Consider the following 118,233-nt stretch of genomic DNA (forward strand, 5'->3'; position numbering starts at 1 on the left):
TAGTACTTTTTTTAAATGAATTATTTTAGTCCAATATCTTTAAACTGTTCTTTGCCCTTCACGATTATTTAATTTGTTGAGTTTAATCACATTCTTTTATCTTGTTGCCACACTATTGTAAGAAACAATTCCTCCCTTGTAGTGCCTGGAAAAAGGCAACAATGTCCCCAGCACTAGTGTAGAATTTCTGAGTATAACAATATTTTGATACAAGTATCCCAGCCTGATAGCAAATTATACCAAATCAGAAATATTTATTCATCAAGTCATTTCAACTTTATTCAAATGAGAGATACTCTTTCATTGGACCCTCTCAGTTTCCCTATGCATATCATCCCTCACAGCCACTCCTTCATCTCTCAGTTATTTTATTGTCTGAGTCAGTCGCTGATATAAATTAGATGAAAGATATCAGTCTGATCAGTTTGGGGAATACAGATCAGACTTTCTAACACCAACTGCATAATAAAGAGAGCGTTTTATGCCAAATTTCCTGGAGGTTATTATGACATCACCCCCTCACTAGACACAGCTTTGCAGTGTACAAGGTAACCTCATAAATGATCACACAAGCTTTAAACAAGTCGAGGTTAAAGCAACTACTCTTTGGTTCAAACGAATCAGAAGGGAACATGCAGCATCTCAACCCCAGCTGCTCTGAATTTCCCTGATTTCTCTCCAACGGCATCTCATGGCTCCTCAGTACTTAAAGCTGCATCTCCTGCCATCCACTGAGCACATGTCATTGGTTTTAACCCTTCCCTTGTTTCCCCTTACTTACTTACTTACTACATCCCCTTCATCTCAAACAGTTGTCAGTTAGGCTCTCTACACATGATCAGCTTTATGAGCTGTGCTCATGGCATGGTGGGATGCAGAGGTTGTGTAGCAGGGGTCAATGTGAAACTGTCAGTTTTTTAACATGCATATTACACACAGCAGATACACTCTATTGTAATCTATGCAGCTGTCTGCAGCAGCTACATGCAGCTGTGTCTTACAGGCATACCGGTGACCTGAATTGTTAATTTACGCTTCAAGTCTATTTTCCTCCATTTTACAAGCATCACTACAGTCATGTGTATTGGGCTCTAAGCACTTTCAACACGCAGGCAACCAACGCTCAACACTGTACCTGACGGAGCACTCGCTGCTGCTCTGCTGACATGCTGCTCGTTCTATGTGTGCTGTCTAGACACAGGGTTAAAGATGTTAAAGAAGCAGGTCAGCAGGCTGGACTATCTGCAAAAAGACATGATATTTATTACCAAAAGTACAAATGAAACAGGCAAAAATGAAACCCAGAAAACTCAACCATCAAACAAATAAAAATCTGCAGCCCTGCAGCAAACTGCCACCTACTCTCTTCCTTACTCCACTCCAGTTGACCAGTGATTGGCCTTTTACCCTCTCAGCCTCACCTAAGTGGAACGTCCCATCTACTCAGGTTACCACAGGGTGAGCTACACTAATAAAAAAGCTTTCAAAGCATATCGAGCAACATTGATGTAGAATTTCTCAGTTACTGTTGATAATCACAATATCCTATGGTCACACACATACACAGCCATTAGTGCACCAAATTATGCAGAATGTAATTTACTAAAGAGTAGTTTTATCCTTCCTACCTCAACTAGACAGAGCTGTGACTCACTGCTTAGTGCAGCTAATGATGCACACCTGCTGTCACTATCATTGATTAACCAGACATCTGCCCTACCTACAGGGCAAAAAAAAAACATCAGGCCTGAAGCCCTTCAAAAAAATATAACATTGTGAAAAAAATAAACTACTCAACTGGAATTCCATTATTTGTCTTGACCTAAATCAACAGAAATGTTGGACTGAAATTAGTGATCTAATAACCAAAACACTAGTAATGTTGGGGACCAGGGCCCAACAAAAAGGGAGAGGAGCAACCTTTTGACAGTGGGTTATAATACCATTTGACTTGACAGTGTGGGCCAGATAACAGGGGGGCACCAGTAAATTTGAAAGACAAAACAACAAGCCTAGCAAAGACCATTTGTATGATTACATATTTCAGTGAACTCAAAAGAAGGCATTTCTCATTCATCAGTGTGCTTCCAGGTTAACTCACTGACATCTGTCATTTCATTGGCTGCTCACTGAAAGATCACCACAAACAAGGTCAAAGTTGAAACAGGTTGAACTTTGAACACAGAAATCCAAGTGGTGCACAGCACCCATGGTAGTGTTTCTGGGAGGTTGGACATCTTTGCTCCCTTCATGGCTCACATCGACACATTGTGATTCTGCTGTTTATCATGTGACATTTGTATATTACTACATAAAATTAATTTCTGCCTGGATTATGTTCAGACAAGACATTTTTCTTTAATGAATAAGGAGGTTAGCATAGATGATGGGTGTACAAAGCACAGGACTCATTAGTGTGTGTCTGTGTGTGTGTGTGTGTGTGTGTGTGTGTGTGTGTGTGTGTGTGTGTGTGTGTGTGTGTGTGTGTGTGTGCGTGTGTTGGAGGAGAGTCATAGTGAATTGCTATGCATTTGAAAACACTTGTTAAAATATACTATGAAGTAGCCAAAATATTCAAAAGAATTTCTGTTTTTCAGTCATGACACTCTTGAAAACAAAACCAACATGTTATTTTGAAAGGTTTGAGTTATGGTTTGTGTAGAAGTTCTAAAGTTAATATTTGTGAGCAAAAACAGAATATAGCTCTGTGATTATTTTGTTACAGCACCAAATATCAGATAAACTGAGATCTTTCAATTATAGATCATAATTATCCCTCTCTCATCCCTCCCTTCTCTTCATCCATCTCTCTACCTTCATTCTTTCCCTCTCCTCCATTTCTCTCTCAAACTGTTCATTTAGCTTTCAGCAGTGAAATGGGGATCATTCTGTCCTGTTTGGATGGAACATAACAGCATTTTACTTCAATTAGACTGCATAAAAACACAATCAACCCTCCAGATAGAACGCAGCAGGCCTCTGATCACTACTGTAGGTGTGTGTCACATGGCAGTGTTGGGTTTGATTAGGTTAGTTTTGTGATTATTATTTAGTGATCTTTACTGTGATCTTTGCATTTTTGTGTTTGTCCATTTGATTCCCCTTTTCTATCCATCTGACTTTTCCCTAATTTAGCTTTGCCTGGGCTCTGTTCTTTGAGTTAGCCTGTGGACTGTTTCAAAAAAGCGAGCACCTCTAACACAGAAATTGCAAATGGTGGCAATATCGCATTTCACAGATTGTGTCTCACAAATACAGATAAATTTGCCTACAGGGCTCTTGCATGCTCATGCATGGGTCGCCAAGTATGCGGTTTGTTTAGATTAATGAAACACACCAGAATGAGTAACAGAAATTGTTGTCATGTTGCAATTTGCAGCGTGAATGTTGAGGTGAATAATCTCTGTGGTTTTACATGAGTTTGCAGGTTTTAAATGAAGCCTCAGTCATGTAAGATATGTGCTTTCAACAGAGCTGGGTGGCCATCTGCTTTGACCAGTTGGGTTGAGAGAGAGAGAAGAGGGTGGGGGTGGGAGGGGGGCGGTGACAACAGAGAAGCAGAACAGCAACAACAATAACAACAATAGATACATGACTAGAGGCAACAAACAGCAACAATAGCAAGAACAGCTGGTGAAGGACAGAAGGACATCAACACGTCAGCATGGTTTATGGGGTTTCCTGCGGATGAAAAAGCACAAAGAACTCCGGGGAAGAAGTCAAGTTAGTAACATGCATTAATGGTAAAAGAATACATACAGATGGAGAAGAGGAGAGAGGAGCTCAGTGCATCATGGGAAGTCCCCCGGCCGCCTAGGCCTATAGCAGCATAACTAAGGGCTGATCCAAGACGAGCTTGTTCGGCCCTAACTATAAGCTTTAACAAAAAGGAAAGTTTTAAGCCTACTCTTAAACATAGAGAGGGTGTCTGCACCCCGGACCGAATCTGGAAGATGGTTCCACAAGAGAGGAGCCTGATAGTTGAAGGCTCTGCCTCCCATTCTACTTTTGGCAACTGTAAGAACCACCAGTAAGCCTGCATTCTGGGAGCTCAGTGTTCTAGTGGGGTAATAGGGTGAGCTCTTTAAGATATAATGGTGCCTGACCATTAAGGGCTTTTTATGTGAGGAGAGGGATTTTAAATTCTATTCTTGATTTTACTGTAAGCCAATGCAGCAAAGCTAAGATGGGGGAAATATGATCTCTTTTTCTAGTTTTAGTCAGCACACATGCAGCTGCATTCTGGACCAGCTGAAGAGTCTTAGAGACTTGTTAGGGCAGCCTGATAATACTGAGTTGCAATAATCCAGCCTAGAAGTAACAAATGCATGGACTATTTTTTCTGCATCTTGTTGAGACAGGATGTGCCTGATTTTTGCGATACTATGTAAGTTAAAAAAAAGGCAGTCCTTGAAATTTGTTTTATGTGAATGGTAAATGGACTGTTCTTGTATAGCGCCTTTCTAGTCTTCCGACCACTCAAAGCGCTTTTTACACTACGAGTCACATTCACCCATTCACACGCTGAATGGGTACAGGGGCTACCATGCAAGGTCCCAACCTGCCCATCAGAGAAAGCTAACCATTCACACACATTCATACACTGATGGCACAGCCATCAGGAGCAATTTTGGGGTTAAGTGTCTTGCCCAAAGACACATCGGCATGTGGACTGGAGGAGTCGGGAATCGAACCTCCGATCTTCCGATTAGTGGACGACCCGCTCTACCTCCTGAGCCACAGCCGCCCATAATATGGGAGTTGAAGGACATATCCTGATCAAAAAGAAGTCCCAGATTCCTTACGGTGGTGCTGGAGGCTAGGGTAATGCCATCTAGATTAGCTAAATCATTAGATAATGTGTTTCTAAGTTGTTTAGGGCCAAACACAATAACTTCAGTTTTGTCTAAGTTTAGTAGCAGAAAATTGCAGGTCATCCAGGTCTTTCTGTCCTTAAGGCATGCTTGGTGTCTAGTTAACTGATTGGGTTCATCTGGCTTCATTGATAAACATATTTGGGTATCATCTGCATAGCAATGAAAATTTATCAAGTGTTTCCGAATAATCTTACCTAAAGGAAGCATATGCAAGGTGAATAGTATTGGTCCAAGAACAGAACCTTGTGGAACTCCGTGTCTAACTTTTGCTTTCATGGAGGATTCATCATTAACATGTACAAACTGAAAGCAATCTGATAAATAGGACTTAAACCAGCTTAATGCAGTTCCTTTAGTGCCAATTAAATGTTCCAGTCTCTGTAATAGGAGTTGATGATCAATAGTGTCAAAGTCCTTTGTCTGATGCAGTCAGGAGGTCATTTGTGACCTTCACTAGTGCTGTCTCTGTGCTATGATGCACTCTAAATCTTGACTGAAAATCTTCAAATAAACTATTGTAATCTAGAAAGGCACACAACTGATTGGCGACTGCTTTCTCAAGGATCTTAGAGAGAAAGGGAAGGTTAGATATGGGTCTATAGTTGGCTAAGACGCCTGAATCGAGAGTAGGCTTCTTAAGAAGAGGTTTAATTACAGCTGTTTTAAAGGACTGTGGTACATAGCCTATTACTAAAGACAGATTGATCATATTTAGTAAGGAAGTGCTAATTAAGGGTAAGACTTCCTTAAGCAGCCAAGTTGGGATGGGGTCTAAGAAACAGATTGAAGGTTTGGATGAAGAAATCATTGGATTAGTTCAGGAATGTCAGTTTGAGAGAAACAGTCCAAATATATGTCAGGTTTCACAGCTGCTCCTAAGGTTTCAAAGCCGCTTCTAATGTGTTGTAATGTACAAGCTGTTCATCAAACAAATGAAGCTCTTTCTTCTGTATTATCTTCACAGTTTAGTACTGCATCTGTAATGACTTTTAAGATTCAAGTGTGTTATGCAAGTGGCAGCTAATGTAGCCTGACACAAACAGGGACTAACCTCACCTTCAGAATTTAGCAAGTGGAAATATTCACTCATGTTCAAACTATCTGTGGATGTCACAGATAATGGAAAAGTGACAAGAGTAAAAGGAACAGTACTAATAGCAGGATTACAGAACACAGATGATTGAGCCACTGTGGGGGGCCACAGCATGTGTACAACAAAATACATTTTGCTGCTGGCCCTGTCCACAACAGTACATTGCTTAGCATAAATGCCGGTACTCTTGTCTGCTTCTCCAAACTGGGAGCGTGCTGACCCAACTCTACTACAGGTAATACGCTGACTATGGATAAGTATCTCATACAACCCCACTTCAAAAACTACGAACTATCCCTTTAAGTATATAGTTTTTTTTCTGAATATAATTAGGGCCTGAGCCCAAAGGGCAAAGACACTATTGTATTTTGTATGTTTGTTTCTTTCTTATTATTCTTTCGTTATTAATACGCCACTTCAGCCCTAAATTTGACCCCCTAAACATGCTCAAAAACTCACCAAATTTGGCACGCACATCAGGTCTGGTGAAAAATATGATAAAATGTCAAAATTAACCCCCAAAGTGCCAAAATGTGCTCGAGAGCACCACCTATGTATCTAAAATGGCCGCCACGGCCCGTAGGAATGTCGCAGAGAGATCGAACCAAAACTCAATTATTCGTCTCATCAAGACCTACAAATCATATGCTGACACCCCTGACCTAAATCCAACAGGAAGTCTGCAGTGTGCTCATCAAAGTACAACTTTGTGCCAATTTTGGACCTTGAATAAACGCTATCTCCTCCCAGGGTGTTAATGGTATCGGCTTCAAACTTTAATATGACTTATCACACTGTGCTGAACAAAAGTATTAAAAACTTTGTAATAACTCGAATGGTTTAGATCTAGTAAGCCATCTAAACTATAAGTCCGACCACTTTCAAACCTGTATCAATGGATTCACAACGAAAATTCCTACAAAAAATGTGATTTTAATGTAAGATTTGGCCAAAGTCATGGGATTTATGAGGATATTTCACAAGAAGAGTACTCTGAAATCCTTCTCTCCAGCTGAGAGGGAGAGAGAGTGAATGGGGGGGGGAGGGGGGGGGGGGTAAAGTCAGACCTGTCAGCCCAGGTCTGAAAACACAAGGAGTACATGTGCTCCTAAATGAAAAAAATTAGGAGCACACTGAAAAATGTTCAAGTAACAGTTTCTTAAAGAAAACAATTAATTACATACATATTTACAATTTATCACTTACATATTTAAACTCTGTGAGTGTGTGTGTGTGTAAATCACAATTTCTGTTGTTTTTAGAGGTGCTCGATTATGGCAAAAATCATAATCACGATTATCTTGTTCAATATTGGATCATGATTATTTAACACCATCACTTTTTGAGATCATTGTCATTTTTGCCAGTTGCCAATGTTGATATATGCACATATTTTTTCCCACTTGGCTGAGGAGACTATTACACATGTAATCATATATTGTACTAATGATCAAGAAAGACTGTAGGCTATATGAGGGAAGAACTCAGGAAGATTGGAGTTCCGGAGCACAGCATTAAAACTTTAATGGACCTGCCAAGAGGGTGGAGCAGCAGGTTTTTTTTTTAGTTTATTAGACAGACAGGATTAATGTGTAGGATTTAATCAATGGTTTGTAGTCCAAAGCAGAGGGTGGCAGTAATGCACCGAATATGCTGGTTGCTGTTGGGCCTCACACCACGAGGTCACACAGAGAAGGCCTACATGTAACCTGTGAGGCTTGACCACGAGGTGCTTTTTCTTTTGTTTCCCCCGAGACAAAAGAATAGTGCCAAAATGCTGCTTACAGACAATGGGAGTCCATTGCAAACTCCATTTCCAAGGATGCCTTGCGATTTTCACACCTCAGCAGGGAACAGTCAACATACAGTCCCTCATTGACGGAGACGCTCCTGCACAGCGGAGCGTCCTGATGACACAGCCATGACATCACCACCCCTTTAAAAACTGAGCATGCCCTGAAACACACGCCTTTCCCATGTCACAGAGCTAGGTCAACTTCTGTACTTCTGTGAGTTAGTTTGACTAAAGGGGGTACTCCACGCATATGTTTTCCCCTCATCAAAGACTCCCCTCGCCGGACGAGACTTCGCCCGTGTTCACCCGAACACATTCCTGGATCCAAGAGAGACCGCTGCTGCAACCAGCGTTCTCAAATTCCCTCAAGAAGGAAGAAACAAAGTTTCTTCAGGAAAACATGGAACTTCTCTGCCCTGCTCGTATTCACCGAGTCGACTCTGCTGTTCTCTCTGCAACGCCACTGAGAGCCAGCTGCTGTGATTTTCGAGAACAGCCACCGTCTGCATCCGAGCTGTGAACAGCCGAACAGAAAGACGGACTACACACACACCCTGCTCGCTTTCTGAAGCGACCAAGTAAGAGGCATAAGTCTGTTACACGTCTTTGTCCAGCAAGTACTCATAACAATGTACATTTAAACGTATGCCACATAGAAGTGCAATCAAACTGGCTAAATAGCACCCTCTACGAAATTGCAGCAAAGCAGCCCCAGCAGCAGGTAAGATAGTAGACAAAGGAAGTGATGTTTATCTCCTTCTTGCACTGTCTGAAAACAGCCCAGGTCTGAAGACATCTACATGCCCGTGACAGAAACCCTTCGACTGCGCCGTGGCCCAATGTGCGCAAAGGCGCGAGGGCCCGTTCAACACTGCTTGCAGCTTTAATTTATTCTATATTTTATGTCTTCTTATCTCAGTGTCTCTTGCACTGCAGTAATGTGAATTTCCAAACAGGTAATGCAGTTTTGAGAAAAACATTTTATGCAGTTTCACTCACAATATTATACTGCAGCATCTGGCATCTCATGTGTACTGTAATACTGTATCTTTAATTTCTGCACACACAAACACAAACACACACACACACACACACGGAGAAGTATTGGATTCCTTTGTTTCAACATGTTTCATAATTTGAAACTGTCAGTCCTGGCCTAGTGTTAGTCTTGTAAAATGTGATCACTTATCATTTTTATGACTTTGTGGGTGACATTTTGAATCACACTCACTCCAAAATCATTTCACATAGCAAAGCACAGCAGGGAGCCAACAGATGAGGGTTATTTTCTGCAGAGACCTGAATTCATTTTGAGCCATTTGATGAAAATCATGCTTAATGCTGTACTAATATAAAATGTTGCTTATTCTGCCTCTCTCTCTCTCACACACACACACACACACACAGTGTGAGGCGTAATTCTAAAATATAGTGTCATCTGATTTTTAAAGTAATGAATGGTGCAACATGTTTATGGTGGACAGATTGTTCAAACAGCAGAAAAACATTTCTGAATATAAAAACCATTGAAAAAACAAAAAATAAAAACAATGAAAGATCTACACATATACACATCGCATATGTAATTCTGCTTTCATAACTCTTATAGGAGATGACAAAATCAGAAAATCTTTCACATAGATTTTAACAATGGTGGTATACTGTATGTAATTACCCAAATTAACTGCACTCACCACCATAGTTCAAAGTCTTTCTTTGCAAACAGTGACACTTGTGTTTCTGATGAAAACAAACGATCTGATCTATTAACAAGTATTGTGTGTGTATCAAAGCCTGGTATATCTTATTCCTCTGTGTCATAGAGCTCCGTTGTTGTCCAAAAACTATTGAAAACACACCAATGAGCCTCACTGCTGAACTGGATGACATGTTCCTTCATTACTATGAACACACACACTGTAGTTTATTTTGACTCAATCCCACATACACCATTCTGCTGCCAGAAATACTCACTAGAGCACCAAATGTGCATTCATCTGCTGCTGAAAATAGTCCCCAACAAAAGTACTATCTCCTCCTGTTTGAGTAACGTTTGTTCAAAACTGCAGTGCCCAGCTGTTTTAAGAAATTACTGAACCTTTTTTGAAAAAATGAAACTATATTCATGTTTTTAAACATTTACATCTTCAATAGGAACCAACAGTCTTGGAGCTGACAGCCATGGGGTAGGGGCATCAGAGAGTATTGAGATATGGACACATTATTGGTTTTGGGTCATTTCACTTGATTTCCTAATTGAAACAAAACTATGGAGTTGTGCTAGTTTTATCATTCAAAGGCCTTGTGATTTTGATCTACACTAAATGAATCCAATGGGTGTATATATCTTCATATCACATAACAAACTAAAAGAAAAACACTGATAACTCACACCTCTCTGTTTCATAAGCGTCATGTCATCTGACATCTGTTGATAAGATCTGAATGACTCTTAAAATCAAATCAATAAATCAATCAGCCATCTCCCTCCTCATAACATCTGGAGGTTGATTAATTATCATTATTAAAAATGAATATCTTGCCTTCAGGTCTAGATTAGATCGATGATATCAGCCACCTTATATTAACTGTTCAGTCAGAACATAGTTAAGGTAGTTTGATATAATGATACAGAACTGTGCATGAAGTCATTCTTCTTGTGATCCAAACTTTCTCTTAAAAATAAGAAATACTGTGTTTGGGTGGGTAGTGCAGACATAGCACCATGTGCCTGATGTCTGAGATGAGTTCTTATGTTTTGGAAAGGCTAGATGAAACTCTGTATCCAACAAGGTTTCTCTAATGTGACTCTGTGTTTGTGTATGTAAATTTGAAGAAAACAAATTAATATTTAACAAGATGCAGACTGTGTGGGACTCACTAGCCTCATCACTGACTGATATCTTTACAGGAATCTCAATATTGTTTCGCTAGATTTACATTTAAATTTCATCTTTGTTTTGAGTAATGGTTTTCTAGTTGGGCAATGTGCATGTCATATTTGTAGCTGTAAACCTATAACTGCAAAGAGGTCTTTCAGGAGATAGACAGGTAGACAGGTTCCCTCTTCTCTAATGCGCTGCTATACACTGAGTGAAGATGAGGATAATGGACAGATACACTGCTGACAGTTTTACAAAATAGCTGCTGCCCTTCAGAAACAAAATCCTAATGAACTGATAAAAAAAGACCCAAATGCAAATGTTTTTTTTTCAGAAGACAATATATAAAACATGAGAAAATGATTAACAGTTATTCATTCATCATCTTGTTGAGACATTCCACTTAAAATCATAAATGTGAACCTGCTGTTGGCATTAGATGAAAAGTCAAGGGATCACCAGAGTCTATGGGGAGTCACCCACTTGAGAACATGATGGTCTATACAAACAGCTGTTGAGATCTTTAAGTCTGGACCAAGACCACTAATCTTAGCAGGGAGACAGAGTTACTTTGTTCAAAATTCCCCTATGAATACTTCCCTACATTTTTAACTCTGGCTATGCTTAGCATAAAGCCTGAAAGCAGGGGGAAACAGTTGGCTCATTCCAATCACCCCCTGACATCCAGCTCTGTAGTTAACACATAGACATGAGAGTGGTCTAGATCTTCTCATCTAACTCTCAATAGGAAAGCACATTACATGTTTGATCATCTTTATTAGATTTGTGTATGACTACAAATTTTAATTTTGGATGGAAAAAAAGTGTTTCAGGGCTTATTTCCTCAACAATCAATGCAATGAGGACAATGACTGCAGAATCTGATAAGTCTTGTTCCCACAGTGGGGTTGCCAGGTCTGAGCTGTAAGAAGGTACTGAAGGTAAACATGCAAGTCAACAGGAACTGTGGAACATCAGAGAAAAACATCAAAGAAATTATTATTATTGTTATCATTATTATTATTATTATTAGGGGATGGTGGTTACATTTTTGACATTTCTGTCTGTAGCTTGGAGCTCTTTCAAACCAGTGAATTCAAAATGTGATGCAAACTAGTGACATGTGTGTGCTATTAAATGGTGTAGCTGTTATCTCTGCAACACAAACAGAAAATGCATGGTTTAGTCTCAAACACAAGAAGTGAAATGTTACAATTGACCCCATAGTCTGGGTTGTAACATACCTCGGGGTGAAATGTAACAATATGAAATAAGGATTATGACAAATACTTAAGATATTGAAAACTTTTTATGTATGACTTAAATGACTTACACTTAAATGACTTTTTAACATAATTGGGATGTGTGTGCAACATTTGAACTGAAAAAATCGTGCAAATGTGCACCAGCTTCATCAATTGAACATGAGTGTGTTTCTGTGTGTGTGTGTGTGTGTGTGTGTGTGTGTGTGTGTGTGTGTGTGTGTGTGTGTGTGTGTGCCAAGTACCATTGGAGTCATAGTGGTGCAAATGTATGGCACTCTTGGATTGCAGGCTTTGTGGGCCCACAGACTACAGGTCACACACCAAACCCAATATTCTTTCCCTGCTCTTTTACATCATTTGATGCTTTCTTCAAAATGTTGAGAGGCACCCCCCTGTCACTCTTTCTCTTCCATGACCTATGCATACTGAAATTCAAAGTAAACATATAAATACAACAAAATGTTTTGCTTGGGGTAGGTTGCAACATTTTGTTACACGTTGTTACAACTAACCCAGACTCTTGTAGGCATGAACTAGCTTACCTTACAGCTAACTACTAAAACATAAGCACTAACCACTTGCATGAAAGATATCTACACAGACTCATAATTAACATGATTTAAGTTTAATGAGTTCATCTACAAAGCAGGCAATTATATCACAAAAATAAATGAAGTAAAAAACATTACTTTCTTACCTCAAAACTATTTTTTTCTTTCTAAAATTGGCTGTGTCTGCCACAGGGTGCTACTTCCTCACATGTGGAACAAGTACTAAATTGAGCATGTGGAGCAAAATGGCGGATATGACTCACGTGGGGGAATATGTCATGCAAGAGTTCCAGTCAGAGGAGGTGACAGTATCAAACAAGTTGAACACAACCAGCTACCTTAGTCTTAATTAATTAGAGGGACTATGGGACTGAAAAAAGAAAGAAATCCTATACTCATGTCAATGGGAATTCCTAAGTGATGTCATGCAGGGACGTAGGGATTCATGCCACATGCCAGCGTGTTTTTATATTTTTGGAATTATTAAAAGTTTGTGGCCTCTAATGCCTGAGTGCAGCAACTACTAACCACCTGATGTTTTCTGCATAGATCACCACATCAATGCACTTTATAGGACGAGAATTATGTCACTTGACTTTGTCTTCCTTGTCACTCTTCTACCAGACAATGCATGGCTCCCTCCACGAAACAGTTAGAATAGCGACCCCACATATGTCTACATCGTAATGACATAAAGTATAGCCTATGTTCTGTTAAATATGTCCGTTAACCTACAAGGGTTTTATGTCTTGCAACTGGGAAATGTTTCCACTTGACAGGATAATTATTGTTAGCAGCTCTTATCAGTAGGCATATTTTCAACCAAATAATTAATGACGGGTTGTGCATTTCCAGACATATTCCACAATTCTGTTAGTGCAACATTGGAAGAAAACTCTACTGGAATTTCAAGCCAACATCATGCCACCATCAACTTTTATAATAGGTAGGTAGAGTCCTCTGTGTCCTGTTGTAGGCCTCAGTGCCATATAGCTTTGATTGATTAATATTAACTAACATTTGATGGGGAACATTGACAAGTTAATGTTTGATACTAATGGTTTATTGGTTTGATCTACATTACATGCAAGAAGTGCATGAAAGATACAGATGGGGAACACATTAATTATGAAAATCTGAATGGCTCATCCCTATAGTCAGTTGATCTCTATAGTAAGGCTCTGTTATGCCTTCATTCTATGATGACACATTTCTATCCTGAAGGGAGTGGTCTGTTCCAGTGTGACAATTTTTCCATCTACAGCAGTGGCGTAGATTGATGTTTCATTATGGGATACTGGGCAAGCATTCAGGTTTTGCTTTTAATTTGTCACCTGCTTGTATTTAAGTGCTGATTAATAAAAAAAAACCCTGCTTGTGATGAAATAAATGGCTTGACTAGGAAAACTGAGTTGTATTGGAACAGCATCTTGTTAATAAGCTTAAATCAAATTAAAAATGCATGTGCTTTTTGTTTCTTTCTTTTTAACACGGAGGACAAATGTGAGGGCCACACAAACCAAACCATGAAGATGCCTGTGATCCATAATCCCACAGCCAAGGAGGATCCAGCAGATGTGCCTATTGTGATAGAGGGCAACCAAGTGCTGAATGGGTGCAGAAACTGAACCAAGGCATGTATGCTTTTGATGGGATTGATCTATGCCCTGAACCTTGAGTATCCCAAGAAGCTCAAGTACACCATTTAAAAAAGGTCCACAACCTCACAAGTAAGCTAATGGAATGAACTGTTTGTACCCAAGTTCAAGCACTGGTCCATATAATTTCGGAAACTTACTGTAACTGATCTTTAAGTTTGGTGTTGAATGATGCTCACTGTGAAATGTGATCAGTCAAACTCATCTCCCTGGAGCAGTCCAAGGACTACAGAGATATTTGGGGAGTGGATACTTGAACCAAAGAGCAGCATCCCATTTACATTTTTCTACATTCAAACAATGCATTCTAATCCTGGATCACTGTTTCTCAGAGGACACAGACTTATCATTTGAGTGTGGTGTATACTCACAGTGTTTTTGGCTGGTTTAGTGCTTTTGTCTTTTAGTATTAGTAATATTGGGTGCTTGCCTTACTCTTTGTTCTGGATATGGCTTGAGTTAGGTTCAAACGGGATCTGATGTTATGACCAATTTTGGGTTTGTTTACATATTTCGGTATTACTTCCTGTTTCTTCATATTCCATCCATGTACTGTCATCAAATGTCATCGTCCATTTGCTTTAAGCAAAGGGACACTGTGTGGAGATATGGAAAATGCTGTTTAATGTTCTGGCACAGACTGACTGGTTCATTCAACAGTCCCTTAAGATTTTGCTAAAATATGCATATGTTCCTTAAATAAATTGATGAATAGAAAATGGATGACTTCCTCTGAGGTAAAATAAGGAAGTGATCTTTTTGTTGGTAGTGATAAACTGAAGTGTCCTGCATCTTTAGCGTCTGGTGAGGAACATGCCCATTGAACCTGATGTATCTTCCGTACTGACTGTGACTAAGCAGTGTTTCATTTTCTGTTAAAAGTTTCGAAATGTACCTTATTGTCTACATTGAAGCATGTGTCTCCTCTCTCTAAATTAGACAAAGCATAAGCACTTTGTAAACTGCAAATAGACATAACAAGCTGAAATGTGGATATAATTAAGCGGGATGCCTCTGTGCTTGTGTAATTGTATTTTTTATTTTTTTTAAATTTATTTTTATTTGAGCAATCTTAAATACCCCAGACTCACACATTTAAAGTGTTCTAGAAACACTTTGTGATCCAGAGGGTCCTTTTGTACCTCCTTATTCTTTATTTTTGATTTGGTCGATTAAAAAAAATTGACATGATCGGTATTGTTTCCTGTCAATATTTTTTCAAGTGAAGCTAACCTTTCCCGAATAAGTAATGGTTAATTAGTCAAATTGATTAATATAATAATAATTATTAAGTAGATGAACAATTGCCTACTAACCATCAAGAGTTAATATTACTCCCTTTTCATAAGTAATTAGTTTTGTAATGTATTGAGAAATGTTAAGTAGACTTTACCTAATTTCTTTTAGTGTGTCATAGCTGTTAAATTTAGGTAGTTTACGCAAAATATGTCTCTTAGAACATTTCACCTGTGCTTTTCCTGCTATGATAAGTCAAAATATCTGCTGTGAGTTTGTGATATTTCTTTTTAGGGGTTTAGTAAAACTGTGCAGTGTAGGAGCACCAAGGCAGCACACGCACTTCAAGTCCCACAACACCTCGCGTGGCAGAGGAGGCACGTGGGGCGGGGATTGGTTTATTGCCCGTCATGTGACACATCTGGCGTCTCCTAGTCCAGCAGGGGTTTTTTTGTGATTGATAGAACATTCTGCCTTTGTCTCCCGCAGGCCACAGATAGAAACCGCCCGGCGATCCTCTGATGAAACAACAGACCGAGCAGAACCTGTTAGACACGCTGTTATCCTCCCAAACGAACACCACGGTACGTTTACCGGCTCTCGGAGCTCTCAACACACACTCTATCTTGGTTTTATCAACTTAATTGACATAACACACGTTTGTTTCGAGCAGTCCCTGTGTGTCGTAACGTTAGCCTATGTGGAGAGTAAAGGTCAGGGGTGAAGGCGACCCACTGCATCTCAGCGGGGACAAAGTAGCCGCTGTTAAACACACTCGGTAACGTTAGCCCACCTATTATCAAACTGAGTCCGTTAAATAGGCTATCTGCTTATCGGCAATGTTACAAAAAGTGTTGTTGTTTGTCTTGTTTATCGCTCAGTGATAACTGTCCGATGTGTTGGCTGAACGAGGTGGCCTTTTAAAACTGAACTTCTTAACCAGCAAGGTTAATCACACAGAACAAATAAATACATACAGTACATTTTTTAAAAAGAACCTATCATTGCAATTCACCAAATTTACACACACTGCCAGTCTTCATATTTCTAAGCATGTTGTAGAGAATGAAATTGTAGTTTTCTGACCATCCACACAGTTAGTTGGCTTCATGTGTATCACATATAGTCACTAAGCTTTAAAATCCATTTGCAGAGATGAAACTTGTTTAGTTTGTAACCCTTAAAGGATAATTTCACAATTTTCCAAATGTGTCTTAAAACAACAGTCAGGTGTCCATATGAAGAGTGAAAGAGGTTTTCCTTGCTGTAATCATCCCTCCTGTTCATACTGGATATTAAAAGATCACCTTCAAATGTGCATGTGATTTTTGTCCTCCATCACTTTATGTAAGTGATGGAGGACAAAATCCTCAGTGTGTCCACACAGTCATTTTGTACAAAATGCATTTAAAAGTTGATGTGAAGCTTTTATGAGGCTGCAGCAGTCTGAGTTAGTCATATCAAGTGGATATCTGACACATTTACAGTCTTTGTGTTTCCTCGGACAGGGTTTCCCTGTTGAGCTGCGGTGGAAGTATAGTAACAAAAAGAGAGACTTTGGAACTAAGAAGACTGTAATGTTGAAAGATATCTACTTGATCTGACTCATTTGGACGCTGAAGCTTCATATCAGCTTCAGATAAACCACAAATACATTTTTGCACAGAATGAGGACTGTGGATTTTGTCCCCCATCACTTCCGTTGTAAAATGTAAACATCGGAAAATGTATTGACAACAGATTTGATAGATCATTAATTCAGTTCCAGCTTCTTCCTTGGGCTATGGGAACTAGGGATGAGCATTTCTCAATAGTTTTTGACATATGAGAGACCAAATAATAATTTTCCCACTGGAAATAGTTCAGCTCATCCGTTCAGCCAACCAGATCTTGACGCATCTTCTCTCATGATCAGTGTAGTTTGGAGATGAAGGCCTGAACTACATCCACACTTATTGAATATGTGAAATTTGCTGTGTGAAATGTTGTATTCTATATAATCAGTGTTTATTATGTCCGTGGAGGTGGTCCTTGTTGAAGGCGAGGCTGGCCACCTCCACTAAAAAATACTGAGAAACCCTAAACAAACAAAGATCGACTAAAAAGGAAAGTTATTAATAGTTGCATCCCCAAAGTCAAACAATGATTAAGAGAAGAAAAAAGCAAAGGTTAATGTTGTGTAAATATGTACACTTTTCACTTGAGTTCACCCTGCTGTCTTATGTTTTTCTCTAACGTGTCTTCTGTCTCTTTCTTCCTCCTATCCTTCGTTTCTAGACCTCTTTTTGTCAGCCAACATGAATTTCTTCCTGGAAACAATCCAAGTCATGCTGCTGTCCATCTGGTACAATGTGGAATCTTTTATCTATTTCTTTGTACCCATGAAAAAGAAGAACATAGCTGGTGAGGTGGTGCTGATCACGGGGGCAGGCAGCGGGATCGGTCGCCTCATGGCGCAGGAGTTTGCGGCTCTCAACACTGTGGTGGTGTTGTGGGATGTTAACCAGGAGGGGATGAAGGAAACGGCTAGACTGGCTAAACAGAGCGGAGCCAGCAGAGTTCATTACTATCTGTGTGACTGCAGTGATAAGAACGAGGTGTACAGAGTGGCTGACCAGGTAAAGACCGATGTACACCTGTGCATCTCATTGATGTTCAAAAGTACACAGTAGAAATGATGAAATATGTAACATTTCAATCATGTCATTTGTGTATTTTTAAATACATTTGAGCCCTTTAAGACAAACAAAGTCATATTTTGATCAAATAATGTTGATATTTGGAGTATGACTAATGCTTTCAAAGGTTACTTGCAATATATTCTTTAGAAAAATCATTGTGACCTACAGTCAGAGACTATGCCTTTTTTTTCTTAACATCTTTAATTACAAACAGAACAGGGGGATGACAGACACATTGCTGCAAATACCTAGCAGCTTCATGGTCAAGTGATAAATCAGGGGCAGTATTAAAAAAAAATCACTCAACTTGTCATAAGACAAAAAATCAAATGTGCTTCACATTGTTTTCCAGAAGAGTACCAGTTTTTGTACTTCTCAATTACAGAGGTTGTTAATGGATTATAGATTTGCTGGTATACTGTTTTTACTATATACCAATCAATACTGCCAACCATTTCCATTACCATCATTAACTTGATTATATTCATTTTCAGAGGACACCATGAACACAGAGCAGTGCTCCTGCCTTCATTAGCTTTTTGTCTTTTGTTTTGTTTTGTTAAGTTTATCCACAAGGAAAACACTTAATGTTCAAACAGAGGTAGAGAGCAGCACAGAGAACCAGACTCCTGTGTGTCCGGCTCTGGCTACTCTGGCTATGACTTTCTAGCCTATATTTTAACATTAACCCTCAACCCACTGAAGTATGGCTAACTGACGGGTATTTAGTCGTAACGAGTGACAGCTGCATTTTACCTGACTGACAAACTTCTCTCAGGTCAGCTTCAGTTCTGCTGGTGTTTGATAGTAGTGATGTGGAGAAGGTGTGTAGAGAAGCAGTCATACTACATCGTTCTTGCACTCCAGAAATTCATTTCATCAGGAAAAATTAATTCATTTTCAAAACATAAGAGACAGACAACATGCTGCATTTAAAGTAATTTCCAGTCACCTGTCTTAAACTTTATACAACCTACCTTTGTTTACAGTGTTTAAACTGTTTTTGATATTTGTTAGGAGTCCAACAAAGCTGCAATATACAGACCACTTCAGTAAACACACTCTGAGGTGTGAAGTCATTTATCTATATTTTAGTACCAATAGTAGTATTTCAGGAAACTGATGATTATCCTGATAATACCATTTACTGTGACATTTTAACCTACTGTGATACCAATGAATCTCCATTATGGATGCATAAAGGTTTTGCACATCAATTGAAAAAAGTCTGGGCACTTAAGTAGTTCTTGATTGATGAATGTGGTATGATGCACTCTTTACAGTCTGTACAACTGCTCCTGTTGCCTATGAGCATGAGATGGCAAAAATGCGACTGGTTATAAGAGTTTGATCCAGACAATGAGTGATCTAATGTCTGGGATGTCAAGGAATGCAGTTATTTATTTAATTTACCTGCCAAAAAGCTGCACCTAGTGTTGGTTCCTATGAGGGTTTCCCTAGTTGCATCTATATCTACTGCTCACAGTTCTTTCATCCTGCAGGCTGCCACATTGCTACCTAGAAACTAGCTAGCAGGCTGTATAGCTAATGTTTTATTTTTGTTTGCATTGCACTTTGTCCCTTTGGTTTGGTGCTGGGCAGGTACCCTGCACTTTGCACTTTGCTTTTTGAGGGTTGATTGATGAGATCTGTGAGACTCTACATTCAAATGTGTGTCGGAAAACTACAACAGTATGTTAAAAGATGCTGCAAATTGGCTGGAAAGTCTCTGGGATCAGCATAATTTCAATATAACAATATAATATAATGCTTTGACATTCTGTAACTAATAATGAGCAGTTTTAGTTAGTGAATTCCTCTCTATTTCAGCAGCAATCAGCACCTCTAAAACAGTATGAACACAAGCAGAACATTAGCTCTTTAATGCAGGTAGAGCAGTGCTGTTTAGTTCCACTGCATTAGTGTTAGTAAGGTGGATCTGATAATGTGTGCATCTGTAAAGTAATGATATGTAAAGCAGGGTATTGCCTGGGAAAGGCCATACATGATCATCAAAGCTCAGCCCTGGACAAGTGTGTGATTATTAGCTGTGTTCTGTTACTGCCTTGAGGATAATGTATTTGATTACATTTGATACTAAAATCCTTCAAATATTATAAGTGCTACATATATAGAAAGTCAGCTCACGGTAATACATCTCTGGATTTGAACTGAGCAGTCTTTGTGTTTGTATGTGTGAACCTGACTGTGTGTATGCCTTGGAGGCAAAGGAGGGATGACTGTTGTGTAAACAAACACTTCATTGACTTCCTGTATTTCCTCAAAGAGTGACCAGGCCCTTTATGTATTTCATCTGCAGAGGGTACCAGGTTCCCTCTGTTTGATAAGTATATTTGCTTATATTTCGTACCAAGCTTCCTGCTTCTGTTTGCTCTGTTAAATGTTTGTTACTGTATTACTGGTAATCCACTTGTTTGGAACAATAATTCTAGCGCTCGAGTTCCACCTGGAATGTTTTGGCAGTGCACCGTTTAGCTGTAGCATGTGGGTAGCATGCTCATGGATCCTCACTGGCTTAGGCAAGTTAGAGTTAAAATATCCCCATATTTAAATGATATTGCATCTCCTCTGTTCCCCTCCCCTCTCTGTGACAGTCAGCTAGAGGGCTACACATGTACTCATAGAACTGGAGTTACATCCAAGTGTAACTACTATTCATGCTTTACCGGCATGCTTATTTTATAAATGGCACCTGGAGTTTATCCACCTTTGTGTTTTCCCTGGTCTGTTTTTGTTTGCATTGACCACTCCCCCGTCCATTATCAGAGACCTGGCTTTTAATTGGCTACCATCTTTTATTTGAGGAAATACAGTAACGCACAAAATGTGGGCAGGTGCTGTAACATGTCGAATCATGTGATTACAGACAACCCAGAAACACAGTCACAGGCTCAACTACATTCATCTTAAATCAGAATATTAATGATACAAAATGCAATCTTTATTCAATAAAAACAGATAGGTTATAGATTAGTGTTTTTTTGTCTTACAAAACAGCGATAATTAAACAACATAGTGAGTCATGACCTGCTGTTATATGTGCTCAGGACCCCCAGTGCTGCTGATAATGCCAAAAGTGATTATATGAGCTATACTATCGTTTAAAACTGAACTAAAACTAGCTGAAAAAACTCAATGAATAAATAATAAACTCAAATGACAACAGAAAAACCACATCCCTCAGCTCACCACACTTCTCTACCTGACATGTGTACTGTTGGAGAGCCAGCTCAAGCCTGTGCTCAGCAGACAGATGCCCTCCAGCCAAACTTAACCCAAACTCCATTTCTGCTGGTGAACAATGTAAATACCTCATCAGTGTCGAGCAGACATTCGTCTGCCAACTATAATTGGTAGTAACTGACAACTGCCGTGTGTTAAATAGTTTCTATGCCCCTGGGCTGAGAGAAATGCAAATTTTAGATCAAGCAGACAAGAAGCTATCGGTAGTCTCTATACAACTACACAACTAAACTAGACAACACTAACAACATATAAGCTGAACTGAAGTCTTTACATTAAATTGCACCCAACTGAGAATTTGCTGCTTTCAGTTGTCTTAACATGATAGTAAGCAATATCTTTGGGTTTTGGACTGTTAGTCATATAACACAAGACATCTGATGACATCACATTTTGCTTTGAGAAATGGTGATGGGCAGTTTTCTTGTGTTTTATAGACTAAACAATTGATTATTAAAATAATAATTTATTGCGGCCTTATTAGATAATGTATTATTGTGAATACAACAGTTAAATTCCTTTTCAGTTTACATTAACAACAGTTGGCTGTGCTCTCCTTGTTGCTGCATCAGTGATTCCAACTCCTGTTGAATGCAGGTGTAACTAGGGCTGTGACCTAGCAGCCACGTGGCTTTTTTTAGGGTATAAACAGCTCCAGGAAACAGTCATATTTCTGTTTTTTTTTTTTTTTTTTTTTTTACAAACTGAGATAGAAAAATAAATAACAGACATTTTGCTTTGCCCCACGCAGGTGAAGCGGGAGGTGGGTGACGTCAGCATTCTGGTGAACAACGCTGGCATCGTGACAGGAAAGAAGTTCATGGAAGCTCCTGATTCTCTGATCGAGAAGACAGTGGAGGTCAACACTATGGCTCACTTCTGGGTCAGTTAGACACAGCAGACATTGCACACTGTCCTGTGGATTTGTATGTTTTCTCATGGAGACTTCATAAGAATGATTAATTATACATTATATTGACTTAATTCAAGTCAATATAATTAATAATCATTTTGATTAATGAACAAATCAAGGTCCACTTAGTCTGCTGACTTTGAGATGCAATTGAGTTTGCTCAGTTGTCATGGAGATGTCTCAGTCGTCATCACGTGACCTAAGTATGGAACGGCGGTTCAAGGTTTGTTTTGTCTCTCTCCTCTCAGACCTACAAGGCCTTCCTTCCTGCCATGATCGCTAACAATCACGGCCACCTGGTTAGTATTGCCAGCTCTGCTGGACTCATAGGAGTCAATGGATTGGCAGGTATGTGTTTTCTGCTTCCCCTAAATACTAAAATGCAATGCCATGGATTATTGCCCCTCCTATGTATAGAATGCTTAGGTAATTATTACATCTCACAAATTCCTCTGATGCTCATGTGTTTGCAGAAAAATTAGATAATCCTGATAAGCATTGGAGGTGTTGAACAAGACTAGAAAAGTCTGTTGAGTTCAGCCTCCTCTTCTTCACTGAGAGGCCCCTAGTCAGAAAAGTACTTATTCTAAACAGAGAAACTTTAAATTATTTTTGTCACTTGAGCTGCATCATGCCAAGTCAACCTGCAATGAAATGTGATTCCACTACAGTCAGCAGGACTGACTTTCAGATATCTGCCTTATTTTACTGTTTCCTGATCACTTTCAGCCGTATTGGAGCTGTGTTAAGTAACTGCTGATGAAAACATTTCCTGCTGCTGCTGCTTCATATTAAAAGCTTTCATTGACAAACTAACAGAAGGCTTTTATTGTGAAGAACTTGTAGGAAATGAAATGTGTTTATCACTGAGTTAGCGGAGCTTCGTTAGCGGTGCTATTCTTCAATAAAAACAAGTCAGCACAACAAAATCTTGAGATATTTGAAGCTATTTGTTCAGCAGATCAGTTAGAAATACTGCAGAGAGGAAGACTACAAGCAGAAACAGCCACAGTGAGATGTTTGATGAAGAGCTGCCGACAGGGCTCCAGACTAACTTTTTTCACCACTGTCCCGAACTGCCCCAAGAAACAGTCCTAAAGTGAATATAAAACATCTCAAAATCAAAATGTTGTGCCTGACGAAAAATGAAGCTGTCTGCTGCGTAGCAGACTGCAGCTTTGATGTGCTCTCTGCCATGTTCACATTTTAGAGAATGTCATTGCAATTTTCCTTAATTAATGATGTATTATTTCACCACCTGCTATACATCCGCTATTAATCTGAATGTTAATTTTTATGACCTGATCCATGGATTAACCGTGGTGCCCATGGATAGAACTACAATCCGTGCATCACCTGTAACTATAGTAACAGCATGAGAAGAGGCTCTTAGTGCATTTTTTGGCAAACAGTACATCTCCAACAGGTTAACAACTTATTTTACCTTGCAGTGCTGTGCTGTGCTGTGCCTACTTGCAGCATGCCAACACAGCTCAACTGCTCGCACAATGGGTTGGCACGACTACCCCTAAAACCACAGAAAAACCCTACAAGTTTAGTGGCACAGGGAAAAGCTTTGTCACAAAATAGAAACAGATTCTCTCATACTGAGAAGAAAGGAGCAGAGGAGGAGGGCAGTGAAAGATTGATAATGTTGTCATGGCACAGATAAATTAAGAGTTGTAGTGAAGGCCATGTGCAACATTCTCTTGATAACATGGTGCATCTGTACAGGTAAAGGCACACTGACTGAGAACAGTACAGACAAACTACAGTGGATGATACCTTCTGTCAGCGAATAAATGTCATATTAGTCAATGTGTGTCTTCAGAATGTTTAGACTGCATTAGGCTTGTGCTGATCAGATTATAGAGACGATTGAAGGGATGATCAATGATTGGCTTTTCCTACACCGATATTAAGGCGCTGAGCCCTGTTAATCAGCTGCAGTGACAAGTGAATTTTAAAGGGACTTTTGCCCATCATCTTAAAAGAAAACTACATTCAAGATGTCCAATGTTTAATAAAATCTTAAAATATATAAAATATCCAGTATTCAATTGTTAAATTAGAGTGCAATATAAGGGATACCTTCCTCCTTAAAACATGGTAGTGAATGAAACAATAGCCTGTGTTCACATCATCAAAACTTAATGATAACTTACAAACACGTCTTGTCCTGCAGCTTGTTTAACGAGCACCATAACAAACATATGATGGGGAAAAGTGCACCACTAATGTCAATTAGCAGCTAGATAGCTAATTAGCTGCTCAGCTGCAGCACATGAAACAGCATGTAAACATACCTGCAGATGTCACTTCGGACCTGTTACATACTGGTTCGTTCAACAAACTAAGCTGCAGGACAAGAGCTAGTAGAGGAAATCATTCCCCAGTGTCACAGTGTCGTGCAGTCACTGTGATAGTGATGGTGTGCATTATGACAGTCCAGATGATAATGACCTTTATATGAGTAAGAGGAGATTTTTCTTATTAGAAAACGTTTTCATCACCATTAGTTCAACTCTCCTGATCGCACTAATTTATCAGTCTAGGCATATTTATTGATTCATGTTGATTGATTTTTATATTGTAGAGAGTATCACTCATGTTGTACATTGCTTTATTCAACCGAACTGCCGCCTCTGTATCTCTAGTCTCTGTGATTGTAGTTTGTTGACTGTCTAAAGGAGTTACGTTTTATTTGTGAAGCTTTTATCTTATCTTTGTGATAGCTGTATCTGTGCTTGTCACAAACTGTTGCGCAATAACAAGCATATTTCCCAACTGTTCTTCAGAAAGATGTGTCCATTTCCCAATTCAGTCTTTGATCGATCAACAAAAGATTGTTCAAAACAGTCTTAACAGTTACCAAATGGTTTATGTAAAGAATAAAATAATGACTTTCAAGTGTCCAGCCAGGTTACTTTTGTCTGGTCTTAGTTTTGGTAAGGTCAGTAGTAAGATGGAGGTGTAATATATTGTTGAACTATGTGGTATGGGGCCAGAGCCAATACAGAGACATTGCTCATACAGTATTTTTTTTTAAATCCCATTTTAATGTAACTATCTAAAATGTGCTCTCAAATGGCTAAATTAAAAAGAAAATTTTAAAAAAGCATTTAGTGCTTTAATGACTTCAGAGAGAATATATGTAATTGCCTAAATTAAAGTGCTCATGTAAAGTTAGCAACTGAGAGGATAATTTTGGGACATTGGGTGCTATAATTACGTAACAGAGCATACAGTATCTTCAAGCTGAAATAATCAATAACAACTTGTGCTAAGTATAGCATAACAAGAAGAACATTAAAAGCCAATTTTGTCTGTTATAATTAACTAAAGTCTTTTGTGATGAGGTTTTTCAACTTCAAATAGACCTTTTTAGAGGGTCATTTTCTGGACAAGCTGCAAAACTAGGTTGCCGGAATTATTGCTTAAAAAGTTAATCGTAAGACTTTTTTCCCTGAGTGAACCAAAACAGTGAAGTTGCAATGCTGTTGTAATGTTGTAATGCTGAAACAAAGAACTGAGAGACGCTAAAATGCTACTTGAGTTGAGGGGAACTATTGGTTATGATTCTTCGTTTGTCACTATGAGTGTTTCCCTTTATAGGCTTAACCTGGGCCTATAAATAATATCTATAAATAGTATAGATATAAATAGTATCAGTTTTCAATATACCTATAATAGGTAATATCACGATACACGATATATATCTTGATACTTTGAAATCACCTCTAAACCACTGTAAACTACAATACTAAACTACTAAATAAATTACTATTACAATAAAGTTAAAGAACTGTTATAATAAAGATAAATACAGTTAAATAAAATAGGTATAAAGTTAAAGTACTGTTATAATAATGTTAAATAAGTTACTGTTATAATATTAAAGTACTTTTATAATTAAGTTAAATAAATATTAGATATATTGCCTACCCCTAGTTTAATCCATTGTTAATATGAAAATATTGATTAGTGCAGCTTTAAAGTCATAGATTGAAACATGAACAGTTTTTAGCATATATCAGTAGTCTGAAAAATGAACAGGAATCAACTGGAATCATATTGCATTTGATAAATCATCACTCTGAGCCGCCCTTTCACCTAGATTTGTCAGAAAGATTGTCTTATCACTTGTAATTACTGATCTGTAATAGGTGTGGCCATGGTACAAAATCATCACGGTCCTCTGACAGCCACATTATGATAAGCAAACAGCATGCCAGATGACAGAGAAACGTGGAAGGAAGGTGCATATCAATGCACTTTCACTGTTGTCTCTTCTGTCAGATTAAACTGAACTGAATGAGATAAACTGAGAAGATGTACAGTAAAAATACCCTGCAAAGATTTCCAGATAAGTTAAGAGAATGTGATATATTTGTTGTCCTGGGCTCCAAAGCAGTCTGTGATTGAACCCCATATTCCTCACAAGGTTTAGACTTTCTAAATTTGGCGATATGGACAAGCCTGGGGTCCATTCAGTTTTTTTAAAATGATTTTCATTTGCCTGCTAAATGCAGGATTAAAACATATCTTTTAGACAGTTGTGCAAGAATAATAAAAGACCTGCATCATCTGCAAGCTGTCATCATTATACATGAAATACAGGTTATTCCACACAGTTTAATAATCAGTTTGACCACAGACAGAACAGAAAGGTCCACTCATTAACTGATCTGCTGCTGTTTGTGTTTCCTTATAAAACATCGGTCTGATATCCACAGACTGCTGCTAGCTACATTAGCTACCTGGCAGGTAGAGACAAACTGAACAAAGTAGAGTAAGAAACTGTTCAGTCAACTCACAGCACTTCAACTCTGTAATCAGAAGTGATACCTTGTCAACAAACTAGATCAGTGTGCAGTCATTCAGTCAGTCTGCCCCTTCTTGTCCAGCTCCACCGCTACACAGAACAAAACATAATATTTTTTAAATGGGTTTTTTTAGAATCTGCCTATATAGCAATGCATGCACATTTTGTATGCTTTTAGCATCTAATTATTAAAAATACTGCAGTAAAAAAAACTTAAAATTTTCACAGAGGGACCTGTTGTACAAGAATATGGTTCAGTTTGCTGATAATTTGATACGATTTTTTTTAATAGAAATTTTAAGATCTGCCTATGTAGAAATTATTGGGATATTGTTATGATTTTAGCATCAAATTATTAAAAATGCTGCATTAAAACAACATGGAAAATCATCTCAGATATACCTAGAGACTCATACAAGAATATGCTGGGGTTTGCTGATAACAATTTGACTCGATTATTTTATGGGATTTTGAAGATTAGAATCTATATCACTGATGATTGATTTTGCTTTGCTATGTGATTATTTAAAAAATGCCACAGAGAAAAAACAAGAGTAATGACAGGTGTATGTATTTCAACAAAGTAAAAATATAGAAAAAAGGAAAATATAGGAAAAAAATAGAACCTTTCCTGTTTTTAAACAACCTGCATGGCCATTCAAATATTGATTTCTGAGTTTACGAGGTACACTTGAATACATCATGAAGTCCCACACACGTTGCCGTACAAAGTTATGTAGATTTCTTGAGTTTACGTGGTGCCCCTTAATACACCATGAAGTCCCTGTCAGTGCCCACCGGCTTTAAAGCGATGTAGGTACGCAATTGATTTTTTAAGTGGAGATAGCATGACTGCACCTCTCGTTAGTGTAGGTGAGTTTAATTTCCTCTGTATGTTCTCTCTACTCTTGCTAAAATAAAGGCATAACGCCCCCAAAATATATATTAAAAAAGTCCTTAATACTGTGATAATGATTTTTAGCTATATCTCCCAGCTCTGCTTACAGTTATATCCTCATGATGCAAGGATCACATATATTTTTGCTAGGGATGCACAATATTATCGGCACATCATCGGTATCATAAAAGCTATAAAATGAAATATTGGCATCGGCCATTTCTGCCGATTATGAGAGGCCGATTTGTTGCCATCTCCTTGTTGCCAAAAATACATATCCAATTAGTTGCCATTTCCTGTCCTGTTGGATTAAGACTAAAATGACAAATAGGAGTATAAACTGTTCATGTTAACACACTCTTTTCCTGTCCTCTAACCCCTCTCTTGCAGACTACTGTGCCAGTAAATTTGCAGCAGTAGGTTTTGCAGAGTCAGTGGGTCTGGAACTTCTGGCAACTGGGAAAGATGGCGTCAAAACCACCATCGTGTGCCCCTACTTCATCAACACTGGAATGTTCGATGGATGTCAAACTAAGTAGGTCCCTTCACATGATTTTCACCTGACTGTGTTTTTTTTTTTTTTTTAATTTCTGGTAGCTGGCACTCTTGAAACTGGTCTTCCAAAAATGATTTACACATGTAAACATCATAACCTAACCTGTTTTTATAAATGTAGGTGTGAGCTCAAAATGGCAAGTTCAAAGCAGTCACCACAGGAAATGACATCTCTAACACTGAATATTATTATAAACTTTGATCTTAGTATTCTCTTAACTTTTTTTTACCTTGCTGGTTTCTGAGGAAAGTTACAGTCATTGGGTCAACAGTAGGTCCAGGTCTCCAGCAGCACTAATAACGTCTCTCAGAATGCCATAAATTGTAATGATGATGCTCTTTGATCACAAAGTCAATAATCTTTTCTGTGGATTACTGTGATGAGTAGCTATTATCAGCTTGGCTTAGCTTGGTTTGGCTTAAATGAACCAATCACATGAGTTCTCTCCATCTCTTTTCACATTGTTTTCCACATTCTAATCTTTCCCTCCTCCATCTGTTTTTTTTCTCCTGTCTTTATGTCATCATGTAAATGTGTTTCCTCAGCTCCCTCCTGCCATCTTTCTCTTCTCACACACATCTGTAATTCCTAACTGATCATTATATCACGCAGCCTATGTTAATAGATTCCTATTGATATTCTTGTCCTGAGTGTACTGAGGTATATGTATGTGTAACAGTTCATACAGAGATCCATTCGGCAGTGCTGCCTGTGGACTTTATAACCTCACTGTGATGGCCAGTGTTCAGACTGGTGTGAGATTGACTGACTTGTCATTACAGAGGAGAGGAGGGGGTGAACAAGGAGAGAGGACGAAAGAGGAAGTTTATGTAACTTGGCAAGTCAATTAAGAGCAAAGTCTTATTTATAATGACAGCACAGAAAGCCAAAGACCTCGAGTGGTAGAAAATGGAAAGAAAATGAATCAAGGAAATGAAACATAGAATATAAAAGGAGAGGGACTGAGAGAAAGCGATATATTTTTATGGAGCATGAAATAGAGCAGCAGGATTACAATACGCACTAATACACTGAAGAGAGAGCCCAGCCTTTATTTACCAGAGACATTAGTAGAGACAGGCGTTTCTAATTTCCCCTATTTTAGTTAATCAAGTTTGGTAAAAAATAAAAAAAAACCTCCCTGTTTTTCTCATTTGCTGCTGTTTGTTCATGCAAACTCAAAACCTTTTCACATTAAAATGCTGCCATTGGTTCAGGTGGCTTTAATAAACTTCTGTCCACTTGCTGAACTGCACCCACTCCAAAGACCATTTCTCTCCAGTGCTCCATGACCTCAAGCTCCAATGGCTGCCGGTCAGAGTTCTCCTCACTAACTACAAGGTCCTCAATAATGTAGCTCCTTACCTCTCTGATCTCCTCCACCTCCTCTCGTTGCCTCTGGTCCAGTGTTGCCAAGCTCTCACAAATCCATAGGACTTAGCACTGAACTTAGGGCAACAGGGTCTTTTCAGTTGCTGCTCCCTCTCTAGAATTCTCTACAGTCCCACATTAAAGAGGCTCCCACGCACTGTCAACATCGAAAACGTCTCTCAAAATTCCCTGTGAATTTGTGAAGGTCACGAGCTAACAGAATAATCACCAACTGTGTACTCTCTCTCTCAGCTCTACAGGACATTTCAGCTCATTATATACATTTGTGCTTATAAGTTTACATACACTGGCAGAATTTGTGAAATATTGGCCATTTTTGGAAAATATGACTGATCATGCTGAAAACTTTTATGTAGGGACAGCGGTCAGGTAAAGCCATTTATTATCACATAATTGTGTGTTCCCTTTTTAAAAACACAATGATAACTGAAGTCACCCAAATGGCCCTGATTAAAAGTTTATATATACATATGTTTGGCCTGATAATATACACACAAGTTTAAATGGCTATTAAGGGTAAGTTTCCGTGCCTGTGATTTGTTTGATTGTAATTAGTGTCTGTGTATAAACAGTCAATGAATTCCTCAGCTCTTGAGAGACCCTGCACATTTCATCCAGTGCTGCTCTGACTTTGCTGGATACTTGGCCATGGGAAAAGCAAAAGAATGACCTGTGAGAAAACTTCAACTTAAATTAGGAAAAAGATATAAAAAGATATCCAAAGATTTGAAAATACCAATCAGTAGTGTTTAAACCCTGATAAAGAAGTGGAAAATGAGGGGTTCTGTTGATAGACTGTTGCCACAGTCGAATAGACCAACAAAGACTTAAGCCATAACTGCCAGGAAAATTGTTTAGGATGCAAAGAAAAACCCACACGCAACTTCAGCTGAAATACAGGCTTCTCTGCAAAAACATTATGTGGGTGTTTCAAAATCCACAATAAGGAGGAACTTGAACAAAAATGGGCTGCACAGTCGAGTTGCCAGAAAAAAAGCTATCACTGCCCCAGCGCCACAAAACAGACCACTTACAATATGCCAAACAGCACCAAGACAAGCCTCAAAACTTCTGGAATAAAGTCATTTGGAGTGATGAGACCAAAATTGAATGTAATGGTCACAACCATAAAAGCTATGTTTAGAGAGGAGTCAACAAGGCCTGTGACAAAAAGGGAAGGTTCTGGAGTGTGGGGAGATCTCAAATGTGCAGTTCATGCAAGACAACCCAAGAATTTATGGAACCTGGAAGCATTTTGCCAAGAAGAATGGGCAGCTTTACCACCTGATTAAATAAATGGCCTCATCCACAACTATCACAAAAGACTGCAAACCATCATTGATGCTAAAGGGGGCAATACACAGTATTAAGAACTAAGGTTATGCAAACTTTTGAACAGGGACCATCTGATTATTTTCTTTTTTGCTATGTTTTGTTTAATGATCGTGCTATTCTGTGATGCCTTATAGTTTATTCCATTAAAATGAAAGAAATGTTTTGGCTGATCACTCATGTTTTCTTTAAAGAATGGTACATATCTTACAAATTCTGCCAGGGTATATAAACTTATTAACACATGTAGGTCTACTGTTTTGGTTAACTCTCCGCTCTCAACAACCTGGTTTCCAGTAGCAGCAGCAGGCAGCTGTTTTCATTGAAAAAGCAGCTCTGATAAAGCCACTGTACACTACCTGCTCAGCACCAAAAAGCAGACAGACACCATTAGAGACTAGCTGGTGAACATAGTGGAGAATTTACAGTAGCAGCTAAAGAGACAGATATTTTTCTTAGGAATTGTTGGAGACCAAACCAGAGCTAAAGAGAGTGATTATTGAACCTACATTCCAATAATCGAGTACACACAAACAAAACTCCAAATGAATGCTCTCTGTCAAGTCCATTTTTATTTATGTGGCCCAATATCACAGTCATAGATTTGTCTCAGCGGGCTTTACAGTATGACAGCATACATCTTTTTTCAACATTTTTTGCTGCTCAAATCTAATATTTAGGTTGCTACAGGTCTTAAATATTAAAGGATGAGTCTGGTGATATTGTATATTTTCATTATTGTCAACAAATCCCATGAAAAGACTAACCAACAAACTTCTTTGAGGAATGTTTGTTAGAAACGACAGTGGCTGCAGTTCGTCTTCAGCAGGAACCTATGCATTGTCAAATTCTTTGCTTACTTTTCTGTAACAGAAAACACAAATCTAAAAGGTGTCCAGAGTAAATATTCAACAAAAACACTAAATACTGCCTCTGTAGTGACGTTTACACTTGTCGACATCAGACTGACAGTGTCCTTTACCTAGACACACACACACCATCACAGGCCATTGTGGTATACTCTTGGATGTCCTGGGGTCAGGACCACCAGGCCACATGCTTTATGCCAGCACCAAACACTTGGCCTGTCACTTTCTACTTCTCACATTCGCACACATGTCCTAAGAATAACTGCAAGACCTCATAAAACATGCTGCTTAAAATATTCTTTGCACCATGTAATGACCAGTGTCCATAGTACCTGCTGAAGGCTAAACTCATGGGAAATTGTTGGACTTAATCATTAATCTCATGTAATTCATCCACATCCTGACCCCATTACTCCTTGTTGTTTATGTGGTCCCAAACATTTAGATTGCATTGCTTAAAAGATTGGTTCACAATTTTTTAAGTGCATCTTAAGATAATAGGTGCCCAAATGAACAGTGAAAGAGGTTTGAGTCTGGTGATATTGTATATTTTCATTATTGTCAACAAATCCCATGAAAAGACTAACCAACAAACTTCTTTGAGGAATGTTTGTTAGAAACGACAGTGGCTGCAGTTCGTCTTCAGCAGGAACCTATGCATTGTCAAATTCTTTGCTTACTTTTCTGTAATAGAAAACACAAATCTAAAAGGTGTCCAGAGTAAATATTCAACAAAAACACTAAATACTGCCTCTGTAGTGACGTTTACACTTGTCGACATCAGACTGACAGTGTCCTTTACCTAGACACACACACACCATCACAGGCCATTGTGGTATACTCTTGGATGTCCTGGGGTCAGGACCACCAGGCCACATGCTTTATGCCAGCACCAAACACTTGGCCTGTCACTTTCTACTTCTCACATTCGCACACATGTCCTAAGAATAACTGCAAGACCTCATAAAACATGCTGCTTAAAATATTCTTTGCACCATGTAATGACCAGTGTCCATAGTACCTGCTGAAGGCTAAACTCATGGGAAATTGTTGGACTTAATCATTAATCTCATGTAATTCATCCACATCCTGACCCCATTACTCCTTGTTGTTTATGTGGTCCCAAACATTTAGATTGCATTGCTTAAAAGATTGGTTCACAATTTTTTAAGTGCATCTTAAGATAATAGGTGCCCAAATGAACAGTGAAAGAGGTTTGGATGTGGATGTGCTTTGCAAAAAGCAAAGTTTTTGTTTAATCTGCATATCATTCAAGTGACTAAAATCATCAGTCCACTTTTATTTATACAGGTGTAGAAGCAAAGAAACGTGATAATGTGTGGAATTGTACCAAACAATACACAGAGCACTTCTGGTTAAATAAACAGCTGCATAACCAGAAAAGTTAGGTAAGGAGTAGTTTGTGCAAACTAATAACACAGAGCACTTCATGTTAAAATACCAGCTGGGTAACCAGGGGAGATGGATGAGGAGTTGTTTTTCCGAAAGGTCCGGTTACAATCTCTGGAGAAGCCAGTACTCTTGTTGACACACCCAAAAAATGTCAGGCCGCCAGACAAACAGGAGACATCTTGGAACAGTCTTTGCACATAGTGTGCAAAGACGAAATAGAGAAATCACATTGGTCAAGATCCAAGTGATCATGGACTCACGAAAGTGCCCAAAGTCACGTCCATTTTGGTATAAATAGGGGTTGGGTGTGAGTTTAAGGGGGCTGCTGCATTTCTGATTTTCTGAGTTTTGTATGTTCGTGTGTAATGAAATAAACTTCTGTTGGTTGTCTGCTCATCCCTCTGGTCTCAGCGTTTGGTGTGAACATCTTTAATATAGCCTGATTTGAAACCCCTATACAGGGTAAATGGGAAACTTCATATCTGTTAGTAAGTGGTTCAGTGATCTAAGCAGTATTGTCTTCTCTTAATCCACCTTCTTATCTTCACCAGATGGCCAACACTGATGCCAATCCTGAAGCCAGACTATGTAGTCAAGAAGATCATCCATGCGGTCCTCACAGACCAGGTCTACCTGCTGCTGCCCAAGAGCATGTACCTCATTGCTGCTCTCAAGAAGTTAGTATCCACCTTCTCTGCTCTCTTTGACATAAGTGCACTAAACCTACTACCTACTTTACAATAAGTACATTCAAACCACGAAGGAGCAAGAGTTACATATCATCCAAAATTGTGAGTGTATCTCTTTTAAACAAACTACTAAAATGTGTTTAATGCAGTGCTACAGTATAAGTGCTTAGAGATCTGTCCAAACACAGAAGTCATTATCAACAAGTAGCACCTACAGTCCACTGGCTTTTTTTTTCACCAGAAACAGATTCTAGTCCATGCCCACACCAATGCAGAGAGATATGAAAACAGTCATCAGGTCAGAGTTTGGCCACATGAACGTTAGAATGTTTCTAAAACCTTGACATCCACACCGACCCATCAAAACAAAGGAGAACTGTTTAAATCAGTTTTTTTCCTCTCCCTTGTCTTTATTCACAACCAACACAACTGTGTATTACAGCATAAGTCATAATGTTAAACTGTGGGACATACTATGTTGACAGACATGGCCAAATGCTCAGGTTAATGCTCTTTCAGTAGCCTGAAAGACTCTTGAATTGGGTTTCAGCATAACCAAGCATACAAGACAGATCTCATCACTGACAGATCTTTCTTTTTTATGTCAAATGACTGCACAGATAAAAATATCAGTGATGTGATCACATGTACATGCCAGCTGTTAACCAAAGCTAACAATATTTCCTAGGCAGCTGTTTTGACACTCTGCAATCAAACCAGTTTACAATATAAAGATAATAGCAAAGAGCCAATGAGTTTGTATTACAGTACATAAAAAATGATAGAAAAGAATTGTTTACTGAACTCTTAGAAACTGATTGATCATCAATCAGTTTCTAACTGCGTCAAAATCACACACCTTCTTTTCAGTTATAATTAAGGAACACACAGATATCACATATATTCCTGAAACCAGTGCAGCTTGTTATGTCATGTCTAAAAATCTATAAATCCACAACTATTTAATTAGTATTAAAAGTAACCTTGTGAATGTTGTCTCTACATCCATGGTTAAAGAGCAACTGAGGGGCTGTGCAAATGGGAACTGTTAATACTGTAGATAATACAGCTTTTAATCATGCTGTTTCACCACAATGTAAAGAAATGTATGCTAAAAAAAAGAGTTAACTGCACTCACTGTTTCCATGGCAACTTTTATATTCCTAGTAACAGGTTCTTCATTACACCTGGAGCAGCTGGGTATGAAGAACCCAAGAATTAGACAGGTCATTATAATATCCCTGTAGCATTAATATATGGGCTAGTGTGCCTGGTGACAACAGTTAGTTGTCTAAATATATTGACTGAAGTTGGGATATATAGCAGTTAGGAAGTTTACAGTACAGTAACTTCAGTGAGACAGAAACAACCTGTCAGCTGATGCCATTAGCTCTTTAATATTCAGTACTACTTTGAGCCAGATGTAGTATATCTGACCATATGGTGTGATGATGGTGTAAAGGTTTCCAACTGTAGTGTAGAAGTTTGTGGTTTGAGGCTTAACTCTGATGCTACTGACTTTTATGCTCAGACAAGTCTAAGCTCAACAAGTTTAATATTGAGTCCTCAATTAATTTTATTGCTGATTGTTCCATGGTGACAATATAGTCCTGAGTCCTGAGTGTGACTGCCCTCAGACTGAAGATGTAGGTCACATGAGCGGTCAGAAGTCAGCCTGAATAGAACAGGTGGTCTAGAAATGTCCAAACATAATTCCATCTAGCCTTCAACTTGTAACTCATCTTCACAGCTTTGATATGTCCTGGAAAAAGAATGGAAAAAGATCTCTAAGTAGTCTTTATATTGGGATATGGTTGGTAAATGGTGCTACTAAACCTGGTGTCACTCTCAATAGAATGGGGAAAATGACTGTGAAGAGTCTTGATCGGACTTTGACCCCTCAGGGTGGTGACCCCTATTACTTTATGGCCAGTTTTTCAGCTCTTTATTTGCCTGATTCTGCCATGGTCTCATTCAGTCACCCCATTCCAAACAGTGTCTGAGAATAGTGATGAGTTAATATAGCAAAAAAAATTATAATTACTAACAGTTCTTTCATACAGCTGTTCATTTCCCAACTCAAATTTCCAACTGCTATTCTGACAACATCTGAATATGTGCAGAATATAAATAAAATAATATTGAGCTTTAATGGTGCTCACTGTTTAGTGGATGAATACAGCAGCCATTTGAATAAATGACTGCAAGACGAGTGGTAGAGACCTACACACTTGGGTACTGATGCCTATAGTCTGTTGTCTAGCACTAAAGGACTAAAGGAGGTATTATATTAGTACCAATGAAATCTGTCTGCATTAGAAACTACACAAAGCAATAGTTCTTTATAAAGTTGTACCCCATGATCAGTGGACAGGATTAAACAATGGAGCCTCAACACAAAACTTGTGCTCACTTAGTGAGACACTCTACAGCCATGTACAAGTGGAAACAACATCTGAACTTGAAGGACCAATGCACTTTTTCTATGTTTTAGGCCATTTTACACAGATTATGTATACATTACATCAACATCTACCCATTTGGAAACCATGCTGCTATTTTAGAAATTTTAAATTATTTTTCCCTACAGTTTTAGGCATCCATAGGTCCATATGATATGGAAATCTATTGCAATGCAGACTTAATGTGCATGAGGAGGTACAAGGGAACTTTTTCTTTTTTGAGATGCAGACAGATTGTCTACATTGTTCCGTCCCCAAGCTGTGATTTGGCATTTGTTTTTCATTTTGAAACATTTCTCTACACTGATGAAAACTGGTTTAAGCCACTCTCTGCTTGAAAACACTGAAATGCAGTACACCTTGGTCTGTGTTGTAATTTGATTTCAGTGTGGCATGAAAATTCATATCACAATGGGGAAAAAAAGACAACAAGCTAAATGTTTGTCATTTAACATATGTTTAACATAGGCTTTTACTGCATCATAATTCAATTGAAAACAAAGTATTTCACTTTATTTCTTTTTTATTTTGACATTTTTAATCTTCAATTTGTAGAAAGTCAACATTGTGAAAATGGAATTATTACAACATGCACAAAGTTTACTTCTACTCAAAAAGTAACCTAGATGGTAGCCGACCACATTAGCTGTCTTGAGTCATGACATGAATTGTTACGCTGCATGTATGTGTGGAATAGACTGAAAAAACACTGATCTGATCTTGGGTTGTGTTTTTTTTGGTGAGAATTTATCTGGTTTCAAGAGGTGAAGCCACAGGAATACACTGAGTGTGAAGATGCTACCTCTTTTAGTGTGTCCTACCTGCATGGTAGCTAATGGTAGCTGCCATGCACAGCTAAAATTAAACCCAGTTACCTGTAGAAGATGACTGTACATATCATTACAGATGTTTAACATATGGAAACAAAAACAGTGGGCTGAATACTTCTGTTAGCTTTCTCTAATTGTAAACCTGTTTAGATATAGCAAACAGGGTGAAGGATGAGTCATCTCAACATTTTCAGGGGTCCAGGTTAGGTGCCCTTTACACCAGGTTGTGTTTTTGTGTGTTGGCCATGGTTACAATTGGTCTGGTAATAGCAGCCCTGCACATGAATTCCATTTAGCTGCTCATGACGCACAGGTTTTATTGAGATGGGTCACAGAGGTGTTGATTCAGAGCTGTGGTAATTTTCAGCTTGTACCTCTGTGGTAGTTATTATCTACATTAACAACAACAACCTGTGTGTCTGTCCGCCTGTTGATGAGCTTTTGTTTGTTACTAGTCTCTTTTTTTTTTTAGCCCATGCAGCTCCATGTTAGGTGAATCTTGTCATGATGAGATGAGAGATTGTCCCCCTCAACAAATTAAATAATAGTTGTGCTTAGGTTGATGCGCGGGCTATTCAGACACTGAAACAAACTGTTAGCCACTATGGAACTTGAATAGAATTGTCTTATATTCAGTTATAAATAGAGATGAACAATATATCCATGGCTGATATTGTTGGCATATAAGTAAGGAAATTAAATTATTGTTATTTGGATAATGGAATTTCAGCCAAATATTGCATCTGATATTATTGGCGCCTTGGTTGCGGGGTAGGGACACCACTCCAAACCTGCTTCTGAATGGGTACTTTCTCTCCTCTGCTCTCTGTCAGTCCCTGTTAGCATGAAGGCAGGACCGAGCCACACACACACACACACACTTTACTCAAATCGACAATGGCAAAGTTTTGTTGCAATTATTGATTATGAGCATTGTTGTCAGTGAGGGAGAGAGTACAAACAATTTACCAAACCACTGCCGAACAAGCAGAACATAAACTCGCAGAAACGCAATGTGTTCTACCAATCTACCCGCAGTCAACTCTCTGTCCCCTCATCCACAGCCGGTCGAGGAGAATGTAAAGCTTCAGGTAATCATTAATCATGCCAACAGTAGGGGATATATTCTGCACATTTCCAGGTCTATATTTATATTCTGGGGTTCTACTGGAATATCTTTGCTTGACTTTATTTATCTTATACGGGCTGTCTCTGCAGATCTTCAGTTGATGAGTCCACTCTGTTCTGATTGGCCAGCTCCCTGCAGTTACAGAGGCAACGTAAACAAACAGTAGTAGGATTTCACTTCTTTTTCTCCTTTACTTGAAATGGCAACTTCACAAATACATCACAGCCGTACAAATAGAACCAGCTAGTATACAGTATGAGAAATGTGATCTGTATTTTGAGAAAAAACTAGCACTAACAATATCAACAGCATGACACAAGGTGTTTCCAATGCCATCTGTCAAAATGAGAGAAATACTGTATCTTGACTGATTCAAATACTAAATGCGTATATCTACGTAGAAGCAAAGTCAGAGTTTCATCATACTTCCTCCCTGCCTTCATACTCTCCCTGCATCATCCTTCTTAGTGTTCTGCAGTGGAAGCTGACCTCCCTCCTCGGCTCCTACCTGGGATTCTCAATGGAAGTAGACTGCAACACTAACCTCGGTCTGCACTGCAAAATGCACTAGCACACATCTAAGATCACTCCCAACCAACCTATTCAGCTGTTAGTTAACATCAATGCGCGTATCACAGGCTGCTAAATTATATTTTGGGGAAAGATTGATTGAATATCTTATATATGTTGTTTTTGTTGAATTACATATGCTTAAAGATATGTTGCACTAAGCACTGTACATCACACAAGCTATAGATATAGCAGCAATCTTTTTCCTTTCAGAAAATAATGTCAATGTGAAGCTAGGTCTGGAATGTGATTCCTGGTGGACATATAACCTTAAACCAGCTGTGTACTCCAAACAAACTGAAGTTGTTGTGTTCTCAGACTATACCCCACTGTACCAGTATACACACTGTCACTGCAGGTCTTTTTTGTCACATTTAAAAACCTCTTTTAAATTCCAATTAATTAAAAGTTAGCTCTTCTTTTTGTAGCTTTGGCCATTGTTTATATCACTTATGATCTTATCCTCACCAAGTTAAATGTTAAGATGTAGAAAAACTGTGACATCATTATAACAAGACTCTACAGGGAAAGAAACATAAGCAGTTGTAAATAAGCAGTTTATCAAGATGATCTAAATCACTTTATTTGGTGGTCAAACTGAAATTAAACTCACCCAAAATTTTGGAAATACTTCCTCATTGCACAACTACAATAATTTCCCTTCAAATGGTTTTTAACAGTGAATAATATAATCATTTTACCGTTTCTCCTCCAAATATGTTTGACTAACCTGAAGGTTTGTTTCCACCTGACTACTCATGTTTCTTGACCCATCTGACTTCTTTTTAGTGATGTCACTGTGTTCCCAGATCTCAGCTATTAACTTGGTGGATATAATGTTATATAATGTTACTGATAGCAATAGTGGTCAAATCTATGAAGATAATAAAGCAGAATTATTCTTTAAGGACTTACTCTCCAGTAGTACTTGGTCTTAACTATGGAGAGCACTGTTACTATGGTAGTTGTGGTTAGCATGTAGCACCCTCACAGCCTGGGGACAGCTTTTCAAAGACATCTTATCACCAGGATTATTGTTCTCTATTGACTTGCAGGGATAATGCACTGTAGATAGACATAAACAACTCTCACCGTTACCCAGAGACAAAACTGAACCGGTGTGAAATGTCTTTGAGAGATAAACACTGCAGAGAAAGTGACAGCTTGTGTAGATTTTGTGACTGCAAACAGCATGAGGGTGTTTGTTTTTGTTTGTATCCAGGCAGGTACCTTCACAATGGAATAATCATGTTCTTGAGGGCATTAAAGCTCACATATTCTGAGTATGTCAAGTCAGTTGTCAGTATCTGTAGAGCAGCTACAGGTGATGTGTCATCATGAGTCTGCAAAGTTCTCTGGTTCGGCAAAAGCTTGTACAGGTTTTGATTGAATGTGAATGTCAAGTGAATAAAGGTCTGTCATTTTCCATGCTGCTTTTCAAGAAAGTTAAGATTTTAACTGTAACAGTTGCCTAATTGATGTGCCATGCTAGTCAGTTGTCTCTGTAAATGGAGACATTGAAAAGTATTGAAGATTCTGTATTTTGTTATGATTCTGAATTATGCATGTTTATAATAAAGCCAATGCTCATGTCTTGTTAGCCATCTTTAGGGGTTAATATTACTCTCACAAGGGTGTTCAACATTTGAATTATTATGCATTATCTGCTCTTCAATCATATTGTAATTGCAGTCAATGTCATTTTTATTTAGGTGTAATGCCACTTGTTTTGGTTAACTGCTGCTGCCCACAGCTGTTGAGGTTTCCACTTAGCAAGGCACTTTAACCCCAGACTGTGACTCCTAGCAGTCCCCATCAAAATGTGACTGACTGCAGTTTCAACAGCAAAGTTGACACCAAACATGACTAGCAATTTGAGTTCTTCTTGTTGTTGCAGTCAATGGATTCAGTTGCTGCAAGTAAACCTGGATCATTTGCCTCTAGTTTTTTGGTGACCTTTGATATGCTAATGCCCACCAATGAGAATAGTGAACTTTTTTGTTTGTTATTGAAGGGCAAAAGTTAAAAAAGTTACCTAATTAACAATCAGTAATTGAGGATGTGTATTGTGGTGTTAATGTATACACTGCTGAGCAAATTATGTCCATATTATGTATTAACTATGGTCTGGACTAGGGATGCAAATTTTAGTTGGTTAATCAACAACTTATGAAATATGGTGGATGTAGTAAATAGTAAAACCATTTTAACTACTGACATACTATGTTTGCAACAAAATTAGGTAAATTGGGAATTTAAGGAATAGGTTCAATAAACACCAAGTTACTTCAATTATAAATAAAATAACAAAAAAATTGCAGAGCTCTTACTCTCATCTGTCAAAATTCAATGATTGGCTGGACGAAATCCAAAGTATTAAACACAGCAAACAGCTGCACAACTTCCCATTTTATGAAAGGACATTGTTAGATCAGACTGGGGGGGACTGTGTGGGACATATCTAACAATTAACAAACAAGCAAAGTCTGACCCATTTTTCCTTAATCAAAAGTGCTGCAGCCAACCTGTTACATTATTGAATAAAAATAAAATGAATTACCCCCAATCTCCCCACAGCGGACTTCAGTCTGACTGTTTTTATATAAGATAATACACATACCTGATCTTCATGGTTAAGTGATGTGTGATGTTCACTGTAGCTTACGTCAGTCCAACTGCTGGAAACAGCTGCACAGCTAGAACAGAAGTCCTGGAGATGCACAAATACTGCGGCTCCAACTTAATCAGTCCAGGAAATTTTTCAACATTTCCTGCCACCATTATAATGATAATAAATACAGATAGCTAGCTAAACCGGACAGCTGTCAGAGAGATGCATTTGTTTTATGATTTTTGTGCAGCAAACGTTACATCCATAGAGTGCAAGCTGACTCAAGGAGTTACATGTTATAAATATTTATTCTGGAAGAATAAATGAAAAACATAATAGTGAGTCAGCTGATCCTCAGTGGCTTTACTGGTTCAGGTGTTAACTGCCACCTGAAGAACACAGCCCAAGCCCACAGCTTGTATACCTGCAGGTGATCTCGTGCCTTTTACACTCAAAACAGAAATGTTTGAAACTGAAGTGGACTGTCTTGAAAAATACAAGATAAAGTGCATACATATAAAATAACACATTTAAGTAAGTTGACAATTCCATACAAAGCTAGTGGCCCAACTTGGAGCACGAGAACACAGTTACATCGCACATCCTCGTCTTCTGCATTATTGGTTAATATATTTTGAATCGATTAAATTATTTATGGAAGTTAACCATTGACATCCCTAGTCTGGACAGAATTTTCCATTCAGAGTTAAGTGTATTTGTATTTGCAAGGGTGCTGGTTTCCTTTCTTCACCAAACACTGAAATCTCCTTGGATGATGTTTGCAGATCTCTCTAGTGACTGTGTCTCCTAATAAGTCTGTTGTTGTGACATTTGTTCCCTATATGAGTTACAAGTAAGGTCCATATAAAGTGCAAGCAGCTGTGAGCCTAAACTGTTTGGGTCTAAACTGTCTCTTCTGAAAGCAGAAGATCTGATGAAAAGGTGGCACAGCCATCTACACAGCTCTCTAAATTTCTCCTTGTTGAGCTCCTTGTCTGAGCTTCAGGTCATTGGAGCAGACTTGAACTATTTAAGATAAAGATACAGGTTAACCCTTTCTTTGACAGCTACATACATTTACCTCTTATATATCTACTGTCATTTGATATACATAGACATGAAAACAGAGTTACTGAGGGCCTGTGCCATCACAAAAAATATGACCTCTGCACCAGAGAAGGCTACAATCAAGCATCACCCAATGTATCCACAGTAGTATGTACACAAGGCTCTCAGTTGTGGCAGCACTTCTCTGTCGCAGCCACAAGGAGAAATGTTATCAGCCTGTTTTCCCATGGATGAGTAATCACCAGGACTGAGATCTTGTTTTGATAAAAAAAAAATAATGTGATTATAATTTTAGCTGCAGCATCCACATGCTTCAATCTGTACAATTGTAATTTATTAAAGCAAGCTTTTGGTTTTGGCAGTGATCTGTATATATTGGGCTGTAACTGTAATTGTACAGACATAATGAGAAGTAATTTGCCAAAAATAACAAAGACCAAACCCAGTGCTAGTGATAAATAAGTATTTTGAACACATTTCTTGTGGCCTAGCATGTCAACATATTTCCTCTGCAGTTTCTTATCAAGAACTTGTGTTCAGATGTCAAATACAGCAAGTCATTTGAGTTAAGCTACTCTCTTGTTGTGTTCTGTCTCTGTGCTCTTTGCTTGTCATTCCTCAGTGCTGAGAATAAGACTGTTTAACGTTGTGCTAGCTGACATTGACTCATATTCTCAAGCATCACCATAAATTGATAAATCCCACATTTTCTTTCGAAATAGTCATGAGCACAGTTACGAAACAACTGTGTGTAGGCAGTTTTACTGGATGAGGAAACATAACCCGAGGCCATCCCAGCTGGACCTTTTTTATAACTTGATCGATGTGCAGTGATTCACTGAGTGGTGTCAGGGCAGCGTGGACCTTTCTCAATTTTCACTTCACTTCTAAAAGCATTTACCTTTGGTCTATTTTTCTTCCCCAAATGCCCTTTATTTGTTTACCTCATTATCTTTATACGCATTTAGTAAAGTGTCTGCTGATTCTCTGTTGTAATTGAGTTGAGGTCCAACTTTATAACTTTTATTTATACAACCTTTTATCACGAGCAAGGGCTTTAAACAGGGGAACAGAGACAAGAACAGGAAATTAAAAGTAACCCACCCAGATCTAATGAATCACACAGCTATGAGACAAAACATACCTAACATATTTAAGCATGCAAGGAAGAAAAATATGAGTTTACCAAAAGGAAGAAACCTTGTGTCATTCAGGTTCACTGAGCATGCAGTAGATGCTAGACAGAACATAGAATGATATATAATGTGGTTGATGTTTCCTCAGTCTCATATGCTTACTAGATAGTAAGCATATGAGACTGAGGAAACATACAGTAATGTTGCTGGACTAAAGGTAAGAGCAGCTTCTATAAGGCTATGTTCCTCATTCGTTTCAATGGAACAACTGCATTGGTGCAGTAGGGTGTTGACAGAGTCTCTGACATATAAAACACAGGATGTTCACATAGACTTGACAACAATAAAGACTACTACAGCTAAAATGGCTCAGATTACTAAATGACCATGTTCCACATGAACACATAACTGCAACTATGTAGGATTGCTTAAATCAGTTCAATGAAGTCTGATCAGGATGAACAGACACACATAGTTGTATGTCTGTCTTAGTTATTGCATGTTTTTGTTTCTTTCACCAATTTTATGTATGCAAACTGGACAGAACACCAGCAGAAACAACAAACAGAGACATAATACAAAAAGTAAATCAGCTGAAAACCTCCAGATATACTGAGTGTTTATGACCCTCAGTGGAACCAAGCAAAGGCCTCAAGCTGACATCTACACAGCCACAGCAGTAAAAGCCATCAAAGACCATCAATTTTATGGAGGCACTTGATGTCTTTATGCCAAATATCTGGCAAGATGCAACTTATGAAGCATGATAATGTTCCTGTCAGGAGCAGTGTTTTAGCTGATGTAGCACAAAGCAGTAACAAGTACACATCAGCTGCTGTTGTATTTGCAGGTGTCATCTATCACACAGCATATCTGAACGGTAGATTAATTAAGAATAGCAAATGAGTCTGTGTAGATTCATCAAATGTGGTTTTTACACCCAGTTGAGCTGTTACTACAAATTCTGATGGATAGAGATAGTTTCTGCAATGGTGGCTGGCCATGCACTGCTAATGGAGCAGCACCAGGTTTTCTTGGCTTCTCAGTAGTATATTATATGTTGTATTATAAGGACTGCATACCGGACTGCAGGCTGGCGCTTGTTCATATCCGTTTATTCCATGTTGTACATGACAAAACAGTATGATCTCTTTTTGCCTTTCTGTTTACCATAAGACTTCACAATGTTTTGGATTCAAGGGGGTTTTGTTTCGTTAGGTTCTCAACAAGGCTGACTTGCCACTGTATCCAGCTGTGGATACAGCTGTAATACATCTGTGGGTTTCACACAAACATAACTATGGAGGACCCTTGTGGTCCTAAATTATCATAAATCTGCTGTGGTCTGAAAATGACACATTTCTGCTTCGACTGCTTCTCAACACTTAACGTTAGTGTAAAGTTAGAGCAGGTACCACAAGACTCTTTTCTGTCTCTCACACTGATTAGATTTCTTTACATTAATGTCCTGCCCTCTCTTCCTCTGCACAGTTTGATGCAGCTTTGGGAGAAATTGGGTTCATTTGTTTTGATGCAAAGTAGAGGCCTGAATTGACATTGTGATAGTATTTTGATAAGTCATGCAGTCATGATAGCAGAACATAGCTTACCCCTTTTGTTTTTTCCTGTTGGTAGTTCAAAGGTCGTAATAAGCACATGACTGAGATTATATGTAATTATGAGAAGTGTAAGCGAGGAAAAACATATCACCTGCAATAGTTTCACGCCACGAGCACACAAGTGCAAGCACCATGATGGTGACTGCACCTCATTTAACGGCCACAGATGTCACTGATGAGAAGGAATTTCTGATTCCTACACACAGAACCTTTAGAACTTATGGCAGTATCAAGGTGCTTGTTGTCATGGAGGCCACCATTCTTACCAGACAATCACATCCATCCATCCCTCCTCCTGTCTAGAACCACCCAGAGTGAAGCCATTAGAAAGCAGCTGAGTGCAGTTAGCTTTGAGCTCCATGTATGATGTCCAGACTTGATGGTGGACAGTCATCAGGCGCTACTAGTTCTCTTGACATCCACCTTGTGAACACCTCTGTGAACAAAGACCTTCTGATTGCTTGACAAACTATTACATGTCTTAGTATTGTTGAGCACCTGAATGACAGTGATTGGTCAGCCATTGTTTGTCACTCTCTGTAATGTCTTTTTTTTCTCTACATCTCTTCCCAGCATTTTCCCTCCTCTCATCTCAATCCTCACCACCCTCTCTCACATCATCGTTATTGCTTCCATCCTGTACTGTCCTAGACTTGATTCCTTCCCTATCCTTATTCTTCTGTGACTTCCTCATTTCTATCTGGTCTTTCTTTTCTCCAGCCAAAACACCCACAACCTAAAAATTTATTTTCAGTGATATGACAGAGAATGGCAGAGAAAAGCTGCAAATCCTTACATTTGTGAATTTGAGTCAGCAAGTGTTTGAGATTTTTGTTTTTTTGCGTAAATGATTAATTGTTTATTAGGGCCTGGGCACCAAGTGGTGCAAAGGCAGGGATTGTACTTGAACAAACTCCTTCTAGAGAATAAACCCGAGCGACTTCAAATATGGTAGGTGACATCTAAAGATCTTTGCAATGCTTAATTGTGAGGCTTTTGAGTTTTCATGGAATGCCCTTGGCGTGGTGTTCTGGTCAATTTTGCCCAGTCCATGAAACAGGAACTTGTTGTAACTCCGCTTTACATAGTCCAATCTGCCCCAGATTTCTCGTTTGATAGGAGTCCAGTTCTAAAACATCTACATGTCAATCTTGAGTCATAGTTAAAGCATCACCTACTGACAACAGGAAGTCAGCATTATGTGACAAAAAAAATCACCATCATTTACATGGTGTGGTCTACACATAATATACAGCAATATGATGTATAATTAGTGGGTGTTCTCTAGCACCACATGGTGGACAGAAGAAGTGATATTTAACTCCATGCAATGTCAGATATTCATGAAAATGTATCTGCAAGTCAGGTAACCTCCACTAAATGTATCGCTGCATTAATGAGCCACTTGTGTAGCACCACCTACTGGCAACAGGAAGCAAGCCTTATGTTACAAACTTCCTTCGATTTACATGAAATTTAAAGTGTGGTCTACATTTGATTTGCAGCAACGTAATTTACACTTAGTGCATGTTTTCTAGCACCACGTAGTGGACCTGGGAAGTCATAGTTATCTCCTACATGTAGTGTCCAATAGTAATGAAACTGTATTTCCATGCCAGTTGCGCTCTGGTTAATGTATTGCTGTGTGTCAGCTGACCTCAAGTAGCGATTACACGGCTGCCGCTTCCTCCGACTCGCATGAGATGTGAGGGCCTTTTCATTGGTGATTGCAGCTTTAATGTAAATTAACTTGTTGATGAATAATAAATGAATCAACTGATTGTTTAAACATTAAATGCATTGTCATCTTCAGTGACAATAGTCTTATCTCACCAAGTCCTTTGGTAAGCACGGATGTCTCTGTAGTATTTTAAACATAAGATCAAATTAGTTTTTGAAGAGCTGTTTATGTTTTTGTATTTTTGAGAGCGAGAGATTTTTGTGACTTAAGAGTGGACAGTAGAGAGACAGGTAGTAAGGAAAGGGAGAGATGGGGAATGACCTGTTGCCAAATTTTTTCGGCTGAAGGTACAGTTTAAGTTAATTTTGCCATGCTAGTGGCTCTGTGAATGGAAATGTTTGTCCGTTTGTTAGCTGGTCAGTTGCTCCACCACTTTGTTTCAGACTGAAATATCTCAAGCTATTGGATGGATTGCCATGAAATTCTGTAAGTCATGATCCTCAGAGGATGAATCCTGCTGACTTTGGTGATCCTCTTACTTTTCCACTAGCACCACCATGAGGTTAACATTTTTGGTTCTGAGTGAAATATCCAAACAATTATCAGATGGATTGCCCTGAGATTAGATACTCATGGTTCCCAGATGATGAATCCTACAGATTTTGGTGATCTTCTGACTTTTCCTCTAGTGCCATCAGCAGGTCAACATTTTCACTTATGCTGTGATATACTGTATGTCAACATTTATGTGATGAATTGGGACAAAATTTGGTTCAGACATTCATGGTTCCCAAACAATGGATTCCAAAGATTTTGGTGATCCTTTCTTTTTCGCTAGTGCCCCCATGAGGTTGACTTTTTAGTCCTTTATTGAAACATTTTAAAAACTATTGAATGGATTGCTGTGAATTTTTTTTTACATACATTCATGTTCCCTAGAGGATGAATTGGAATAACTTTGATCTCCTGACTTTTCTTCTTGTGCCATCATCTGGTCAAAAATGTAATGTTTCCAGTACTTTGGTTCATGTCCAAATACCTGAGAAACTGACATTTCCATCAGCCTCAGCTGTACTTTGTATTTAATGCTAATGACAATATGCAATTGCGAACTGCATCCTCCCATTCTTGGGACTCCTGATTTGAACTTTGAAGTTTTTTTTTTACTGAGAAGGGGCTTTAATGTATTCTATCAGTTTTGAATCAGTTAATATATTGTAGTTTGTATCACAGCAGAATGCCTCATCAATGAAAATCAGTGTACACTGACACAGCTTTATAAGAGTCAGACACAGTGGTACCACTGTGGTTGCGTTTTGATGTCCATGCCTACATACCCATAAAAAACCCATGTGACTCTGCCCTGGCTCCAGTGAAAAGAGGGAAGCATGAGTTACTAATGACAAATCACATTACTTGACCCAAGTGATTAGAAACTTGTAACATTTAGCAGTAAGGTCAATAATGGAGTTTAGAATGAACATTTTCTGATAAGCGTGCTTCAGATAACTAAAACCCTCAGTGCTTCAGCTGAATTGTTTTGCCCTTTAATTACATCTAATAAGAAACATTTCTCCCTTTTTTTTTTCTTTCTCTGGTCCATTTGTCTGAGGACAGAGCCATTATTCTCTATTAGAAAGCTTTTCGTTTCTGGAACACAGCTCACACAAATGGAGATAGTGCCTCGCCTGTCACCTCTGTTAATTTTACATAAAAGCCATTGTATTCAAGCTTTTAATAACATGTTGTTGTATTATCCAGCATTGTCTCTGTTCCTTTTTGAAGACAGTCATTGTTAGTCAGAGGATTGTTAGTGATTGTTAGTCATCCGAAAGCTGCTAACATGGGCTGATTTGAGAGGAGATGCAGAGTGGCATTCTAACAAAGTATTTAACCAAGCTTATTTACATTAGCACATATATGTACAGTACCAGTCAAAAGTTTGGACACACTTATTTATTCAAGGGTTTTTCTTTATTTCTTTTACTATTTTCTACATTGTAGAACAATACTGAAAACATCAAAACTATGAAATAACACATCATGGAATCATGTAGTAAACAAAAAAGTGTTAATCTCTCTATGTAAAGCAAGGAATCTCTGTCTGTCTTCATGTATGTAGGCTATGTCCTTCGCATATCCTAAAAACTGTCCATCCGATCTACTTTATACCTGGCGGATGTATTGCTGGGGACCCAAGGAAGTGCACTGTCAAGTGTGAAATTGTTTGGATGACCAGTTCTCAAGAAATACCTCATAAACAATGTTGATTAGCTTCTTCTTCTGCCCGTGGAGTCAACGAGTGGAAATACAGACAGTGCCACTCTGCCATTGCACACATTGTGGTCAGAGATGGGATTACATCTGTAGTTATACTGTACTTAATGACTTAAAAAAAGTTTAAGAGACTTAAGCTCTACTATTGAACTGCGTACTGTGAACGGAACTTGGCATGTACGTTCAAGACTTACTTACATCTCAGGCACTTTCAGAAATATATAAAAAATACCCCATAAACAACTGCATGAAGCCCCTGCTTCTTCTTCTTCATGTGGTGTCAAGTGGAAATACTGTTTAATATAAACACTGTCACATAGTGGGGTGGGGCTTCTGGGCTCTGACTTGCTGAGTGGGACAAAGGCACGTGTCAGTTAAACTGCCCAAGAGAGAAGAACAAGCACACACAGGAGGAAAAAAACAGAGGCAGAGGCAGTAAAACTAGCCAATAGGAGTGCAGACACGTTTGATTGGCAGCAGAGCCAATGGAAGACCATAAACTGCTTCTATGGTTCAACCTCTGTTAAGTCTCACTGGTGTCTGTCTGGATTTAAACCATTTAATTTATTAAATCATTATCGTTTTAATTGATACACTTGTCAATTGATACATACATATGCAGTTCTCAAGAAACAATAAGTAATTGGCTGTTCCGAACAGGCACGCTTTGAACGGGCACTGCACTAGTATTTTAGATTCCTCAAAGTAGCCTCTGTTTGCCTTGATGACAGCTTTGCAAGCTCTTGACGTTCTCTCAGTCAGCTTCATGAGGTCGTCACCTGGGAATCTTTTCCAACAGTCTTGAAGGAGTTCCCTTATATATGCTGAGCACATGTTGGCTGTTTTTCCTTCACTCTGCGGTCCAGCTCATCCCAAACCATCTCAATTGGGTTTATGTCACGTGATGGTGGAGGCCAGGTCATTTGATGCAGCACTCCATCACTGTCCTTCTTGGTCAATTAGCCCTTACATAACCTGGAGGTGTGTTTTGGGTCCACAAACCAGATTGGATGGCGTGTGGCTGCAGAATGTTGTGGTAGCCATGCTGGTTAAGTGTGCCTTGAATTCTGAATAAATTGCCAACAGTGTCACCAGCAAAGCCCCCCCACACCATCACACCTCTTCCTCCATGCTTCATGGTGGGAACCACACACATGCAGATACCATCTGTTCACCCTCTCTGTATCTCACAAAGACAATACTGTTGAAACCAAAAATCTCAAATTTGGACTTATCAAACCAAAGTACAGATTTCCACAGGTCTAATGTCCATTCCTTGTGTTTCTTGGCCCAAGCTTTCTCTTCTTCTATTTGGTCTCCCTCAGTAGTGGTTTCTTGCAGCATTTCAACCATGAAGGCCTCATTCACGCGGTCCCCTCTGAGCAGTTGATGTTGAGATGTGTCTGTTACTTGAACTCTAGGAACTCTTGATGTGGGCTCTAATTTGAGGTGCCGTTAATTGGTGATTTCTTAGGCTGGTAACTGTAATGAATTTATCCTCAGCGGTAGAGGTAACTCTTGATCTTCTTTTCCTGGGGCGGTCCTCATAAGAGCCAGCTTCATCATAATAATTGATGGTTTTGGAGTAGTGGAATAGGGCTGTATACCAACACTAACTCAGCACAACATAACTGATGCTCTCAAACACACTAAGAAGACAAGAAATTCCACCAATTAACTTTTGACAAGGCACAGCTGTTCAGTGAAAACCATTCCAGGTGATTCCATGCTGGTTAAGATATTGCCAAGAGTGTCCAAAGCTGTCATCAAGGCAAACAGTGGCTATTTTGAGGAATCTAAAATATGAAACACATTTTGGTTTAACACTTTTTTGTTTAAGAGCTGTTTTAGCTGTAAACCCAAAACAGTCATTATGTATAACTCTCCATGAAGATAAATGAACATAATGACAGCAATAGCTGTTCAAACACATCTGTTAATTGTGGTAAAGCAACTTGCAAATTGTACATTTTTAACAAATGAAGCTAATGATGGGATGTCTAGACTGAGAGGCAGTACTGCATGCTGCATCAATGAACCACTAATGAAACACATTCAGAATATAATGGCTATTTTACATATTTAAGGAAGTTTATTATTGTAGCAAACTGTATACTCAAAAGTATCCAAAGTGCTTTGAGGTATAAAAGAAAAAAGTAAGAGATACAGAGTAAGATAAAGTAAAACTATATATAAATAAAATTAAAAAGATGAAATCAAAGAATGCATTCATGCAAGTTCATTGGATAATGGTCTAAGCAACTAAGTTTCAGTTAAAACTCTGGAGAATAGATTAACCTGAACCTTATTCTAAATGTAGTCAGAGTTATTTTGATCTAAACCATTTAGAGATTTGTAGACAAGCAGTAGCTCTTTCTGTTCTGTCTTTTATGATACATTGGACAAACTGGAAAACAGTCCACAGACCGGAAATTTACAAAGAATTGTTCAGATTTCTTCATATTTCTCAGTATACTAGCAGCAGTATGCTGAATGAGCTGAGGATATCTGAGAGTATTTTTTGGGAGACCTAAGAAAGTCAACAATCCGACGAGCTGGAAATACAACCGGGGCAAGCTGAGTAATTTTTTCTCAGTCATGCATGAAAATGAATCTCCTGATTCTTGTTACTGTAGGTGACTGGCAGACTTTTAATTGATCATTATTAATACTTAATGAAGTTATGTTGCTATGCTATATATAAAAAGAGACACAGCCCCATTCTTCATTTAGAGGCACATATTTTTACTGCTGCTGTGTGCTGGCTATCAATATTTAAGACTGAATCCTACATATAAGCAGTTGCATGCAACAAACAGAACATCAGAATGGACATTTCTCCAAAACTCTGAATTATTCAGTGACATATGAAAATACTTGGTAAGATTTAATAATATTACGCTTATATACTCTGCAAAACTGTAGAGCAAAGTGATGAAGCTTAACTCAAAAAATAAGTATTATGTGATTTTAGAGAGGTGTTTACATCAACTAAAGCCATGCAATTTGTGGCTTTAGTTGTAATTTTGTGGACCAATCTTAGAACTGGAATGTGGGAAAAACTTCTGATGTTCAGATATTGTCCTGCATGCAGAAGAAGGCTAGTTAAACTATACAGCTACAGTATTTTTTTTTTATTATGGAGCAGCTTTGTGACTTCCTCTTATTTGATGTGAGATTTGTTTGGGCCTTCCAGAGCAAAAACAAAAAACAATATTAAATTAAGAGCACAAATGATTAATTTGAGAGCACAAATTATTCAATTTTCTGCACTAATTAGTTGTTTTTTTTCACCTCCATGACACCTCCTGGGCTCAGTAGCTTGCAGTCCATGTGTATCCACCCCATATAGGCCCAAATATCCTACTGTGTGTGGAGTGTGTCTGTGCCTCTGACTGATCTCTTAAGGCCAATTCATGCTTTCCACTTTCTGTGTTCCACGTCCACAGACAGCTGTGGACTTAAGGACACAAATGCATTCCACATGTATGTACTAGTAAACAGGTTGCCACATGATAACTTTCCAGAGTTGTAAAATCCAGTCTGTGAATATTACAAATCGCTATGCAGTGTATTTATGATCAGACTTTAAACGCAATAATCTGTTAATCTGTTACTCCAACCGGACTTGCTGGATCGTATTTAATTGTCTCGCCAGCACTTTAAACAGCACGCCCACACCAACACAGCTCCTTGGATTGCTTTACACAGGGCTGTTTTCAGTCTGAATGCAGCTGATGAGTTCCTGTATGTTACAAGGAAAAGTTCAAAAAAGAAAAGTTACAGTTTAATGAGATTAGGAATACAGTACATACATACAATAGACGAGACAGGCATTCCTATTTGCTTTTCCAGCACATGTACTCTTAGAGTGCTTGCTATATGTACAGTCCATGCAGTCACAAAGTTTGGTCTGTGCACAGACATCTGTAGAGGGGACCCTCACGGACATGGAAGAAGGATGAAATTTACGTCAAGCGGACCCTCCAGTTCTTTCTCTTCCCTCCAGACCCCTCCCCCTTTCTTCCTGTATCAATACACTCATGTGTTTGAGTCATAAAGCATCAATGTTAAAACATTTTTCATGTGTAATTTAAAAAAAATCTAGTTAAAACAAATATGAACAAGCACATAATTTGTTAAAAGTATTTTAAATGCTTGAAGCCTAATCTAATCCTAAACTACACTGAATGGTAAATGGATGTATTTATATAGCACCTTTCTAGTCTTCCAACCACTCAAAGTGCTTTGCATTACATGCCACATTCACATTCACACACACATTTATACACTGATGGCAGAAGCTGCCATGCAAGATGCCAACCTGCTCATCAGGAGGAGTCTCTAATGCTCATTCATATACACATACATACTCACACACTTGATGGCGCAGCCTTTGGAAGCAATTTGGGGTTCAGTATCTTGCCCAATGACACTTTGATATGTGGACTGGAGGAGCTGGGGATTTAACCGCTGATATTCTCTACCTCCTGAGCCTGAGTCACCCCACTGAATTAATATTTTTCAGTTCATTTGTGATGCTTCTGCTGCCTCACTTGAGTGACAAGCTAGCCCTACTTCCTTTATCCATCCTATCCTTTATCCTTTTTCCATTTATAGTCTAGAATCCAAAACGCTTGCACACATTATATCTTATGCAGTGCTGCTATTATCTGTTCTGCACAACTCTGGTCTGGTTTTCTTCATTCTGCACAAGTGATAAGAGAAACAATAGTCCAGTTTACTTATGGGTCAGGTCAGATGGACAGTGCATTTTAGAAAAGCCCCTTCTGGAATACAAGGCACAGCCTCTTACACTAACTCACTGTGAATTTTGAATCGGAACAGATCATAACAGACTCAACAGACTTTTTCTCACGCACTAGCAGTAGTTGACGGACCTAGCACTACCACCACAGTTGCCTCTAAAATTTCCTTTCATTCAGTCTGAGCAAACTTTAGTGTGAGCCTTTTTTCTTCTATACAAAAAACTATTACTTCTGTTTTGTCTGTGCTTAGTTGAAGGAACTTTGGGAGCATCCAATCATTGATTTGTTGAATGGATTTGGTGAACTGATTTAAGAAAATGTTTTCTTTGTTTTATTATAATTTTTAGATGTTTCAAAGCTTCAAATGTTGCCTTTAAATAAGGGGATAATAGGACAACAAATTGTAATAATTATTGAAAATGTGAATTTATGTCTCAGAGATACCTTGAACCTCTTTAAGACTGTCAGAAAGTCAACCCAGCTCCAGTCTTGGGTCTAGTGTTGTGTGCCCACAATTTTGGGGTTACACAAATAGAGAGAATATGTAAAAAATGATGAGCACATGAAGTGATAACTGAAGAGTAAGAAATACTTGTGATATTTGAGGTGATGTTGCATGGAATAATGGCATTTTAAAGTCATACTTCCATCTTTATCCTGTCCTTCCCTCAGTACTGTAGATAATCTCCATATACTCCCATCATTTGACTTAACTCTACAAGACTAAATCCAAAATCTTAGCCCATGCTTATCATATTGCAAACTACTTACACACTACACTAGGCTTAACTTTCCTATGCCTGCATCTAACTATCTGAATCCAAACCAAAACTAATCTGGACACTTGCAGTCTTTAAGACCAGAACATCTTATTAGCCAGTTGATTTCCTTTTTGTTTCCCTCCACAGCATCCTCCCCATGAAGCAGGGCATTCTGCTGGGCCAGTACTTGGGAGCCTTCAACCTCATGGACACGTTCAAGGGACGCTCCAGAAAACAGGAGTGAATGAAGATAGAGGAGAAGGAAAAGTGAAGAGGAGGATGACTGAAATGGAAGGAGACATGAAAGTATTAAAAAGGTCGACCTCAAGATCTGTTTTTCATCTTGATCTTCACCGTGTTGAGAAGTCAGTCCTGGTCAGAGGTTGGATTTGAATTTGAGACTTTGATGCTTCCCTCACTTCATTTTTTCATACTTGAATACAAATAAGTGAATACCTATTAGTCTCTGTATCATACATTGTATAATCAATGTTTTACACATTAATATCCTTAAATTCCATTATATTTAGATCATTTTAATAATTGTTAGTAAATGATTCAAAACATATGTTGCCACAGATGAAGAGGCCCCTGATGTTTGTATGGAAATGTATGAATGTAAGCAAGTGCTGCTAAGGGCTTCTTAAAAATTCAGCTAGCTAGTATTGTTGCTTAATTCTTGTTCTGGAGCAATCCTAAAGATGTCATGATGTGTCGTCCACAAACAGCCAAGTCTAATGCTCATTCACATCGTGAGCAAACAAGGGCCAAAATCCATGTGAGAATTAAGTTATAAAATTACAGGCATTAGTAAAAACTTGTACCAGTAGAAATGTCGTCTGATCTGTCCTGGCCACAAGTGGATACTTATTTTGAAGGTGAAATCTATTGAAATCAATACATACATAATACAAAATCAAGTTAATTTTTGATTATAAATCAAAAATATAATATAATATAACACTTTTTTTTTTTTTAGAGTTTTATTGTTTATCTTGGTCAGTGTTTTATTGTCCAAGTCATTTCACATTAAAATGTGCCACAGCACTACAATGCTACAGCCAAGTGCTCATACTCAGGAACAGTGAACCCTACTGAAAGGGTTTCTTAAATGTTCGATACCTCTCCTTGTAAAGCTCAGTACCTGACGGTCCAGACCACTCAAAGCTCTAAAGTGTTAAGTCTGCTTTTTTTCACAAATAGCAAAAGTACAGAATGCACAGAAGTAATATATAAAAAGATAGTCATGAATTTGAGTCATAAAGCCTCTAGGTAAGCACAGTGTTTTCACTTACCTTGAAATATTTTCAATTCGTTCTTGACAATATGAAATCACACTGCCTCCAAAATTTCCTTTGCTTACATTCTGAACCCACATTATTAAAAGGCTTGTGTCATCTTCAGACTATGCACTTAACTTACAGTGCATCTCCAGGCACCACGACAAACATGTCTCAAACGGAGCTAAGTGGCTTATGATAGCAAACATCAAGAAACATAGACGGTTTAGCAGTGGCTAGATGGAAGTAACTTTTTTATATGCCACAGTTTACATTTAAAAAGCCTTCAAGTCATTTACAGTTTACTAGCAACATCACAGCTGTGTGTGTTAGCATTACAGTAATGGCTCTGATTTTACCACGGAAATATCTTTCATTACAAAAGCCATAAAGAGTCTGTATACTGTATGTTTAGCAGGCACACATAAAGGTACTTGTGTCCTGTGAATGAAATCATTTTCAAAATTCAGGAATAACCTGAAAAAATATGGTCATACACTTCCACATAGGTTTTAATGGTCCTATCATGACACCTATTAAGCACATTTACTACCATCTAACACTCGCTCAGAGTCTTAAATGGTGATGTTATAAAGTAACAATATCAGGTATCCATCTTTTTGTTTTAACTTTACAGTGTGTCATATGTGACTTCTAACTAATGGCCATCATTTGTAGATGTCAATGATGATGACAATGTAATATTCTGTAAAATAGCTTAATTACTGATGTATCTGTATATAATGGACTGCAACAAAGAATACATACTTGTGGACTCGTGAAGAAAATTCTGCAAATGGGCAAAAAGAATGAGGGATACAGAGATTGTTTTAAATATGTATGTTCCAATTGTACCTTTCTGTTTTTAGAGCTGTCTCTCAGTCTTTGAATGCAAACCACCTAGAACTGATATTGTGAACATTCTACTCAATAAATTGTCACATTTCAACTGTTTTGTCTCTGTGTTTGGAGTCTCTTGTTCAGCATTGACTGCTACGAGATACCCTAAAAGACAACTGTTTCCTTTTCAGAGTAAACTGACAAATCTCATTCCCACCACATCATCTGTCACCATGTAAAGCCTCGTTTGGTTGTGGGTTTTACATTATTACCAATATAGAAATTAATTTAAAATATGGACGGCTGCTGTATTTAATGAAAATATCTGGTAAATCTTTGTTTTCAATGATTAATAGTTGTCACATAATTTCAGTTTTCTTTCCATTTTGTGTATCCCATACTGTAGGATGGGCCCTGCCACGGACTTAAGATATATGAAATGTTTAGTTTAATCAACCACTAACTGTGAGTTTAAACATCCTGTTGCACATTTAAAAAGCAGCCACAGTAAATTAAGCTTCCTGATAACAATCCTATCCACTCAACTGTAACGCTAATGGGAATTGCAGTCTTTTAATCTGCTGCTATCATCAAATTTTATTAAAGGTTTTTTTTTTAAATACAAAACAAAATAAAGAAGAAAGGGGAGAAGACTATGATGATAAGAAAAGCAAATAGATATGGTGTCTTAAGCCAGTGTGGTTGGATTTTTAAGATATTTACATTTAAGAAAAATCTGAAGGTGTACCTGACCTATATGTCTTGATGTTACCCAAAGGTGACATTCAGTCACAGTTGACGTAACTCAACGTCATGCTCCACCTCCTTCAAAAGGACATGACCTGTGTAGTTGTAGCCATTAGAGGACTGATTCACATTAGCCTTATCACAGGGTCCTGACCTCTGCCAAACAAAAGACCAAAAGTAATTTGCATATAGTCCTCCTCAGTTTATGAAAGGTGTAAACTTGCAGTTTTACCACTAGCAAGTTGCCTGTAAATATCTAGTAAGCTCAGGTAACTAGCATCATACATGAATTTAGAGTACAATTTGAATTTGAATAACACATGGACAATTGACAAATGACATACATGCTGTACTGTGCACATAACCCCTGAGTTAGCTTGATTTGACTGTTGATTTGTTCAAAGCCAGCTAAAAATGTGTCTGTAGCTCTTGTCAGAAAAAACTATTCATTGCAAGTGAAGGTTTATTGACACTTAGCTGGATGATAAAAGACTTTTCAAGGTGAGACGTGTAAAACACTGCATTCTTCAGCTTTAAAGTCGGAGCTCCGACTGTGCAGCTGTAGTAAAATGGTTCCATGCCAGCCATTATCATCAACATTCATGATTGGTTTGCACTGCACTATGGTTATTATTTCAAAATAAGAGTGCACTATAATTCAAGATCAAAAAATCAATCCACCAAATGCATTGAACCAAGTTAACTGGATAAGAATTAACAGGATCATTTTAGGTGGCAAACTAAAAAACAAACAAGACACATAGTAAAAAAGTGGCCCTGCAGGCTGCTAACCAGAACAAACAGTGGCTTCTATTTATATCCTGCAGTGTTTTCCACTGGTCCAGGTTATGCTGTGCAATTAAGAATGACAGATGGCCAGCTGAAAAACTTCATTTGGTGAAGCAATATTTCAAAATTTGTATGAATTTACAAGGGCCATTGAACTATATGATCACAGTTCATTTTGGGATACCCAGGGCTGTGAAGAAGGCATTGATTGCAACATCCATATTTCAGTAGAAAAAGAAGGACGTTGCTCTTGGCTACATACTGTGTATGGATACAGCGGTGTTTGTCAGTCATGACAGAGTTTTCTGGAATATCTGTCACCAGAGACTGACTGGAGAGCAGAGACAGTTTGAGAAGAGGGTCAGGGGAAGTGCACAGCAGCAGCAGATGGCCACGTTGAGGAGATGCAGCAACCAAAAAGATGACCAGAACCATACTCAATCAGTTACTGAACTGTTCCCCCACCACCACCACACACACACACACAAACACACACACACACACACCACTGCAGGCTCCACAGACTCTCTGTGACTGAAACGTACACAACATGATTCTGACAGCCATTGTGTTTTGCCTGCACGGCATGACCACTTTTGATAGGAAGAGTAGAAAAATAATTCAGCTGTTTCAATCATAAACTGGAGGTGAACTGTGTGTTGTAACCATTTATATGAGATCTTATCACAATAATAGTCATTTGTTTTATATATTTGGTTTGATAAATAAAAATGTAAAAACTGTGTTATAAACATTATTTCTATCTAATTTTCGATGCTTTCTTCAGTGCAACTAAAACAGTTAAACCATTTGCTGACTTGACACAGTATTATACTATTATAGTGAAGACATACAGTAAGTCAGAAATCTATGCAGCATTGTGTGAGTTCAGGCAGAGTGCTGCCATCAGCAGCCTATTTTTTTGGCTCTTTTCTATTCAAAAAGGAAATGAATGCTTCACCATTAGTGGCCCATTCGCCGACTGCTTGGCTATTAGCTGACTAGTAATTCCATGTGTCCTAGGATTTTTGGTATTGTTGTCTATACTAAAGTCCGATGTTCATGTGCATAATGGGATTGTCGAGCTTGCAATTTTGTAAAATCAATATATTTGCAAAAATAATTATCAAATTGCCCAAACCAGTGCACTTTTCTGTGTGTCATAATCCAATTGAGAACCACTTTTGCAGACCTAGGTCAGATAAAATCTAACCTCAACAAGTGGATGAAAGTTATCTTCTCAGGCTCACCTTACACTCTAAAAATAATCTAATTTCAGCGATTTCTAAATTTCTACCCAAACTAACCAGCTAGTTGTTGAGCTTGTTGCCCTGCAGGAAGCAAGAATGGTACATGTTTGCCATGAAAAAAACACATTTCTGGAATGTGCATGAGCCAGCATGGACATATCAGTGAGGGGCTCAACAGGGAAATCAGAGGGGGCTTCTGATCATGTGAGCCTCTACTTTGACCCAAATGTTACAAATGGAAATGCAGTATGCATGCAAATAGATATTACTACTGTCTGAGTAAATGATATACTAAATGTTACAAATATATCCTCATCTTATATTGCTTGCTGACTTTGGTAATAAAACCAACCCTGCGAAGATACAGGAATCTTTAAAAATGAACCCATTTAAATGTGAATAAAAAAATATGAATTAACAGATGGATCATTTGAATAGCTGCTCGATCGAAGTCTTCATTCTTGTTTGACCTGTAAACTGAATGTCAATCTATTAATAAATAGCAAACTATTTTGGAAAGAGTTCCTCCATCAAACGTAAAATATGTGCATGATGGTTCTGATATTCGAGTATAAAGCTGGGATAAGAGCAGGGAATTTATTTGACAAATGGTCTCATGAATGGCACCATGCAAAGACAATGAGAAACTATTAAAACCATTAGTACTATGAATCTGTAGGTAGCCTCTGTGTGTCAGAGCGGACGTGTTCCTCATCATGAGGTATGCAAACCATACTGTGATCCCTGCTGACTGTGATCACAAGGACAGGGAGGCTCAGAGATATGGTTCTTCACTGCACTACTACTGCCATCCCATGGACAATCTTTGTATGACACTGAAGACAATGAAGTAGAAGCACTGCTGGGTCTTTATGGTGGTCACATACAGAGTTATCTTCCCCCTCCCACACCAACAACCTGGCTACAAATGCCCTGTGGAACCTTTAAATGTGGGGGTTGCAATCATTGTGATAATGTCATGAAAACCAATCATTTACAAGATGGGAGCACATCTCGCACATATCAAATGAGACACTTTGCCAAATGCAAAACTGCACCCATTGTTTATAGACTGGAATGCCCCTGTGGTTGTTTCTATGGAGGAAGAACAAAAAAAAAGACTAAAAGACCGAGTTGCAGAACATAAAAATGTCATCCACACAAAGAATATTGATTGTGAAATGGCATCACATTATGTGCGAACGGGACATGGCAACCCAAACAGACATGGTGTTAGAAGTTGTTGACAAGGACATTAGAGGAGGCGACCACCTAAAAAGACTACTGCGATGTGAGACCTTTTGGATTGTAAAACTGAAAGCAACGAAATACCCCGATCTCAATGATGAGACAGACTTTTCTCCTTTTCTGTGAAATATTACTTCAGGAATAATGAAAATAAGTATTTTAATATATGGAACTATTGATGGTTATGGTGATTTTATAGTCCAATATGTGCTTGTAATCATGAACAAAAAAATGTAGACCAGGTTATAAATTGATGAATTTATCATGTGTACATACAGAAAGGATTAGGTCCACCTTGACTTGGTAGCCACATTACATCTATCTCCCACCTTCTCTCTCTCTCCTTCCCTTCCCTTCATCCCCTTCCTACCCCTTTCTCTTCCCTCCTCCATCCCTTTCCCCTCTATTGATGATGCATCACTTCTTTGTTCTTGACCAATAGGCTTGCACATTGATAGAGAACCATCTTCCCACTCAACTCATTTGTGTAACACAATAGGTATGTAAGCTACATACCAACTGTGAAATAATTCTCATTGTTCATTGTTTGTGAAAATAACTCTCTCATTTCCTCACTCAGTTTCTAGTTACAAACCATGCAGCAGGGAAACTAGTTTTTTCCTGTGGTAACACAACAGTTTATTTGACTTGCAAAAGACCACAGCTCACTCAAAACATTTAAGTCCTGTGTAAGAATGAAACTAATTCATCACAGTTCTTTGAAAGCAGTTTAATTAACTTTTGGTCAGCAAAACTTTGTCAATGCATCATTGAGATACGAAGATAACAATTACAAATTATATTAGAATTTTGTGTGAAATCAGTGAGAAATGCATACATTGTTGTGATAAAATGAAGTATAGATGCAGAATATTTCACACACTTGTTTGAGAATAGTGATTGTCATTCATGGATTGAGCCAAAAGTCCTCTGATTTGTACTGTTTTACAGTCTGTGGTCTGACTGTACTGCTAATGCCATCTTGTGGATGCTCTTGGTATGACATCCCTTGATCAAGAAATTCTCAGGTTGACTCATCACAGGGTCATTTTCTGGGACAGGCTGAAGCCCTAATGTATTCTAATTCCATTTTTTTCCATGTAAATATCAGATCATTTATGCACTTTAAACAACTATTTTTGAAATTCATATGAGGTGTGCTTTGCCTGTATTCAAATTCAGCTGGTATGTCTGTTTTTTTTAATTTCTCAAAAACAACTAATAGAATAAAATAAATAAAAGCAAGTAAATAAATTGAGAAATAAAAAAGAATATATCGAAAATATGAATATATATTAAGTGGGGTCCAAAAGTCTGAGACCACTAGTCAAGATACTTCTATTTTGCATTTGTTTTTTAATGTAATGCTATTTTTTTCATTACAAATGATAATATCAGCTTAACAATTTGAGTGAAAAGTTGAATCTTTGAAAAATGTACATGAATTTCAGAATATCTTTTGTCCCCCTTTTGATTTGATTCTACTAGCAGAGTCATGGCACGCACAACAGTTGCAGGAAAAGCAATTTGACTGCTATTCCACACAAACTAGTCATTTTTCATCAGATTTGATCCAGACTCATCCCAAATGCTTAATTCTACTAGCAGACTCATGGCACACACAACATATGCTTTTTTATGTGTTTCTAGCAATTTCACTGCTATTCCACACAAACTAGTAATTTTTCATCAGATTTGAGCCAGAATCATAGGAAATCAGTAATTCTACTAGCAGAATCATCGCACACACAACAGTTGCAAGAAAAGCAATTTCACTGCTATTCCACACAAACTAGTAATTTTTCATTAGATTTGAGCCAGAATCATCACAAATCAGTAATTTTATGACCATATTCATCCTACAGAGAATAATATGTTATTGTGTCATTTCTGTCCCTTTCACACTCATTCGGCCTCAAAAATCGATGTTTTGCAGAATTAATGCTTTAAAAGCCTTTCCCCTGTCATTAATAAAATGTGAGTGGATTTTCATCACCTCTGATCATCCAAAATCACTGATTCTATGAACAGTGTCATCATGCGCACAATCAGTGGCGTTTTTACATGTAAAAAATTGGTGGGGCACCAACTACTTCTACTAGGAAAAGTATAATACTTGCTCTTGCTACTGATGTGTTTTTTTTTTAAATGTTATGGGCTTCTAGCAGGTCTTGTACACATCTACAGAGGAAGAGAGAGAAATTGTGTGTGTATGAGTGAGTGCGTGCATGAGTGAGTGAGAGAGAGAGAGAGAGAGAGAGAGAGAGAGAGTGTATGTGTGTGAGTGAGAGTGAGAGAGTGAGAGAGTGTGTGTGAGTGAGTGAGTGAGTGAGTGAGTGAGAGAGAGAGAAGCCCCCACTGGAGCTCCAGGCTCCTGTGACATGACCGACATCAGACACACGCTCACCCTCATTTGCACTCGTCTTAGACTAGTGCATGTACACACACACACACATGCATACACACATACACACGCACACACAGACGTACACACACACACATATACACACGCATACACACACATGCACACACGTACACACACACACATATATACACACGCATACACACACATACACACACACACACACACATTATTGTTATAAACTGCTGTTGTAAACTGTTCATATTCATATCAATACAATTATACAAATATTAATACTGTTTATATAAACCAATTCTATGTTTAAAATAATCTCTCACAATTCTAGGGATATAGTTATAGTTTAAAGAACACATTTCCACTTTGAATGAAAACAACAACAAATTTAATATCTAACATTGCATGAATCTTTTGTAATCAGCCCACCGCAACCTGCATCCAAACGCCACTATCTCTGTTAAGAAAAGGTGTTTTATAGCCTGTGATTGTAAAATAATTCTATTTAATTATATATTGCCATGAATATGTGGCTGAGTATATTTAATATAAAATCACCTTTCTTAAAAAAGTCATCCTCAATTAATATTGAGTCACGGCATCCTATAAAGCACTCCAGTTGTGCATGCGTGCGTGCATACGTGAGCGCGCGTGTGTAAATGGGATGAAGACGGGGTTATAAAACTGAACTTTACGTTTCACATCCCTCATTTAAGCCCTACACTTTCACTTTCGTAATATTCATCAAACTGAACTTTAGATTGTGCATTTTAGTCAACCCCCATTGTTACATAATGTAATGATTTATCAATTTTATTTATTAATTATTTATGTTTAATTTATTCTCTTGTCACTTCGTCTCTTCGTCCATAGCACAGTGCATATTTCCTTTGTACAGTCAATATTTCATTTCAACTTTTATAGCCCATTTAAAGCTATGCTATTCTGTAAACAGATTTTAAATTTCAGTTTAATTTTAATACTACTTTATTTAATTATTTTTATTATTATGATAGAGATTATTATTATTATCATTATAAATGTATATGATGTTTAGTTTGTCAGTTATTACGGAGATTCTTGCAGGCTTTCTATCGTTGTTATGGTGGTTGCTATGAACGCTACTATCATAAAACCACGTAGTTGTAACTGTTTGATGATGTTCTTTCAATGAAAAAAACAGATTTTACGCGCCCCAGGGATGAAGTGAATTTGAAATCCCAGACTTTAAGCTTTTTTGTTTATAAGTGGGAAAAGGCCAGACATGACAGATCTAGATACTAACCCTAACCCTAACCCACAGCCCCACCTGCTGTCACCAAAAAACCACTAATTTCTGCTCCATTACATGGACTTCCCACCTTTTCTCGGAAAACAGTCTTTTTTGAGGCAAAATAAGTGGGAAACAGCCCGGGGTGAAACATAAACTGCCATTCTGTGTGTGCTGAAACTGCTCATGAAATGTAGGGCTTAAATGAGGGATTTGAAATGTAAAGTTCAGTTTTATAACCACGTCTTCATCCCGTTTACACACACGCGCGGCTGTCGCTGTCACCATAGCAACGGTCGCTGAGGATCATGGGTAGGCTAATGTAGTCGCTGTCTTGATGTCCGCAGACCTGTTCAATACTCAATCCAAAAAGGAATAACGATAAAACGAATCGGCAAAATCAAAAACGGGCCGGTTTTGGTTGGTTTTTCGTTATTTGATTCTGACACCAAAAACTTTTTTTGTTTTTTGTTTTGAAACAAAAAACAGATTTACCGTTTTTTAGTTTTTGAATTGCAAATGAATGACGAATTATCCGATGATACCCAGACCCGTAGCCCCACCGCAGCATCATTTGAAATATTTCGGAGTTGATTGGCTCTCTGTCTGATAGATAACCAATCAGATAGCTCTCTGTCTGACAGATAGCCATTCAAACTGTGATATATTTCAAATGATGCTGCAGTGCGGCTACAGCGCGGGCTTGGAATTTACAGTCGGCAAAAGAGGGGAGACTTTCTTAGCTAACACCAGCTAACTTTGGAAGAGAAACTGGAATTAAAGCGCCTCGGAGCCCACCAGCCACGGAATACTGTCATCACTGCTGGTAAAATTAAGTGGTGAAGTTTGCCCAGAGGAAAGACCGCCATGCTGTCCTTTTCTGGGCCGTCAGCTCGTGAGTGAAAGCATATTTTATCATCCTGCCTTGGTGGTTCTGGTCCGTGCATTGGCCATATTGTTGTGCTTGATCGATTGATATAGATGGTGACGAGTGTCAGTGTGTCCATGCTTATCTATTGAGGTTGTTATCATAAAGTTGTCACAGAATGGGCTAGTATCCTTAAAAAATTGTCTGTGCACTTCGTTGTGGTGTTGAGCTCTTTGATGTTCGCTTATGGCCCTGTGTTGAACTCATTTGTTCTGAGCTTTGTTGTGTCGGCTTATGACGATAGAATATCACATTCTTAATTAAACAATATTACAGAGAGGGTGTGCTTCAGTGATGCGGCCGAGCGCCGAACTTGGGCTAATGCTTTCTAGAAATCATGGCGTTTCCCAAACTGAATAAATACCTCACATATAAACACAAAGCTGCTTTGCTAGCTCAATCTTGTTATAACTAAGACATCGTTGATTTGATCCGTTAATTTTTCCACGGACAGACTTAGCTACTACGTCCGCAAACTTCACATATATTTTTAAGCTAGCTGCGCCGTGTCACCGGCACCGCTGATGGAGAATGCCGGAGTGGGAGCTGAGATATGATCTCAACTGAAGGGTGGTTAAGTTTTGCTGTGTATGGGTGGGTAACGATAAAGAGTGGAGAAGGGTTCGGGTTTTTCAGTGTTTGTGAAGGTGTAACCATTGGGACACACTGGATGCGTGAACCTCAGCAGTGCGGGTGCGTCGCTGAACTGCTGCGTCTCTCACGCTTGTAGCGTCCACACTGGAAGCGTGTCTGCTGCGGCGCTTCTGCCACTGGCAGCCCTATTTTTCTATCATGTTCCCTGTCTATTTCTGCCGAGAACCGCGGTCACGCGGCGAAAATAGGCGGACACCTCGAATCTCTAGATGAAGCGACGCAGCAGCCACGCGCATCTCAAGCTTCATTTATACTCCCGGGCAGACGCTCACACGTACAGCTGCGGACACCACGGACGGGTAGTTGATGTGTTTATACTACCTTCTGGGGTCCGCTTGGAGAATGCGCGTCACACATACGCAGTAGATCGCCGTCTACAGGAACATAACGCTGTGACCGCGCGGACAGGTGCGGAGAGGTCCGCACGTACACAACAAATTGCAGAGCCCAGGCGCACACCCTCTGATGACGAGATTTATGTCATGCGGACCCTCGCGGACTCGCGGACGCCGCAATTATAATTTGAGTTTTACGCAGGCTGTGTGGCTACTCTAACCTGTTAACATGGGCGCCGAAATGAAAAGCAAGAGGTTCCGCGACGCACACGCGCTGCGCACGCATCCAGTATGTCCCAGGCGTAATTCGTCTCACGGGTAAAGGGTCCATACTGTTTTCACCACAACTCCTAATCAGTTTAGTTCAATCCAGTTTCACAAACATAAAAGAAAGACAACTCAAAACTCTGCCCTGGGTTTTCACTGCTGATGCCCACAAAAGAAAACAAACCACAGTACATACAATAAAGTCAGCAGAAACGTCAGATAGGTCGGACCACCGTGATTGAATATTTATTTCTAAACGTTACAGTTACGTATGGAAGCCCATTTCCGCCACTGTGATGAAAAAAAAGATCCTGTAAGTCATTGTAATGAGAAACTATCTCAAAATAATGACTTAATATCTCATAATGACTTAGTATCTCAAATTAATGACTTAGTATCTCATAATAATGACTTAGTATCTCATAATAATGACTAAGTGCCATAACGCCTGTAGATGGCGGTGTTGAGTCATTTTCAAGCTAATTCTTGAACTGAAAAACATTAATGAGGAAGATGAAATGGTCTTTAATTGATTTACAATCCTAAATTTTGATTATTTTAACAGTAGCATTTTTTTTCTCATTACCCTTACTCGTGGAAAACTGATTTTCAGTCTTGTTGCTATTCCTGCCTATTTCCTGCTATAGAATCATTTTGGATCATTTTCACTCAGAGTTGATGAAAATCCACTCATATAATCTACTCATATTATATTAATGACAGTAGAAAGGCTATGGTCATATCATATGGTCATAAAATTACTGATTTGGGATGACACATGAAAATGCATGTCCGTGTCACGTGTGCCGTGACTCTGCCACTACAATAGAGCCTTTCGGATGAGTCTGCATCGATTCTGATGAAAAGTGACTAGTTTGTGTCCAATAACACTGAAATTGATAGAAACAGATGAAAATGCATATACTGTGTGTTCCGTGACTCTGCTAGCAGAAACATGCATTCGGTGTGAGTCTGGATCTAATATGATGAAAAGTGACTATTTTGCGTCCAAAAACACTGAAATTGATAGAAACAGATGAAAATGCATATACTGTGTGCGCCGTGACTCTGCTAGCAGTATCATGCATTCGGTGTGAGTCTGGATCTAATATGATGAAAAGTGACTAATTTGTGTCTGATAACACTGAAATTGATAGAAACAGATGAAAATGCATATACTGTGTGTGCCGTTACTCTGCTAGCAGAAACATGCATTCGGTGTGAGTCTGGATCTAATATGATGAAAAGTGACTAGTTTGTGTCCAAAAACACTGAAATTGATAGAAACAGATGAAAATGCATATACTGTGTGCGCCGTGACTCTGATAGCAGAAACATGCATTCAGTGTGAGTCTGGATCTAATATGATGAAAAGTGACTAGTTTGTGTCCAAAAACACTGAAATTGATAGAAACAGATGAAAATGCCTATATTGTGTGTGCCGTGACTCTGCCACTACAATAGAGCCTTTCGGATGAGTCTGCATCGATTCTGATGAAAAGTGACTAGTTTGTGTCCAATAACACTGAACTTGACAGAAACATATGAAAATGCATATACTGTGTGTTCCGTGACTCTGCTAGCAGAATCATGCATTCGGTTTGAGTCTGGATCGAATATGATGAAAAGTGACTAGTTTGTGTCCAAAAACACTAAAATTGATAGAAACAGATGAAAATGCATATACTGTGTGTGCCGTTACTCTGCTAGCAGAAACATGCATTCGGTTTGAGTCTGGATCTAATATGATGAAAAGTGACTAGTTTGTGTCCAAAAACACTGAAATTGATAGAAACAGATGAAAATGCATATATACTGTGTGCGCCGTGACTCTGATAGCAGAATCATGCATTCGGTGTGAGTCTGGATCTAATATGATGAAAAGTGACTATTTTGCATCCAAAAACACTGAACTTGACAGAAACATATGAAAATGCATATACTGTGTGCGCCGTGACTCTTCTTCTGGAACAGAGCGTTTTGGACGAGTCTGCATCAATTCCGATGAAAAGTGACTAGTTTCTGTCCGATAACACTGAAATTGATAGAAACACATGAAAATGCATATACTGTGTGTACCTTCACTCTGCTACTACAACAGAGCGTTTTGGACGAGTCTGCATCGATTCTGATGAAAAGTGACTAGTTTGTGTCGTACAACACTGAAATTGATAGAAACACATGAAAATGAATAGACTGTGTGTACCTTCACTCTGCTAGCAGAACCAAGCATTAGGAGAGAGTCTGGATCGAATATGATGAACAGTGACTAGTTTCTGTCTGATAACACTGAAATTGATAGAAACATATGAAAATGCATATACTTTGTGTGCCGTGAATCTGCTACTTCAACAGAGCGTTTTGGAGGAGTCTGCATCGATTCTGATGAACAACGACTAGTTTGGGCCCAATAACTGAAATTGACAGAAACACATGAAAATACATGTACGGAGTGTGCCGTGACACTGCCAGTGCAACAGAGCGTTTTAGGTGAGTCTGCATCGATTCTGATGAAAAACGACTAGTTTGGGCCCAATAACACTGAAATTGATAGAAACACATGAAAATGCATATACTGTGTGTACCTTCACTCTGCTACTACAACAGAGCGTTTTGGACGAGTCTGCATCGATTCTGATGAAAAGTGACTAGTTTGTGTCCGATAACACTGAAATTGATAGAAACACATGAAAATGCATAGACTGTGTGTACCTTCACTCTGCTAGCAGAACCAAGCATTAGGAGTGAGTCTGGATCGAATATGATGAAAAATGACTAGTTTTTGTCTGATAACATTGAAATTGATAGAAACACATGAAAATGCATGTACTGTGTGTACCGTCATACTGTTACTACAACAGAGCGTTTTGGACGAGTCTGCATCGATTCTGATGAAAAGTGACTAGTTTGTGTCATATAACACTGAAATTGATAGAAACAGATGAAAATGCATATACTGTGTGTACCTTCACTCTGCTACTACAACAGAGCGTTTTGGACGAGTCTGCATCGATTCTGATGAAAAGTGACTAGTTTGTGTCGTACAACACTGAAATTGATAGAAACACATGAAAATGCATAGACTGTGTGTACCTTCACTCTGCTAGCAGAACCAAGCATTAGGAGTGAGTCTGGATCGAATATGATGAAAAATGACTAGTTTTTGTCTGATAACATTGAAATTGATAGAAACATATGAAAATGCATATACTTTGTGTGCCGTGAATCTGCTACTTCAACAGAGCGTTTTGGACGAGTCTGCATCAATTCCGATGAAAAGTGACTATTTTCTGTCCGATAACACTGAAACTGATAGAAACACATGAAAATGCATAGACTGTGTGTACCTTCATACTGTTACTACAACAGAGTGTTTTGGACGAGTCTGCATCGATTCTGATGAAAAGTGACTAGTTTGTGTCGTACAACACTGAAATTGATAGAAACACATGAAAATGCACAGATTGTGTGTACCTTCACTCTGCTAGCAGAACCAAGCATTAGGAGAGAGTCTGGATCGAATATGATGAACAGTGACTAGTTTCTGTCTGATAACACTGAAATTGATAGAAACACATGAAAATGCATATACTTTGTGTGCCGTGAATCTGCTACTTCAACAGAGCGTTTTGGAGGAGTCTGCAACGATTCTGATGAAAAACGACTAGTTTGGGCCCAATAACACTGAAATTGATAGAAACACATGAAAATGCATAGACTGTGTGTACCTTCACTCTGCTAGCAGAACCAAGCATTAGGAGTGAGTCTGGATCGAATATGATGAAAAATGACTAGTTTTTGTCTGATAACATTGAAATTGATAGAAACATATGAAAATGCATATACTTTGTGTGCCGTGACTCTGCTACTTCAACAGAGCGTTTTGGACGAGTCTGCATCAATTCCGATGAAAAGTGACTATTTTCTGTCCGATAACACTGAAATTGATAGAAACACATGAAAATGCATATACTGTGTGTACCTTCACTCTGCTACTACAACAGAGCGTTTTGGACGAGTCTGCATCGATTCTGATGAAAAGTGACTAGTTTGTGTCGTACAACACTGAAATTGATAGAAACACATGAAAATGCATAGACTGTGTGTACCTTCACTCTGCTAGCAGAACCAAGCATTAGGAGTGAGTCTGGATCGAATATGATGAAAAATGACTAGTTTCTGTCTGATAACACTGAAATTGATAGAAACATATGAAAATGCATATACTTTGTGTGCCGTGAATCTGCTACTTCAACAGAGCGTTTTGGAGGAGTCTGCATCGATTCTGATGAACAATGACTAGTTTGGGCCCAATAACACTGAAATTGACAGAAACACATGAAAATACATGTATGGAGTGTGCCGTGACACTGCCAGTGCAACAGAGCGTTTTAGGTGAGTCTGCATCGATTCTGATGAAAAACGACTAGTTTGGGCCCAATAACACTGAAATTGATAGGAACACATGAAAATGCATAGACTGTGTGTACCTTCACTCTGCTAGCAGAACCAAGCATTAGGAGTGAGTCTGGATCGAATATGATGAAAAATGACTAGTTTTTGTCTGATAACATTGAAATTGATAGAAACATATGAAAATGCATATACTTTGTGTGCCGTGACTCTTCTTCTGCAACAGAGCGTTTTGGAGGAGTCTGCATTAATTCCGATGAAAAGTGACGATTTTATGTCTGATAACACTGAAATTGATAGAAACACATGAAAATGCATGTACTGTGTGTACCGTCATACGGTTACTACAACAGAGCGTTTTGGACGAGTCTGCATCGATTCTGATGAAAAGTGACTAGTTTGTGTCATATAACACTGAAATTGATAGAAACAGATGAAAATGCATATACTGTGTGTACCTTCACTCTGCTACTACAACAGAGCGTTTTGGACGAGTCTGCATCGATTCTGATGAAAAGTGACTAGTTTGTGTCGTACAACACTGAAATTGATAGAAACACATGAAAATGCATAGACTGTGTGTACCTTCATTCTGCTACTACAACAGAGCGTTTTGGACGAGTCTGCATCGATTCTGATGAAAAGTGACTAGTTTGTGTCGTACAACACTGAAATTGATAGAAACACATGAAAATGCATAGACTGTGTGTACCTTCACTCTGCTAGCAGAACCAAGCATTAGGAGAGAGTCTGGATCGAATATGATGAACAGTGACTAGTTTCTGTCTGATAACACTGAAATTGATAGAAACACATGAAAATGCATATACTTTGTGTGCCGTGAATCTGCTACTTCAACAGAGCGTTTTGGAGGAGTCTGCAACGATTCTGATGAAAAACGACTAGTTTGGGCCCAATAACACTGAAATTGATAGAAACACATGAAAATGCATAGACTGTGTGTACCTTCACTCTGCTAGCAGAACCAAGCATTAGGAGTGAGTCTGGATCGAATATGATGAAAAATGACTAGTTTTTGTCTGATAACATTGAAATTGATAGAAACATATGAAAATGCATATACTTTGTGTGCCGTGACTCTGCTACTTCAACAGAGCGTTTTGGACGAGTCTGCATCAATTCCGATGAAAAGTGACTATTTTCTGTCCGATAACACTGAAATTGATAGAAAACACATGAAAATGCATATACTGTGTGTACCTTCACTCTGCTACTACAACAGAGCGTTTTGGACGAGTCTGCATCGATTCTGATGAAAAGTGACTAGTTTGTGTCGTACAACACTGAAATTGATAGAAACACATGAAAATGCATAGACTGTGTGTACCTTCACTCTGCTAGCAGAACCAAGCATTAGGAGTGAGTCTGGATCGAATATGATGAAAAATGACTAGTTTCTGTCTGATAACACTGAAATTGATAGAAACATATGAAAATGCATATACTTTGTGTGCCGTGAATCTGCTACTTCAACAGAGCGTTTTGGAGGAGTCTACATCGATTCTGATGAACAATGACTAGTTTGGGCCCAATAACACTGAAATTGACAGAAACACATGAAAATACATGTATGGAGTGTGCCGTGACACTGCCAGTGCAACAGAGCGTTTTAGGTGAGTCTGCATCGATTCTGATGAAAAACGGACTAGTTTGGGCCCAATAACACTGAAATTGATAGGAACACATGAAAATGCATAGACTGTGTGTACCTTCACTCTGCTAGCAGAACCAAGCATTAGGAGTGAGTCTGGATCGAATATGATGAAAAATGACTAGTTTTTGTCTGATAACATTGAAATTGATAGAAACATATGAAAATGCATATACTTTGTGTGCCGTGACTCTTCTTCTGCAACAGAGCGTTTTGGAGGAGTCTGCATTAATTCCGATGAAAAGTGACGATTTTATGTCTGATAACACTGAAATTGATAGAAAACACATGAAAATGCATGTACTGTGTGTACCGTCATACGGTTACTACAACAGAGCGTTTTGGACGAGTCTGCATCGATTCTGATGAAAAGTGACTAGTTTGTGTCATATAACACTGAAATTGATAGAAACAGATGAAAATGCATATACTGTGTGTACCTTCACTCTGCTACTACAACAGAGCGTTTTGGACGAGTCTGCATCGATTCTGATGAAAAGTGACTAGTTTGTGTCGTACAACACTGAAATTGATAGAAACACATGAAAATGCATAGACTGTGTGTACCTTCATTCTGCTACTACAACAGAGCGTTTTGGACGAGTCTGCATCGATTCTGATGAAAAGTGACTAGTTTGTGTCGTACAACACTGAAATTGATAGAAACACATGAAAATGCATAGACTGTGTGTACCTTCACTCTGCTAGCAGAACCAAGCATTAGGAGTGAGTCTGGATTGAATACGATGAAAAATGACTAGTTTCTGTCTGATAACACTGAAATTGATAGAAACATATGAAAATGCATATACTTTGTGTGCCGTGACTCTGCTACTTCAACAGAGCGTTTTGGACGAGTCTGCATCAATTCCGATGAAAAGTGACTATTTTCTGTCCGATAACACTGAAACTGATAGAAACACATGAAAATGCATGTACTGTGTGTACCTTCATACTGTTACTACAACAGAGCGTTTTGGACGAGTCTGCATCGATTCTGATGAAAAGTGACTAGTTTGTGTCATATAACACTGAAATTGATAGAAACACATGAAAATGCATATACTGTGTGCGCCGTGACTCTTCTTCTGGAACAGTGCGTTTTGGACGAGTCTTCATCAATTCCGATGAAAAGTGACTATTTTCTGTCTGATAACACTGAAATTGATAGAAACACATGAAAATGCATATACTGTGTGTACCTTCACTCTGCTACTACAACAGAGCGTTTTGGACGAGTCTGCATCGATTCTGATGAAAAGTGACTAGTTTTGGCCCAATAACACTGAAATTGATAGAAACACATGAAAATGCATAGACTGTGTGTACCTTCACTCTGTTAGCAGAACCAAGCATTAGGAGAGAGTCTGGATCGAATATGATGAAAAATGACTAGTTTCTGTCTGATAACACTGAAATTGATAGAAACATATGAAAATGCATATACTTTGTGTGCCGTGACTCTGCTACTTCAACAGAGCGTTTTGGACGAGTCTGCATCAATTCCGATGAAAAGTGACTATTTTGTGTCCGATAACACTGAAATTGATAGAAACACATGAAAATGCATATACTGTGTGTACCTTCACTCTGCTACTACAACAGAGCGTTTTGGACGAGTCTGCATCGATTCTGATGAAAAGTGACTAGTTTGTGTCGTACAACACTGAAATTGATAGAAACACATGAAAATGCATAGACTGTGTGTACATTCACTCTGCTAGCAGAACCAAGCATTAGGAGAGAGTCTGGATCGAATATGATGAAAAGTGACTATTTTGTGTCCGATAACACTGAAATTGATAGAAACACATGAAAATGCATGTACTGTGTGTACCGTCATACTGTTACTACAACAGAGCGTTTTGGACGAGTCTGCATCGATTCTGATGAAAAGTGACTAGTTTGTGTCATATAACACTGAAATTGATAGAAACAGATGAAAATGCATATACTGTGTGTACCTTCACTCTGCTACTACAACAGAGCGTTTTGGACGAGTCTGCATCGATTCTGATGAAAAGTGACTAGTTTGTGTCGTACAACACTGAAATTGATAGAAACACATGAAAATGCATAGACTGTGTGTACCTTCATTCTGCTACTACAACAGAGCGTTTTGGACGAGTCTGCATCGATTCTGATGAAAAGTGACTAGTTTGTGTCGTACAACACTGAAATTGATAGAAACACATGAAAATGCATAGACTGTGTGTACCTTCACTCTGCTAGCAGAACCAAGCATTAGGAGTGAGTCTGGATCGAATATGATGAAAAGTGATTAGTTTCTGTCTGATAACACTGAAATTGATAGAAACATATGAAAATGCATATACTTTGTGTGCCGTGACTCTGCTACTTCAACAGAGCGTTGTGGACGAGTCTGCATCAATTCCGATGAAAAGTGACTATTTTCTGTCCGATAACACTGAAACTGATAGAAACACATGAAAATGCATGTACTGTGTGTACCTTCATACTGTTACTACAACAGAGCGTTTTGGACGAGTCTGCATCGATTCTGATGAAAAGTGACTAGTTTGTGTCATATAACACTGAAATTGATAGAAACACATGAAAATGCATATACTGTGTGCGCCGTGACTCTTCTTCTGGAACAGTGCGTTTTGGACGAGTCTTCATCAATTCCGATGAAAAGTGACTATTTTCTGTCTGATAACACTGAAATTGATAGAAACACATGAAAATGCATATACTGTGTGTACCTTCACTCTGCTACTACAACAGAGCGTTTTGGACGAGTCTGCATCGATTCTGATGAAAAGTGACTAGTTTGGGCCCAATAACACTGAAATTGATAGAAACACATGAAAATGCATAGACTGTGTGTACCTTCACTCTGTTAGCAGAACCAAGCATTAGGTGTGAGTATGGATCGAATATGATGAAAAATGACTAGTTTCTATCTGATAACACTGAAATTGATAGAAACATATGAAAATGCATATACTTTGTGTGCCGTGACTCTGCTACTTCAACAGAGCGTTTTGGACGAGTCTGCATCAATTCCGATGAAAAGTGACTATTTTGTGTCCGATAACACTGAAATTGATAGAAACACATGAACATGCATATACTGTGTGTACCTTCACTCTGCTACTACAACAGAGCGTTTTGGACGAGTCTGCATCGATTCTGATGAAAAGTGACTAGTTTGTGTCGTACAACACTGAAATTGATAGAAACACATGAAAATGCATAGACTGTGTGTACATTCACTCTGCTAGCAGAACCAAGCATTAGGAGAGAGTCTGGATCGAATATGATGAAAAGTGACTAGTTTCTGTCTGATCACACTGAAATTGATAGAAACATATGAAAATGCATATACTTTTTGTCCCGTGACTCTGCTACTTCAATAGAGCGTTTTGGAGGAGTCTACATTGATTCTGATGAAAAACGACTAGTTTGGGCCCAATAACACTGAAATTGACAGAAACACATGAATATACATGTATGGAGTGTGCCTTGACACTGCCAGTGCAGCAGAGCGTTTTTAGGTGAGTCTGCATCGATTCTGATGAAAAATGACTAGTTTGGGCCCAATAACACTGAAATTGACAGAAACACATGAAAATGCATAGACTGTGTGTACCTTCACTCTGCTAGCAGAACCAAGCATTAGGAGAGTGTCTGGATCGAATATGATGAAAAGTGACTAGTTTCTGTCTGATAACACTGAAATTGATAGAAACATATAAAAATGCATATACTTTGTGTGCCGTGAATCTGCTACTTCAACAGAGCGTTTTGGAGGAGTCTGCATCGATTCTGATGAATAACGACTAGTTTGGGCCCAATAAGACTGAAATTGATAGAAACACATGAAAATGCATAGACTGTGTGTACCTTCACTCTGCTAGCAGAACCAAGCATTAGGTGTGAGTATGGATCGAATATGATGGAAAATGACTAGTTTCTGTCTGATAACACTGAAATTGATAGAAACATATGAAAATGCATATACTTTGTGTGCCGTGACTCTGCTACTTCAACAGAGCGTTTTGGACGAGTCTGCATCAATTCCGATGAAAAGTGACTATTTTGTGTCCGATAACACTGAAATTGATAGAAACACATGAAAACGCATATACTGTGTGTACCTTCACTCTGCTACTACAACAGAGCGTTTTGGACGAGTCTGCATCGATTCTGATGAAAAGTGACTAGTTTGTGTCGTACAACACTGAAATTGATAGAAACACATGAAAATGCATAGACTGTGTGTACATTCACTCTGCTAGCAGAACCAAGCATTAGGAGAGAGTCTGGATCGAATATGATGAAAAGTGACTAGTTTCTGTCTGATCACACTGAAATTGATAGAAACATATGAAAATGCATATACTTTTTGTGCCGTGACTCTGCTACTTCAATAGAGCGTTTTGGAGGAGTCTACATTGATTCTGATGAAAAACGACTAGTTTGGGCCCAATAACACTGAAATTGACAGAAACACATGAATATACATGTAGGGAGTGTGCCTTGACACTGCCAGTGCAGCAGAGCGTTTTTAGGTGAGTCTGCATCGATTCTGATGAAAAATGACTAATTTGGGCCCAATAACACTGAAATTGACAGAAACACATGAAAATGCATAGACTGTGTGTACCTTCACTCTGCTAGCAGAACCAAGCATTAGGAGAGTGTCTGGATCGAATATGATGAAAAGTGACTAGTTTCTGTCTGATAACACTGAAATTTATAGAAACATATGTAAATGCATATACTGTGGGCGCCGTGACTCTTCTTCTGCAACAGAGCGTTTTGGACGAGTCTGCATCGATTCTGATGAAAAGTGACTAGTTTGTGTCATATAACACTGAAATTGATAGAAACACATTAAAATGCATATACTGTGTATGCCTTCACTCTGCTAGCAGATCCAAGCAGTAGGTGTGAGTCCGGATCGAATATGACGAAAATTGACAAGTATGATAACGCTGAAAATGAAAGAAATGGTAAATGGACTGTACTTGTATAGCGCCTTTCTAGTCTTCCAACCACTCAAAGCGCTTTTTACACTACGAATCACATTCACCCATTCACACACATTCATACGCTGAATGGGTACAGGGGCTACCATGCAAGGTCCCAACCTGCCCATCAGAGGAAGCTAAGCATTCACACACATTCATACACTGATGGCACAGCCATCAGGAGCAATTTTGGGGTTAAGTATCTTGCCCAAGGACACATCGGCATGTGGACTGGAGGAGCCGGGAATCGAACCGCCGATCTTCCGATTAGTGGACGACCCGCTCTACCTCCTGAGCCACAGCCGCCCCAAAGAGAAAGAGAAAGAAACACATGAAAATGCATATTCTGTGTGCGCCTTGACTCTGCTAGCAGAACCAAGCATTAGGTGTGAGTCTGGATCTAATATGATGAAAAGTGACTAGTTTGTGTCCAAAAACACTGAAATTGATAGAAACAGATGAAAATGCCTATATTCTGTGTGCCGTGACTCTGCCACTACAAAAGAGCCTTTCGGATGAGTCTGCATCGATTCTGATGAAAAGTGACTAGTTTGTGTCCAATAACACCGAACTTGACAGAAACATGAAAATGCATATTCTGTGTGCGCCGTGACCCTGCTAGAAGAATCATGCATTCGGTGTGAGTCTGCATCGATTCTGATGAAAAGTGACTAGTTTGTGTCTTATAACACTGAAATTGATAGAAACACATGAAAATGCATGTCCTGTGTGTGCCGTGACTCTGCCAGTGCAGCAGAGCGTTTTGGGTTAGTCTGCATCGATTCTGATGAAAAGTAACTAGTTTGGGCCCAATAACACTGAAATTGACAGAAACACATGAAAATGTATGTCCTGTGTGCGCCGTGACTCTGCCAGTGCAGCAGAGCGTTTTGGGTGAGTCTGCATCGATTCTGATGAAAAGTGACTAGTTTGTGTCTGATAACACTGAAATTGATAGAAAAACATATAAATGCATATTCTGTGTGTGCCTTCACTCTGCTAGCAGAACCAAGCATTAGGTGTGAGTCTGGCTCGAATATGATGAAAAGTGACTAGTTTGTGTCTTATAACACTGAAATTGATAGAAACATATGAAAATGCATATAGTGTGTGTGCCTTCACTCTGCTAGCAGAACCAAGCATTAGGTGTGAGTCTGCATCGAATATGACGAAAAGTGACTAGTTTGTGTCTGATAACACTGAAATTGATAGAAAAACATATACATGCATGTCCTGTGTGTGCCTTCACTCTGCTAGCAGAACCAAGCATTAGGTGTGAGTCTGAATCAAATATGATGAAATGTGACTTTCTGATAACACTGAAATTGATATAATCATATGAAAATGCATGTCCTGTGTGTGCCGTGACTCTGGCACTACAACAGGGCGTTTTGGAAGAGTTTGCATAGATTCTGATGAAAAGTGACTAGTTTGGGCCCAATAACACTGAAATTGACAGAAACACATGAAAATGCATTTCATGTGTGTGCCGTGACTCTGCCAGTGCAGCAGAGCGTTTTAGGTGAGTCTGCATCGATTCTGATGAAAAGTGACTAGTTTGGGCCCAATAACACTGAAATTGATAGAAACACATGAAAATGCATGTCCTGTGTGTGCCTTCACTCTCCTAGTAGAACCAAGCATTAGGTGTGAGTGTGGATCGAATATGATGAAAAGTGACTAGTTTGTGTCCAATAACACTGAAATTGATAGAAACATATGAAAATGCATAGACTGTGTGTACCTTCACTCTGCTAGCAGAAACATACATTCGGTATGAGTCTGGATTTAATAGAATGAATACCGTGTGGGTGTTTATGCAGAAATGGGTAGAATTAGTAAGATTGGTCGTCGGCCGAAAAATGAGTAAAACGAGTAAGGGCCGGGGTTTACCCAAAAAATGGGTAAAATGAGCAAAGGCCGGGGGTTACCGAAAAAATGGCAGAATAACGATGAAAATGAAAACGGTGACGGATCTTCCAGAAAACATGATCGAATGAATACGAGATGGGTGGTTATGGAGAAATGGGTAGAATTAGTAAGATTGGTCATTGGTCGAAAAATGGGAAAGAGTAAGGGCCAGGGGTTACCCAAAAAATAGGGTAAAACGAGTAAGGGAAGGGGGTTACCGGAAAAATGGCAGAAAAACGGTGAGAATGTAAATGGCGTCGGATCTTCCCAAAAACATGATAGAATGAATATGGGATGGGTGTTTATGGAGAAATAGGTAAAATTAGTAAGATTGGTTGTCAGTCGAAAAATGGGTACAACGGGTAAGGGCCGGGGTTACCCGAAAAATGGCAGAAAAATGGTAAAAATTAAAATGGCATCGGATCTTCCCGAAAACATGATAAAATGAATACGAGATGGGTGGTTATGGAGAAATGGGTAGAATTAGTAAGATTGGTCGTCGGGCGCGAAATGGGTAAAATGAGCAAGGGCCGGGGTTACCTGAAAGATGGCAGAAAAATGGTAAACATTAAAATGGCGTTGGAGCTTCCCGGAAACGTGATAAAATTAATACTGGGTTGGTGTTTATGGAGAAATAGGTAGAATTAGTAATATTGGTCGTCAGTCGAAAAATGGGTAAAATGAGTAAGGGCCGGGGTTACCCGAAAAATGGCAGAAAAATGGTAAAAATTAAAATGGCGTCGGATCTTCCCGAAAACATGATAAAATGAATACGAGATGGGTGGTTATGGAGAAATGGGTAGAATTAGTAAGATTGGTCGTCGGCCGCGAAATGGGTAAAATGAGCAAGGGCCGGGGTTACCTGAAAGATGGCAGAAAAATGGTAAAAATTAAAATGGCGTTGGATCTTTCCGGAAACGTAATAAAATTAATACTGGTTTGGTGTTTATGGAGAAATAGGTAGAATTAGTAAGATTGGTCGTCGGTCGAAAAATGGGTAAAATGAGCAAGGGCCGGGGGTTACCGAAAAAATGGGTAAAATGAGAAAGGGCCGGGGGTTACCCAAAAAATGGGTAAAATGAGCAAGGGCCGGGGGTTACCCAAAAAATGGGTAAAATGAGTGAGGGCCGGAGGTTACCGGAAAAATGGGTAAAATGAGTAAGGGCCGGGGGTTACCCGAAAAATGGCACAAAAATGGTAAAAATTAAAATTACGTTGGATTTTCCCGAAAACATGATAGGATGAATACGGGATGGGTATATATGGAGAAATGGGTAGAATTAGTAAGATTGGTCGTCGGCTGAAAAACGAGTAAAACGAGTAAGGGCCGTGGGTTATCTGAAAGAGGCATAAAAACGAAAATGACGTCGGATCGTCCTGAAAACGTGATAAAATTAATACGGGGTGGGTGTTTATGGAGAAATGGGTAGAATTAGTAAGATTGACCGAAAAATGGGTAAAATGAGTAAGGGCCGGGGGTTACCCGAAAAATGGGTAAAAATTAGTCAGGGCCGGGGGGTCACCCGAAAAATGGCTGAAAAAGGGTGAAAATAAAAACAGCATCGGATCTTACAAAAAACGTGATAAAATTAATACGGGGTGGTTGGTTATGAAAAAATAGGTAGAATTAGTAAGATTGCACGCCAGTCGAAAAATGGCTATAATGAGTAAGGGCTGGGGGTTACCTGAAAAATGGCAGAAAAACGATGAAAACGAAAGTCGCGTCGGATATTCCCGAAAATGTGAAAAAATGAATACGGGATGGGTGTTTATGGAGAAATGGGTAGAATTAGTAAGATTGGTCGTAGGCCGAAAAATGTGTAAAATGAGTAAGGGCCGGGGGTTACCCGAAAAATGGCAGAAAAATGGTAAAAATTAAGATGGCGTCGGATCTTCCTGAAAACATGATAGAATGTATACGGGATGGGTGATTATGGAGAAATGAGTAGAATTAGTAAGATTGGTCGTCTTTTGAAAAATGGGTACAATGAGCAAGGGCCGGGGTTTACCCGAAAAATGGGTAAAACGAGTAAGGGCCGGGGGTTACCCGAAAAATGGCAGAAAAAGGGTGAAAATAAAAACAGCATCGGATCTTCCCGAAAACATGATAGAATAAATACAGGATGGGTGTTTATGGAGAAATATGTAGAATTAGTAAGATTGGACGTCGGTCGAAAAATGGGTACAATTAGTAATATTGTGTGTCGGCCGTAAAATGTGTTAAACGAGTAAAGGCCGGGGATTACCCGACAAATGGCAGAAAAAGGGTGAAAATAAAAACAGCATCGGATCTTCCCGAAAACATGATAGCATAAATACAGGATGGGTGTTTATGGAGAAATATGTAGAATTAGTAAGATTGGACGTCGGTCGAAAAATGGGTACAAGTAGTAATATTGTGTGTCGGCCGTAAAATGTGTTAAACGAGTAAAGGCCGGGGATCACCAGAACGATGGAGTGGGTGGTTATTAAAAAATAGGTAGAATTAGTAAGATTGGTCGTCAGTCGAAAAATGTGTAAAACGAGTAAGGGCCGGGGGTTACCGGAAAAATTGCAAAAAAACGGTGAAAATGAAAACGGCGTCGGATCTTCCACAGAACATGATCGAATGAATAAGGGGTGGGTGTTTATGGAGAAATATGTAGAATTAGTAAGATTGGTCGTCAGTCGAAAAATGGGTACAATTAGCAATATTGTGTGTCGGCCGAAAAATGGGTAAAACGAGTAAAGGCCAGGGGTTACCGGAAAAATGGCAGAAAAACGGTGAAAATGAAAATGGCGTTGGATCTTCCCGAAAACATGATAGAATGAATACGGGATGGGTGTATTTTGAGAAATGGGTAGAATCAGTAAGATCGGTCCTCGGCCGAAAAATGGGTAAAACAAGTATGGGCCGGGGGTTCACCCGAAAAATGGCTGAAAAAGGGTGAAAATAAAAACAGCATCGGATCTTCTAAAAAACGTGATAAAATGAATACGGGGTGGTTGGTTATGAAAAAATAGGTAGAATTAGTAAGATTGCACGCCAGTCCAAAAATGGCTATAACGAGTAAGGGCTGGGGGTTACCTGAAAAATGGCAGAAAAATGGCAAAAATTAAGATGGCGTCGGATCTTCCCGAAAGCATTATAGAATGAATACGGGATGGGTGTTTATGGAGAAATGGGTAGAATTAGTAAGATTGGTCGTAGGCCGAAAAATGCGTAAAATGAGTAAGGGCCGGGGGTTACCCGAAAAATCGCAGAAAAATGGTAAAAATCAAGATGGCGTCGGATCTTCCTGAAAACATGATAGAATGTATACGGGATGGGTTATTATGGAGAAATGAGTAGAATTAGTAAGATTGGTCGTCTTTTGAAAAATGGGTACAACGAGCAAGGGCCGGGGTTTACCCGAAAAATGGGTAAAACGAGTAAGGGCCGGGGGTTACCCGAAAAATGGCAGAAAAAGGGTGAAAATAAAAACAGCATCGGATCTTCCCGAAAACATGATAGAATAAATACAGGATGGGTGTTTATGGAGAAATATGTAGAATTAGTAAGATTGGACGTCGGTCGAAAAATGGGTACAATTAGTAATATTGTGTGTCGGCCGTAAAATGTGTTAAACGAGTAAAGGCCGGGGATTACCCGAAAAATGGCAGAAAAAGGGTGAAAAGAAAAACAGCATCGGATCTTCCCGAAAACATGATAGCATAAATACAGGATGGGTGTTTATGGAGAAATATGTAGAATTAGTAAGATTGGACGTCAGTCGAAAAATGGGTAAAACGAGTAAGGGCCGGGGGTGACCCGAAAAATGGCAGAAAAATGGTAAAAATTAAAATGGCGTCGGATCGTCCTGAAAAAATGATAGAATGAATACGGGATTGGTGTTAATGGAGAAATGGGTAGAATTAGTAAGATTGGTCGTCGACCGAAAAATGAGTAAAACGAGTAAGGGCCGGGGGTGACTCGAAAAATGGGTAAAACGAGTAAGGGCCGGGGGTTACCCGAAAAATGGCAGAAAAATGGTAAAAATGAAAATGGCGTCGGATCGTCCCGAAAAAATGATAGAATGAATACGGGATTGGTGTTTATGGAGAAATGGGTAGAATTAGTAAGATTGGTCGTCGACCGAAAAGTGAGTAAAACGAGTAAGGGCCGGGGGTGACTCGAAAAATGGGTAAAACGAGTAAGGGCCGGGGGTTACCCGAAAAATGGCAGAAAAATGGTAAAAATGAAAATGGCGTTGGATCGTCCCGAAAAAATGATAAAATGAATACTGTATGGGTGTTTATGGAGAAATGGGTAGAATTAGGAAGATTGGTCGTCGACTGAAAAATGGGTAAAACGAGTAAGGGCCGGGAGTTATCGGAAAAATGGCAGAAAAACGATGAAAGCGAAAATGGTGTCGGATCGTCCCGAAAACATGATAAAATGAATACGGGATGGGTGTTTATGGAGAAATAGGTAGAATTAGTAAGATTGGTCGTCGGCAGAAAAATGAGTAAAACGAGTAAGAGCCGAGAGTTACCCGAAAAATGGGTAAAAAGAATAAGGGCCATGGGTTACCCGAAAAAAACGGCAGAGAAGCGATGAAAACGAAAATGGCTTCGGATCGTCCCGAAAACGTCATAAAATGAATACGGGGTGGGTGTCTCTGGAGAAATAGATAGAATTAGTGAGATTGGTTGTCGGTCGAAAAGTAGGTACAACGAGTAAGGGCCGGGGTTTTCCCGAAAACTGGGTAAAACAGCTAAGGCCCGGGGGTTACCCAAAAAATGGCAGAAAAACGATGAGACTGAAAATGGCGTCGGATCTTCCCGAAAACATGATAGAATGAATACGGGATGGGTGTTTATGGAGAAATGGGTAGAATTAGTAAGATTGGTCGTTGGCCGAAAAATGAGTAAAACGAGTAAGGGCCGGGGGTTACTCGAAAAATGGCACAAAAATGGTAAAAATTACAATGGCGTTGGATCTTCCCGAAAACATGATAGAAAGAATACGGGATGGGTGTTTATGGAGAAATGGGTAGAATTAGTAAGATTGGTCGTTGGCCGAAAAATGAGTAAAACGAGTAAGGGCCGGGAGTTACCCGAAAAATGGATAAAACGAGAAAGGGCCAGGGGTTACCCGAAAAATGGCAGAAAAACGATAAAAATTAAAATGGCGTTGCACCTTCCTGAGAATATGGAGAAATGGGTAGAATCAGTGAGATAGGTTGTCGGCCGAGAAATGAGTAAGACGAGTAACGGCCGGGGGTTGACTGAAAAATGGCAGAAAAACGATGAAGACGAAAATGCTGTCGGATATTCCTGAAAACATGATAGAATGAATACGGGATGGGTGCTTATGGAGAAATGGGACGAATTAGTCAGATTGGTAGTCGGCCGAAAAATGGGTAAAAGTAGTGACATTGTGTGTCAGCCGAAGAATGGGTAAAACGAGTAAGGCAGAAAAATGGTAAAAATGAAAATGGCGTCGGATCTTCCCGAAAACATGATAAAATGAATACGAGTCGGGTAAGATTGTTTGTTGGTTGAAAAATGGGTACAACGAGTGAGGGCCGGGGTTTACCCAAAAAATGGGTAAAACGAGTAAGGGTCGGGGGTTACCCGAAAAATGGCAGAAAAACGAGAAATATTAAAATGGCTTCGGATCGTCCCGAAAGCATGATAGAATGAATACGGGATGGGTGTTTATGGATTAGTTATTAATTAGTAAGATTGGTTGTCGACAGAAAAATGGGTAAAACGAGTAAGGGCCAGGGGCTACCCAAAAAATGGCAGAAAAAGGATGAAAACGACAATGGCGTCGGATCTTCCAGAAAACATGTTAAAATGAATACGGGTGGGTGTTTATGGAGAAATAGGAAGAATTAGTAAGACTGGTCGTCGGCCGCAAAAAGGGTAAAACGAGTAAGGGCCGGGGGTTACCGGAAAAATGGCAGAAAAACGGTGAAAATGAAAATGGCGTTGGATCTTCCCGAAAACATGATAGAATGAACACGGGATGGGTGTTTATGGAGAAATGGGTAGAATTAGTAAGATTGGTTGTCAGTCGAAAAATGGGTACAACGAGTTAGGGCCGGGGTTTACCCAAAATATGGGTCAAATGAGCAAGGGCTGGGGGTTACCCGAAAAATGGCAGAAAAATGGTAAAAATGAAAATGGCGTCGGATCTTCCCGAAAACATGATAAAATGAATACGAGTCGGGTAAGATTGTTTGTTGGTCGAAAAATGGGTACAACGAGTGAGGGCCGGGGTTTACCCAAAAAATGGGTAAAACGAGTAAGGGTCGGGGGTTACCCGAAAAATGGCAGAAAAACGAGAAATATTAAAATGGCTTCGGATCGTCCCGAAAGCATGATAGAATGAATACGGGATGGGTGATTATGGATTAGTTATTAATTAGTAAGATTGGTTGTCGACGGAAAAATGGGTAAAACGAGTAAGGGCTGGGGTTTACCCGAAAAATGGGTAAAACGAGTAAGAGCCGGGGGTCACCCGAAAAATGGCAGAAAAATGGTAAAAAGTATAATGGTGTCGTTTCGTCCCGAAAACATGATAGAATGAATACGGGATGGGCGTTTATGGAGAAATGGGTAGAATTAGTAAGATTGGTCATCGGCCGAAAAATGGGTCAAACGAGTAAGGGCCGGGGGTTACCCGAAAAATGGCAGAGAAACGATAAAAATGAAAATGGCGTCGCGCCTTCCCGAAAACATGATAAAATGAATATGAGATGGATGGTTATGGAGAAATGGGTAGAATTAGTAAGATTGGTCGTCGACTGAAAAATGGGTAAAACGAGTAAGGGCCGGGGGTGAACTGAAAAATGGCAGAAAAATGGTAAAAATTAAAATGGCGTCGTATCGTCCCGAAAACCTGATAGAATGAATACTGGATGGGTGTTTATGGAGAAATGGGTAGAATTAGTAAGATTGGTCGTCGGCCGCAAAATGGGTCAAACGAATAAGGGCCGGGGGTTACCCGAAAAATGGTAGAAAAATGGTGAAAATGAAAACGGCGTCGGATCTTCCCGAGAACATGATAGAATGAATACGGGATGGGTGTTAATGGAGAAACGGCTAGAATTAGTAAGATTGGTCATCGACTGAAAAATGGGTAAAACGAGTAAGGGCCGGGGGTTACCCGAAAAATGGCAGAAAATGGTAAAAATTAAAATGGTGTGGTATCGTCCCGAAAACATGATAGAATGAATACGGGATGGGTGTTTATGGAGAAATGGGTAGAATTAGTAAGATTGGTCGTCGACCGAAAAATGAGTAAAACGAGCAAGGGCCGGGGGTGACTCTAAAAATGGGTAAAACGAGTAAGGGCCGTGGGTTATCTGAAAGAGGCAGAAAAACGATGAGAACAAAAATGGCGTCGGATCTTCCCAAAAACGTGAAAAAATGAATACTGGATGGGTGTTTATGGAGAAATGGTTAGAATTAGCAAGATTGGTCGTCGGCCGCAAAATGGGTAAAACGAATAAGGGCCGGGGGTGACCCGAAAAATGGTAGAAAAATGGTGAAAATGAAAACAGCGTCGGATCTTCCCGAGAACATGATAGAATGAATACGGGATGGGTGTTTATGGAGAAATCGGTAGAATTCGTAAAATTGGTCGTCGGCCGCAAAATGGGTAAAATGAGTAAGGGCCGGGGGTTATGTGACAAATGGCGGAAAAACAATGAAAACAAAAGTGGTGTCGGATCTTCCCGAAAACGTGATAAAAAGGCCCGAGGGTTACCCAAAAAATGAGTAAATTGAGTAAGGGCCGGGGGTTACCCGAAAAATGGCAGAACAACGATAAATATGAAAATGGCGTCGACCCTTCCCAACAACATGATAAAGTGAATACGAGATGGGAGGTTATGGAGAAATGGGTAGAATTAGTAAGATTGGTCGTCGGCCGCTAAATGGGTAAAACGAGTGAGGGCCGGGGGTTACCGGAAAAATGGCACAAAAACGGTGAAAATGAAAATGATGTCGGATCTTCCCAAAAACATGATCGAATGAATAAGGGATGGGTGTTTATGGAGAAATGGGTAGAATTAGTAAGATTAGTCGTCGGCCGAAAAATGGGTAAAACAAGTAAAGGCCGGGGGGTTATCCGAAAAACGGCAGAAAAAGGGTGAAAATAAAAACAACATCGAATCTTCCACAGAACATGATAAAATGAATAAGGGGTGGGTGTTTACGGAGAAATATGTAAAATTAGTAAGATTGGTTGTCGGCCGAAAAATGAGTAAAACGAGTAAGGCCCGGGGTTTACCCGAAAAATGGCAGAAAAATGGTAAAAATGAAAATGGCGTCGGATCTTCCCGAAAACATGATAAAATGAATACGAGATGGGTGTTTATGGAGAAATGGGTAGAAGTAGTAAGATTGGTCCTCGGTCGAAAAATGGGTAAAATGAGCAAGGGCCGGGGGTTACCCGAAAAATGGGTAAAACGAGGAAGGGCCGGGGGGTCACCCGAAAAATGGCAGAAAAACGATAAAAATGGAAATGGTGTCGCGCCTTCCCAAAAACATTATAAAATGAATACAAGACGGGTGTTTATGGAGAAATGGGTACAATTAGTAAGATTGGTCGTCGGTCGAAAAATGGGTAAAATTAGTAATATTGTGTGTCAGCCAAAAAATGGGTAACACGAGTAAGGGCCGGGGGTTACCGGAAAAATGAAAATGGCGTTGGATTTTTTTTTTTTTTTGGGTGAACCCCGGCCCTTACTCGTTGTAACCATTTTTCGACCAACAAATAATCTTACTAATTCTACCTATTTCTCCATAAACACCCACCCCGTATTCATTTTATCACGTTTTCAGGAAGATCCGACAGCATTTTCGTTTTCATCGTTTTTCTGCCATTTTTCAGTTAACCCCCGGCCCTTACTCGTTTTTTCCCATTTTTCAGCCGCCAACCAATCTTACTAATTCTACCCATTTCCCTATAAACACCCATACCGTATTCATTCTATCATGTTTTCGGGAAATTTCGACACCATTTTCATTTTCACTATTTTTCTGCCATTTTTCCGGTAACCCCCAGCCCTTACTCGTTTTACTCATTTTTCAGCCGACGACCAATCTTAATAATTCTACTCATTTCTCCATAGACACCCATCCCGTATTCATTCTATCATGTTTTCGGGACGATGCAACGCCATTTTACTTTTTACCATTTTTCTACCATTTTTCGTGTAACCCCCAGCCCTTACTCGTTTTACCCATTTTTCAGTCGACGACCAATCTTACTTATTCTACCCATTTCTCCATAAGCACCCATCCCATATTCATTCTATCATGTTTTCGGGAAGATCCGACGCCGTTTTCACTTTCACCGTTTTTCTGCCATTTTTCGGGTAACCCCGGCCCTTATTGGTTTTGCCCATTTTGCGGCCGACGACCAATCTTACTAATTCTACCCATTTCTCCATATCCACCCATCTCATATTCATTTGATCATGTTTTCAGGAAGGCGCGACGCCGTTTTAATTTTTATCTTTTTTCTGCCATTTTTCGGGTAACCAACGGCCCTTACTCGTTTTACTCATTTTTTGGGTGAACCCCGGCCCTTGCTCGTTGTAACCATTTTTCGACCGACAAGTAATCTTACTAATTCTACCTATTTCTCCATAAACACCCACCCCGTATTCATTTTATCACGTTTTCAGGAAGATCCGACAGCATTTTCGTCTTCATCGAAAAATGGCTGAAAAAGGGTCAAAATAAAAACAGCTTCGGATCTTCCAAAAAACGTGATAAAATGAACACGGGGTGGGTGGTTATCAAAAAATAGGTAGAATTAGTAAGATTGGTCGTCAGTCGAAAAATGTCTAAAACGAGCAAGGGCCGGGGGTTACCCAAAAAATGGCAGAAAAACGATGAGAACGAAAACGGCGTCGGATCTTCCCGAAAACGTGATAAAATGGATGTGGGATGGGTGTTCATGAAGAAATAGGTAGAATTAGTAAGATTGTTTGTTGATCGAAAAATGGGTACAACGAGTAAGGGCCGGGGTTTAACCAAAAAATGGGTAAAACGAGTAAGGGCCGGGGGTTACCCGGAAAATGGCAGAAAAATGGTAAAAATTAAAATGGCGTCGTATCGTCCCGAAAACATGATAGAATGAATACGGGATGGGTGTTTATGGAGAAATGGGTAGAATTAGTAAGATTGGTCGTCGTTCAAAAAATGGGTAAAATGAGAAAGGGCCGGGGGTTACCCAAAAAATGGGTAAAACGAGTATGGGCCCGGGGTTACCCGAAAAATGGCAGAAAAACGATAAATATGAAAATGGCGTCGACCCTTCCTGAAAACATGATAGAATGAATACGGGATTGGTGTTTATGGAGAAATGGGTAGAATCAGTAAGATTGGTCGTTGGTTGAAAAATGGGTAAAATGTGCAAGGGCCAGGAGTTACCGAAAAAAATGGTTAAAACGAGTAAGGGCCGGAGGTTAACCGAAAAATAGCAGAAAAATGATAAATATGAAGATGGCGTCAACCCTTCCCAAAAAAATGATAGAATGAATACGGGATGGTTGTTTTTGGAGGAATGGGTAGAATTAGTAAGATTGGTCGTCGGCCAAAAAATGGGTAAAATGAGTAAAGGCCGGGGTTCACCCAACAAATGAGTAAAACGAGTAAGGGCCGGGGGTTACCCGAAAAATGGCTGAAAAACGATAAATATGAAAATGGCATCGACCCTTCCAAACAACATGATAAAGTGAATATGAGATGGGTGGTTATGGAGAAATGGGTAGAATTAGTAAGATTGGTCGTCGGCCAAAAAATGAGTAAAACGAGTAAGGGCCGGGAGTTACGTGAAAAATGGCAAAAAACCAATAAATATAAAAATGGCGTCGACTCTTCCCAAAAACATGATAGAATGAATACAGAATGGGTGTTTATGGATAAATGGGTAGAATTAGTAAGATTGATCGTCGACAACAAAATGAGTAAAACAAATAAGGGCCGGGGGTTACTTGAAAAATGGCAGAAAAACGATGAAAACGAAAATGGTGTCGGATCTTCCCGAAGACGTGATAAAATGAATACGGGGTGGGTGTTTATGGAATAATAGATAGAATTAGTAAGATTGGTCGTCGGTCGCAAAATGGGTAAAATGAACAAGGACCGGGGGTGACCCAAAAAATGGCAGAAAAACAGTAAAAATGAAAATGGCATCGGATTTTCCCGAAAACCTGATAGAATGAATACGGGATGGGTGTTTATGGAGAAATAGGTAGAATTAGTAAGATTGGTCGTTGGCCGAAAAATGGGTAAAACGAGTAAGGGCCAGGGGTTACCCGAAAAATGGTAGAAAAATGGTAAAAATTAAAATGGCGTCGGATCTTCCTGAAAATATGATAGAATGAATACGGGATGGGTGTTTATAGATAAATGGGTAGAATTAGTAAGATTGGTCATCGGCAAAAAAATGAGTAAAACGAGTAAGGGCCGGGGGTTATGTGAAAAATGGCGGAAAAACAATGAAAACGAAAGTGGTGTCGGATCTTCCCGAAAACGTGATAAAATGAATACGGGGTGTGTGTTTATGGAGAAATAGGTAGAATTAGTACGATTGGTCGTTGGTCGAAAAATGGGTAAAATGAGCAAGGCCCGGGGGTTACCCAAAAAATTAGTAATTCGAGTAAGGGCCGGGGGTTACGTGAAAAATGGCAGAAAAACGATAAATATGAAAATGGCGTCGACCCTTCCCAACAACATGATAAAGTGAATACGAGATGGGTGGTTATGGAGAAATGGGTAGAATTAGTAAGATTGGTCGTCGGCCGCTAAATGGGTAAAACGAGTGAGGGCCGGGGGTTACCGGAAAAATGGCACAAAAACGGTGAAAATGAAAATGATGTCGGATCTTCCCAAAAACATGATCGAATGAATAAGGGATGGGTGTTTATGGAGAAATGGGTAGAATTAGTAAGATTGGTCGTCAGCCGTAAAATGGGTAAAACGAGTATGGGCCGGGGGGTAACCGAAAAATGACAGAAAAACGAAAAAAAATGAAAATGGCGTCGCACCTTCCTGAAAACATGATAGAATGAATACGGGATGGGTGTTTATGGAGAAATGGGTAGAATTAGTAAGATTAGTCGTCGGCCGAAAAATGGGTAAAACAAGTAAAGGCCGGGGGGTTATCCGAAAAATGGCAGAAAAAGGGTGAAAATAAAAACAGCATCGGATCTTCCACAGAACATGATAAAATGAATAAGGGGTGGGTGTTTATGGAGAAATATGTAGAATTAGTAAGATTGGTTGTCGGCCGAAAAATGGGTAAAACGAGTAAGGGCGGGGGGTTACCCGAAAAATGGCAGAAAAATGGTAAAAATTAAAATGGCGTCAGATCTTCCCGAAAACATGATAAAATGAATACAGGGTGGGTGTTTATGGAGAAATAGGTAGAATTAGTAAGATTGGTCGTCGGTCGAAAAATGGGTAAAACGAGTAAGGGCTGGGGGTACCCGAAGAATGGCAAAAAAAACGATAAATATGAAAATGGTGTCGACTCTTCCCAAAAACACGATAGAATGAATATGGGATGGGTGTTTATGGAGAAATGGGTAGAATTAATGAGATTGGTCATCAGTCGAAAAATGGCTAAAACGAGTAAGGGCCGGGGGTTACCGGAAAAATGGTAGAAAAACTGAAAAAATAAAATGGTGTCGGATCTTCCCGAAAACATGATAGAATGAGTGCGGGATGGGTGTATATGGAGAAATGGGTAGAATTAGTAAGATTGGTCGTCGGCTGATAAATGGGTAAAACGAGTAAGGGCCGGGGGTTACCCGAAAAATGGCTGAAAATGGGTGAAAATAAAAACAGCTTCGGATCTTCCAAAAAACCTGATAAAATGAACACGGGGTGGGTGGTTATCAAAAAATAGGTAGAATTAGTAAGATTGGTCGTCGACTGAAAAATGGGTAAACTGAGTAAGGGCCGGGGGTTATCGGAAAAATGGCAGAAAAACGATGAAAGCGAAAATGGTGTCAGATCGTCCCTAAAACGTGATACAATGAATACGGGGTGGGTGTTTATGGAGAAATAGGTAGAATTAGTAAGATTGGTCGTCGGCCGAAAAATGGGTGAAATGAGCAAGGGCCGGGGGGATACCCGAAAAATGGCAGAAAAACTAGAAATATGAAAATGGCGTCGGATCGTCCCGAAAACATGATAGAATGAATACGGGATGGGTGTTTATGGAGAAATGTGTAGAATTTGTAAGATTGGTCGTCGGCCGAAAAATGGGTAAAACGAGTAAGGGCCGGGAGTTACCCGAAAAATGGGTAAAACGAGTAAGGGCCGGGGGTTACCCGAAAAATGGCAGGAAAACGATAAAAATGAAAATGGCGTTGCGCCTTCCTGAGAACATGATAAAATGAATACGGGATGGGTGTTTATGGAGAAATGGGTAGAATCAGTGAGATAGGTCGTCGGCCGAAAAATGGGTAAAACGAGTAAGGCCCGGGGTTTACCCGAAAAATGGCAGAAAAACGATGAAAACGAAAATGTTGTCGGATCTTCCTGAAAACGTGATAAAATGAATATGGTGTGGGTGTTTTTGGAGAAATAGGTAGAATTGATAAGATTGTTTGTCGGTCGAAAAATGGGTACAACGATTAAGGGGCGGGATTTACCCAAAAAATGGGTAAAACGCGTAAGGGTCAGGGGTTACCCAAAAAATGGCAAAAAACGAGAAATATGAAAATGGCTTCGGATCGTCCCGAAAACATGATAGAATGAATACGTGATGGGTGTTTCTGGAGAAATGGGTAGAATTAGTAAGATTGGTCGTCGGCCGAAAAATCAGTAAGACGAGAAAGGGCCGGGGATTAACTGAAAAATGGCAGAAAAATGGTAAAAATTAAAATGGTAAAAATTAAAATGGCGTTTTATCGTCCCGAAAACACGATAGAATGAATACGGGATGGCTGTTCGTCGGTCAAAAAATGGGTAAAATGAGAAAGGGCCAGGGGATACCGAAAAATGGCAGAGAAACGATAAATATGAAAATGGCATTGCGCCTTCCTGAAAACATGATAAAATGAATACGGGATGGGTGTTTATGGAGAAATGGGTACAATTAGCAAGATTGGTCATCGACCGAAAAGTGGGTAAAACGAGTAAGGGCCGGGGGTTACCCGAAAAATGGTAGAAAAATGGTGAAAATGAAAATGTTGTCGGATCTTCCTGAAAACGTGATAAAATGAATATGGTGTGGGTGTTTTTGGAGAAATAGGTAGAATTGATAAGATTGTTTGTCGGTCGAAAAATGGGTACAACGATTAAGGGGCGGGATTTACCCAAAAAATGGGTAAAACGCGTAAGGGTCAGGGGTTACCCAAAAAATGGCAAAAAACGAGAAATATGAAAATGGCTTCGGATCGTCCCGAAAACATGATAGAATGAATACGGGATGGGTGTTTCTGGAGAAATGGGTAGAATTAGTAAGATTGGTCGTCGGCCGAAAAATCAGTAAGACGAGAAAGGGCCGGGGATTAACTGAAAAATGGCAGAAAAATGGTAAAAATTAAAATGGTAAAAATTAAAATGGCGTTTTATCGTCCCGAAAACACGATAGAATGAATACGGGATGGCTGTTCGTCGGTCAAAAAATGGGTAAAATGAGAAAGGGCCAGGGGATACCGAAAAATGGCAGAGAAACGATAAATATGAAAATGGCATTGCGCCTTCCTGAAAACATGATAAAATGAATACGGGATGGGTGTTTATGGAGAAATGGGTACAATTAGCAAGATTGGTCATCGACCGAAAAGTGGGTAAAACGAGTAAGGGCCGGGGTTTATCCGAAAAATGGGTAAAACGAGTAAGGGCCGGGGGTGACTCGAAAGATGGAAGAAAAATGGTAAAAATTAAAATGGTGTTGTATCGTCCAGAAAACGTGATACAATGAATACGGGATGGGTGTTAACGGAGAAATGGGTAGAATTAGTAAGATTGGTTGTCGGCCGAAAAATGAGTAAAACGAGTAAGGGCCGGGGGTTACCTGACAAATGGCAGAAAAACGAGAAATATGAAAATGGCGTCGTCTCTTCCCGAAAACACGATAAAATGAATATGAGATGGGTGGTTATGGAAAAATGGGCAGAATTAGTAAGATTGATCGTCGGCCACAACATCGGTAAAACGAGTAAGGGCCGGGGTTTACCCAAAAAATGGGTAAAGCGACTAAGGGCCGGGAGTTATCCGAAAAATGGCAGAAAAACGATAAAAATGAAAATGCCATCGCGCCTTCCCGAAAACATGATAGAATGAATACGGGATAGGTGTTCATGAAGAAATGGGTAGAATTAGTAAGATTGATCGTCAGTCGAAAAATGTCTAAAACGAGCAAGGGCCGGGGGTTACCCAAAAAATGGCAGAAAAACGATGAGAACGAAAACGGCGTCGGATCTTCCCGAAAACGTGATAAAATGGATGCGGGATGGGTGTTCATGGAGAAATAGGTAGAATTAGTAAGATTGTTTGTTGATCGAAAAATGGGTACAATGAGTAAGGGCCGGGGTTTAACCAAAAAATGGGTAAAACGAGTAAGGGCCGGGGGTTACCCGGAAAATGGGTAAAACGAGTATGGGCCCGGGGTTACCCGAAAAATGGCAGAAAAACGATAAATATGAAAATGGCGTCGACCCTTCCTGAAAACATGATAGAATGAATACGGGATTGGTGTTTATGGAGAAATGGGTAGAATCAGTAAGATTGGTCGTTGGTTGAAAAATGGGTAAAATGTGCAAGGGCCAGGAGTTACCGAAAAAAATGGTTAAAACGAGTAAGGGCCGGAGGTTAACCGAAAAATAGCAGAAAAATGATAAATATGAAGATGGCGTCAACCCTTCCCAAAAAAATGATAGAATGAATACGGGATGGTTGTTTTTGGAGGAATGGGTAGAATTAGTAAGATTGGTCGTCGGCCAAAAAATGGGTAAAATGAGTAAAGGCCGGGGTTCACCCAACAAATGAGTAAAACGAGTAAGGGCCGGGGGTTACCCGAAAAATGGCTGAAAAACGATAAATATGAAAATGGCATCGACCCTTCCAAACAACATGATAAAGTGAATATGAGATGGGTGGTTATGGAGAAATGGGTAGAATTAGTAAGATTGGTCGTCGGCCAAAAAATGAGTAAAACGAGTAAGGGCCGGGAGTTACGTGAAAAATGGCAAAAAACCAATAAATATAAAAATGGCGTCGACTCTTCCCAAAAACATGATAGAATGAATACAGAATGGGTGTTTATGGATAAATGGGTAGAATTAGTAAGATTGATCGTCGACAACAAAATGAGTAAAACAAATAAGGGCCGGGGGTTACTTGAAAAATGGCAGAAAAACGATGAAAACGAAAATGGTGTCGGATCTTCCCGAAGACGTGATAAAATGAATACGGGGTGGGTGTTTATGGAATAATAGATAGAATTAGTAAGATTGGTCGTCGGTCGCAAAATGGGTAAAATGAACAAGGACCGGGGGTTACCCAAAAAATGGCAGAAAAACAGTAAAAATGAAAATGGCATCGGATTTTCCCGAAAACCTGATAGAATGAATACGGGATGGGTGTTTATGGAGAAATAGGTAGAATTAGTAAGATTGGTCGTTGGCCGAAAAATGCGTAAAACGAGTAAGGGCCAGGGGTTACCCGAAAAATGGCAGGAAAATGGTAAAAATTAAAATGGCGTCGGATCTTCCTGAAAATATGGTAGAATGAATACGGGATGGGTGTTTATAGATAAATGGGTAGAATTAGTAAGATTGGTCATCGGCAAAAAAATGAGTAAAACGAGTAAGGGCCGGGGGTTATGTGAAAAATGGCGGAAAAACAATGAAAACGAAAGTGGTGTCGGATCTTCCCGAAAACGTGATAAAATGAATACGGGGTGTGTGTTTATGGAGAAATAGGTAGAATTAGTACGATTGGTCGTTGGTCGAAAAATGGGTAAAATGAGCAAGGCCCGGGGGTTACCCAAAAAATTAGTAATTCGAGTAAGGGCCGGGGGTTACGTGAAAAATGGCAGAAAAACGATAAATATGAAAATGGCGTCGACCCTTCCCAACAACATGATAAAGTGAATACGAGATGGGTGGTTATGGAGAAATGGGTAGAATTAGTAAGATTGGTCGTCGGCCGCTAAATGGGTAAAACGAGTGAGGGCCGGGGGTTACCGGAAAAATGGCACAAAAACGGTGAAAATGAAAATGATGTCGGATCTTCCCAAAAACATGATCGAATGAATAAGGGATGGGTGTTTATGGAGAAATGGGTAGAATTAGTAAGATTGGTCGTCAGCCGTAAAATGGGTAAAACGAGTATGGGCCGGGGGGTAACCGAAAAATGACAGAAAAACGAAAAAAATGAAAATGGCGTCGCACCTTCCTGAAAACATGATAGAATGAATACGGGATGGGTGTTTATGGAGAAATGGGTAGAATTAGTAAGATTAGTCGTCGGCCGAAAAATGGGTAAAACAAGTAAAGGCCGGGGGGTTATCCGAAAAATGGCAGAAAAAGGGTGAAAATAAAAACAGCATCGGATCTTCCACAGAACATGATAAAATGAATAAGGGGTGGGTGTTTACGGAGAAATATGTAAAATTAGTAAGATTGGTTGTCGGCCGAAAAATGGGTAAAACGAGTAAGGCCCGGGGTTTACCCGAAAAATGGCAGAAAAATGGTAAAAATTAAAATGGCGTCAGATCTTCCCGAAAACATGATAAAATGAATACGAGATGGGTGTTTATGGAGAAATAGGTAGAATTAGTAAGATTGGTCGTCGGTCGAAAAATGGGTACAACGAGTAAGGGCTGGGGGTACCCGAAGAATGGCAAAAAAAACGATAAATATGAAAATGGTGTCGACTCTTCCCAAAAACACGATAGAATGAATATGGGATGGGTGTTTATGGAGAAATGGGTAGAATTAATGAGATTGGTCATCAGTCGAAAAATGGCTAAAACGAGTAAGGGCCGGGGGTTACCGGAAAAATGGTAGAAAAACTGAAAAAATAAAATGGTGTCGGATCTTCCCGAAAACATGATAGAATGAATACGGGATGGGTGTATATGGAGAAATGGGTAGAATTAGTAAGATTGGTCGTCGGCTGATAAATGGGTAAAACGAGTAAGGGCCGGGGGTTACCCGAAAAATGGCTGAAAATGGGTGAAAATAAAAACAGCTTCGGATCTTCCAAAAAACCTGATAAAATGAACACGGGGTGGGTGGTTATCAAAAAATAGGTAGAATTAGTAAGATTGGTCGTCGACTGAAAAATGGGTAAACTGAGTAAGGGCCGGGGGTTATCGGAAAAATGGCAGAAAAACGATGAAAGCGAAAATGGTGTCAGATCGTCCCTAAAACGTGATACAATGAATACGGGGTGGGTGTTTATGGAGAAATAGGTAGAATTAGTAAGATTGGTCGTCGGCCGAAAAATGGGTGAAATGAGCAAGGGCCGGGGGATACCCGAAAAATGGCAGAAAAACTAGAAATATGAAAATGGCGTCGGATCGTCCCGAAAACATGATAGAATGAATACGGGATGGGTGTTTATGGAGAAATGTGTAGAAGTAGTCAGTTTGGTCGTCGGCCGAAAAATGGGTAAAACGAGTAAGGGCCGGGAGTTACCCGAAAAATGGGTAAAACGAGTAAGGGCCGGGGGTTACCCGAAAAATGGCAGGAAAACGATAAAAATTAAAATGGCGTTGCGCCTTCCTGAGAACATGATAAAATGAATACGGGATGGGTGTTTATGGAGAAATGGGTAGAATCAGTGAGATAGGTCGTCGGCCGAAAAATGGGTAAAACGAGTAAGGCCCGGGGTTTACCCGAAAAATGGCAGAAAAACGATGAAAACGAAAATGTTGTCGGATCTTCCTGAAAACGTGATAAAATGAATATGGTGTGGGTGTTTTTGGAGAAATAGGTAGAATTGATAAGATTGTTTGTCGGTCGAAAAATGGGTACAACGATTAAGGGGCGGGATTTACCCAAAAAATGGGTAAAACGCGTAAGGGTCAGGGGTTACCCAAAAAATGGCAAAAAACGAGAAATATGAAAATGGCTTCGGATCGTCCCGAAAACATGATAGAATGAATACGTGATGGGTGTTTCTGGAGAAATGGGTAGAATTAGTAAGATTGGTCGTCGGCCGAAAAATCAGTAAGACGAGAAAGGGCCGGGGATTAACTGAAAAATGGCAGAAAAATGGTAAAAATTAAAATGGTAAAAATTAAAATGGCGTTTTATCGTCCCGAAAACACGATAGAATGAATACGGGATGGCTGTTCGTCGGTCAAAAAATGGGTAAAATGAGAAAGGGCCAGGGGATACCGAAAAATGGCAGAGAAACGATAAATATGAAAATGGCATTGCGCCTTCCTGAAAACATGATAAAATGAATACGGGATGGGTGTTTATGGAGAAATGGGTACAATTAGCAAGATTGGTCATCGACCGAAAAGTGGGTAAAACGAGTAAGGGCCGGGGGTTACCCGAAAAATGGTAGAAAAATGGTGAAAATGAAAATGTTGTCGGATCTTCCTGAAAACGTGATAAAATGAATATGGTGTGGGTGTTTTTGGAGAAATAGGTAGAATTGATAAGATTGTTTGTCGGTCGAAAAATGGGTACAACGATTAAGGGGCGGGATTTACCCAAAAAATGGGTAAAACGCGTAAGGGTCAGGGGTTACCCAAAAAATGGCAAAAAACGAGAAATATGAAAATGGCTTCGGATCGTCCCGAAAACATGATAGAATGAATACGGGATGGGTGTTTCTGGAGAAATGGGTAGAATTAGTAAGATTGGTCGTCGGCCGAAAAATCAGTAAGACGAGAAAGGGCCGGGGATTAACTGAAAAATGGCAGAAAAATGGTAAAAATTAAAATGGTAAAAATTAAAATGGCGTTTTATCGTCCCGAAAACACGATAGAATGAATACGGGATGGCTGTTCGTCGGTCAAAAAATGGGTAAAATGAGAAAGGGCCAGGGGATACCGAAAAATGGCAGAGAAACGATAAATATGAAAATGGCATTGCGCCTTCCTGAAAACATGATAAAATGAATACGGGATGGGTGTTTATGGAGAAATGGGTACAATTAGCAAGATTGGTCATCGACCGAAAAGTGGGTAAAACGAGTAAGGGCCGGGGTTTATCCGAAAAATGGGTAAAACGAGTAAGGGCCGGGGGTGACTCGAAAGATGGAAGAAAAATGGTAAAAATTAAAATGGTGTTGTATCGTCCAGAAAACGTGATACAATGAATACGGGATGGGTGTTAACGGAGAAATGGGTAGAATTAGTAAGATTGGTTGTCGGCCGAAAAATGAGTAAAACGAGTAAGGGCCGGGGGTTACCTGACAAATGGCAGAAAAACGAGAAATATGAAAATGGCGTCGTCTCTTCCCGAAAACACGATAAAATGAATATGAGATGGGTGGTTATGGAAAAATGGGCAGAATTAGTAAGATTGATCGTCGGCCACAACATCGGTAAAACGAGTAAGGGCCGGGGTTTACCCAAAAAATGGGTAAAGCGACTAAGGGCCGGGAGTTATCCGAAAAATGGCAGAAAAACGATAAAAATGAAAATGCCATCGCGCCTTCCCGAAAACATGATAGAATGAATACGGGATAGGTGTTCATGAAGAAATGGGTAGAATTAGTAAGATTGATCGTCAGTCGAAAAATGTCTAAAACGAGCAAGGGCCGGGGGTTACCCAAAAAATGGCAGAAAAACGATGAGAACGAAAACGGCGTCGGATCTTCCCGAAAACGTGATAAAATGGATGCGGGATGGGTGTTCATGGAGAAATAGGTAGAATTAGTAAGATTGTTTGTTGATCGAAAAATGGGTACAATGAGTAAGGGCCGGGGTTTAACCAAAAAATGGGTAAAACGAGTAAGGGCCGGGGGTTACCCGGAAAATGGCAGAAAAATGGTAAAAATTAAAATGGCGTCGTATCGTCCCGAAAACATGATAGAATGAATACGGGATTGGTGTTTATGGAGAAATGGGTAGAATCAGTAAGATTGGTCGTCGGTTGAAAAATGGGTAAAATGTGCAAGGGCCAGGAGTTACCGAAAAAAATGGTTAAAACGAGTAAGGGCCGGAGGTTAACCGAAAAATAGCAGAAAAATGATAAATATGAAGATGGCGTCAACCCTTCCCAAAAAAATGATAGAATGAATACGGGATGGTTGTTTATGGAGGAATGGGTAGAATTAGTAAGATTGGTCGTCGGCCAAAAAATGGGTAAAATGAGTAAAGGTCGGGGTCCACCCAACAAATGAGTAAAACGAGTAAGGGCCGGGGTTTACCCGAAAAATGGGTAAAACGAGTAAGGGCCGCTGGGGGTGACCCGAAAAATGGCAGAAAAACGGTAAAAATTATAATGGCGTCGTATCGTCTCGAAAACATGATAGAATGAATACGGGATGGGTGTTTATGGAGAAATGGGTAGAATTAGTAAGATTGGTCGTCGACCGAAAAATGAGTAAAACGAGTAAGGGCCGGGAGTTACCCAAAAAATGGGTAAAACGAGTAAGGGTCGGGGGTTAACCGAAAAATGGCAGAAAAATGAAAATATGAAAATGGCGTCGACGCTTCCCAAAAAAATGATAGAATGAATACGGTATGGGTTTTTATGGAGAAATGGGTAGAAGTAGTAAGATTGGTCGTCGGCCGAAAAATGAGTAAAACGAGTAAGGGCCGGGAGTTACCCGAAAAATGGGAAAAACGAGTAAGGGCTGGGGGTTACCCAAAAAATGGGTAAAACAAGTAAGGGTCGGGGGTTACCCAAAAAATGGCAAAAAACGAGAAATATGAAAATGGCTTCGGATCGTCCCGAAAACATGATAGAATGAATACGGGATGGGTGTTTCTGGAGAAATGGGTAGAATTAGTAAGATTGGTCGTCGGCCGAAAAATCAGTAAGACGAGAAAGGGCCGGGGATTAACTGAAAAATGGCAGAAAAATGGTAAAAATTAAAATGGCGTTTTATCGTCCCGAAAACACGATAGAATGAATACGGGATGGCTGTTCGTCGGTCAAAAAATGGGTAAAATGAGAAAGGGCCAGGGGATACTGAAAAATGGCAGAGAAACGATAAATATGAAAATGGCATTGCGCCTTCCTGAAAACATGATAAAATGAATACGGGATGGGTGTTTATGGAGAAATGGGTACAATTAGCAAGATTGGTCATCGACCGAAAAATGGGTAAAACGAGTAAGGGCCGGGGTTTATCCGAAAAATTGGTAAAACGAGTAAGGGCCGGGGGTGACTCGAAAGATGGAAGAAAAATGGTAAAAATTAAAATGCCGTTGTATCGTCCAGAAAACGTGATACAATGAATACGGGATGGGTGTTAACGGAGAAATGGGTAGAATTAGTAAGATTGGTTGTCGGCCGAAAAATGAGTAAAACGAGTAAGGGCCGGGGGTTACCTGACAAATGGCAGAAAAACGAGAAATATGAAAATGGCGTCGTCTCTTCCCGAAAACATGATAAAATGAATATGAGATGGGTGGTTATGGAAAAATGGGCAGAATTAGTAAGATTGATCGTCGGCCACAACATCGGTAAAACGAGTAAGGGCCGGGGTTTACCCAAAAAATGGGTAAAGCGACTAAGGGCCCGGAGTTATCCGAAAAATGGAAGAAAAACGATAAAAATGAAAATGCCATCGCGCCTTCCCGAAAACATGATAGAATGAATACGGGATAGGTGTTCATGAAGAAATGGGTAGAATTAGTAAGATTGGTCGTCGGCCGAAAAATGGGTGAAATGAGCAAGGGCCGGGGGTTACCCAAAAAATGGGTAAAACGAGTAAGGGCCGCTGGGGGTGACCCGAAAAATGGCAGAAAAACGGTAAAAATTACAATGGCGTCGTATCGTCTCGAAAACATGATAGAATGAATACGGGATGGGTGTTTATGGAGAAATGGGTAGAATTAGTAAGATTGGTCGTCGACCGAAAAATGAGTAAAACGAGTAAGGGCCGGGAGTTACCCAAAAAATGGGTAAAACGAGTAAGGGTCGGGGGCTAACCGAAAAATGGCAGAAAAATGAAAATATGAAAATGGCGTCGTCGCTTCCGAAAAAAATGATAGAATGAATACGGGATGGGTTTTTATGGAGAAATGGGTAGAAGTAGTAAAATCGGTCGTCGGCCGAAAAATGAGTAAAACGAGTAAGGGCCGGGAGTTACCCGAAAAATGGGAAAAACGAGTAAGGGCTGGGGGTTACCCGTAAAATAGCAGAAAAACGATAAAAATTAAAATGGCGTTGCGCCTTCCTGAGAACATGATAAAATGAATACGGGATAGGTGTTTATGGAGAAATGGGTAGAATTAGTGAGATTGGTTGTCGGCCGAAAAATGGGTAAAACGAGTAAGGCCCGGGGTTTACCCGAAAAATGGCAGAAAAACGATGAAAACGAAAATGTTGTCGGATCTTCCTGAAAACGTGATAAAATGAATATGGTGTGGGTGTTTTTGGAGAAATAGGTAGAATCGATAAGATTGTTTGTCGGTCGAAAAATGGGTACGAGTAAGGGGCGAGATTTACCCAAAAAATGGGTAAAACGAGCAAGGGTCGGGGGTTACGCAAAAAATGGCAAAAAAACGAGAAATATGAAAATGGATTCGGTTCGTCCCGAAAACATGATAGAATGAATACGGGATGGGTGTTTCTGGAGAAATGGGTAGAATTAGTAAGATTGGTCGTCGACTGAAAAATGGGTAAAACGAGTAAGGGCTGGGGGTTACACGAAAAATGGCAGAAAAATGGTAAAAAGTAAAATGGCCTCACATCGTCCCGAAAACATGATAGAATGAATACGGGATGGGTGTCTATGGAGAAATGAGTAGAATTATTAAGATTGGTCGTCGGCTGAAAAATGGGTAAAACGAGTAAGAGCCGGGGGTTATCCGAAAAATGGCAGAAAAACGATGAGAACGAAAACGGCGTCGGATCTTCCCGAAAACGTGATAAAATGGATGCGGGATGGGTGTTCATGGAGAAATAGGTAGAATTAGTAAGATTGTTTGTTGATCGAAAAATGGGTACAACGAGTAAGGGCCGGGGTTTAACCAAAAAATGGGTAAAACGAGTAAGGGCCGGGGGTTACCCGGAAAATGGCAGAAAAATGGTAAAAATTAAAATGGCGTCGTATCGTCCCGAAAACATGATAGAATGAATAGGGGATGGGTGTTTATGGAGAAATGGGTAGAATTAGTAAGATTGGTCGTCGGTCAAAAAATGGGTAAAATGAGAAAGGGCCGGGGGTTACCCAAAAAATGGGTAAAACGAGTATGGGCCCGGGGTTACCCGAAAAATGGCAGAAAAACGATAAATATGAAAATGGCGTCGACCCTTCTTGAAAACATGATAGAATGAATACGGGATTGGTGTTTATGGAGAAATGGGTAGAATCAGTAAGATTGGTCGTCGGTTGAAAAATGGGTAAAATGTGCAAGGGCCAGGAGTTACCGAAAAAAATGGTTAAAACGAGTAAGGGCCGGGGGTTAACCGAAAAATAGCAGAAAAATGATAAATATGAAGATGGCGTCAACCCTTCCCAAAAAAATGATAGAATGAATACGGGATGGTTGTTTATGGAGGAATGGGTAGAATTAGTAAGATTGGTCGTCGGCCAAAAAATGGGTAAAATGAGTAAAGGCCGGGGTCCACCCAACAAATGAGTAAAACGAGTAAGGGCCGGGGTTTACCCGAAAAATGGGTAAAACGAGTAAGGGCCGCTGGGGGTGACCCGAAAAATGGCAGAAAAACGGTAAAAATTATAATGGCGTCGTATCGTCTCGAAAACATGATAGAATGAATACGGGATGGGTGTTTATGGAGAAATGGGTAGAATTAGTAAGATTGGTCGTCGACCGAAAAATGAGTAAAACGAGTAAGGGCCGGGAGTTACCCAAAAAATGGGTAAAACGAGTAAGGGTCGGGGGTTAACCGAAAAATGGCAGAAAAATGAAAATATGAAAATGGCGTCGACGCTTCCCAAAAAAATGATAGAATGAATACGGGATGGGTTTTTATGGAGAAATGGGTAGAAGTAGTAAGATTGGTCGTCGGCCGAAAAATGAGTAAAACGAGTAAGGGCCGGGAGTTACCCGAAAAATGGGAAAAACGAGTAAGGGCTGGGGGTTACCCAAAAAATGGGTAAAACGAGTAAGGGTCGGGGGTTACCCAAAAAATGGCAAAAAACGAGAAATATGAAAATGGCTTCGGATCGTCCCGAAAACATGATAGAATGAATACGGGATGGGTGTTTCTGGAGAAATGGGTAGAATTAGTAAGATTGGTCGTCGGCCGAAAAATCAGTAAGACGAGAAAGGGCCGGGGATTAACTGAAAAATGGCAGAAAAATGGTAAAAATTAAAATGGCGTCGTATCGTCCCGAAAACACGATAGAATGAATACGGGATGGCTGTTCGTCGGTCAAAAAATGGGTAAAATGAGAAAGGGCCAGGGGATACCGAAAAATGGCAGAGAAACGATAAATATGAAAATGGCGTTGCGCCTTCCTGAAAACATGATAAAATGAATACGGGATGGGTGTTTATGGAGAAATGGGTACAATTAGTAAGATTGGTCATCGACCGAAAAATAGGTAAAACGAGTAAGGGCCGGGGTTTATCCGAAAAATTGGTAAAACGAGTAAGGGCCGGAGATGACCCGAAAGATGGAAGAAAAATGGTAAAAATTAAAATGGCGTTGTATCGTCCCGAAAACGTGATACAATGAATACGGGATGGGTGTTTACGGAGAAATGGGTAGAATTAGTAAGATTGGTTGTCAGCCGAAAAATGAGTAAAACGAGTAAGGGCCGGGGGTTACCTGACAAATGGCAGAACAACGAGAAATATGAAAATGGCGTCGTCTCTTCCCGAAAACATGATAAAATGAATGCGGGATGGGTGGTTATGGAAAAATGGGCAGAATTAGTAAGATTGGTCGTCGGTCGAAAAATGGGTAAAATCAGTAATATTGTGTGTCGGCCGAAAAATGGGTAAAACGAGTAAGGGCCGGGGGTCACCCGAAAAATGGGTAAAACGAGTAAGGGCCAGGGGTTACCCGAAAAATGGCAGAAAAATGGTTAAAATAAAAATGGCGTCGGATGTTCCAGAAAACATGATAAAATGAATTCGGGGTGGGTGTTTATGGAGAAATAGGTAGAATTTGTAAGATTGGTTGTCGGCCGAAAAATGATTAAAACGAGTAAGGGCCGAGGGGTCACCCGAAAAATGGCTAAAGCGACTAAGGGCCGGGGGTTAAACAAAAAATGGCAGAAAAATGGTAAAAATTAAAATGGCGTCGGATCTTCCCGAAAACATGATAGAATGAATGCAGGATGGGTGTTTATGGAGAAATGGTAGAATTAGTAAGATTGGTCGTCGGCCGAAAAATGGGTAAAAAGAGTAAGGGCCGGGAGTTACCCAAAAAATGGCAGAGAAACGATAAAAATGAAAATGGCGTCGCGCCTTCCCGAAAACATGATAAAATGAATATGAGATGGATGGTTATGGAGAAATGGGTAGAATTAGTGAGATTGGTCGTCGGCCACAAAATGGATAAAATGAGTAAGGGCCGGGGGTTACCCGAAAAATGGCAGAAAAACGGTAAAAATTAAAATGGTGAAAATGGCGTCGGATCTACCCGAAAACATGATAGAATGAATGCGGGATGGGTGTTTATGGAGAAATGGGTAGAATTAGTACAATTGGTCGTCGACCGAAAAATGGGTAAAACGAGTAAGGGCCGGGGGTTACCTGAAAAATGGCAGAAAAATGGTAAAAATTATAATGGCGTTGTATCGTCCCGAAAAGATGATAGAATGAATACGGGATGGGTGTTTATGGAGAAATGGGTAGAATTAGTAAGATAAGTCGTCGGTCGAAAAATGGATAAAACGTGCAAGGGCCGGGAGTTACCCAAAAAATGGGTAAAATGAGTAAGGGCCGGGGGTTAACCGAAAAATGGCAGAAAAACGATAAATATGAAAGTGGCGTCGACCCTTCTCAAAGAAATGATAGAATGAATACGGGATGGGTGTTTATGAAGAAATATGTAGAATTAGTACGACTGGTCGTCGACTGAAAAATGGGTAAAACGAGTAAGGGCCGGGGGTGACCCGAAAAATGGCAGAAAAATGGTAAAAATGAAAATGGCGTCGTATCGTCCCGAAAACATGATAGAATGAATATGGGATGGGTGTTTATGGAGAAATGGGTAGAATTAGTAAGATTAGTCGTCGGCCGAAAAATGGATAAAATGTGAAGGGCCGGGAGTTACCCAAAAAATGGGTAAAATGAGTAAGGGCCGGGGGTTAACTGACAAATGGCAGAAAAACGATAAATATGAAAATGGCGTCGACCCTTCCCAAAAAAATGATAGAATAATTACGGGATGCGTGTTAATGGAGAAATGGCAGAAAAACGGTAAAAATTAAAATGGTGAAAATGGCGTCGGATCTACCCGAAAACATGATAGAATGAATGCGGGATGGGTGTTTATGGAGAAATGGGTAGAATTAGTACAATTGGTCGTCGACCGAAAAATGGGTAAAACGAGTAAGGGCCGGGGTTTACCCGAAAAATGGGTGAAACGAGTAAGGGCCGGGGGTTACCTGAAAAATGGCAGAAAAATGGTAAAAATTATAATGGCGTTGTATCGTCCCGAAAAGATGATAGAATGAATACGGGATGGGTGTTTATGGAGAAATGGGTAGAATTAGTAAGATAAGTCGTCGGTCGAAAAATGGATAAAACGTGCAAGGGCCGGGAGTTACCCAAAAAATGGGTAAAATGAGTAAGGGCCGGGGGTTAACCGAAAAATGGCAGAAAAACGATAAATATGAAAGTGGCGTCGACCCTTCTCAAAGAAATGATAGAATGAATACGGGATGGGTGTTTATGAAGAAATATGTAGAATTAGTACGACTGGTCGTCGACTGAAAAATGGGTAAAACGAGTAAGGGCCGGGGGTGACCCGAAAAATGGCAGAAAAATGGTAAAAATGAAAATGGCGTCGTATCGTCCCGAAAACATGATAGAATGAATATGGGATGGGTGTTTATGGAGAAATGGGTAGAATTAGTAAGATTAGTCGTCGGCCGAAAAATGGATAAAATGTGAAGGGCCGGGAGTTACCCAAAAAATGGGTAAAATGAGTAAGGGCCGGGGGTTAACTGACAAATGGCAGAAAAACGATAAATATGAAAATGGCGTCGACCCTTCCCAAAAAAATGATAGAATAATTACGGGATGCGTGTTAATGGAGAAATGGGTAGAATTAGTAAGATTGGTTGTCAGCCGAAAAATGTGTAAAACGAGTAAGGGCCGGGGGTGACCCGAAAAATGGCAGGAAAACGAGAAATATGAAAATGGCGTCGACCCTTCCCGAAAACATGATAAAATGCATATGAGATGGGTGGTTATGGAGAAATGGGTAGAATTAGTAAGATTGGTCGTCGGTCGAAAAAAGGGTAAAACGAGTAAGGGCCGGGGGTGACACGAAAAATGGGTAGAACGAGTAAGGTCCGGGGGTCACCCGAAAAATGGCAGAAAAATGATAAATATGAAAATGGCGTCGACCCTTCACAAAAAAATGATAGAATGAATGCGGGATGGGTGTTTATGGAGAAATGGGTAGAATTAGTAAGATTGGTCGTCGGCCGAAAAATGAGTAAAACGAGTAAGGGCCGGGGGTTACCCGAAAAATGGCAGAGAAACGATAAAAATGAAAATGGCGTCGCGCCTTCCCGAAAACATGATAAAATGAATATGAGATGGGTGGTTATGGAGAAATGGGTAAAATTAGTAAGATTGGTCGTCGATCGAAAAATGGGTAAAACGAGTAAGGGCCGGGGGTGACACGAAAAATGGGTAAAACGAGTAAGGTCCGGGGGTTACCCGAAAAATGGCAGAAAAACTAGAAATATGAAAATGGCGTCGACCCTTCACGAAAACATGATAGAATGAATACGGGATGGGTGTTTATGGAAAAATGGGTAGAATAAGTAAGATTGGTCGTCGGCCGAAAAATGGGTAAAACGAGTAAGGGCCGGGGGTTGCCGGAAAAATGGCAGAAAAACGATAAAAATGAAAATGGCGTCACGCCTTCCCGAAAACATTATAAAATGAATATGAGATGGGAGTTCATGGAGAAATGGGTATAATTCGTAAGATTGGTCGTCGGTTGAAAAATCGGTAAAATTAGTAATATTGTGTGTCGGCCGAAAAATGGGTAAAACGAGTAAGTGACGGGGGGTACTGGAAAAATGGCAGAAAAACGATAATCAAAATGGTGTCGCGCCTTCCCGAAAAGATTATAAAATGAATACGAGATGGGAGTCTATGGAGAAATGGGTATAATTTGTAAGATTGGTCGTCGGTCAAAAAATGGGTAAAATTAGTAATATTGTGTGTCGGCCAAAAAATGGGTAAAAGTAGTGATATTGTGTGTCAGCCGAAGAATGGGTAAAACGAGTAAGGGCCGGGGGCTACCCAAAAAATGGCAGAAAAACGATGAAAACGACAATGGCGTCGGATCTTCCAGAAAACATGTTAAAATGAAGAAGGGTGGGTGTTTATGGAGAAATAGGAAGAATTAGTAAGACTGGTCGTCGGCCGCAAAAAATGGGTAAAACGAGTAAGGGCCGGGGGTTACCGGAAAAATGGCAGAAAAACGGTGAAAATGAAAATGGCGTTGGATCTTCCCGAAAACATGATAGAATGAATACGGGATGGGTGTTTATGGAGAAATGGGTAGAATTTTTAAGATTGGTCGTCGGCTGAAAAATGGGTAAAACGAGTAAGGGCCGGGAGTTACCCGAAAAATAGGTAAAAACGAGTAAGGGCCGGGGGGTACCCGAAAAATGGCTGAAAAAGTGTGAAAATAAAAACAGCATCGGATCTTCCGAAAAACTTGATAAAATGAATACGGGGTGGGTGGTTATGAAAAAATAGGTAGAATTAGTAAGATTGGTTGTCACTCGAAAAATGGGTAAAACGAGTAAGGGCCGGGGGTTACCCGAAAAATGGTAGAAAAACAATGAGAACAAAAATGGCGTTGGATCTTCCCGAAAACGTGATAAAATGAATACGGGATGGGTGTTTATGGAGAAATGGGTAGAATTAGTGAGATTGGTCGTCGGCCGAAAAACGGGTAAAACGAATAAGGGCCTGGAGTTACCCGAAAAATGGCAGAAAAACGATAAAAATGAAAATGGCGTCGCACCTTCCTGAAAACATAATATAATGAATACGGGATGGGTGTTTACGGAGAGATGGTTAGAATTCGTAAGAATGGTCGTCGGCCGAAAAATGAGTAAAACGCGCAAGGGCCGGGGGTTACCCGAAAAATGGCAGAAAAACGATTAAAATGAAAATGTCGTCGCACCTTCCTGAAAACATTATAAAATGAATACGGGATGGGTGTTTATGGAGAAATGGGTAGAATTAAAGAGATTGGTCGTCGGCCAAAAAATGGGTAAAACGAATAAGGGCCAGGGGTTACCCGAAAAATGGTTAAAAACGAGTAAGGGCCGGGGGTTACCCGAAAAATGGCTGGTTAGGGTTAGGGTTAAAATGAAAAAAGCATCGGGTCTTCCGAAAAACGTGATAAAATGAATACGGGATGGGTGTTTCTGGAGAAATGGGTAGAATTAATGAGATTGGTCGTCGGCCAAAAAATGGGTAAAACAAATAAGGGCCAGGGGTTACCCGAAAAATGGGTGGAAAAGAGTAAGGGCCGGGGGTTACCCGAAAAATGGCTGAAAAAGGGTGAAAATAAAAAAAGCATCGGATCCTCAAAGAAACGTGATAAAATGAATACGGGGTGGGTGTTTCTGGAGAAATGGGTAGAATTAATGAGATTGGTCATCGGCCAAAAAATGGGTAAAACGAATAAGGGCCAGGGGTTACCCGAAAAATGGGTAAAAACGAGTAAGGGCTGGGGGTTACCCGAAAAATGGCTGAAAAAGGGTGAAAATAAAAAAAGCATTGGATCTTCTGAAAAACGTGATAAAATGAATACGGGGTGGGTGTTTATGGAGAAATGGGTAGAATTAATTAGATTGGTCGTCGGCCGAAAAATGAGTAAAACGAGTGAGGGCCGGGGGTTACCCGAAAAATGGGTAAAACGAGGAAGGGCCGGGGGGTCACCCGAAAAATGGCAGAAAAACGATAAAAATGGAAATGGCGTCGCACCTTCCTGAAAACATGATATAATGAATACGGGATGGGTGTTTATGGAGAAATGGTTAGAATTCGTAAGATTGGTCCTCGGCCGGAAAATGGTTAAAACGAGTAAGGGCCAGGGGATCACCGGAAAAATGGCAGAAAAAGGGTGAAAATAAAAACAGCATCGGTTCTTCCAATATCGTGATAAAATGAATACGGGGTGCGTTTTAATAGAGAAATGGGTGGAATTAGTAAGATTGGTCGTCGGCCGAAAAATGAATAAAACAAGCAAGGGCCGGGGGTTACCGGAAAAATGGCAGCAAAACGGTAAAAATGAAAATGGTGTCGCGCCTTACCGAAAACATTATAAAATGAACATGAGATGGGTGTTTATGGAGAAATTGGTAGAATTAGTAAGATTGGTCGTCGGTCGAAAAATGGGTAAAATCAGTAATATTGTGTGTCGGCCGAAAAATGGGTAAAACGAGTAAGGGCCGGGGGTCACCTGAAAAATGGGTAAAACGAGTAAGGGCCAGGGGTTACCCGAAAAATGGCAGAAAAATGGTTAAAATAAAAATGGCGTCGGATGTTTCAGAAAACATGATAAAATGAATTCGGGGTGGGTGTTTATGGAGAAATAGGTAGAATTTGTAAGATTGGTTGTCGGCCGAAAAATGATTAAAACGAGTAAGGGCCGAGGGGTCACCCGAAAAATGGCAGAAAAACGATATAGATGGAAATGGCGGCACACCTTCCTGAAAACATGATATAATAAATACGGGATGGGTGTTTATGTAGAAATGGTTAGAATTCGTAAAATTGGTCGTCGGCCGAGAAATGCGTAAAACGAGTAAGGGCCGGGGGGTCACCGGAAAAATGGCCGAAAAAGGGTGAAAATAAAAACAGCATCGGATCTTCCAATATCATGATAAAATGAATACGGGGTATGTTTTCATGGAAAAATGGGTAGAATTAGTAAGATTAGTCGTCGGCCGAAAAATGAGTAAAACGAGTAAGGGCCGGGGGTTACCCGAAAAATGGCAGAAAAACCATAAAAATGAAAATGGTGTCGCGCCTTCCCAAAAACATTATAAAATGAATACAAGACGGGTGTTTATGGAGAAATGGGTAAAACTAGTAATATTGTGTGTCGGCCAAAAAATGGGAAACACGAGTAAGGGCCGGGGGTTACCGGAAAAATGAAAATGGCGTTGGATCTTCCAGAAAACATGATACAATGAATACGGGATGGGTGTTTATGGAGAAATGGGTAGAATTAGTAAGATTGGTCATCGGTCAAAAAATGGGTAAAACGAGTAAGGGCCCGGGGTTACCGGAAAAATGGCAGAAAAACGGTGAAAATGAAAATGGTGTCAAATCTTCCCGAAAACATGATAGAATGAATACGGGATGGGTGTTTATGGAGAAATCGGTAGAATTCGTAAGATTGGTCATCGGCTGAAAAATGAGTAAAAAGAGTAAGTGCCCGGGGGTTTCCCGAAAAATGGTTGAAAAAGGGTGAAAATATAAACAGCATCGGATCTTCCAAAGAACGTGATCAAATGAATACGGGGTGGGTGGTTATGAAAAAATTAGGTAGAATTAGTGAGATTGGTCGTCAGTCGAAAAATGGTTACAACGAGTAAGGGCCCGGGGTTACCGGAAATATGGCAGAAAAATTGTAAAAATTAAAATGGCGTCTGATCTTCCCGAAAACATGATAGAATGAATACAGGATGGGTGTATATGGAGAAATTGGTAGAATCAGTAAGATTGGTCATCGGTCGAAAAATGGGTAAAACGAGTGAGGGCCAGGGGTTACCCGAAAAATGGGTAAAAACGAGTAAGGGCTGGGGTTTACCCGTAAAATGGCAGAAAAACCATAAAAATGAAAATGGTGTCACGCCTTCCCAAAAACATTATAAAATGAATACAAGATGGGTGTTTATGGAGAAATGGGTATAATTAGTAAGATTGGTCGTCGGTCGAAAAATGGGTAAAATTAGTAATATTGTGTGTCGGCCAAAAAATGGGTAACACGAGTAAGGGCCGGGGGTTACCGGAAAAATGGCAGAAAAACGGTGAAAATGAAAATGGTGTCAAATCTTCCCGAAAACATGATAGAATGAATACGGGATGGGTGTTTATGGAGAAATCGGTAGAATTCGTAAGATTGGTCATCGGCTGAAAAATGAGTAAAAAGAGTAAGTGCCCGGGGGTTTCCCGAAAAATGGTTGAAAAAGGGTGAAAATATAAACAGCATCGGATCTTCCAAAGAACGTGATCAAATGAATACGGGGTGGGTGGTTATGAAAAAATTAGGTAGAATTAGTGAGATTGGTCGTCAGTCGAAAAATGGTTACAACGAGTAAGGGCCCGGGGTTACCGGAAAAATGGCAGAAAAACGGTGAAAATGAAAATGGTGTCAAATCTTCCCGAAAACATGATAGAATGAATACGGGATGGGTGTTTATGGAGAAATCGGTAGAATTCGTAAGATTGGTCATCGGCTGAAAAATGAGTAAAAAGAGTAAGTGCCCGGGGGTTTCCCGAAAAATGGTTGAAAAAGGGTGAAAATATAAACAGCATCGGATCTTCCAAAGAACGTGATCAAATGAATACGGGGTGGGTGGTTATGAAAAAATTAGGTAGAATTAGTGAGATTGGTCGTCAGTCGAAAAATGGTTACAACGAGTAAGGGCCTGGGGTTACCGGAAAAATGGCAGAAAAACTGTAAAAATTAAAATGGCGTCTGATCTTCCCGAAAACATGATAGAATGAATACGGGATGGATGTTTGTGGAGAAATGGATATAATTAGTAAGATTGGTCGTCGGTCGAAAAATGGGTAAAACGAGTGAGGGCCAGGGGTTACCCGAAAAATGGGTAAAAACGAGTAAGGGCTGGGGTTTACCCGTAAAATGGTAGAAAAACGATGAGAACAAAAATGGCGTCGGATCTTCCCGAAAACGTGATAAAATGAATACGGGATGGGTGTTTATGGAGAAATGGGTAGAATTAGTAAGATTGCTCGTCGGCCGAAAAATGGGTACAACGAGTAAGGGCCCGGGGTTACCGGAAAAATGGCAGAAAAACTGTAAAAATTAAAATGGCGTCTGATCTTCCCGAAAACATGATAGAATGAATACAGGATGGGTGTATATGGAGAAATGGGTAGAATTAGTCAGATTGGTCGTTGGCCGAAAAATGGATAAAACGAGTAAGAGCCAGGGGGGTCACCGAAAAATGGCCGACAAAGGGTGAAAATAAAAACAGCATCGGATCTTCCGAAAAACGTGATAAAATGAATATGGGGTGGGTTTTCATAGAGAAATGGGTAGAATTAGTAAGATTGGTCATCGGTCGAAAAATGGGTAAAACGAGTAAGGGCCGGGGGTTACCGGAAAAATGGCAGAAAAACGGTGAAAATTAAAATATGTCGGATCTTCCCGAAAACATGATAGAATGAATACGGGATGGGTGTTTATGGAGAAATGGGTAGAATTAGTAAGATTGGTCGTCGGCTGAAAAATGAGTAAAACGAGTAAGGGCCGGGGGTTACCGGAAAAAATGGCAGAAAAACGGTGAAAATGAAAAGTGACTATTTTGTGTCCAATAACACTGAAATTGATAGAAACATATGAAAATGCATGTACTGTATGTGCTGTGACTCTGCTAGCAGAATCCCGCATTCGGTGTGAGTCTGGATCGAATATGATGAAAAGTGACTAGTTAGAGTCGAATAACACTGAAATTGATAGAAACATATGAAAATGCATGTAATGTGTGTGCCGTGACTCTGCTACTACAAGAGAGCGTTTTGGAGGAGTCTGCTTCAATTCTGATGAAAAGTGACTAGTTTGTGTCCAGTAACACTGAAATTGATAGAAACATATGAAAATATATATATTGTGTGTGCCGCGTCTCTGCTAGCAGAATCCCGCATTCGGTGTGAGTCTGGATCGATTCTGATGAAAAGTGACTAGTTAGAGTGGAATAACACTGAAATTGATAGAGACATATGAAAATGCATGTAATGTGTGTGCCGTGACTCTGCTACTACAAGAGAGCGTTTTGGAGGAGTCTGCTTCAATTCTGATGAAAAGTGACTATTTTGTGTCCAATAACACTGAAATTAATAGAAACATATGAAAATGCATATGCTGTGTGTGCCGCCACTCGTCTACTGCAACAGAGCGTTTTGGAGGAGTCTGCATCGATTTTGATGAAAAGTGACTAGTTTGTGTCCGATAACACTGAAATTGATAGAAACATATGAAAATGCATATACAGTGTGTGCCATGACTCTGCTAGAAGAATCCCGCATTTGGTGTGAGTCTGGATCGAATATGATGAAAAGTGACTAGTTAGAGTGGAATAACACTGAAATTGACAGAAACATATGAAAAGGCATATACTGTGTGTGCCGTGACCCTGCTACTACAACAGAGTGTTTTGGAGGAGTCTGCATCGATTCTGATGAAAAGTGACTAGTTTGTGTCCGATAACACTGAAATTGATAGAAACATATGAAAATGCATGTACTGTGTGTGCCGTGACTCTGCTAGCAGAATCCCGCATTCGGTGTGAGTCTGGCTCGAATATGATGAAAAGTGACTAGTTTGTGTCCGATAACACTTAAATTGATAGAAACATATGAAAATACATGTACTGTGTGTGCCGCGACTCTGCTACTACAACAGAGCGTTTTGGAGGAGTCTGCTTCGATTCTGATGAAAAGTGACTAGTTTGTGTCCAATAACACTGAAATTGATAGAAACATATGAAAATGCATGTACTATATGTGCCGTGACTCTGCTAGCAGAATCCCGCATTCGGTGTGAGTCTGGATCGAATATGATGAAAAGTGACTAGTTAGTTTGGAATAACACTGAAATTGATAGAGACATATGAAAATGTATATACTGTGTGTGCCGTGACTCTGCTAGCAGAATCCCGCATTCGGTGTGAGTCTGGATCGAATATGATGAAAAGTGACTAGTTAGAGTGGAATAACACTGAAATTGACAGAAACATATGAAAAGGCATAAACTGTGTGTGCCGTGACCCTGCTACTACAACAGAGTGTTTTGGAGGAGTCTGCATCGATTCTGATGAAAAGTGACTAGTTTGTGTCCGATAACACTGAAATTGATAGAAACATATGAAAATGCATGTACTGTGTGTGCCGTGACTCTGCTAGCAGAATCCCGCATTCGGTGTGAGTCTGGCTCGAATATGATGAAAAGTGACTAGTTTGTGTCCGATAACACTTAAATTGATAGAAACATATGAAAATACATGTACTGTGTGTGCCGCGACTCTGCTACTACAACAGAGCGTTTTGGAGGAGTCTGCTTCGATTCTGATGAAAAGTGACTAGTTTGTGTCCAATAACACTGAAATTGATAGAAACATATGAAAATGCATGTACTATATGTGCCGTGACTCTGCTAGCAGAATCCCGCATTCGGTGTGAGTCTGGATCGAATATGATGAAAAGTGACTAGTTAGTTTGGAATAACACTGAAATTGATAGAGACATATGAAAATGTATATACTGTGTGTGCCGTGACTCTGCTAGCAGAATCCCGCATTCGGTGTGAGTCTGGATCGATTCTGATGAAAAGTGACTAGTTAGAGTGGAATAACACTGAAATTGACAGAAACATATGAAAAGGCATATACTGTGTGTGCCGTGACCCTGCTACTACAACAGAGCGTTTTGGAGGAGTCTGCATCGATTCTGATGAAAAGTGACTAGTTTGTGTCTGATAACACTGAAATTGATAGAAACATATGAAAATGCATGTACTGTGTGTGCCGTGACTCTGCTAGCAGAATCCCGCATTCGGTGTGAGTCTGGATCGAATATGATGAAAAGTGACTAGTTAGAGTGGAATAACACTGAAATTGATAGAAACATATGAAAATGCATATACTGTGAATGCCATGACTCTGCTAGTACAACAGAGCGTTTTGGATGAGTCTGCATCGAATATGATGAAAAGTGACTATTTTGTGTCCAATAACACTGAAATTGATAGAAACATATGAAAATGCATGTACTGTGTGTGCCGTGCTCTGCTAGCAGAATCCCGCATTCGGTGTGAGTCTGGATCGAATATGATGAAAAGTGATTAGTTAGAGTGGAATAACACTGAAATTGATAGAAACATATGAAAATGCATGTACTGTGTGTGCCATGATTCTGCTACTACAAGAGAGCGTTTTGGAGGAGTCTGCATCGATTCTGATGAAAAGTGACTCGTTTGTGGGGAATAGCAGTGAAATTGATAGAGATGAATAAAAAAGAGTATGCTGTGTGTGCCGTGTCTCTGCTAGCAGAACCATGCATTAGGTGTGAGTCTGGATCTAATCTGATGAAAAGTGACTAGTTTGTGGAACATGCGTCTTTTCAACACATGAAAAGACGCATGTTGCTGTGTGCCATGACTCTGCTAGTGGCATCAAGCGTTTGGGATGAGTTTGCATCGATTCTGATGAAAAGTGACTAGTTTGTGGGGAATAGCAGCGAAATTGACAGAAACACATGAAAAGACACATGTTGCTGTGTGCCATGACTCTGCTAGTGGCATCAACCGTTTGGGATCTGTTCATGTCCACTCTGTCAGTCTTTGAAAGAAATGTAGAGATTTACAAAAGTTTGAACATTCACAGAAATCATAAACATGTATATTTTATTAATGTACCTGTTACCTGAGCAGATCTTGCCCTGATTCCTTTCTTCTTTTTCTCACCATTAGTGAAAAGTTAATCCCATTTTACACATCTAATTGTTTGAATGTAATGTACAGTAACAACTTTAAAGCAAATGTAATACAAGGCCAGTAGACTTGTCATCATGGATTATTATTACACTTTTGGCTGATATGGACACTTAGTAACACAAA

The 118,233-nt window shown here is 39.6% G+C and overlaps 1 protein-coding gene and 1 long non-coding RNA gene across 5 annotated transcripts in view; one reads left to right on the forward strand and one right to left on the reverse strand.

The window, feature by feature from the left end:
- The window catches only part of LOC122993772, a 6,352-nt gene extending 4,676 nt beyond the window's left edge, over window positions 1–1,676 (reverse strand). The window contains exons 1-2 of one of the 3 annotated variants that reach the window (XR_006406439.1): window positions 1,629–1,676; window positions 1,136–1,242 (exon numbers count right to left, since the gene is read on the reverse strand). This is a non-coding gene — a long non-coding RNA (uncharacterized LOC122993772). Of the gene's footprint in view, window positions 1–1,135; window positions 1,243–1,268; window positions 1,314–1,362; window positions 1,481–1,628 lie in introns of those variants that run through there. The other 2 variants (XR_006406438.1, XR_006406440.1) reach the window with 2 other exon arrangements.
- A 14,100-nt stretch (window positions 1,677–15,776) lies between these two features.
- LOC122993622 (epidermal retinol dehydrogenase 2-like) lies at window positions 15,777–57,331 on the forward strand. 2 transcript variants are annotated; one of them, XM_044367937.1, is made up of 7 exons: window positions 15,777–15,941; window positions 17,635–17,975; window positions 22,054–22,185; window positions 22,464–22,563; window positions 28,329–28,473; window positions 34,052–34,177; window positions 39,079–40,608. In XM_044367937.1, the coding sequence occupies exons 2-7, from the start codon at window positions 17,655–17,657 to the stop codon at window positions 39,179–39,181; spliced, it is 927 nt and encodes a 308-aa protein (XP_044223872.1). In that variant the 5' UTR covers window positions 15,777–15,941; window positions 17,635–17,654; the 3' UTR covers window positions 39,182–40,608. The 2 variants fall into 2 exon arrangements, with proteins under 2 accessions (XP_044223872.1, XP_044223873.1); XM_044367938.1 differs by lacking the exon at window positions 39,079–40,608 and adding an exon at window positions 55,250–57,331 and having other exon boundaries at window positions 15,779–15,941.
- The last annotated feature ends 60,902 nt before the right edge of the window (window positions 57,332–118,233 follow it).

The sequence above is a fragment of the Thunnus albacares genome, chromosome 12 (genome assembly GCF_914725855.1).
Source record: "Thunnus albacares chromosome 12, fThuAlb1.1, whole genome shotgun sequence".
NCBI classification, from domain to species: Eukaryota; Metazoa; Chordata; class Actinopteri; order Scombriformes; family Scombridae; genus Thunnus; species Thunnus albacares.

Excerpts from the sequence above, each read along its gene's own strand:
- LOC122993622 (XM_044367937.1), top strand. The coding sequence starts at position 17,655 with ATGAATTTCTTCCTGGAAACAATCCAAGTCATGCTGCTGTCCATCTGG. Across the intron at positions 17,976-22,053 it reads TGTACAGAGTGGCTGACCAG|GTGAAGCGGGAGGTGGGTGA; the intron begins GTAAAGACCGAT and ends TGCCCCACGCAG. Across the intron at positions 28,474-34,051 it reads TTCGATGGATGTCAAACTAA|ATGGCCAACACTGATGCCAA; the intron begins GTAGGTCCCTTC and ends TATCTTCACCAG.